We start from the raw sequence: 138,657 nt of genomic DNA, 5'->3' as shown, positions 1-138,657 counted from the left end.
TTTGAGCTTTATAACGAGCAATCAAACCATACAAAATATGCAACATAATGATCAAGTCTATATTGTCCACCATCTTGAGTGCATATTAGGAGGTCATTTTTTGGCTTTTTTTAAAGAAAAAAGCGAAACAACATATTAAAATTTTGTGAATAAAACTTTTATGTACATGTTCTTCGCAATCTAAAAGTAAAAGCTAAAAAATAAATTACAAAAAAATACAAATTAACTTGAAATTTAAGGTTAAAAATATAAAATTTAACTTATAAGTATAAACATAAAAAAAACAAGGATGATATTTATCTGCTCCAAACCTTACGAGAATAAGCAGAAAACCAACATGTCTGCTAATCACTTCACTCACACAGGTCAACGACTCAACGCACCAAATAACACGGAAAGAAACTTTAGAGAGAGAGAACGCTGTGTGGCGCCATTGCTCGGCCCAACGCCGTTTACATGCCAAATAAACAGCGCTGTGACCACATCGTTTCGCGTTAAGCAAAATAATTTATAAATAAACATTTTACGTATATATTTTTATTATTTTGAAAACAAATATTCCGTAATATAAAATGAATTACTATAAAAATTCAAACTAAAAAATTAAACTCTAAAATTTAAAATTATATTTGTATAACGCGGCCAAAAGCGATGGGATCGAAACCGCAAAAGCAGCCACGCCGTCGTCGGGCTCCCAAAAAGCGCACGCGTCGGTTGGCACCGCAAGACGGAAACCCAAACCCAAACCCAACCCAACCACCCCGAGTTGGCAGAAGTGCACCCAGGAGAGGAGGAGGAGACCGCACCGGATGTCCGGATCAGTATAAAACCGTACCGCCTCCACCGCCCGGAAGCAACCTCCCTCCCCTGCACCCGGTCCACCCTGAACCGCCGCCGCCGCCACCACCATTGCGGCCCCACTCGCCAGCCACTCACCTCCTCGCTCTGCCGCATTTTTGCCGTGGCCGCCGCTGAAAAAAAAAAAAAAACTCTGACGAGCCGGAGCCGGCCGCATGCGGGCTCGCAGTCGCGGGGGAGCGCTATCATGCCGCCTGTCTGTCCGCGACGGCAGGCATCCGATGCCAAGCGATAAGCAGTGGCGGTCTGGATCTACCGATTTTTTCGCAGTAGTTTAGATGTTTTGACGTTAATTAGGTGTATTAAATATAAACTAATAATAAAATTAATTATATAAATAAAAACCATTAGACGAATTTTTTATGCCTAATTTATCCATAATTAGCAAATGTTTACTGTAGCATCACATTCGCTAATCATGGACTAACTAGGCTCAATAGATTCGTCTCGTGAAATAGTCCAGAGTATGGGTGAGTTTATTAATAGTCTATATTTAACACTTCTAATTAGTGTCCAAACATTTAATACGACAGAGACTAAAAAAGTTTGGAGGATCCAAGCAAGCCCGTAGTATTTCCTATGTTCTCTATGTTATAAAAGTTTATGATTTTGTTTATACTCCCTCGGTCTCTAAACATTTGACGTCGTTGACTTTTTTATACACGTTTGACTATTTGTCTTATTCATTTTTTTAAAAAAAATTATAAGCTATATATATGCATAAAAGTATATTTAACAATAAATGAAATGATAATAATTAATAATTATATAAATTTTTGAATAAAATCAATAGTCAAACATGTATAAAAAGTCTCCGGCATCAAATATTTAGGGACATGGAGAGTATTTATTTATGTGCCAAAGAATCTTTATATATATATACATCGATAAATAAATGAATCTAGTTAAATTCTAAAAACCTTATAATATGGAATGGATGGAGTAGGATTTATGAGTTTCTGAGTGTTGGCTATGTGTTACTGGAGGAGAAGAGACCAGATCAGAAATTCAGTTATGATGTGTGTTGTGTGCAAGTTCAGTGCTGTGTGTGCGCGACCAATCAAGAAGCATGCAAGACAATGGTCATTTTGAGAGAGGTTTTTCGCTTTTCGGTATGCGAGAGTTGAGATGTTTTCACCTTGATCATAGCTGCTGGGTCTTTCAAACAAAAAAAAAAAAGAAGAAGAAGAAAAGATCATAGCTGCTGCAGCAGAAGCAGCTGGATTATTGGTTCTGAATATCGGTGATTCGCTCCTCATCTGTACTACAACAGATCAGATCAGAAATTGAGAATTATAATCGATTCGCGTTCAGTTCAGTGTTGTGTGCAGCAGCGGCCCAGCAGCATTCTGCAGAAAAACAATGACCATGTCAAGAGGTTTTTCACTTTTTCATAATCCATAAGAGAAAAAAACTTCTGTCTTTTCAAACCCTGTTTGGATCACTAAGACTTTTTTAAGTGCGTGTCACATCGAATGTTTGGATACTAATTAAAAATATTAAATATAGACTATTAAAAAACCCACCTCATACTCTGGACTATTTCGCGAGACGAATCTATTGAGTCTAATTAGTCAATAATTAGCAAATGTGATGCTACAGTAAATATTTGCTAATCATGAATTAATTAGGCTTAAAAAATTTGTCTAATGAAATAGTCTTTATTTATACAATTAGTTTTGTTATTAGTCTATATTTAATATTTCTAATTAATATTCAAACATCTGATGTGACAAGCAACTAAAAATAGTCTTTTTATCCAAACAGCCACTTCAGTCTCCTGATTTCTGAATCCTGATATTTGTTGATGTACAGTGGTAGTACTTGTAGTCCAGTAGGAAAAGGAGAGCATCCGTATATCCGCATGGCACGCAGAATCTTGGTCCACGGTCTCCTCTGCACTCTGCACTGCCCAACCAAGCACTCTTTTGCTTTCTCGTTCTTTCTTTCTTTCTTTCTTTCTTTTTGCATGTTCCAAGGTGACCAGTTCTGGAATTCGGACATAGGATTTGTCGATGCAATCATTGACCACAAATGCAGATGTTCCCCTGCGAAATGGACCCGTCGGAAACGAATTTCTTTCTCGCCTTTCGGGTCCTCCAATGCGATAAAAGTTAGCTGATACAGTGAAACTATGGCTAACCTTCAATGTGATAAAAAAAAATTAGCTGATATAGCGGTACCATGAGTTAGATGATACAGTGAAACTATGGCTAACCTTCAATGTGATAAAAAAAATTAGCTGATATAGCGGTACCATGACTAGCCTCCTTAAATTTATCAGCTATTACTTAAAAAAAATTATCAGATATTAACCAGTCGAGACATGCCAAATGACAAAATATGGATACATAATTTTTGTTAATAAGGTTTACCTAAAGCCTAATCCCTGATGCTCTGATTCATGGGCACTCCTAATAACATAGCATCTAACCGCTATAGATCCCCTGCATGTCTAACCTATATTATAATCATCATGGTTACATTATTGCGCTCCTCTTTTTATTACAGGATTGCGGGTTACAGAGTCTGACTCTGACTCCACCTTCTACCACATAATACAACTCCAAATCCAACCGTAACTTACCAGGGCTCTATTCAACACCTATTATAACAAACTTCATATTGGCAAATACACGTTATAGATAAGTAGTAGAATCACCGTGTCGATCCACCGGTTCTATAGGCTCGAGCTGCCTTCCTTTTACAACTTCATCGTGAGCCGCTTGACAAGTCTGCGCTAGACTAACATCAAAAGTATTAGCTATCCCAGTAATTGTCTCCTTCTTGACTCCACTTGCAACATCACTTCACCTTCTTTTGTATCATCATGGTCGTCATGACAAGCGAAAATTGAATTTCCTTTTAGTTGGTATCTTGTGAATCGAGCTAATAAATCCAACTGCAACTCCACCCCTACCACACAATACAACTCCAAGACCAACTATAAGCTACTAACACTAGTGTATTCGACACCTATTTTAACATCCAAAACAAAACAAACTTGGAAGCTGGTTGGAATTTGAAGGTGAAGAGGTTGTCAGAGAAGTAAGGTTGGTCCAGAGTCAACTATAGAATATGAATTCGATCATGGCCGACCATTGTAGTAGTGCTTTCATGGTTCCAATGGAGAGGCTGACCAAATAAAGGAGGAAAATACGGCTCCCATCGTTGAGGACATGTTTTTTTCTAGACTATATTTTTTGAAAAACACTGCAATTTTCCCAAGTGTCACAAGAAGTGAACTTTTTTCTTTTTAAGCAATCTAGTTGTGAACACAGCTGTGCGCTACTGCTTGTGCGTCTTCCTTGAGAGAACATATGATCAATATTCAGACATTCGGTATGTTTGAACATGGGCTAGTCATCTGATCTAATTCAGAAAAGCCCGGTAGGTCACTTTTCAGGTTTCTGAACACGATGGATCCAGGGTTCGCCGACGAAAGCTAGGAAGTTGTTGTGGTTTCCGAATCTTTTGAGACAGCTCAAAATCAATTGTTGGTTGGAATTTTGAAATTTATTTTTGCAATTTCAACTGTTAAACAGTAAATTTTGATCGAAATTCAATTGATATCTGTCGAAAAGCATCGAAATTTATCGAAACCCGTGACGTCGACAGGGATCGAGATCGAATAATCAATTGGTAATGTAAACCCTGGATGGATGATATACCACATCTACTCCAGAATTGCTCACAGCGCTCTTCGCTAGGAATTGCCGAATTTCAGAATTCAAGACAGTTCAGGGCAACTCGTTCGCGACAAGGTTGCACGAATAATCAATATTTCTTGGCTTTAGCTCCAACTCAGCCAAATCACTGCATCAACGGACAAGGGCCGTGCCTATCCCAACCCTAGGCTCCGTTCGTAACCACGTTTGACAAAAGATTATAAACTTGTTTTCAGTAATCACGTTTTTTAAAGTAGTAAGTGATAGGCTTTTCTTTAAAACTTTCTATTAATAATTTTTTTAATAGATCAAATAAATATGTTTTATAATTTTATACTAATAGTTAATACCAATTAATCATACGTTAATCATATTTATTGTTTTATATGCCAAAAATATCTTGAGCCAATTGCAGGTTCAAATGAAGCCCTAGATATTCGTATAAGATAGTTCTAGGAGTAAAAGTGAATCGCCTGACTTTTATTTTCTCTCACGATTTAACGCTATCATCTTTTTTGCTTATGTTCATGAACTAAAATTTAAAATTTTAACCTTAAGTTCATAGTTAATTTTAGAGTTTTATCATCTTAGTTTATTTTCTGACTTTGACTTTTAGGTTACTAAGAACATATATAAAGTTTTATCTATAAATTATTTTTTATTTAATTTATAAATACGTCGGAATTTTAAATTAAGAGGCCAAAATATGACCTCCCAGAACTCACGAGAGCTCACTCTACCTGCACTAGCTATCACCTTCCTCCCATCCGTTCGTCCTCGCCGTTGTCGTCGTCCCTCTCAATCTTTCTCCAAGCATATGGCGATTTTAATCACCTTTTGTCTCGACCCTCCCCTCGTTAAAACGACCCGGAAAAATGGTGCCGCGTTACCGCAAAGCGGCCGCGCGGGCGAGGGGAAGGGGATAACGCGGGGCGCCGACGTGGATGCGCCCGCGCCCTTGCCTTGCAGATTGGCTCCGCTTGGCCTCCGCCCACCACCGAAACCTGCCATTTCTACACGTCTCACCGTGCGTCAGGCCCAGCCCTCCAGATTCCAGGGATTCTGTGCTGTTCTTAAAATCTTAACCATGTCTAGATGCAAGATAAGTAATTTCTGATGCAGCACTTATCAAGCACAGGCAGAGAAAAATTAAGCATGGATGCATCAGATGCACGGCCGCGTCGAACAGACCTGCCACGAATCTGGAGGCCATAAAGGGCCTGTTTGGGGTCTTTCTTTCGGCTACAGCTTTTGGAAAAAACTGCTTCTACAGAAACTGTTCTAAACGGTTCATAGCTTCTGATAATACTACAGATTCTGAAAAATAAACTAAGAATCTAGAAACTAGAGAAGCTGGGTTTAAAAGTTTTTCCAGATTCTTAGAAGTTGACTGACAAGCAACTGTTTCTCAGAATTTAAAACTACTCAAATAAATCCAAAGATAAATATTACCGCTTTGTTTTCCGTTTCAGGAGCAGTCACTGGACACTGTCAAAAATTGTTGGATAGTGCGCCGGTGATGGCTCCAGCCAGAGCTGGAGCTGGCAGCAGCACCACTCCATTGCGGCGAGCTACGAGGGCCTCACGAACAGAGGGCGCCGGCAAGGCCCCTTATCTGCCACGTCGGACGCCGGTGGGCCCCACGAAAGGGCCTGGCCCCCGTGGCCCCTATATAGCCTCCTCCACCACCCTATCCTACCTCCTGCCTCCTCCTTTCGCACGTATAAGCATACGTGCGAAGAGCACCCAATTTTCTAACAGCCCAAGGAGGGGACAGTTATCTTTGAACAAGGTACGTTTCCATTTCCTCTTTTCAGCTCCTGCAATTTCACTAGTCTCAGGTATTCGGTTCAAATTATTTCATTCATATTGGTCGATTGTCTGAATCCGACTGGTAAAATTTATCCGAATTCGATCGGTGACTGTTTTTAGGAGTAAGAGGAAAGCTTGACAGATTAGTGTAATACTGTTATGTTGTTTGGAGAGTGTAATTAATTTGGAAAGAAGTATATGTACGTGATTTTTTTAGAGGATCAATTTTGCTCCCCAAGTGATCTACATCAGACTAAAATAAGCGAATACGCGGATGATTTGATTCTCACGTTTGTAAATATCATCGTCCGGATAAGTATGAGTTATATTGCCAAGTAGGATCAGAGTACTAATAGTTCTCTTTAATAAAAGGAAGAGATGACTAATACGAGTAGCAAGTACCTTGGATAAGTGAAGCTGTCCAAGTTGATAACGTCTTTCTGCGTCGTCAGTGACAATAGCAACTGCTGCTACTCTGTTTCACTCTTCAGATACTGCACCGTAAAATATGTAACGCCCTGGTTCATGCTTATGTTTGTGTAAGCAAAACTTAAACTTTAGAACTTATTTTAAAGTGGGTTTGTGTTTTTTTCCATCACAGTTGAGTTTTATTCATTTGTTTATAAAGCAAAATTTTTATAGTGTGAACGCGAGTTTTAAAATTTTAGGTCCGAGTTTATACATATCAAATGGCACATTTATTTTGCAAGGGTGAGTTAAGTTCATTTTAACCAAATGGGTTGGTGCGGGTTGGTCTAAAATCAAAGTTGAATTGATTTGGATTGGATTGGATCTCAATAAAAAATAATTGATGCGGATTGATTTAATAGACTAATTAGCAAAGAAATAAATTGGAGCGGATTTGGAATGAATGACGATCCACTGAGAGGCTTACCTATGCCCACCAGCGCAACCACCGTCTCATCCGAGAAAACCAATTAGTTCAAGCGATTCATCCTTCATACGTCCTCCTAAGACATCCTTAATCAAATGAACTTGTTTTTTTTACCGGATTTCTGATTCGGGGACGACGGGGAGTCAGGCCGGTTGCGACGCACGGACATATTTTTTATGAGCAAATTTTATGGCTCTTGATTAGGTCTTACTAAGAGGTATTAAAATTTTAATATAAAATTTAGCACTTCTAGCATCTAGATATCTAGAGGTATCAAAATTTTAATATATTCTCAAGTTTCGTAAAATTACTCATTTTGACTATTATTATCCCACACATATTTTTGATTCTACTGTGGAAACACTGACAAAACGTGTTAAAAATTGGTGATGGGGGCCCAATTTGTGTGTGGGTCACGGCAGGAAGATGGCGGACTACGCGTACGGGCCGGGGCGGAACCACCTGTTCGTGCCGGGGCCGGTGAACATCCCGGACCAGGTGATCCGCGCCATGAACCGCCAGAACGAGGACTACCGCTCGCCGGCGGTGCCCGCCCTCACCAAGACCCTCCTCGAGGACGTCAAGCAGATCTTCAAGACCACCACCGGCACCCCCTTCCTCTTCCCCACCACCGGTAACGTGCACTTGCTTCGTCTCGTCGTGGTGCCGTCCATGGCGGCGGCCGGCGAGAGAGTCTTAACGGCGGCGCGCGGTGGATGCAGGGACGGGGGCGTGGGAGAGCGCGCTGACGAACACGCTGTCGCCGGGGGACCGCATCGTGTCGTTCCTGATCGGGCAGTTCAGCCTGCTGTGGATCGACCAGCAGCAGCGCCTCAACTTCAAGGTGGACGTGGTGGAGAGCGACTGGGGCCAGGGCGCCGACCTCGCCGCGCTCGACTACAAGCTCCGCGGCGACCCTTCCCACACCATCAAGGCCATCTGCATCGTCCACAACGAGACCGCCACCGGCGTCACCAACGATCTCTCCGCCGTCCGCAAGCTCCTCGGTAACCAACCAAACACCTCGCCTTCTTGCACCCCCGGAACGAACGAATGAATCTTGGTGAACCTTACCCTGATCACGCACGCATGGCGATCGATCGATGGCGCGCTCAGACAAGCACAGGCACCCGGCGCTGCTGCTGGTGGACGGGGTGTCGTCGATATGCGCGGTGGACTTCCGCATGGACGAGTGGGGCGTGGACGTGGCGCTGACGGGGTCGCAGAAGGCGCTGTCGCTGCCGACGGGGCTGGGCATCGTGTGCGCGAGCCCCAAGGCGCTGGAGGCGAGCAAGACGGCGAAGTCGGTGCGCGTCTTCTTCGACTGGGCCGACTACCTCAAGTTCTACAAGATGGGCACCTACTGGCCCTACACCCCCTCCATCCAGCTCCTCTACGGCCTCCGCGCCGCCCTCGACCTCATCTTCGAGGAGGGCCTCGACAACGTCATCAAGAGGCACACCCGCCTCGGCACCGCCACCAGGTCACTCTCTCTTCTTCTTCTTCTTCTTCTTCTTCGTTGATCCAAAATTCTGACGCTGTCTTGATGTGTGTGTTGTAGGCTGGCCGTCGAGGCGTGGGGGCTCAAGAACTGCACGCAGAAGGAGGAGTGGTTCAGCGACACCGTCACCGCCGTCGTCGTGCCGTCCTACATCGACAGCTCCGAGATCGTGAAGCACGCGTGGAAGCGGTACAACCTCAGCCTCGGCCTCGGCCTCAACAAGGTCGCCGGCAAGGTCTTCAGGATTGGCCACCTCGGCCACCTCAACGAGGTAAAATTAACACATTTCATCTTCTGACATTTTTTTCGTGCATCTCACTGCGGCTAAATTTGCGGCGGTTGCTCGATCGATCAACTCTCCCTGCAGCTGCAATTGCTGGGCTGCCTGAGCGGAGTCGAGATGGTGCTCAAGGACGTCGGCTACCCGGTGAAGCTCGGCAGCGGCGTGGCGGCGGCGGCGGCCTACCTGTCGAATTCGACGCCTCTCATCCCGTCCAGGATCTGAGCGCCGCCGCTCCGGCCGGCCGGCCATCTTGCCCATCACCAGCACGACGAACGAACAGGCTCAGCAGCCATGGTTCTGAACGGAACAGATGCAGTAAATCTATTGCATATACTTGGTCTCTGTATGTAAAGTTAATTTTCATACGCTCGATCGATCAGCTAAGGAGTATAATTTTGTGAACTGCAGCTTTAATTACTCTCGAACTCGATGTATACAGCAATGAACAGTTAATTAATCGTCACATTCCATAATGCTCTCTTTTAATTAACTAATATATCAACTCTGCTAGCTTTCTTTGTCTTTGTCGTTCTTGTTCATAACAAGTGAGTAGGATTGTAGCAATTCAGTAGCTTAAATCCAAATACCGCAAGTATACGAATCATCAGAGGATACAATAATATTTGCTCAAATACAAAATATCGCAAATTTGCTCGGTAGTTAGCAAGGTTTAATCAGGCAGCCTTAGCAAGCTCCCTGTCGACGGCCATCCTGAGGAAGCTGCCTTCCTCGACGACCATCTGGACGGGGAGGAAGCCGAGGCCATTGGCGACGGCGAGCATGACCTCCTTCATCTCGGCGCGGAACTCGTGGAGGCCGACCTTGCCGTCGCCGTCACGGTCGAACCGGGCGAAGAGGCCGCGGTAGAGCGCGGCGAGCTCGTCGGCGCCGGGGCGCGCGGCCTCATCGCTGTCGACGCCGAAGCGCCTCTCCAGCACCCTGAGGCTCATCAGCTCCCCGGCCATGTCGGCGTAGGAGAGCAGGCCGTCGCGGTCGGCGTCCAGCGCCGCGAACCGCCCGTCCACCGACGCGTTGAAGGCGCCCTCGTCGTCGACGAAGCTCCGCACCGTGCCGCCGTCGAGGATCTCCACGCTCATCTCGGAAACGAATCGAGATGTCTTCCTCGATGATTTCTTGGGTTGCTTTGGTTCAGTGCGGTGAGACGCAAGCGTACGTTGATCGCCGCGCGCGTTTTATAGGCGACGCACGCCGGCCGGCGACCGCGCGGGACGGAGGGATGGCGGGTTCCTTTGATGAGAGCCTATGGTTTTTGAAAGAAAAAAAGGAGCCGGGATGCTATGGGCGCCGGCGCGCGAGCGTGCTTGGGAACGAAGCGAGGACAGATTCGCGGGAGATTTGGGGGGTGGGAGGCGGGAAAGCGGGCAGGAGTCAAGGTCGGCGTGGTGGTGGTGGTGCATCTGGCAGTGTGAAGAGGGAGGGAAATGCGGTGGCTTTGCCGGGTTTTGGCTTTGGCCCCCCGCGGCCGGCAAGCATCGAACTTTCGGCGGGAGGAGAACGATGGGCTGCACGCTGCGATTTAGGCGGGGCCTCAGCAAAAACCGTGGGGTTATCAACGAGTCGCTGCTTCGGAACTATTCTGAAGTCCGTTTTTTAAAGTACACGGGCTGTTTTGTTGGTACGTTATCTAAATAATTATAAAAAAATATAAAAAAATTTAATAAGATAGTTTAATACGAGTTATATCACTCTACCAACGTGCACAAGTTTAAATTCAACTTCTACGAGTTGAACCAAAAATAACAAAAATAATTATGAATATGCGTATACTTAGTTTCAGTTTGGTTTGTTTTTTTTCTATAACTTATAGAAGTTGAATTTAAATTTACATGTTTATGAAATGATATAACTCGTATTAATCTATTTTGTCATATTTTTCTATGACTACTTAAATGACATGCAAACACACGGGTGTATGCTAAAAACTGTTTTCTGAACTCCTTCAGTGTTTTTCTATATAACGGTATTGCATTTTATATTTATATTTGAACATTCGTGTTATTATATATATAATTATGAATTATTTATTATAAGTTTATTATAGAAACTAAAAACGACTTATAATTTTGTATATTTGAATAAAAATTTTAAATAAGATGGACGGTCAAACATATTTTAAAGTCAACATCGTTGTATAAAAAACATGGAGGGAGTATTTTTTTTTTAGAAATGTGTAAGTCTTGACACATCATAAGATTCTAACTTAGCTAAATATGTTTCAATGCTTAGACTTATAAGATGAGTCCCACTGTGAAAAATATTATCTCTCTCGACTTTTCCTAACATGCTCCAGTGAGCTAACATCCATCAACTATCCAACCGAATGCTCTAGCTAAAATTATTTTTTAATAAAGGCACCAGTTGTCCAAACAAGCAACAAGTATTTACAGTTTTTAATCTAGCACCTATGCTGCAATGTATTGTACCTTTTTTTTTTGTCTTGTTTCTCTATCCTGCATGCATCTCCTAAATTACACTATAGCTTATCTATTACATGTCATATACATGGTTATTTTTTGATGAAGATGGATTAATACTAAATATGCAACTCCATAAACATACATGTTCAAATATATCTTCTACAAATTATACCAAAATAAAAAATATGATTATAAATATACATGTACTATCTAAAGTTTAAATTTATTATTCTTATTACAAATTATAGGTTTATATCTAAACTTGTATGTTTCTGGAGTGATATAAATCATATTAATCTATCTTTATTTTTTTAAAAAATTATAATTATTTAGATGGTATGTAATAAATCCAAGTTCGTCACTGCTTCTGCTTTTTTAATCGTGAATTTCTGAAGGTTTTTCTTTGATTGAGACGTTCCTCCAGATTTACGCCATTCTCTATTTGGGCCGTGCATGGGCCCAATTTGGTAGGTACTGTTCTTTTGCATTTTAGCCGCTGATTACAAAGCTCCGGTAGATTTTCACTTTGGTCTGTATATATTTCATTATTCGGACTGTGATTACTGTTCAGGAATTTGACAATCTAGCCCATCCATAGACTCTCTCGGACACACCATGTTCTTCTCCCTTTGCTACTAACTCAGTTTCTTTCGATTTTCACACACACGTTTTTTGAATCGTTAAACGGTGTATTTTTTGAAAATTTTCTATTATAAAGTTGTTTTAAAAATCATATTAATCTATTTTATTTTTTATAACTAATAATTAATTAACCATGTACTAATCTATTAATATAATTTTTGAATGGTTAAGCGGCCTTAGAAGTTAGGACTAGAAGCCGGCATTCTTTACGACAGCAATTTGGTTTCAGTCTTAAATTTTGAGGAAATTTTGGTACCTTAAACTAAAGAGTAAGTTACATTAAAAAAAAATCAGAAACAAGCCGTTCAGTTTCGGTCACGACCATGAACAAGATCATCCAGTGATGCAAATATAACATATTTCATAAAAACAAAATCATAGCCATAAAAAATCATTAGTGACTGTGTGAGCACAAGGCGTTGACGCTGTTGGCGTTGACCACCTGTGGTAGGAATAATTAACTTTTTGTCGTCCTTATATTTGGTCATAATAGATTTGTCACTGGATCTATATGTTATAGACACGTAAGGACCCACATGTCATAGACAGTGGGTGTGGGTGTCAAATCTGTTATCAATCATTTCTAAGAGCGGCAAAAAGTTAAATACAGGTAGGGTAGAGAAGCTAGAGGAGGTCAACAAGAGGTAGGCAATGGTGCGAGACTGAGTGGGTTGGTAGGCAATGGTGCGAGACTGAGTGGGTGTGTTGGAGAGGAGGAATTATGATTTTTGTTGTTACCGGGCTTAGTACAAATTGGTAATCAAGGTTTTTATTTGGATAAGCTGACTGAATAAATTTGGTTAGTACAAATTAGTGACTGTTTTTTTCCGATTAATTGGAATTCGGTCTGAGCCATTTCGATTGGTTTCTAGAACTTGGTCTATATTGTATTCCATCCTAATAAGACGAGTTGGCATATTACTGTTACTTTTTCTTAGATCATTCACGAGGCAGTCACTATGATAACTTTCATTGAATTAAATGTGATGCTATATATATATATATATATATATATATGATAAAATGTGATGTGTCAAGTAAATAAATAAATCAAGAGAAGAAAAATCATATTTTATACAAGACATATCTATGTAGTATATAAGACAGGGTGGAAGGGAAGCAGTATTAAACTCAAATATGAATTAGTAATATTTATATTGGAATATGAGTGTATAATATATTTTTATGATATGATGACATACAAATTATGACTAATATCTTACCTCGTGATTTGTCGTTAGTCTGCCCTGCGATGAATGAATTGAGATCCAGTGTAGTCTTAACGACAACTGCATGTTAGGACTGCACACAATCTTAACCATTTATTTTCTCAACGAAATATAAAAAATAAATTACGATAAAAAATTTTAAAATTAAAATTTTAAATTTTAACTTATAAATATAAGTAGAACAAGAAGATAAGGACATAAGTTAACATTTGCTTAAATCAAGTACTCGGTAGTTGGTGAAAAGCAGAGGCATTGACTGATGGCCCCAAGAACAAGAACCCAAGTTCTCCCTGCTATTGAAGCGGTCCAACTCTAAACCTGAACACTGTTACTCCATCTTTTCGGTATATTTGTAAGTTAAAATTTAAGAATACATATATTAAATTTTTATTTATAAATTATCCTTTGTTTATAAATACGTCGTTTGAATTTTTTTTTCATAAAACACCGTTTACTGCTAGTATATTTTTTTTCAAGATTACAAGAGAGAAGTTAAGAAAGCGAAAGTTGTTCGAGGTCATTAATGGCAGTCTTAAAGTGCAGTAATACAGCTGCCGCTTTGGTTTCTTCAAACTCAAGGGATAATGGAAACAAGAACTTGGGGGTACAGTACATGTGAAATGATACTCCCAGGATGATTGTGTCATGAAAAATAGCTTGTGCTTGAACTTGTATTCACATGTTCTGCTTTATAGGTGCTCTTTGTTTTAATAAGTACTAGGGCTAAAAATTAGTCTTATTACTAAAACATAAGTCTCTTTTAGTACTATCATATTTGTTTGGAGGGACTAAAAGAGACTAAAATTTCATTAAATGACATACTCAATAGTACACAACACACATACATAGCTATATACCTAGAGTAGTAGAGTAGCTGTACTATAGACTTTTAGTCCCTTTTAGCACCTCCTCTAGAGACTTATGACATAGATAGTTTTAGTCTCTCCTGTTTGGTATTTTAGGAGCTAAAAGGGACTAAAGTAGAGTGACTTATGAATTAGTCCCTCAAAACGAACAGCCCGGTAGTACAGCATGTGATCCTCATTTCCATGCATGCTACTATTAGATTATATCGATTATAAAGTGCTTACTACTAAGTTGGAGTCATACGGTCGTACCTCTGTACCCTTGTCTTTTCGTTTATGCTTATGTTTATAATCTAAAATTTAAATTTTCAATCTTAGAATTTTCAATCTTAAATTTAAAGTTGATTTAAACTTTTTTATCATAGTTTATTTTTTAATCAGTACTTTTAAATCGCTAAGAACGCATATATAAAAGTTTTATCTAAAAATTATTTTTCATTTACAAATATATTGTTTGACTTTTTTTTTAAAAAAACCAAACGATCGTCAGCTCAAGAACTCCATGCTAGTCTCCTCTCCTTCCATGATCAAGCCTTCCTCACCTACCACCGGAAACAGCTAATGACTTTCCATTTTGTTTGATTTAAGTACCACACTTAACTACACCGGATACGAGCCACCGTCAGGGCAGGCAGTTGGTCCTCCACCGACACTGTAGCCATCTTCTACATCACCCAATCTGATGAGAGCCCACGTAATCACATCCAGTTTACAGCTTAATCCAGTTTAGTTGGTGCCTGAAAAATTGGATGTAGTAGAATAGTTCAGAACTTCAGTTTCAGAAAAAAAAAACGTGCTAACTATTCAGAGTTTCAGACTGATGCACTGTCAATCGTGTGGAAAGCCAGAGAAAAGAGAGGAGACATGTCCCATGTTAATCTTGTACATTTTGCTTGTATGATCCCAAAAGAAAAAAACATGTGCAGAAAACTGAAGGTTCTACTCAGAACTAAATTCTCCAGACCCCAAAAGAAAAAAAAACCTCTGAAAAAGAAGCAGGTTTCTTCTTCTCACAATTTTATAATGGTGGTCTCTGGTTTGTTTCAGGAAAATTGCAGATCATGTGTTTGTCACACTATGGGCCTGTTTGGGGGAGTTTTTTCCAGCTGCAGCTTTTCCCAGAAGCTGCTTCTGCCAGAAGCTGCCCCAAACGGTCCACGGCTTCTGAGAATTTATAGTTAAAGAAAATAAACTAAGAATCCAAAATCTGGAGAAGCTAGGTTTAGGAGTTTTTCCAGATTCTCAGAAGCTGGCTACCAAGCAACTGCTTCCCAAAATCCAAAGCTTCTCCAAATAGGCCCTATATTCGTTTCCCCAAAAGAATAAAACTGATTGAGTAGTACTTTTGCTGTTTATCTCATAGTGAAAGTTGGAGGAATCCTTGCTGGCTTGCTCTATCGATTTTTAAAATAAGACCTTCTTTAGTTTGCAAAATCTTTTTGCAAAAACATCACATCAAACTTTTGAACACATATTTAAATTATTAAACGTAGTCTAATTACAAAACAAATTTCAAATTCCGCATGGAAACCGCGAGACGAACCTTTTGAGTCTAATTAATCCATCATTAGCACATATTGGTTACTGTAGCACTTATGGCTAATCACGTTCTAATTAGGCTCAAAAAATTCGTCTCACGATTTCTTCCATAACTGCATAATTAGTTTTAATGTTTATATATATTTAATGCTTTATTTAAGTGTCTAAAGATTCGATGGGATGTTTTTGGAACTAAACCGGACCTAAGGCCAAAAGAGGCACATTAGTGCTTTTGTCAGTACTACACCACATGAACAGATGAACTCTCATCACTGGGCAGTTTGTTGCATTGCTCATCTTTATAACTTGAGAAAGCAGGTCATACAAGCATTGTTCATCTTTACAACATCACCCTTTTTTTGGAGCACTACATTCCAGCTCTCCTGCTTTTGTTATTTACACTAAAGCAAGGATGATCAAATCAATAAGCAAAGCACTCTGTTTGAAAAGCAAGAAAACATCCTTACTTGCAAGCATTGCAGTACTACTGAAATTACAAACAGTTTGTGGATGCTAATACCCATCTCACTAATCAGCCATCAGAAGCAAATGCAATCTACTCCAGAAAACAACAGAGAGCCAGGACAGAAAGGGGCAGCTCCTATCTGGCCAGCTTTTATTAGCTGTTCTTCTTCTGGTTTATTTTTCTTTTCAGCTGAAAGCCTGAAGACAGTAGTGAGTAAGCCCTAGTCCTCTCTTGTCCTCCTCTCCTCAATCCTCATCAACAGCTGCCACCCATAATCTCATTATCTTTTACTCCCCTCCACATTTTATATAGCCACTCCTCCTTAACTCCCCTCCTGCCCTCCTCCATTCCTCCCCACACCCTTTTACTGCCTTCACTCCCCTACTCTGCTCAGGTCAGTCTTTCAGCTGCAATGCCATGTTGAAATGCTAAAAATTTCTTCTTTTTCGACTTCCAGTTTGAGGTTTCATGGGTTAGCTTAGAGGCAACCAGTGTTTAGTGCGCATTTGGATCTGTTCCTCGCAGTTCTTGGCCCGAGGAAAGAACAGATCTTCCGTGTTCCTGTTCCTTCAGGTTGAAGGGAGAAATGCTAATGCAGTTCTTAGTTTTATTTGGTAACTGATTTTGGTCGGAGCTCTGGAATGATTGGTTTGGTGGCTGAGTGCTTTTGCTCCCAAATTCCAGAGCTTTGGATGCTTCAGTCCAGTGATGCTGAGATCTGCAAGATGTAGTGCTGCTTTGTTCATGTGTGAGCTTATGTTGTGTCCTGATTTGGTAGGTGGCACCTAACAGTAGTATAATGCAGCGGTCAATTTGAACTAGATCGAGTCTTGAAAGTGCTCCATCTTCTGCACTTGTCTTTCTTGGTGACAGTGAAAGGACCATTAATTTGTTCTCAGTTAAACTGATCTGAAATCTGCACTAGAAAGTAGAAATATCTGAACACTAATGTGGCTGTTCAGTTGGAAAACATTTATAATTTCAAGAATTACCATGAGCTGTAGAAATCTGAATCACAATAAGTTGGTTTTCTGGCATTTCAGAACACAATTTGGATCCCCTTGCACTGCTGGCTTGCAACCAGAAATAGCGTAGAATTTGCAAGCTTGAAAAGCAATTTAGTAGATTCGATTTACACACAAAAATGCATGATAGAATTCAGTGCTGAATGCTTCACTGTTCTTGCGTGACCATCAGGGAATTTGTATTGACAGAGCATGATGGAATTCAAAGCAGCCGTTTTTGCCTCGGCCGTGGTGGCCATCCTGCTCTGCTGCCCGGCGCCGCCGGCGTTCGCCCAGAAGCACAAGAGCCTCCCGCCGTCCCCGGCGCCGGCGCCGGCGCCGCACCACGTGGACCTGGCCGACCTCCTGAGCGTGGCCGGGCCGTTCCACACGTTCCTCGACTACCTGGAGAAGACGGACGTGCTCAGGACGTTCCAGAGCCAGGCGAACAGCAGCAAGGAGGGGATCACCGTGTTCGTGCCCAAGGACTCGGCGTTCGCGTCGCTGAGGAAGACGACGTTCGCCAACCTCACCTCCGACCAGCTCAAGTCGCTGGTGCAGTACCACGCGCTGCCGAGGTACTACTCCCTCGCCGAGTTCAACAAGCTGAGCACGCTCAACCCGGTGCCCACGTTCGCCGGCGGCGAGTACACGCTCAACCTCACCGACGACATGGGCACCGTCCACGTCCGGTCGATGTGGTCCAACCCCAAGATCAGCAGCAGCGTCTACTCCACCCGCCCCGTCGCCGTCTACGAGCTCGACAGGGTGCTCCTCCCGATGCAGATCTTCAAGACCGACCCGCCGCTGGCGCCGGCGCCGGCGCCGGCGCCGGACGCCAAGCCCGCCGACGCCGCCGCCAGCCCGCTGCCGGGGAAGTCGTCCAGCGCCAAGGCGAAGGCGGACAAGAAGACCTCGTCGTCGCACCGCGCCGGCGTCGGCATTGCTGGCTACTTGCTTCTTGCTGCCTCCGCCTCAGCTGGCTTGCTGCTCCTGTGGTGATGCGATGATTGATGATGATGACATCTTCTACCTCCGGGGCAATTTGGAGCAGAGTTCATGCTCCTTCCTGCTTGAAAGGAAACCTTAATTTTCCTTTTTTACATGGATTGTTGCTGGATTTTAATTCTTTGGACATAGTAGGCATTGTGTTAGGATTGAGTTCGTGGAGTATTTGCATCATATATGCTTCTATGGTTGCTCGTTGTTCATACTTGATCCGATGCATGTATGCAGAAAGTATTCTACACTCGCATCATATTTGCCTGGATTGCCATGTAATCCTTAAAAGTAGAAAATGAACTCGAAAGTTGGCGATTGAAAACGCAAATTAATGGGTTGGCGCGTTAAAAGTAACAGAATGATACAATATTTTTTTGGGCCTGGATTACACTGGTATTCATGCAAAATTGCGGAATAAGTGTCTGAATGATATAAAATATTTGCACATTAATTAGATGATACATCAATGAAAAAAATATTTACAAGAAACTACGAGGAGAATTAGTTTCATAGTCATGAAACATTTAGGCATTGTTACCAAGTCTTCAGTAACGCAATGAAACTTGCATCGAGGGGCTTGAGGTCATGCAATCAAACACTCTATATACAATCAAACTTTCAGAAGTAATTAAATGTTTTATTTAGCTTTAGAAACGATACAATAAAATGTCGTACCGTGAGTAGCTGTTTCATGTATCATTTCATCAAGTTAGCTGTTTTTGGAAAAACTGAGTTCTGAGATTGGCTTTACATTAAGATTCATGCAAACAGACATGGAATTTTTTTACGTTGCATGCTTAATTTAGGGTTTGAATCCTCAACCTTAAATATTTTTATGTGAGTATAAGTTACATTGTTACATAAAAATTACAGTAAAGTTACTCGAATTATACTATAGCTACATTTGTAAGTTTCACACTCATAAAACGTTCGAATTTTGTATGGTTACGCCCTAATTTTTTTTACTGCGGACATTGAATCAATGGAGCGGCCAACAAGAGAGAGGGATGGAGAAATGTAGGGTGTTGATGCTCACTAGAGATCAGCCAGGTCTATTTTGTTTGAGTGAAGTTTGTTTGGTTTGTAGTACGAGGAGGTCACCGACTACGAGTGATTGAGTGAAGTTTGTTTGGCTTGTAGTACAATAGTTTCGTTTGTTGCCCAAACCAATCTTAACAAAATTAGGAATGTCAAATTTCGCTACATTTTAGAATCACCAGTTTTTTAGCATGTGATCTTTGCCAACTTTCTGGTAGGATTTTAAGAGTAAGTTTCAAAACTATACAAAAATTCAGTACAGTAGCAATTGAAGTGTGTTTAATTTGGTAAATTTGAGAGTGACAACAAAAGAAATAAACTCACAGTATAAGAGTAGTGGTAAAACGTTTTTTTAGAAATACTGGTAACATCAAATAAACAATAACAGTGTAGTATGATACTCACTCCGTATTTTAATACATGATATTATTGATTTTCGAAACATGTTTAACCATTTGTCTTATTTAAATTTTTTTGTGTAAATATATGAAAATATACCTATAATTAAAATATATTTAGAAATGAATCGAACCATACCAAAAAAATGATAATCAATAATTTTTCTGAATAAGACTAATGGTCTAGCATGTGTTAAAAAACCATGGGTCATCCATTAAAATACGAAGGAGATACGAATTTAAAAAGATTCTTTTAAGAGTTACACTTATTTTTAACAAAACTATGTATTTTTTCTCGAATGATGCATCAAACTATGCTGGTATAGTTGCACACCAAATTTAACTGATTTAAATAAAATAACATTTTAAAAATAATTCCATGTAGATTTTAGATTAAATTGCACTTTGGAGATTAATTTTAATTTGGACCCTCAAGCCTACAATTTCATTTGGACCGATCAAACTTGCCACGATTGTGTTTGAACAATCCTGAACTTTTTTTATACACATCGATGACTTTAAACACATTGGGTTTAGTATACATGCGAACTTTTCATCTAAGTGCAGTTACTCCTTCCATCTCTAAATGTTTGACACCGTTGATTTTTTATATACGTTTGACTCTTATCTTATTTAATTTTTTTTGTCAAATATATAAAGTTATATACATGCATAAAAGTATATTTAACAATAAATAAAATGATATAAAAATAATTAATAATTATGTAGATTTTTTAAATAAGACGAATAGTTAAACGTATATAAAAAAATCAACGCGTCATGGAACGGAAGGAACGGAGGTAGTATATATTTGCCCAAAGAGAGACTAGACCAGAGAGTTGGGTGGTCCAAACCGTACGCAACATTAGTACATTTAACTAGACTAAAGTAAAATAAATAGGTTCAATGGTGCCCAAAGTGAAACATTGTTTATAAAAAGGTGACCCAAATTACAATTGAATCTAGATTTTATAACTTGTGTATGTTAACTTACCGAAATATAAGGAATAGATAAAAAAAGAAAAAATCCATAAAATAAATCAAATTGTAAAGTTTTCGAAATAGAAGTTGTATAACCAGCTTCTGACACGTGATACTCCCTCCATCCCCAAAACCTTTCAATTTAGCCTTTACCACACATATTAATATTAAGCTAAAAATCTACTACTCCCTCCCATTTTTTCTATTTGACTCCGTTGATTTCTAGATTTATATTTGATTATTCATCTTATTTAAAATTTTATATAAAATAAAACACTATAAATCATACTTAAAATATATTTATAATAAAATTGTTAATAATTATATATTGTTTAAGCAATAAAAATGATCAAAACATAAATCCAAGTGTCAATGTAGTTAAATAAAAACTAAGTATAACAAACACTTTAGCTAACCCTAATGCACTTATCCTCGGTTTTAGCAAAACTCTAAGAGCAATTTCAATGCAGACTTTATCCATAGTTTCTAGACCTGAAAGACTTAATAAGAAACCATGCTCCTCAATATAAAGTTTTTGATAGTAGTTTCTATAGATACCGTGCAGCACAAAGCTAGCTGATCACCGAATTCGTTTCCCCCTTATTACAACAGATTCTCTCATTTTTCACGCGCACACATCCCGAACTACTAAACGATGTGTTTTTCGCGAATATTTTCTATAGGAAAGTTGTGTTAAATATTTAGATTAATCCATTTTCTAATTTTTTAATAATTAATAATTAATTAATCATGTACTAATCTATTATCATATTTTTCATACAGGTTATTAACAATACTGCCGAACGCAGTCTATGTGATCCACCCTACATATCTCAACAACTATACATCATCAAGAGTTGATCATCACAAGTCGTAAGTGAACTAGAAATTAAACAACACAACATTATATCCCAAAAAGCATCAAAAAATACAAATGATGAGCAATATACCACCTGGAGAATCCAAATAGGATTTTTTTTAAAAAAAATATACCACCAGAGCAATCTATCACCGCGGGAGAGAAGGCCGCTTGGCCGCGCGCTCGGAAGGAGTTGCGGCTGCGACATCGGTGGGTGGAAAAACGACGCTGTACTCCCCCAACGCGGTTCTAGCGGTTTCTTTCCTCCTCAAACGAAACACGAAATGTAGATTTTTTGTTTCTCTCGGTCTCTCTTTAATAACTAACTATACTGTCACATCAACAAAATACGATAAATATAAGAGTAATAAATAAACTTAGAAACTATATAGAGTATGCAATGTGAGTGCTCTAGTATACTTATCTATTGCTGTAGTAAACTTCGATAAACTTAGATGTTTAAAAATAAATTCTTTTAATAGGAAAAAGATAACCGTACTCATTTTTTCCCCATTTGGCTCTTTCTCGTAAGAGGAAAGCCTGTCCTCCAGAATGCACAAGTTTTATTTTTCAAAAAAAAAAGGCCTCTTCCTTTTCCGCCGGACAAAAAGAGGGCACGGCAAATCCATCCGACGCCGTCCTTGCACCGATCCAAACGAATCCCCACCGTCCGTTCCTTTCACCGGCGCGGGCCCTGCTGCAAAAGCTGCTCCCCTGCCCTCCCCGTCGTCGTCACGTCGTCCTGATCCGACGGCCCACGTTAGCTCTACGCCCCGGAAGGCTGGGGCTAATCCTACGGCCTACATCACGCGAGCGAGAGGGACGCGACGCAACGGCACTCCATGCATCATGGTGGTAGCCGTTCCACCCTCGCTGACAGGTTGGTCCCACAGGAGAAGGCGCGCGGCTCCTCTCCACGCGAATTGTCTCTACACTTGCAGCTGACGATGGGGCCCCGCTTCTTGTGGGCCCACTTGTCAGTGGTGTGGTGGGTGAGTAGAGGAGAGAGAGAGAGGCGAGCATAAAATGGACGTGACCCTGGGACTTCTCTCTTCTCTCTCCCACTTCCGTTCAAGGCGTGTGTGTGTTGTTCATCTGTGTGTGACAGTGTGAGGGGGAGAGAGAGAGGAGCGGTTGTGGTTTTTGCCTTGAGGGTTTTGTGCGGTTTGGCTGCTTGCCTCTCGGCGATCAAAAACCCTAGCGTCTGATGTTTTTTCTGCTGGGCTGCTCGAACCGCGCGGCTTTGTGAGGTACGCCCGCGTGCTCGATGAGATGAACCGAATGCGATTGCGTGTATGTGTGTTTTTTTTTTTCGTGTTTGTGGCGGATTTTGGGGGGTGTTCTCCGGCGATCGGTTGGTTCCGGGTTGGGTGAGGGGAATGCTTGCGTTTTTCCGGGGGGAAAAATTTGTAGTGCGGTTGCGGTGATCGATTGAGCTGCGGTTAGTCGCAGCTTCGTCGACTTCAGAGTCGCAGGGTTTAGCCGGCGGAGGAGCAGCGGTTGGCGTCGGCGCCGAAATATATTTTGGTTCCGCGGCTTCCGCCATTGACGCTCTGCCTTCACTTCTGGTTCCTGTGGCTCATCGTCGCTCCTACTTGGCTACTTCACCGGCTGTCCGGCTTCTCCCCCTCCGGATATCCAGGGGAGGGAGCCGGGAGGCGGGCGGCGATTTCCAGGTGATGACTAGTGAGCCCAGTAGCCCACCCGATCGAGTAGGCTGCATCGCCGCACCACACCACTGGCCTTCCGCGCGTTGCTTGCGATCCTCTCGCTCTCATTCATTCCGAGTTGTCTCAAGCACTCGAGCAGTAGCGCTTGGTGTGTGTTTTTCCAGTATGATGAGTTGGCCATTTTTTCTTTTTCTCAAATGTTTCTCTGGTAATGCTCAGGATATAGGAGATTCTGAGTAGTGGTCTACCATGTGAGGTTGCATTTAGTAATGTTAGTAGTGGCCGTAAACTCGTAATAACTGCCCTAAGTGTCTATCCACTTTAAATGCACAATGTAGGCATGACTGAACACTGATTACTTCGGCGAGCGGTTTTCCCTGGTAGTCGTCATGCACGGTGTTTTTTTCTGGTCAATTGCGTAAAAAAAAGCAGGTAATGCATTTCCGTTTGAAGCGGGTTGGATCGCACATATATCCTGCAGTTTGGGTAGTTTCTCTCAATTTCGAGATGTGACGTGTGGATTTTGGTTCATCGATTCTGTTTCATGTTTATTTGTAAACTGATTCTGTAGTTTTCTAATATAATGTTTATGCCATGCCATAGTAATGCCAGATACTACTAATAAACTAGAGGCTTACCTAAAAAACAAAAGAAAGAAACTAGAGGCAGATAGGAAAGGCAAATGATCTTTTCATTGTACGTACTAGGTGAGGTTCATGGGTGTAAGGCTGTTGCATGCTACTTGCTATTTTCGGAAAAGGAAAATTATGGTTTGGATCATTGATCCAACATTTAATTGCTAATGTCTTAAGCATTGCATGTCCATTCAGGACTGAACCTGTCTATAGCTCTGTATATAACCAATGGAGTGCCTCCTTAGTCCTTGCCCTGGTGGGATCTCTACTTTAAATTTATACATCTGTTTGCGGCCAAGCGGGAACTTCTTATATTCTGCATGCTTGTAGTTTTAACTTTAACAGGCACAGCTACTACCTGTTTGATTTAAGATGTACCAACATGTTGCCACTTGTACTGGTGTTAGTGCTTATTTGGGTGATATATGCTTCATTTTTGGCAGGTGCTATGAGAAAATCCTGTTTCTCTAACAAACAATGTTAATAAGGGGCAAGCCATTTTTTTCACTATTCAATATTACTTTTGATACATTGGTATTGTTTCTGCCTGAACAATTTGAATAAAGTAAAACATATGTTACAGAATATGCTATGAAAAGAGAAGCACTTGTGAAGTTCAATTACAGTGCTTAGTAATATACTGTTTGGATGCTTAAACAGGCCTTATAAAAGGAATAAGAGTGAAGCTAGAAATTAGCAATTGGAAACTCAAAGATATGGCTGACAATGCTGAAGGCGAGATTTCTGCTAATATTGATTCAATTTGTGCTTTATGTGATAATGGTGGTGAAATTGCAAGGTGCACATCGACTTCTTTGCTCTTGTATACTTTTTATACTGCAAATAAATATAGTTCCTGTATTAGAAATTCCTGAAACATGCATATGCGGGTCATTAAATATTTCTTGTCAAGCAATGGAAACTGTTTGCAATGCTGGCTATGGATTTATTTGGTTGATATGAAGATGTATTATATTTTGGATTTTTTATTCATTCATTTATACCATCAATTCTATCATAAAAATCAGATAATCCATCAAATAGCTATCTCAAAATTTTCAACTTTGGTGTCCGTTATTTGGCAGAATGGGATTTAATTGCGCATGCTTGGTAACTCTGATCTTGCAAGAATGTTTGTATAACAAAAAATTCATACATTTACCTAATAGTTATTTTTGTGCTATGGATTTTCACTTGTTGGCAACTTTTGGTTTTTAATTCCTGTACATGGAACTACAGAAGCTCAGGACAAATGATTGGTTTTGGTTAGAAAGATAGATTATTGCACTTTGCGCTCACCTAGAGTAATTTGTTACCACCACCTAGACGGTCTATTGTGTACCCCCTTTTTTTTTGCTGAAATATAATTTTTTATCTGTGTCTTACTGGTAGCATTATTGTGCTCCTAAGTGTGGAGATATGCTATAACCCAGGTAAAGGCACACAATTAATCAGTAAAAAACATCACGATTTTGTTTGAGTAAAGAAGCATGTACTATGTCAAGTATAAATATGGTGGTTTTTACATGTGTACGCCAAGAGTGGAAAGCATACAGCCTGAGTAAAAATCTTATGTCCCGTGTAGCAAAATTTCTGGGTGCAGAGTACATTATTTTTACACACAATATTACAGCAGTATTTTTTTATTTTATCGGCTATATCTTTTATGGGAGCAAACATTACACATTCTTAGTGACTAAGACTATTTTAGCAAGCTCTTCAATAAGCATGGATGGAGATTTAGTAATAGGCTTATTTATCTGGGGGTTGAAATTTTGTATACCATACAATGCTATAGCTTGTTGTCTTAAATTTGTGCATCCCACTTGGTTTTGACGGTTTGTAGTGATTAACAAATTACAGTGACTTCATGCTTCATTAGATGCAATGGCCAGAATGATGTCCATTATATAAATTACACATAATTAGTTATGATAAAATTTATGTGTTCTTTGTTGATTGTATGTTAGAGGCTTGAACCTCTACTATTGCCAGTCTGCCACTTGTTTTCTGTGAATAATGCTCTGTAGTGTATTCATCCATAACTTACCATTCATGAGGTTCATTTCTGCGACACTCGTGCAGTTGTGAAGGCAAGTGCCTCAGATCGTTTCATGCAATCAAGGATACTGGTGAAGATTGCCAAACCTTAGGCTACACGAGGCATCAGTTTGACGTATCTACTCTAAACCTTCCACTCATGAATTATACTGTTTTTACTTCATATGTTCTTCGCATGTTAGAGGGAAACTTTCACTAAACTTTCCCATATCTACAGGCATTGAATATTTTTCTATGCAAGAATTGTGAGCTTGAAAGATATCAATGTTTTGCATGCATGAGGTTGGGTTCAGCTAAAACAGATACTCCTGAGGTTAATCTCTTTTAAAGGCAACTAATTGATTGCTTTCCTTCCTAAAATTTTTCAAGGCCCTCCTTTTAAAACCTTCTGTTTTAAAAATCTTCTGACCTGATAAATTGCTTTTATTTTTAGGTATTTCCATGTGCATCTGCAAATTGTGGTTATTTCTATCATGCTAAATGTGTTGCACAGTTACTCTTCTCTGAAAATGAAGCCAAAGCACTGGAATATACAGCAAAGATAGCCACTGGGGTAAAATTTGCATGCCCACTCCACAGATGTGATGTTTGCAAGTATGGTGAAAACAAGGCTGAAAAGGAGCTACAGTTTGCTGTATGTCGACGGTGTCCAAAGTCATATCATAGAAGATGCTTACCAAGGCAAGAATTTGTTTCTAATTTTCACATTTCCCAGAAAGTGGGTTATGAGTTGATATTTTGTCTAACTTCATTCTTAAACTAATACACGCATACCTGTACATAGGAAAATTGCCTTCGATGATTTCATTGACAATGGCGTCTTTCATTTCCAAAGGGCATGGGAAGGCCTCCTTCCCAACAATCGAATATTAATATATTGCCTGTATGATTCCTTTCTTTTAAATAGTTGTGCTCGCTATTCATAAATACAGATTTCTGGCTAAATCTTGTAATTTGCACAGGAAGCATGATATTGATCCTAAACATAGAACCCCAACAAGGGACCATATTAAATTTCCTGACAATCCTGCTGTCACAAGAAAACCCTTCAATGTAAATGGAATGAACAAGAAGATGGTTAAGATACGACTTCTTGAGGAATGTCCACCTGCCCCATTCTCCAGTGATAAAATATCATTTGGTCAGGTGAATCGTTCTTCCTCAAGTGATTTGACAACAAAAAAGAGGAAAATGCTTGTGCCTGGAGGTACAAAACATTGTGATCGTATTGCTGTGGCTAGGGAAAAAACATTAGTTACATCAAAAATACCCTTCAGCTCATTCCCTGATATTGACACAAGCACTGAGAGGAGGTAAATTTGCCGCTCTTTTACTGCTAACCGGTTTCCTTTCTTTCAGTTCCCATTGTTTCCTTTTGTCGTGCTATCAACTTTGACTGCAAAAGTGAAACAAGTACTTGTTCACATACAAACAACTTTAGTAAAGTTGTTGAAACTGAAAATGTATGCTTATCATTTGGCAGTGCCTATGGTGCATGTGTACTTTGTTTATGCAATTATATGTGCACTTCTCTCGCATAATCAACTGGTCATCCTACAAATGAGAATGGTGGGAAGCAGAAGCAAGATTAGAGGAGAAAAAAAAAAGTCTGGCGGTGGAAAATACTACGTACCGTAGCTGCATGCTTTTACCTCTTTTCTGATAAACTATGTTTGAAAAGTATTTTGCAAATTTTGTATTGGAGTACCAGAAATGAGTGAATGCCAAATTTCTTTTGCTCAACAACTTTTGGGTTTATGCATGTTGTTGTAAAGGTACTGACTAATGAATCGCTTTGATAAAAGTTAAAAAGAGTCAGATAGAATCCTCTGAACTTATTACAAATCATATGGGGAAGAGTGTAATTTTTTATAAGGTTAGCATCCATTGTGAATGATTTAAATGTTTGTATTCGAATTACTTGGATTTCTGGGCTGATAGTAAATAATTTAGAAAGGATCTGTTCCATGGTTTCTTCAACAGCTGTGGAATTTTATTTTATGTTCTGTAAAATATCTGTTCAAGCTAAACTTGGATGATGTTGCTGCGCTTTTCCTTGCTACATTCCGCAAGAGCTGAGACTATGCTTTAATTCAGGATTCATGAGTTCGCACAAAAGGTGTCATCTGATATAACCATTGAGGATATACAAAAAAAGCTAGTGGTGCCATCTACACACACACCAGTACCAAAGAATACTGAAAAGATTACATTGGGAATGGTGCAAAGATCTGTCGAGGTACTCTTCTGCACTTCCTAAGAAGAAATGCCATGAATTTGATTGATTCTTACATATTTTCCTTGCAGGCTATAAATGCTGCTCTGCATATGTTGGAAAATGGTGCATCCATAGAAGATGTCAAATCTGTATGTGCACCTAGTGATCTTTTCCAACTTGCAAGGTGGAAGGTACATGACTATAGCGAAATACCTTACTGTAACAATGGTTTACTACTAAATGTTCCTTTTAGATATATGGCATCCACATAGTAATGAACTCCTCTGTCTCATTATTATCTGTTTAATAACTTGGAAATTTTATATTTCTTTGTCTGCACTGAGAGAAGACAACTACCACACCAGATGATAGAAAAAAATTCTATGATTCTAACATGCTTGTAATTACTTATGATTGTGCAGAGTGATATATGCTAAAAGTAAACTTGTACTGAGTAGTTTGTGTACTTTGCTATTTGAAACAACAAACCTCTTCTATCCATGATATCATGAACTATTCTCTGCAGAACAAACTGAATATATATCTCGCACCATTTCTTCATGGCATGCGCTACACATCTTATGGGCGCCACTTCACCAAACTGGACAAACTCGAGCAGGTATGTATGCATATCAGTAACACTGTGGGTCTGGTTATTTCTGTCATACTGATCTATCTTCTTTTTACATTTCCTTTGGAAGCATAGTATTTTGACATGAGAAGTTACAATTATTAGTTTCAAATGTTATCCCAATACAGACTTGGCATGAAAAGGAAGTTCTTGCCAATTCTTTTTCCATCATCATCAGATTCAACAAGGTTATCCTTGATTTAATAGGGGGAAATTATTTCTTGTTCCTCAGCTCTTGGCTCGGTTTAGTTTTCAACTTTTCATTCCTCAACTAGAAATTGTTTAAGATTCTGCGTGAGTTTGATTGTTTCCTGATGACTAGGTAAAACTGTGTTCGAATTATTTAATAGTCCTGCAAGTGGTCTGCAAACTATTGCTAAATTAGAGATATGACATCCTGGTCCACATGTCATTGACTCATGTGTGCCTCACATGTCATTGAGACACCAGTGGCATATCTCTAACTTTGCAAAATTAGAATAGCACGTTTGCAAATTTTTCTTTTTTTATTTAATGCTGTTGACATTTAGTTGTATGTTCGACCATTCGTCTTGCTCAAAAAATTTACATAATTATTAATTATATTTTGTCATTTGATTTATCACTAAAGACACTTTAACCATGACTTATAATTTTGTATATTTGCACAAAATTTGAATAAGACAAAATATCAAACGTAGATCTAGAAGTCAACGGTGTCAAATAGAAAATCTGAGAGTACTACCTGCAAATCCAGAGTATTAGGAATCCAACACTTTTTTTTAAAAAAAAATTCTTGTTCAAGTGTTTTTAGTGATAAATCTATCTATTTGATTTACATGCATAAATCTATCTGCTGCATCGATAAGCAAAAGTAGGATTCTGTTTCATTTGTCATTACCAATGAAAGTTCCTAGATCTATATCCTTTTGCTATTTTTTACCACTTCTGTATCCAATTGTGATGTATGAAAACCAAACTTCACAATTCACATTTCAATTTTCATTACCACTGTTGCTTGATTTCGTGTGTGTTTTTTCTTACAACAGAAAAATAATTGGCTATCCTTCTTATTTCAGCTATGCTTATCTATTATATACTCTAGTTTCGACCTTGTGCTGATACTTTTATTAGTATTGATGTGAGCGTGTTTAAATTGTGCAGATTGTAGATAGGCTGCAATGGTATATTGAAAGCGGTGACACGGTATATGTTTGTTCTGCTTTGTTATGTAAATCTGGTCATCATGAATTTGTATTAGTGATGTGGCATACCTGTCCTTTGTTCTGTGCACGCTTTTTGTGCCATGCATCTGCATAAAGTCTGGTGCTTCATAGTAGCACTACCGTATTGATATGTTCTATGGATGCCAAGCTTAAGCATCCAGTTTTAAATGAAGTAGATCAACAGTTGTTTGTAATGGTAGGGGCCAGTTGGCTCTCAAACAAATTGGGAGAAATTGTCATCGGACAACCTTTCATATATTTTATTTTATTTGTGCTAATCTTCTATGGAATTCGATATTACATTGATTCATGACAATGGACAAACTCAATGACCTGATTTTGATATTACACAAAAAATCAACCTAGCTGCTTAGTATAGATAATAAATTATTACAATAATGTAATATGACTTGTGTGTCATTGTCTGCTTGATCTGTATAAATTGGATTAAGCTTCTGGATATCACAATTGGGTTAAATCATCAAACTATGTTTTAAGACATGTAGACGGTGGCAGGTTTTCTACTTATTGATGTCTTGATTTGACTCTTTGTAATCATGCTTGCCGTACTGCTGATCTACCAACTTAATACTATGTTTAGTTTGCCATCCGATATTGTATACCAATTTGTTGGGTTCACAGTAAAAAGAGAAGACCTTTACACATCATCTAGGTGTGGCACTTCTTACAATCCATGAACCTTACACATTCCTTTTCTTTCTGTTTTAGGTTGTTGACTTTTGCTGTGGTTCAAATGATTTTAGCTTATTATTGAAGGAAAAGCTTGAAGCTTCTGAAAAAAGTTGCGGCTACAAAAATTATGATCTCATTCAACCAAAGGTGGGGTAATATATTGCGTTTTCTCAAATCACAATAAATTTTTTTGAGCAATATATCTTTTTTTTAAGAGAAGTCTACATTTGGTCTCTCAACTATGGCTTTGGTCAAACTTTAGTCCCTAAACTACAAAACCATTTTCTTTTGGTCCCCCGTCCCCTAGGCCAAACCGGAGTGGTTTTGATGATGTGGCGCCCATGTAGAGTCCACATGGGCGAAGAGTGATGACGTCAACATACTGATCAATAATTTAAAAGGAAAAATGAAGAAAACACTACAACCTAGCGTGTCAAACTTTGCTCCCTTCTCTCTCTTTCCTGAACCTATCTATTATTTATTTTAAATTGATATTAGGATGGCGCCACATCATAGAAAACAGCCCAATTAAGGTCGAACAATGAAAGATAGATGGTTTCAAGAATTCAGGGGCCAACAGTAACCGGTTTTGTAGTTGAGAGATCAAAACCGAACCAGGGCCAGACTTTCTCCCTGTTGTAATATTGAATGGATAATCATGCATGAAATATATACATTAGGTTAGATGGAAAAATAGAGGTAAAAGTTACATATATGAGGGCCTAAACATGCGCCTGATTTTTGTTTTGTCACGCCCTTGCCTATTTTTACCCTTGTTGCAGCTGACACATTTCTCTTTCCCTAGAATGACTTCAATTTTGAGAGGCGAGACTGGATGACCGTTCAACCAGATGAATTGCCCACAGGATGCCGATTGGTATACTCAGAGCCCAGTCATTTGTGTTATTTGTTCTCACACATTGTTGTAGACAAATTCTTGGGTTCTGTACTTGACATTTGTTTTTGCCCTCAGATCATGGGACTGAATCCTCCTTTTGGGTTTAAAGCTTCTCTTGCAAACCAGTTCATTAATAAAGCCCTCACTTTCAAGCCCAAGCTGATCATACTCATTGTTCCCAAGGAAACAGAAAGGTACTCCCGCTCTCCATATATATACTTTTCGCTGTCATGATTTTTAACACAGCTTTGTCCTGTAGGCTGGACAGGAAATACCCACCATATGAGTTAATATGGGAGGATTCTAATCAACTTGCAGGAAAGGTACTTCTGGACAATACCCATTTGTACAGTTGCATGTTATCCTTAAACTGGTGATGCAAAATTTCGTGTTGACTGTTTTCTTTGGAAAACTGTAGGCGTTCTATTTGCCTGGTTCGCTTGATGCTGATAACAAGATTATGGAACAATGGAATTTGTCACCACCTCCGCTTTCTCTATGGAGCCGTAGTGACTGGGCTCGGAAACACAAGGAAATAGCTAAAACAATGGGGCACCTCAGCAAAAATGTGAGCTTAGATGATACGGAGATGGTAGATACTGCATCCGTTACAAAAACTGGGCATGTGCAAATGGGTAATGATCGGGATGTGGACTTTAACAACGAAGAAAGACAAGAAGAGGGACCAGTAAATGCCTCTGTTATAGATCAGTTGTTGTCTGACACATACCATGATCCTACTAGTGCCCCAGGGGACTACTGGACAGATACCGATGGAAGATCACGGCAGCCCTGCAACTACGAGGGAAGAAATGATCCAACCCATAAGTATCATGCAGGCATGGTTTGTGGATCTGACATGAGCATTTCATCAGCAGACAAAAGCGACTGTCAAAAAGAAACGGAAACCGTGTCAAAATCGGAGCACAGGCATGCTGGTTCACAAGCCCACGATCTTGTTGGAAGTGCGCCTGCGGGTTTTGCGGATTGCGATGAGGTGACATCAGCTGGTGTTGAGTACCATAGGCTGGAAAATTCACCAGTGACAGAGAGACAAGCAGATGGCTCACATTGTGGAAAGCAGGATGATTCGCCTGCTGCAAGCAAACATGCAGCTGGAGTTCAATATCAGATGCTGGAAGACACGCCACCTCTGGATGAACTCGTACCTGGCATTTCTGGGCAGCTGATTGATTCGTCGCCTGGAGGAGACAGGCTTTCAGCTGGTTTGCAATACCAAATGCTGGAAGACACACTGTCCAGAGGGGCACCTGAAGCTGGTACTGGTTGCAGACAGCTGGATGATACACTACATGCACCTTCTGCTGCTGCTGGTGTTGATGCAGTGGTTGCTAATTATCTGCCACAGACAACAAGTCATTTCCCTGCACTTCCGTTCGCTCCTGCCCCCTTCCCCGGACTCCAGTTCGCTCCAAGAAATGACTTGTGGCATGGATGGTATCCCCCTCAAGAAGTTCTGACAAGAGGCACGGGCCATCCAGCCTTCATGCAGGGCTCGTCCTCCGGTTGGCTCGACGACTAGCGGTGCGACATTATCCAAGTTTAAAGATCACTGACAGTTACTGTTAGCAGAGACTACTGTGCTCCAACCTGGCGAGGGAAGCTGAATATGTAGAAAGAAACACCAGATTTGTTCTCTTGTCACGAGTCACCGTGTAGCCTCTGTAGTCTGTAGATTACAGCTACTTGGGTCGTGCCTCGGCCTACTAACGTACAAGGTGCGTGCTTGTTTTGTTCTGCGGCTAGCTTTAGAATACGCTGATGCTACATGCTGCTACTAATTTGTTTTGGAGAGAGAATCTTCAAGCCTCCTTGCCACCACCTGTTGATGTTGCTACGTATCTTTGGCTCTTGTCTGTCTGGTTGGTTGTTTTGCACACTTGCACTCTGCTGCTACATGTGGAGTACTAGTATTTTTATAATGGTGGGGGATAGGTGCGCCCATGGTATTTCTCCATGGTTGCCGTTCTGTCTCCTACTCCTACCCTAAAAAAGATGCTGGGTTTGGGACGGTGACAACGGCACAACGCTACGATGGATGGGGAGAAGTGGATGCACGGACGGGTCGGACGCTGGCGTCGGGGGCTGGGAATTGGGAATGGAAGCCGTCCGTGTCAATGGACGGATCGCCGGGGCATCGGTGGAAGAGTCGGGGGCCGGTGTCGTGGGATTCGGTCCCGCCACCGTCCGTGCCGCCGGCGGCACCCCCGCACGTGTGATCCCCCATAGGCGCGCGAAATGACCTTCCTGCCCCCCTCCCCCTCCCCCTCCCCCTCGTCCTCGGAAAGAGGCATGGCGCCCACGTCTGCGCAATCGCTCTGCTCGTCTCGAGATGAACCATCGATGGCTCATTGGCTCGAAGCTGCGGAGAGAGATGAGAGGGGTACCGGTACGGTACGTGCGGGCCGGGGCGCACGTGATGCGGCAGGGCCGAGACGAGAGGTGAGGCCGTGAAGTGGCGGCCCCGTTGTTGGTGGTGGTCAAAAGTGGTGCGGTGCCTGTTGGCTGTTGCTATGTAATGTATGGAGTAGTAATAGTGCTTTGTGGCGCGGTGCATTGGTGGACCAGCACGGCCCCTCCCCATGCCCTTCCCTCCCCTGCCTTTCCCCTCTTATCTCCATTTTGGGCTTTAGCTGTTTCGGACCCCTCTTTCTCACGCACGCAAATAGTCATATGTCCTCTTCCACGAGCTAGAAGCAAAACTAATTTATTACAATCTAAAAAATAGATTTATAGCATGCGGCTAGCTCCATGTATGTAACTATAGATTCTCATTAGCTAAGTGTTGTTTAGGTGAATTTCTGACTTTCGGAGATTCTCGTGAGAATCTGTAGCTATCAAAAACTCCCTAAACAAGATCCTAGTTTGATTTGCTACTCTATCGAAATGCATCCTACCGAAGTTTTGACACATACCAAACTAAATATCATCTTAAATTTTTATCCTACCATATATTTATCATTCCCGTAAATTTATTATCGTTGTCACTAATTGAAACACTCTTATTAAATCTATCCCACTCAATTTTTGGTAGCACCAGCTAAAATAAATTCGTAAGAAAACATATCTCCATCAACCGAGGGCTTCTCGGACTAACGTTGCTGGTTTGGTTCTCCTTCTCCTCGTCATTGTCCCTCTCTTAACCATTGTAGTGTTTTTTCTAAATAAAACTTAGAAGAGGTTCATATCTGTTTGGTAGATGTGGGTTTCTCTTTTAGGATGTCTATGGAGTTAGGTTTCTCTCTAGCTTTTTAAATCTTTTTCATCTCTTCGTCGATGTCTTCTGATTCCACGGGATTGTTGATGAAGTCCTAAGAAGGCTTGTCTACTGGGTTACTGAGGGGGTGTTTGGATCCTCCAATTTAGTCCCTATCATATCGAATGTTTGGACACTAATTAGAAGTATTAAATATAGACTATTAATAAAACCCACCCTATACTCTGGACTATTTCATGAGACGAATCTATTGAGCCTAATTAGTCCATAATTAGCGAATGTGATGCTACAGTAAACATTTGCTAATTGTGGATTAATTAGGCTTAAAAAATTTGTCTAATGAAATAACCTTTATTTATGCAATTAGTTTTATTATTGGTCTATATTTAATACTCTTAATTAATGTTCAAACATCCGATGTGACAAGGGACTGCGAAAAAGTTCCTAGATCCAAACAACCACCGAGGATTCAAGTGGTGGAATTGGCTTTAGAATTCATGTACTCTATTTCTTTGGTGACACCGGTTTGCAGTCTTGCCAAACAATTGAAAATGATGTTCAATACACGTTTATGAATTTTTGTGCTTGTCGGAGTTGGTTAGCATTATGACTATTCTCATTTGCTCGTATCTTTTGCGGTGATCCAAGATGTGAAATATTTTTAGCCTGTGTTGGTAAATTTTATTTCTTTTAGTGTAACAGCAGGATTGTAAATTTGTAATTGTTTCTCATATATAATATTATCGAGAGATTTGTTTCAGTCCAATAAAAAGTATCTCGAGGTATCGGTACCTCAAGTTACCAAATCATTTCTAATCGTTGGATCAAACATTACACATTCTACTCAGCTAGATCCAATTGTGAAAAGAGTTTTTTTACCATCCTTAAAAAGGTACATTGTATCTTGATGTACTAAAAATTTGTACTAAAATTCTTAGTATCTTGAGGTACTTTTCAAGAATGACGAAAAAACTCTTATGAAAAACGATTTGGTACCTCGAGGTACCGATATCTAAATATACTTTTTGTTGGATCGGAGCAAGTCTCTATTATCGATCTTCTTTCGCTCAAAAGAAAGTAGCACTAAATTATTGTGCTTATGTTGGCAGTTGGCACAAGATTAGATGACCAGTGTAGGTGTGACCAAAACGCAGACTGCTTCCATACCGAAAAGCCTAGTGTGGGTGTTATCACTGCACCGTCATGCTACTCTATTTCTTCTCGTGGCCTCATGGGGACATCTCACACGATCTACTTTTGCTTCCATATCCATCAAAAGCTGTGAGATGACAACACGAGGGAACAATTTTTCCATGCACCTAGTTTCACCATAAGAGGGTGAATGTGCTGAGGTACGCCCGAGAGAGCTGTTCAAGTGAGGAATCCTTCCATTCAAAAAAAAAGCGAGGAATCCTTATTTTATTTTCTTTCCTTGTATTTCTTATCTATTTCTGTATTTCAGATTTTTTTTGCCTAAGACATTTAGAAAGTATATCCTTGTATAGTAAACTGTTGGATCGCTAAATATGAACGATAACTCTATCATTGGACCATTGGGTAGCCGATTATACATGAAAACCCTAATACAAAATCCTATCTTGCCTTTTCATGTCCCGTTAGCGTTAAGTGTCTTACCATAACCAATCTAGCCAAAAGGATGTGTTCTTTCTCTTAGATTATTTTCAGCTTTGTCCTTGTCTTTTTGGCACATATTTTTTGAAGCACTAAATTGTATGTTTTTTATTTGCAAAACGTTTTTAATAGAAGTACAACATCTCCCCTTTTAAAGTAGATTTTTTATCTTTCATAATAGTTAATTATATCATTTATACCATTTAATAACTATGATAAAAATAAAAATTCTTCAATCTTCCATCCTCCAGCTATATTAGACACAACTTTAGATCTAGCCTTCTGGTCTTTGATTATGGATGAAAGAGATAGATTGTGACTACGGGCAATTTCATCCCCCAAAATTTGGGTGAAAATCAGGTGCGTTCCTGCTAGGTTATATATATCCCTTTTTGTAAGTTTGTTTTTTTATGATTACAATGAGAGTACACATGTACAAACATTACCACACTTATCTACCCATACGGGATCACATCTTCTTATCACACTCTCAACATATGAAGGCCACGGTGAATTCACATGCCTACCCATGTTCCTTTTCTTTCTTCGTTATTTTTCTATGTACGAAATGGTAAAAAGGGACACATAGCAAAGAGTCTTTGATTGGCAAACTGTTGGCCTGCTTAGCGGAACCCCGAATTAAAATGGGAAACATAGGTGATTTTGAATTTTTAGAATTTGATTTTAGGACTAGTGGGTTTGTGTTTGCTATTTTTTTTGTCTGGTTTTTTTTCAGTACGCTAAGAAGACAAATATAAAACATAGATAAAATTATTGTTATTTTTTAAAAAAAAACTGATCCAAAGTTGCGACAACAATTCTAGGTTTTGTATGATCAAAGTGCAGGCTTGTTGTCTAGAGGAAATATTTTTGATTTTTCATAAAAGCAAATAATTAATATATCTTCAAAGTAGGAACTTGCTATTGTTTGTGTTCCACATGTAAAGGTGCTAGTCAACAGCACATGCTACACATATTGTTCAACTCTCTTCTGAAACAGAGATTTGAATGGCAAAACAGAAGTCATCCCTGCTAACAGGTAAGCCTCACAGCAAAGGAAAAAAACCTCTCCCTACCTTTCACTGTGTGAAAGATGGAATTCATCCCACGTGAGTTTGGAGAAAAAAAAAAAGACGTTTTTTTTCTCTTGGACCCCTACCTTCTCCTTTGATCAGCAAGCCAAAGCCTTATAACTCGTTCTCTTGGTCAGCTCTTTATGGGAACAATCTTCTCCCTTATCTCTCCTAAAAGGCTTTGATCCTCTGCATCAGAGTCTAGAGCTAGAATGATCTCATTGGTAGCCACCTCATTTGTGTGTGTGCTGGTGTGGTTATTTGAGAAATAAGTAGAGGCAATGCATTTTGTTTTTCTTATAACTGCATCCAAATTCTCTTCTTTGTTATTAAGATTTAGAAGCAAGTATAGAACAGTTGCAAGCTGTCATAATTTTTTTGGATTATGTGAAAGATGCAGAAACACACGCAAGTTGTCATTTGTTCATTACTAGTATTCTTATGTTTTTTAATGAATTTTATCCCCTCCAATCAATTAACCTCCATTTATCTCTTGCCATTCACTAAATTATTTTCTCTCATTTATATTTTGGAAAGACGTCGATGTCGTATTAGATGTGTTATCTATCCATTCATATATGTATCCAATAATAGTATAGAATTTGACTTTGTACACCTAATAGTACAAAAGTTAGGAGTTTTCTTCAACATCGAAAAAAAACATCAGCGTAGCAATGTTAATCGACATTCAATTTTCTTACACAATTGTTGATAGTTGTAAAGTCTAATAGAGATAAACAACCAATATGTTTTATACTCTTTCTAAAAAATACTTTTAGTATAGGTCCTCATAAACTTTATGTATCCCTAACTAAGCTCATATTGACATGTTTTGTGAACATGATCTGATAGTTGTCCACATGGCCTGCAGCCACAGATGATCCTTAGATGAGCTCATGCTACTATGCTAGGTTGTGTGTGCTCAAAAACCTCTAGTATTCTAACCAAAAATACATTTACATCTTAGGTGCAGAGAAGCCTTCCTCCCTCCACTCCACTCCACTCTCTCTCTCTCTCTCTAACCCACACGCTTGTGCTTTGTGCAACTAGCAGCAGCTCATTTGGGACATGAAGAAGGAGGAGGATGCCAATGCTACCATCTCCTGCAACCTGCCTTCCCTTCCTCAGCATGCTTCTCTGCTCCTCGTCTCCGGGAGGCCGTTCCGGTGACCTCGTCGTCGCCGCCGCCGCCGCTATCTTCTCAGTTCTTCTGCAGAGCCAAGGCATGGAGGCCACCATGCGAGCTTAGCTGAACAAATGGAGAGTTTTGGTGAAGAATAAACCGTTCCATGATACTGATATGATGGTATGCAGGAAGGCCAGGCATTTTTTTCCCCTGAATTCAAATTCTTCTCTTTTTTTTTCTTTTTCTTTTTTGCTTTCCTCTCCTTGGCACCTGTTGCCGTTCTTGCTGCTTTAGTTTGCTGAGACTATCTTTAGCTCTTCTAATTATGATGTAAGACCATTGGTCTTGTCACCAGAAATTGAGATGGTCCTGAAGATTTCATATGACTATATAGATATATGTGTATGTATAAAGTCGCCTTTTAATTAGTATGGAGCTCAAATTAACAATCTTACAGCTTATAATTCAAATATTTGCTTCTGCATTTGGTTATTGTAATGTTCTTGAAGGAGAAATTAATTATCCATGAGCATGCATGCGAATCATGTTGTTTCTATCTACTATGTATTCCCTGGTTCTGAAGTGCAATGCAGTGGCTGTTTATTACATGAGTACTGAAATGAAATCTGCTATATTTTTCTCTCTATATTCAGTGGATTTCAGTAAGCATTTTCAGTCTAGAATAAGGTGGTGTTTAGATTGAGAAAATTTTTGGGAGAAGTGTCACATCAAATGTTTGACCGGATGTCGGAAGGGGTTTTCGGACACGAATGAAAAAACGAATTTCACGGCTAGCCTACCGCGAGACGAATCTTTTGAGCCTATTAATCCGTCATTAGCGCATGTTGGTTACTATAGCACTTATGACTAATCATGGACTAATTAGGCTCAAAAGATTCGTCTCAAGATTTCTTTCGTAACTGTGCAATTAGTTTTTTGGTTCATCTATGTTTAATAATTTATTTAGGTATCCAAAGATTCGATGTGATGTTTTTGGAAAAAAATTTGAGAACTAAACAAGGCCTAAATTCTACGAGACAGTACATCCTGCATACTGTTCTGCAATGCAAGCTTGATAACTCCTGCCATTGCAAAGAATCATGGAGCAAACGTTATGCTCATTGCCTTTTGTCTTTTAGGTGCCTTTAGCGTGTGGTTTTCAGACTCTTGATCGCTCTTGACTAATGGACCAGTCATGCACTTTGTGTTCATCTGTTGCGACATAGCTTCTATGATTGTAGTGGTTGTTGAGAACTACTACTAGTGTTTAGCATATTGTTTATCTAGCTTATACACATTTGATTGTTTTATCAATTTTTTTCTTCTAGCTAGTTTTTATACACACTTGCAATTTGTCATTTATCTTGCAGTTTGGTTTAATATGCTGGTGATGTACAGCTAGCTTCCTTCTACACATCTACTTGTTTGTGCCCTAACAACCACCACCAAGGACACTTCTCATAAATATTTGTTTTCTCTCTTGTGTTGCATCACATCCTTGTCCATAACTTGTTGACACCACAACTGTTCAAAGCTTCCCTTTTCCTGTTACTCCCCTGTAAGCTCTTTTTGACTGGTCAAAGCCACTTAATTAGCTTACCATGTAGAGCTTATTTTGGTAAGAGTAATGGACATCAGAGGATAAGCAAGATCAATACTCCTCCCTTTCTAGGGTTCCTCATGTATCAAACCTTTCTATGCATGGTAAATTTGTAGTATAGTAGTAGTACAGACAATTGCACCAACTATATGTTTTCAGTGTACTCTCTATTATTGGGGACAGAGACAATATGCCTTCTTGAAACCTAGAAAAAGATCAAATACTCAATGTAACTATCTGAACTACTAACTAAAGGCACAAACGATTGAGTTACCTAACAAATTTAAAAATTTACTTTGGATAGATCAAATGGCGAACTTTTATATATATTGCATAAAACGCCCATTTAGCAGCTTAGAATGACGATAATCCATAATGGATAATGAGATAAACACATGGCCTCAAACTGAATTCTCTGACAATATTAAACCAGTGACCTGTTCTTCCTTACTCGCAAGAAGATAAAATTTCTTCTCTTAGCAATTCAAACTGCTACTTCTATAGCATGTTTACTCATAAACTTATCGTTAAAAAATATCTGCAAAATTAGCTTTGCTCCGTTGAGGGAGCCACGGCAACATCGCTCGAGGCATACACACATAGATGCATTAACAAAAATGGACACGCATCCAAGAATTTGCCGGCCTCGGGATTCACAGCACTCTCCCCGACCAAGCGCATGACGAGAAAAATATACAAAATTTGCAGCGCCCCGTAGCATATGCAGCACGAAACGTGGATCGCTATTAATTAGTAATTAAGGCGCGGCATCAGCGTCGCCATCTTGATCGCCTTTGTTTAATTAGTCGATGCATACATATACGAGAGACTGTGTTCTTGAGCTGCTGCTGGTTTTGACTTTTGGGATCAAATACATGCTGCAAGTTCACCTGCCATTGTGAGAAATTTGTGGCCTAGGGGGTTGAAAGTTTTTAAGGCCTAGCCTGTAGCTTCTGTGAGTGTTTACACCTGCTTGCACTAGTTTTAGGGTTTGCTTATGGTCCTATTGGTTTCTGCTTATGTTTATAAGCTAAAATTTAAATTTTTAACCTTAAATTTGAAATAGATTTTAGGAGGTCTTTTTATCGTAGTTTATTTTTCAGTCTTTGATTTTAGATAGCTAGGAACATGGATATAAAATTTTATTCAAAAAATATTTTTCATTTGTAAGTACGTTGCTTGGCCTTTTCCTTGAATAGGCTAAATTTGTTCTATTGATATGCATTTCGTGTAGGTGTGTTTTTTTCTGCTGAGTAGCTAAATGATTTTATGATGATTATTCGAAAGAGTACAAACAAATAAATAAACTATTGTCGAATAAAAAAATAAATTAAAAAACTTTTTTATGAAAAGAATCAGGTATTAAAAAAGTTTCAAATCGTATCGTTTAAAGTTTGAAAGATGTGTGCATTAATTCATTAAGCCATTGAATTAAAAGGAGAAAATACACTTAATTAGGGGCAGAGGATGGCTAGGATTCTAGTTTTTCGATTTCTGCGTACAACGCTTTGACCATCCGTCTTATTTGAAAAATTTATAAAAAAACTTAAAAAATTAGTCACGTATAAAATATTATTCATATTTTATCATCTAGTAACAATAAAATTATTAATTATAAAAACATTTCAAATAAAATGAAGAGTCAAAACACTGTATCTAAAAACTGAAAAATGACCAAAATATGGAACTTATATGGAGGTAGTGCTTGTCTTGGATGAGCGCCTGAGCCAGCAGCTACAGTGCATGCAACGCATTTGCCTGCGGCACGCCACAACCAAGCAACCAATCAAGGATTTTTTTAAAATAATATTATTTTAATAAAAAAATTGCAAAAATAAGTTCCTGGCAAATAAAATTATGAAAGTAGCATCCATTCGTTTGACAAGGTGCCTATCGAACAGGATTGGTGTCATGGTGTGTGATATATGTTATCTTAGTGTCTTGATGAATTTACTCCATGGTGAAAGAGAGTATTCTCTATTCTTTCCCGTAAATGCATAAATGCATTGGTGTGTGATGCCATTGTGTATATTTTACTAAGTGTATTTATTTAAGTGATAGATTGTTATACTATTAATTGATTAGTTTTATTTTTACTCAATAGTTTATATGCTGTTTAACTTTGGTCATGTTATCTCCCCTTGTACAGGGAAGATTTGGAAGCAAAGGCTTTCTTTCTTCTATACAAATGTCAAGCTGAGCAATTCCAATGTTTTGCATTGACAAGTGATCGATTCTACCAATTATTAAAATGAATGTCAGTTCTATGAAATGTTAGCACATAAGTGTTTTCTTCCTTTTTTTTTCGCTTACTGACTTCAGCTGATCATTAGTTAAACCCCACTAATATTATGCCAAAATTCTATTATACTCTTGTCAGTGCTGTAAATACGAAAAATCTCATAGATATTTACTTACCTGGGGTAAGGAATGTCATATCCTCAATTGTATAAGAAAATATATCTTGAAATGAAGGATAAGACATCAGAGTAGATAGGAAAGCATGTCCTAAGAAGAAAAGATTTTACTAGCCCAATGCGAAAATGACTATAACTGCACGGTCATATTTTATGAGTTCTATTTGAACAAGTAGCATATGCGGTTATAAATACAAGGCCTCCTAGGAGGATAGTGCATCAAAATCTTAAGTCATACCAAGCCATATCAAGTTGCGCTTAGAAGGATCTCATAAACTAGCCGCCAACCACCCCACCAAAGTTAGATGTTGCCAATATACTTGAGTAGGTTAGACTAAGGACTCCATCCACACACTTTATACTCGATGTGATCTACCAAAGACATGTAAACAGAAGAATTACTATTACCCATATCAGGTTTTGAACATGTATAAAATTTTATGTCTAATTATATGTCTTTTGTCTTTTTGTTGTAAAATTGATTGTATACTTGTATTAACATTATCTGATACACATGAACATCGTAGTCGAGGGGTTAGCCATCAAAATTGGTGCATTAGGTAAAATAATATGGTGTTCACAGGATCTTCAAAGATATGGCACCAAGGAACAGAGAATTTTTGATGAGGAATTATACGACAACTTTGGATTGGGAAGTATAATCTCGCCCGAGATCGATTCCCCACCTTAAGATCAATACTATCACTATCTTGGTCGCTAGATCTCCATCATGAAGCACCCAATTCACATTTGCAATCGCCAATATGATGTAAACAATTAAGCACAACCATAGAAGTGCGTTATCAGAACAAGGAGTACTTCATAAATTTTAGGGGTAGAATTGTTTTTATAGGATTAAAAGAGATCAACTAACAATCAATTGACAATGATGGTAAAAGTAGAATAAAAATATTTAAATCGTAGAATCTCTCTTAAACATAAACCTAGATGTCATTTCACTCGCTATGACAAGTGACTTGACTTTCAGGCCAGTGAAATTTCTGGTTTAAAGGCTTAGTTGGCAAAAAAAAAAGAAAAAGAAAAAGGAGCTTCTTTACTCCCAACAAATCTGCTTTCCCCGAATGATTACCTATTTGACTGAAAAGGCATATATAGATGCGCAGCCGACAGCTAGTGCAATGGACAAATCTTGCTTAGTACTAACTGTACTATATGCATCCAAAAGGACAATTCTTTTAAACATGATTGTTGTATTATTTAACAAGAGATTCTACACACCTATGATGAAACACCATGTACACCACCTCTTCGAATTAAACCACATGCTTACCCAAGTGACACGCTCAGAACAAGAATATTAACCTCTGCCTCTGCAACTAATATATATTTGCAGCATATATTTTTTTTACGTTTCAATATTACCATTATGTTTATTTCATATTATAAGATATTTTGACCATAACTAAATTTATCGATGGATTAACATGTATATTTTATACATGTGTCCAAATTCAATGGCATTTATTAACCTAAAGAGAAACATAACATATCTTATAATATGAAATAGTGGTAATATTATATAGTCTCATTTGAACCCAAAATTTTAGAACAAAAAACATGCATTTTCATAATATCCTAAACTTACTAAATTTTACGAATATCTACGATGAGTCGGTGAGACATTTAAACTTAAAACTACACTTAATGAACCGTACTGACAGTTAAAACGACATATTTTTATGACCGAAAAGACGAAAAAGATAGAAAAACGTCGAAGAGAACACAGGAGCTATGTAGGGGGGACTGGAGAGAGTGGGCGTGTGGGGGTAGCCGGCCGGACGGGGTGGGGTGATTGGTTTGGTGGTCCACCGTACGTACATTTGACTCGAGAATCATTCATGTCGTGTCCCCGGCTTTCCCCTTGTCCTCGCCGGAAAGGAAGGGATCGGAAAAGCGACCGGAGTAACGCCTCGCCAGCGATCCGGCCCCGTCGCCTCGCCGTCGCCGCTGCAGCCAGCCAGGTAGCGAGCATCTCCGCATGCACGCACGCACGCCGTGATGGCCATGCATGGTCGATGGGACTCGTCGAGACGAGAGAGAGAGAGGGGGGGGGGGGGGGGGGGGGAGGAAAGGAAAGAGAGATATTCCCTTGACAAACGGTCGCGGCCAACCAATCGGCCGTGTCCTGTCGTCGTCGGCGACGACCAACGCCGCATGCATGCACGTAGCGATCCATCGATCTATCAACAATCTTGCGTGCTTGAATTATTGATTCTTACGCGTACGTGTATACATGTGCATGCTCGAGGGTAGGTGTACCGTGTATATGGAAAAGACATAATGGAAAACACAAACGACATATTTATAAATAAAAAATAATTTATAAATATATTTTTTTATATGTGTATGTTTAATGACGTAAATGCTAAGGCTGAAAAATAAAATTTGCTAAAAAAAACTTAAAAATAACTCTAAATTTATGGTTGAAACCTAAAATTTTGGCTTATACTTAAGCCAAAATATAGGGGTGAAGATAGATTGAGACGATGGATTATGAAGGTGGCTTAATTTGTCTTGTGGCTGTTCGATCATCCGTGAGAGGTGAGATCAAGAATTCGAGATGGATGCGAGAGCGAGCTGCCTGCCTGCCGGGGTGTTGTCGGCCAGTGGTGCCTGGTGCCTCCGTCTCAGTTTCACCGCGTTCAGAATTCAGAAACTACTGTCAGAGTCAAGACGGGAACAGTTTCTTCAGCACGTAAGTGGATTTCCACTCTTTTTTTATGTAACGTAAATAGTCATTAAATTTTTTTTTAAAAAAATAGGTTAATATGAGATATATCACAAAAGTGTTATGCAAGCATCTACATGCATGCAACAAACCATTTGACATTGCTGAGGTAAACAATTACAAAAGTGTTATGCAGTCATATTCGGTTGAATAGTTGCATATCAGATAGAACTTTTTTGTTGTTTTGCTAAGAAAGTGCTACTAACAATTAAGAATTTCCAATGTTGCACATGTTCTTCTATTTACAACAGCAGACACATCGGTGTGATCTGATCAGCGAGAAGTTGCATGCTTTCTCCGTTCCAAAATAAACAAATATATGATTAAACATGGCATTTACCAGTACTATTAATTTGGACCGATTATCTATTTAGATTTATAGGACTAGGAGGATCCTAGAATTCCCTACTGATCTCTTTTGTTTGTAGGATAAGTACGGTTGATCCATGATCGGTCCTCTGCAATCTGCACCAATTACACTCTTTATACGCTGCGTGTTTCACTGCCACTAGAAGAGTCATCATCATCTGAATCTCCTCTCGCAGGAATGATAAACACATTGGACTCATCAGGTGATCTGAAGCTAACTCTCCTCTGCATGCTGCTTTTCAGACAATTCCTGCTGATGGCGATGCTCTCATCGGCGATCGACGAACAGAACTCCAGCTTCAACTGGCTGATCTTTGAAGAGTTCGTTGGAGCTAGAGTTTCTGATCGACTGCCTCCATGACACAGCTTACCGGTGGATACATGATGTGTTCAAGAGTGATCCGACTCCTGCTCCTCCTCCAGCGAGGCTTTCGCCATTCTCTTGCTTTTGCAAGCAGCTGGGCAAAATCATGTCCCGAATCAATCTGGCATGGGAAGAACTGCAGTACTACAAGCTCACCTTTTTTCCTTTTTTTTTACTCTGAAGAATGAGTGAACTGAAGTGGTGAATTACTACCATTCAGTCACCTTGTATTGGTATAGTGACATGTTATGGACAGGAAGCATGTGTAACTGAATATCCATTGTAAGTTCAGTTATCTATTCTGCATAGAACACATCAGTTTGACAGATCTATGGTGATAACTGCAAGGATCAAGGGGAGACAAACATTTTGCTTAGTTTGGAACTCCGGGCAACTTGTAACAAATTAGGAGCCCAACAAATTAAAGCTAGTACTTTCTCTCTCCCTCTCTCTCTATAAGAAAACTACCTGGAGAAACCTGCTTCTGTTGTTGTTTTCTGAATACTACACGAGGAACTAATTAATGAGGGACGAGCTAGCACCATCTCAATTTCTGCCGCCATCTGAGTTTGTTAGAGATTATATTTAATAAAATCTAACAAAGAATATATTTTGATAGTATATATGTTTTATGTTGCAAATGTTGCATAGTTTTTACATGCGATGAACTTTTAACTGAGATATGCCATTTTTGCTCGATCAGTGCATAGTGGTACTCAACTACTCGAATTTTGTTGCAAGTTATTACATCATGCATAAACTGCAAAGGACTGCAGGGAAATGTCAAGTTCCCGTGCTCTGTTAAAAATCGTGCAGAGTTGTGGAGGACCATACTGATACAGTTTGGAAGTTCCTTGCAGTTGCAAATGCTTCAAGAGAAGCGTAAAAAATACCCAAGAACAAAATGAAACCTTATGAACTAAGATGAGAGTCAGCTGGTCATCGAGGAAAACTCATAGATGACCAGAATTCCTCCTCCATGCTGAGCCGCCTGCTTAAGCTGTGATAATAACCAGCGTGGCCAGCAATGATATTGGAATTACAATTACTCTCTTCAATTGATGGATAATTCAGCAGAACTGAATGCCGTTGAGCTAACTGATCACTTCTGATAGTATTTACAGCACTCTGGAACCCTTCAAGTTTCACCTCAACCTGCCGCATCGTCGGCCTGTCTTCACCCTTTAAGTTTAAGCACATCACAGCAATTTCTGCCACTTCTCTGGCTTCTTCTTCTCCCCCCTCATCAATGATTTGACTGTCTACTATTTCACAGAGCCTGTCCTCACTGACTAGCAGGATGAATTGTTCAATTAGATTGAAGCCTTCCGGTGAAATGTAGGTAGTTGGCTTTCTTCGGGTTATTAGTTCCACGAGTATGACACCGAAGCTGTATACATCACTTTTCTCCGTAAGTCGGCTTGTACGGTAGTACTCTGGATCTAAATATCCAAAAGTTCCTTGGATAGTAGTAGTTAGAGTAGTTTGATCAATTGGAATGCCTCGAGAAGCTCCAAAGTCTGATACTTTTGCTATGAGCCTATCATCAAGTAGGATGTTGGTAGTCTTGATATCTCTGTGGATGATTGATACCGAAGCAGCTGAATGCAGATAGGCAAGAGATCTTGCTATTTCAAGGGCTATCATCAGCCGTCCTGTCCATGGGATTGATTGTGCAGAGTCGACATGGAGATGCTCATGAAGTGTTCCATTTGAAATGAACTCGTACACTAACAATGGAACTTCTGTCTCAAGACAACATCCAAAAAGCTTCACTACGTTCCTGTGATTCACTTGGGAAAGTATGGCAACCTCGTTAATAAATCCATCAATTTCTCTCTTAATCGCATATCTTGACTTCTTGATAGCAACAACGCGTTGGTCAGACAGAATCCCTTTATAGACAGTTCCATGGCCACCACCACCGAGTTTTCGAGACTCACTAAAATTGTTTGTTGCCTTCTCAAGCTCATCTAAGCTGAATATCATCCTTTCAGCGATATCCTTGTCTACGAGTTGATGAAGCAACAGTCCTCGGTTTTGCTTGAAGAAAATTTCCTTCAGTCTTTTGGCCTTTCGAGACTTGAGCTTGCGCCTTATGATAACACCAGCAAGAATTAGTGATACGATGACTATACTGCCACCAAGTCCTATTGCAATGATGAGTCCTGGATACGTAAGAAAATGTAAATTTTAAATTGTTTAGGCCTATAAATTGATCTCAACAAAAAAGATAGTATTTGAAGCATTAGCCCCAGACACTGACTGAACTTTTCTGTTACCTGACATTTTCAGTTTGCCTGAAACACATCCATTTTGTATCTGGGCGTTACCAGATGTGCCACCTGGACAGATACACTCATATGATCCTACTGTATTTATGCATTTCCCAAAGCAAAGGGGTGGATTTGGCAGCATGCATTCATTAATATCTGGGAAAAATGAAATACAAAATTAAATAGCGTAAAGTGATCACACAGTATGGTCAGATATATCTGGAGCTGCATTTTACACTTTAATTAGGGGATGTGCCCTTGTATGTTTCTAACCTCTCAAATGTCAATCTAATAGTTCTGAAAATTTCTTTAAAATTTTGATAGTACTGATACAATAGACATCTATGATCCCACAAAATTTTAACTCCAAACCAATCTACATATAGAAAAACAAAAGGACCAAATTCAACTTTGGAATAGTATCAGCACCATTATAGCCAGAGTCTGTTGCTTTGGCAACTTCTGTGGAACTTGCAGTCCTGCATGCCTGTGAAGTGATATGAGAATAATCTATGGCTCTATAATTTGAACTTTCAAAAAATCTTTACAACTATCATCTCTGTCCCAATATAATTGTGTTTGTCGATTTGCTTGTCCAACGTTTGATCATCCGTCTTATTTGAAAAAATTATGAAAAAAAATTAAAAAATAGTCATACATAAAGTATTATTCATATTTTATCATCTAATAATTAAAAATATTAATTATTAATTTATTTAAATAAGACAGACGATCAAACGTTAAACATAACAATAAAGAAAATACACTTATTGTGGGACGGGGGAGTATTTAAGTGACATGAAAAGCATGAGGGCACTAGCTGACATATCTGCGGATAAGTATCATACCCTGGCATCCGTTTCGCATGTAAGGGTTGCCCTCATATCCTGAGCGGCACTTGCACGCATAGCCTCTCTCCGCTGGGTCGTCAAGGCACTCGCTGTTCTCACTGAGGCACCCAAAGTCACTCAGCTTCTGCGCCTCCACGCACGACGAGCTACCCAGCATCCAATCCACCACCGTCCGGACACCCACATTCTCTGCAGCATCCGGCGCCCCACTCAGCCTCGCGAGGACCTGTTTCTGCAGCAGCATGGCGTTGTCCGCCCTCCTCCACCACTCCCCCTTCACCACGACCATGCTCGTGTTGAAGCTTCTCCCCCCGCCGAGGGACACGAGCTTGATCACGTACGAGTTGTGGCCTTCGAGCACCGTCGTGTTGCAGCAGCCAACGCCGGAGCATGTGCCGTCGGTTGCCAGCACGGGGTAGCCTGACCGGCAGGCTGAAGCACAGGTGCTGCTGCTAGAATTGTCTCCTGCTGCTGCAGGAGGGCTTACGAAGAACTGGAAACCGCATCCTAGGGCGACGAAAACGTTCATGGATGCTGATAGCTGGTAGAGGCTGCCATCCAGGCTGAGGTTCCAGCTCTGTTTGTAGCTGCTGCTCCCCAGCATCTGGGTGATCCCGGTGTCGAGGTGCAGAACTCTGCGTGACAGCTTTATCTTGCGAACCTCGTATCCGGGGTCGTTCATGAAGAGCTTGGGGGGATCATAAGCCGGGTCGCACACTAGTTTGAAGCCCTCACGGAAGCATCGGTCGTCGCCAACTCCGAACGGGTAAGGTATGCTTATGTTTCCACATGATTCAGTGCAACCAGGCAATGCTGTCTTGTATGATAGTAGCAGGGGCATTGCTGCTAGAAACTGCAGCAATTGCAGTGCAGCTATGGCAAAAAGATGCATTTTTTTTCTTGGACAGGGGGTAGAAGGGAGTAGGTGTTTACTCAAGCCAGTGTCTTGTCACATATATAGGTCTTGATAAAGCATTTTGCTGAACCTGGTCTTTGCTACCTTGGAAAGTTTCTTCGCTAGTTTTACTGGATAAGATGTGATCAGATTATTGGCGAGTGGTTGCAGTGAAAGGGTACGTAGACTAGTGGTTACAGTGATCTAAGTAACACATAAGATCCTAGATTCAAATCTTCATAAAAGCATGAATTTCAGATAGGGTATTTGAGGGGCTAAATCTCCCTATTTAGACTAAGTTCCCAAAATTTTCAAAATAAAAAAATAAAAATAAATGCATATATCCGAGTGGATATAAAGGCCGGGTGAAAAAAACCTTCTCTAAAAGAATTGGCGAGTGTGATTGTTTGGTTAGTCTTCCCATTTGCTAGCACTAATAATTGTTGTGTATTAATCAGGGTGGTTATCTATCAATTTATCAACCTTGAAAAACAGGGCGGCAGGTTTAAAAAACTGTCAATCTAGGACAGGAAAGGAAGCAATACAATGGAAAATTCATTTATCTGGAGTTTTGCAGTTTGGAACTCTCTAAATAGCAAACCTCAAGAGAGCTCAGATATATTTATCCACATCTGTATCCACCTCAGGTCCTTGACTTTAGCTCCCCACGGAAGCCAAGACTGTGTCCAGTCAAACTGCTGATATCATTGGATTAGCACCCAAGAAAAAGATTACATTGAAACGTCGAACATACGTTAAAATGGACGCTAGTGATTTGGGAAGTTGTTCAGACTTCAGATATGCATCACCATTATGAACTATTCATGATTTGCGAACTTGATAACAGTTTCCACTCGTTCAAACTTCGGATACACATCACCATTATGAACTATTTTTTTAACACAACATCACCGTTATGAACTACGTTGATAGGGTTTGATTCTAGTTCTCAACAAACAGAAAAAATTGCACAAAGAAAAAGAAAACCTGGAAAAAGAGGTATGGGAAAATGTCTTGGCGTGAACAGATTAAAAGGTTAAATTTAAAAGATATTGCACTTCATAGGTACGTGTAGTAACGGCGATGCTCTTGTGTGACATTTTGTTTCGCTACTTACGGAACGCAACTTGGTCGACATATTAGATCCTCAAGTCATGGAAGAAGGAGATGGAGAAGTCCAAGAAGTAGCTGCCCTAGCAGCAACTTGTATTAAACCGAAGGGAGATGACCGGCCTTGGTACAATGAGAGAAGTGGAGATGGCCCTTGAAAATCTGCAAGTTAAGAGGAAGCATGCTGCACTTGGTACAACATCAAACAGATATGGAGACCAAATTGCAGCTCATTATATGTCAGCCGGAGGAATCACCGACGAATCAACCAGACAATACACTATGGAGGAGGAAATATTGTCGTCTGCTACCTATCCTCGATAATGTTTATCTTCAGGTTAGATGTTACTGGCCTGAGAGGAAATCTCATCGTTTCTGGTTGTTTATCTCGACATCTGGCCCAAAAGTAATAAAATATAGTATTTATTGTCCCCCCCAATAAATTATTACAAGTTTTTGAGAGTATTCGAGCCGAACCACGTTTTCAGTGTCCGGCAGCTGATTAAGTAAATTTTACGTGTACCATAGCAAATTTAGCCAAATATAATTGCATGTATGAAAATAGAAGCAAAATTGCACAGTGAAATTCCCTGGTTTGCTTTAAGTCTATGGATCGATATTTTTGTTTCTCCATGCTTCATTATCCGGTTGGATGAGTGGTTTAATCAAGCTTGGTGTCGAGGGATACAAGGGACTGGAGCTGTCCATCACAGTGTCAGTCCAATAATGCAACGGAACAATGCAATGCATGGTGACGATTGACGAGACTCTGAATTGAATTAAAAAATGTAGGTATCCACAACCGCAACCTGCATACTCCTATATATGAAAGAAACGCAGCTTGAAGGTGCATTAACCACCCACCCGTCTTCCTCAGAACTTACAAACAAACTGAGAGGGGAGATGAATACAATAAACAACCTTGGTTGCTTCAAGCCCTCATCTAACAACCCAAACTCCATATATAAATGTAGTAACTAAGAAACAAAATGGAGGAAGACAGGGCAGGACCTTTCTGTCCGAGAGGGCTCTCTAAGAATGGCTGCCATTTGCACCATCCCCTTCTTCTTTCCCTCTCACATACTGAAATTTTTGCAAGAAAACATTCAACATCTCAAAGAAAACTTCGGTTGGGTTAAAATATTAACATGTCAGACGAAACAAGGATGGAAGATGTGGGAAGCATGGTAATCAGATCACACATTGAAAACTTGTATGATCTGACCAGGTTTCTTACCCCATCTGATTGACTTGGCTTCAGCAATTTACAACAATTGCACGACAAAAGGGTATAATGGAACCCCCAAACTTGGTACATGCAACAACCAGTACCGTTCCACAAGTCATACCATCAAACATCTAAGTTACTAAAGTAAGTCATGTCATTGTTGAAGCAAAGCCACACAACGAGCAGTGAGTTCAATGGCACAAGATATTTGGTTTCAGTAACAAGCACCAGACATGTTAGTTCTCTCAATTAGTACGAATGAACTTCATGCCTTGGGGAAAAATGGCAGTCATTCTAGCAGCTCATCATGAGTGCGTGCTCCATAGCAAGTAGAGTACCATGAGTTTAAGTGTACTCTTCAGTGTTTGTCTGGCTTCTCATAAGTGGGACGCCATCTTCTCTCCATACAATTCGATCCTCACATAAGGCAGCAACTGCCTCAACATAAACCTGGTGCTCCTAAAAAATAAAGTTAATAAACCAGTTAAAAACAAATAGCACAAGTTAGAGCTAAATGGAGATGTCGTAGCAATGTGCTACTTCCGTTCCATAATATAAGACTTTTTAGCATTGTTTAGATTCAAATGAATCCTAATGCATCTAGACATATGTATAAACAATATACATTGATCAATAGATAAATCTAGGCATAGCCAAAACGATTTACAACATATGAAATGATGGGAGTATTATCTAAGGAATCTCAACTGGACATAATTATGTTACCTCATGAAGCACTCTTGCAGCCAATTGCTCTGGAGTATCATTGGCTAGCACAGGCACGACCCTTTGGGCTAAAATCCTTCCTGTATCAAAGTGCTCATCCACAAAGTGCACGGTTGGACCCGAGTACCTGTGTATAATTGTCAATTAATGTACAAACAAAGATCATTCACCAATTAAGTTGTACTCAAGATTTAAATTCTTTCTACTATGTGAAGTATCAGCTTGAGTTAACTGCTAAAGTATTTCTTTCCATGGAAGTAGCATTGGGTAGATAGGCAAACTCCATGCACAACAGTTACTGGTGGATGATGGATAAATTTTGAAGTACCTAGCTCCTGATGTGATGACTGCTTTATGCACCTTCATACCATAATAACCCTTGCCTCCAAATGCCGGGAGTAGTGAAGGATGAATATTCAAAATGGATTTTGGATATGCTTGAACCAGCTCAACCGGTATAAGCTTCAGGTAACCAGCAAGTAGAATGAAGTCTACCCTGAGTTCCCTGTTTCATAGGAGAAATAAGGATAAGCTAAGAATCTTGAGATCTATTGCTTGTAAGTAAAAACTTTCCACAACAGACATGACAGTCTTATAGAAGAGGATGAGTGAATTCAGAACTACAAACACATAGTAAAACATGCACAGGCTTTGGGTGAAACACACATGATGGATCACACATACTAGGCGGTTTGATTCGTCAAACCAAACAGACCAGAAGTAAACACTTAAAACTTCGATGTAGTTATCAATTCATCTTCATTGACAGTTTCAAAAAAATGGTTTGTGAGTCAGGCAAATGTATTAGAAAAAAAATCAGCACAAACATGCATGCAATTGATTGATAGCAAGTGTAAAAACTGAAAAAATCTCAAATGCTGCCTTTTGTCAACCAAGTTATATGCAAAGTCACTTATTTACCACCTAATAGATCAATTATAAGGTTCCAGAATTGAATGCATAAGACTGAAGATGAAGTAAGCGCAAGCAACCTCAGAGATTTCAGCAGCTCATCAGTAGATACCCCCTCCGGCACCGATTTCGACTTCGGGAACACAATAACCGGTATGCCATTGCCCCTCGCATGCTCGGCTCCTCCACAGCCTGCAATATTCCACTGACACATCAAAATCCCCAATAATTTTCAACATATTCACAGTTATCACAACCTTTCCCAGCAATTTCGCCCACATCGCAACCCAAAGAGCTGAAGGAAGCAAGCACCGTCATCGTCACCTGGTTTATCGGTAACCAGCGCAACCACATCGCCGTTCACCTCCCCACCCAAAGCGGCCTCGTGGATCGCCCGGAAGTTGGAGCCCCCGCCGGACACGAACACCGCGAGCCTCTTCCTCTCCACCCCAACGCTCCCAGCCTCACCCCGCTTCGCCGCCCCCGCCACGTAAGCGCGGGCATCCGGAAGGGGCAACCGCATGCAGCGGACAGCGCGGGGTTGCGGCTGGGAGACGAAGCCTACTCGTGCGCTTCGCCGCTGCCGCTCCTGCTGCTGCTTAGGCATCGAGCAGCGCAGGCCGGCGCCTGTCGATGCGACGGCCGCCTCCATCGCGAGAATCCCCGGCGTCGCCTCTGCAGTGGCGCGCGACGACGCGAAGGGGCGGGGCAGTAGGGCACTAACAACCAACCCGAGGGGAGTACCGGATGCTTGGGCCGGAGCAACCCTAGCGGCTAGCATATGGGCCTCTGGTCCGTACGTTTTCACCCCTAATTAATCGTAATTCTCTCGTTTTTCACTGCACTTATCTTGAACTGTTCAACAGTATATTTTTTAAAAATTTTCTATAAAAAATTTACTTTAAAGATCATATTAATTTATTTTATAATTTTTATAACTAATAATTAATTAATTATGTACTAATTTTTTAGATATTTATACCTCAGCTGAACGGCCATGTTTAAAGCCCAAACAAGTCTAAACCCCTGGATTTTGCCTGAGATTGCGAAAGCCCAATACACCACAAAATACAAAATTAAGATTTGATTTTCAACTTCACTTCCCACGTGATACCTTGTGGTAAAATTTGCAACCTCATCTTTCTGCCTCTGCTTATGCTTATAAGCTAAAATTACGTTTAAGATTGATTTTGATTTTTTTTGTAAAGATGACGTTAGCCCCCCTTGGTTTTACGTTTCAGTTACAATTGACATGTTTGTGAATTGTGATGACAATAATGAATTGCCCCTCGGAACTTAACTCGTCGAGATGGTTAGCATTTGTGAGCATCTGGAACCAAATTCTATCAGACTCCAGCCAAGGGAATACGTGCATTTGTCAGCTAATTTATTTATCTGCAATACGTATAATTTGATTTAAATTCAGGAAGTCCGGACCATTTGGTGTTTACATGTAGTACAGACCATTTGACAGGCAGTACAGACCATTTGTTGTTTACATGTACAAGAACTACATCAGCTGCCTAGAGCAGCATACGAGCCTACCCACAACAGTAATAGAAACTAATGATTTACAGCTATAGAAATACAATGGGAGATTACTTGGTGAACGATTGTCAGGCCATGGAAACTTCAAGAGAGGACTTTGCGAGCCACAGCAAGCCAGGATCGTTCCTTTTCAATACCAAGTAAGTCTCTTGACGGCCAATCTCATCTGAGACGACATCCTCACAAAAACCAATCAATTCAAGAACCTCCATGGCAGCTGGTTTGGGAAGAAGAAATGGGGCAGTTAGTTTACAGTAGATTTTCAAGACTTAAAAGGAGAGTTTGGGCGCAAAGAGATATACCTTTGTAGTTCGCCACACTCCTTTGGAACTGTGGATTGGACTATATATGTTGAAAATGAGGATTAGTATTTAGTGGATCGAAGGTAGAAATAATATAAGAGCATAAGAGCAGCCAAGCATACCTTACGCAGTCTTCTGTACTTAACATCATGTGGGTGTTCTATCACATTCTTGATAATCTTAAATAGTGTTTGAAGTGCGGAAGCAGCCTCTGCAGGTGTTGCTTGTGAACGAAGCATTTCAATGGCCTTCTGGAGGCGTGCACAGAGGACTGTCACTGGTTCTTCAATCCTTTGCAGCTCACTGATGTTTGAATCGCCAGTATGATCATCAGGATCAGGTTCGGACTTTGAAATTGTGGAGTTTTTGCTCTGTTCGGGCTCCACTTCCATCTTGTTTTCACATTCTTCCATAACAGCTTCATACCTACTTTCATCAGGCTTGTCAGTTCCCAGCCTTTTATTCAGAATAGGATTTGAGGAATCATCAGGATCAGGTTCAGACTTCAGAAGTGCAAAGTTGCTCCCCAATTCAGTCCCCATTTCCATCTTGTTTCCAGGTTCTGGAATAAATTTGCTAGTACCATTATCATCAGGATCAGGTTCTCCATTCTGCTTCCCATCAATCCTCAACTCCTGGTTAAGAATATCAACATTTGTCGAATCATCAGGATCAGGTTCTAGGTAACCAGCAGAGCTTTGCCGGTGAATATCATCAGGATCAGGCTCTGAGTGACCAATGGTATTTTGTTCTGTAAATGGTCTAGAAACCGAGGACCAAGATGCCCCAGTCCCCACATCCACGTTCATGTCATCATTATCATCTGGTTCTGGATCCACCTCGGCATTCCCCTGGACAAAATATTGACCAACACCATCCAGATTAGGCTCAAATGTTGTACCAGGCACAAGAATTTCCTTTCCAGATATAGTAACACTGTCTTTGGAACCCTCTAAATTTGCTGATGCATTCATTAAACGCTTATAAGCAGCAGCCCCAGACAACACACGAGCACTTGATAGGGAACTGGATCCTCCTCCAAGTTTGTGACCAACAACAGTGCTGTCTGGCTCCAGAACAAATTCATCCTCGTAAGAATCAAAGATTTTGCGGCCACTCAGCACATGACCTCTTGACTTGGTCCAGTCCAATGAAGCTGCTTCATCATTCAACTGAAAAAAAAATGAGTGCATTAAAGAACGGATTAGCTCAAACATAAAGGGACATTAACCAACCATGAAAGGATTGTATAGAAAAAAAATACCTGCTTATTAAGAGCAAAAAAATTTGCATCATGCTCAGAGTGCACCATGTGAGCCTGAAATCACCATATACAAGTGTAAGATATAATAGGCACAACTGCAGAGGACAAAAGGAAGATCTGCATAAGAAATCTCCGTTTCATGAATGCAGAAACCAAGAAGGCATACAAGTTCATGGAGTAGAGTTCTCTTGATACTTTCGTATTTTCTGAACCCTTTCAAGTCATCAGTTCGTAGGCGAAGGGATATTTCTTCTCCCATGTTCTGTGTGAATAATGAGGAAGACATGGTGATATAGCCTCAGAAATTATTGTGATAAGTATTTACATGTGTGAAGTGGTAAAAAGGTTATATTTACCGTATTGAAACCTAGGATGCATTTTGGACTGATCCCTACATATCCTATTGGTGCCATTTCAGTCATGATTCCCACTCGCCATCTATGCTGAAAAACCCAACGGGATAACTGTAAAATTATGAATGCGCACAAAATAAAAAATAGAATTTCTGCTTGAAGATTGCTACCTTGTTCATGATTGCGATTATGCCTGGGTCACATGCTAGCATGTGCATTCTTTTCAGAGCTTCTGAAGGTGGAGGATTCAACTGGCATCAAACAAAAGGCACGTAAGCAAAACTGCCAAACTGGATAGTTCAGGATGCAGTGATTACCCTATCCATTATCATACTCATTTCATTATAATTGTTATACTGAAGTCATGGTATGGAATGAGAAGGGGTTGATTATGAAATTGAAAAACAAAATTAGCACACCGCACTGTTTAACTTTGTATTTTCTTACATTTTAAACAGAAACCAATTGCAAACTGCACACTCACCCAATTCTTTCAAACTATTTAATCCAAAACTCATAGCACGTACTGGGAAACAGTTTTTAGCACACGGGTGTATGTACACCCGTGTGCTTGTATGCCATCTAAATAGTCATCAAAAAATATAAAAAAAATTGATAAGAGAGATTAATATGAGTTATTTCACTTCACAAACATGCAAGTTTAAATTCAACTTCTACAAGTTATAGCAAAAAAAACAAACAAAACTGAAACTAAGTATACACATATGCATAATTGTTTTGTTATTTTTGCTACAACTTGTAGAAGTTAAATTTAAACTTGCATGTTGGTGGAGTGATATAACTCATATCAAACTATCTTGTCAATTTTTCTCATATTTTTTGATGACTATTTAGATGACATGCAAGCAACGGGTATATATACACCACGTGCTAAAAAACTTCTTCCGCACATACTGTTCAAATGAACCAATTTATGGGAAAAGGTGCACCCTAATTCAAGCAAGAAATTCTAATAGGTTTTATAATAATCCATAAGGAGGCAAATGGTATATGTGGAATATGAAAAGGAGTCGGTTGGCATGCCTACATGAATTCAGAAAGCACGTGTCGCCGTGCGGGAATAGGGGCTAACTAACCTCAATCCCAGGTAAGTGAAGTGTCCGAAAATCACAGAATATGTATTGGCCCTGTGGAAGTTTGAGTGAAAGCTGGGGCCTGCCTGATGATCGTTGCCTCAACCTTTGTTCTTCCTCATCAAAACCTATTACCCGTAGATCTGGCCTTTTGCCATTGTCAGATACTTCCTCAATTTCATCATTAAAAACACCCATCATTCTAATAGGTTTTCCCTGTAGCAAACAAATTATTGAATATAATTATTCCATTTTCCATCATAATATCCATTAACAAAGCAACATATTGGTGGCGAGTGCAACTCATGTGCATCTTACATCACTAATAGCAGCTTCTTTCAATGTTAAGACTGAATGAGGGTCTGAAAACGGTGTGATCAGCTTGGAGCCTTTGTTTGTAGATTGCGGAACAATAAGCTTCAACGTCTCTGGGTTAACACTGGTCAAATCCTGTAAAAGTTGCCCGAATTCTTTCACCGTACAGCTTGGGTCTGCATCAACATCGAGTTGTCTGCCTCTCCAAGTAACTGAAATCCGAGCTATTCTCCTCTCTTCCATCTTATTCCTAGCAAGAAAACGCACACGCTATTCTATCAGACTAATTTCATAGTATGATGTTCTACCGACACCAACCATAGTGTCAACCCAAAAATTTAGCTATGAAAGCATAAGCAGGATCACTGCATCAGCAGGGGCGGCTAAACCCATAATTATATTTTTCTGTGCTGCTGGTAGTAACACTGCACCACCGCGTCAAACAAATCCACAAGAAACTAGACGCGTACTTAGAGGAAAATAAATCAATCAAAGCCCCCGGATGGGGCAGCTTAAGGGGGGGGGGGAGAAGGGATACGAGAGAGGAACTGATTAATACCTTCAAATCGATTCGAACAGAGTAGGGGCAGGTGGAAGAGAGAGGGGGGGGGGGGCGACTGTGGGTGCTCACGCGCAGACGCAGCCGAGCCGGGCCGGTACGGTCGGGTGGAGGAGGAAGAAGAAGGGATCGTCGGCGAGGCGCGGTGGGTGGAGGCGGCTGGCTGGCTGGCCCCTCGAGAGGGGAGGGGAAATTTTGCGGAGGCGAGCGAACGGAATGTTCCAGATCAACGGCCGGGCGCGGCCTGGCGCGCGGTGGGACGGAACGTGGGGCGTTTGCGTGGGTGGGAACGGAAATGGGGGCTTCGTTTATAAACGCTGTTCATCTCTGGGAGATTCCGTCATGGCTGACGGTCCGCGTTCCGCTTGTGCTAAATTTTGAAATTTTAAAAGAGTTGTTTTTTTAAGTAGTTCGGTGGTTTTTTATTGTATAAGGTTTGTTTTTAATTGTCATGAGAGATTATATAAAAAATTGCATATACTGGTGTTTAATTGTCTAAGATTTATATAGGTTCATATACATAGGACTTGATATTACAATAGATCAAGCATCAAAGTTGGTCACATCTTGGATTCATCTTCTTCTTAATTGTATCATTTACAAAGTTACTTGTACTGTGAATAAATCGTTCCGAGATATGCTAGTATTTTTTTCTTAACATTTATTCTGACAATTCACGAAGATTTTCATATTAACTACTCATAGAGTAATGACGTTGGTGAGTGCCATTTCTTATTCTATTCATAAATTATTTTAAATTTACAAATATGTTGTTTTACATTTTCCTCCAAAACCCAAACAATCACCTCTATGTTTTTTTTGTCTCGTCTCTTCGTGTTGTGTTCCATAGTTGTGATTTTTTTGGATGATTTAATTGTAAGCCAGATGAATTATTGAAATGGATATGTGAACATTGTAGCAAATAGCAATTATGTCCTACTTCCGTCGGTCTTAAGATACTAATTCTTCTTTCCCCACCGATATATCTCAATTAATCATAACACTTTTTTATTTAATTTCTTATAACTTTCTCGTCTTCTCAATCACTAGTTGTTATTTCTCGCATCAATTTTAATTTTCCAAAAAAAATTGAAATGGAGGTTAAAAAGTTGTTTGGCTGATTGGCTCAGTATTTTGATATCAGCAGTTTGGTTAGGCTCGAGATTGTTTCGCACCATGAAGTTGGCATTGGTTTTCTTTTTCTAACCAACCAACCTTTAAGTCTGCTTCCACAACCATTCCAAAACTTTCTCCTAATAGCTTGCAAACCCGATGCAATCCATATTCTGACTATTTTAGGAACATAGCCTAGGAAAGTATTCTGCAGGCTACAACAAAAAATACATACACTAATAATGATGATGATAGAATTAATATAACGCCCTTATTTTTTCCTTTGCTTAAGCTTATGTCCCAAGAGATAAAATTTCAATATTAAAATTGGAGTGTGATTTTTTTAACAAAAAATATTTTTTATATTGACTTTACCTCGCTAAGAATACACGTATATAAATTTATTCATAAACTATATTTTTTCAATCACCCATAAGTTCTCGTATCTAGGTCAATCTCAATACATGTTTCATTAGGATGTTATGCATATTAAATAGGGTGTCATATCAGTAAAATTATTGACTTGACATAGTTATTAAATAAGAGAGTTTCATGATATGAAAGAGGAGTTTCATCCATATAAAACTCATCTGATTCGGTTACCTAGTTTACAGTCTTGGTAACTATATCATAAAATACTAGTCTAAACACTAACTGACAAATCGTGATTAAGTTATGCTATTACTATAGTATACTTATTATACTCTCATCATCACACATAGACCACGGTGACGATGGTCTCCCCAATTTAAACCGACGCCAACATCCAGAACCTTCCGAAACAGAAAAAAAAATCATGGCTAGGACCGAATCAACCGACTGACCTGTGGGCCCGACGATTCGTCAAGTCTCCTTCCGCTCCCAACTCGCCCGCTTCGAGCCCCTGGTAGAACGTTCGAGAACCTCATCTTCCCGTTATAAATCGCTGGCCCCATTTCTCTCCTCCCCATCCATCGTTTCCATTCCAACCCGCACGCGAGGTCCTAAAGCCCTAACCCTAGCCGCCTCTCTAGCTCCTCGTCTTCGGGCCGGCGCTGCTTCGTCGTCGTCGTCGTCGATGGCCTCGGAGACGGAGACGTTCGCCTTCCAGGCGGAGATCAACCAGCTGCTCTCGCTCATCATCAACACCTTCTACTCCAACAAGGAGATCTTCCTCCGCGAGCTCATCTCCAACTCCTCCGATGTAAGTTGTCGCTGCCCCCCCCCCCCTCACTCTCTCCCTCTCTCTTTCTCTCTCTCTCTCGCGCGCGCTGTTTGGTTGCGCCCGTTGTTTGTTTCGTTTACTGATGATCCAGATCTAGATCCGCCGCGCCCGCGTGAAGCCGATTGGGCGGATTAGTTGATCGGTTTGCGGGAGACATGTAGAACCTTGTGTGTGTTGGGTTGCTGGTTACTCATATGTCAATTCAATCCCTAGCATATATCTGCGATGTTGTGTTCTATTTCGGCACTAATTTCTTCCCGGGGATCACACACAGTCCTGAATTTTGCTAGTGTGTATGTGGATCATGAACGGTCGTTGGTTTTGTTAGTGTATTAATGTGTGGATCATTTCGCAATCCTGAATTTTGTTGCAAGGTCGCATTTGAAAAATCTCCCATGCTTTGAGAGCTAACAAGAATCTTGTAAACAAGAATGCCAACGTAGACTGCATTATTTGTCATTTGTTTTGCTAAATGTCTTGCGGGATAAATAGTTTGTGATTGTTCTTAAAAAGTCGCATCTGAAAAATCTTCCATGAGGCGCCGACTAGATTGTTCTGCTAACTATCTTACTGCATTAACTCTGGCTCAACTAGTTATCTTATCCTAAATTGTTGGAGTTATAATCTTAAATTGACGGGAAGGATTGACCATGTACTATGACAACAAACCCCGGCTATTGTCATGCAGCCAGTGTTTTATTTTGCTGTTTCATTGTTAAAATTATTCCTAGCAGTTACGCAAAACATTAGAATAATATTTTGTAGAGTTTTTTCGTTTGTTGTTAAAATTGTCTTAATGCAAGAGGATGAGGGCATATCTATACTTTTGACTGTGTATTTGTCATTATTAATTTTGTGTAGGATTGCAAAATTGAATTTCCAGTAGCTTTCATACAAAACTGAGCGCTGAATCTGAATCGTGTGCTTTGATGTGTACTGCAGGCGTTGGATAAGATCAGGTTCGAGAGCTTGACGGACAAGAGCAAGCTGGATGCTCAGCCAGAGCTGTTCATCCATATTGTCCCTGACAAGGCCTCCAACACTCTCTCGATCATCGACAGTGGTATTGGTATGACCAAGTCAGACCTTGTGAACAACCTGGGTACCATTGCCAGGTCAGGGACCAAGGAGTTCATGGAGGCACTGGCCGCTGGTGCTGATGTGTCCATGATTGGTCAGTTCGGTGTCGGATTCTACTCTGCCTACCTTGTTGCCGAGAGGGTAGTTGTCACCACCAAGCACAACGATGACGAGCAGTACGTGTGGGAGTCTCAGGCTGGTGGGTCATTCACTGTCACACGTGACACATCTGGGGAGCAGCTTGGCAGGGGTACTAAGATCACCCTCTATCTCAAGGATGACCAGGTACTGACAGGAACTCCTCAAATTCTTTGTCCGTTGGTGCTGCTTGCCTTGTTGGATGTATTCATTATTCTTAAGTGTGCCTAGCCAATGATATATCGCCTAGTAATCTCTGCTTATAGGTTGATTAATGTTGATACTCGTTTCTTAGTCATTTGTGAAGTAGAACGTGATGGTTTGTCACATGTTTCACCGTAGGCTTACTTGATTTAGATGCTTAACTTGTCTGTTTATGCCTTTATGTCCCTGTAGAAGCATTGGTTAATTGACTGATCAGAATTAGCGTATTGGAATAAACATTTTTATTCATGTATTGATCAGAATTACCTCTTGGATTTTATACACCGTTAAAAATTGTGATAACCTATTTACATGCCTTAACTTTTATTTTGAATTATTGATGTGATTTGATTACTGTTCTGCGTAATGCATGTTAAATATAATTAGAACCACACTCATGAGATGTATTCGAGTTCTATTAACTGGCTTACTGGCTTATTGTTGAACTCCTAGTAGGCTGAATGATGGTTTGCATCTGAGTTTAATTGCGCGCTGTGAACTTGCTAGGATCACCTAATCTTTTTCGGTCGAGCTTTAATTGAACTATGAAATGTGCATAATGTCCTGGCTCAAATGTAATCATTTTGTTATTGACGTACTCTAATGTTTCATGCAGTTGGAGTACCTTGAAGAGCGCCGCCTCAAGGACCTGATCAAGAAGCACTCTGAGTTTATCAGCTACCCCATCTCTCTGTGGACAGAGAAGACCACTGAAAAGGAAATTTCTGATGATGAAGATGAGGAAGAGAAAAAGGATGCCGAGGAGGGCAAGGTTGAGGATGTTGATGAAGAGAAGGAAGAAAAGGAGAAGAAAAAGAAGAAGATCAAGGAGGTTTCTCATGAGTGGAACTTGGTCAACAAGCAGAAGCCTATCTGGATGAGGAAGCCTGAGGAGATAACCAAGGAGGAGTATGCTGCTTTCTACAAGTCCCTGACAAACGACTGGGAAGAGCACCTTGCTGTGAAGCACTTCTCTGTGGAGGGTCAGCTGGAGTTCAAAGCTATTCTCTTTGTTCCCAAGAGGGCACCATTTGACCTCTTCGATACAAGGAAGAAGCTGAACAACATCAAGCTCTACGTCCGTCGTGTCTTCATCATGGACAACTGCGAGGAGCTGATCCCTGAGTGGCTGAGCTTTGTAAAGGGCATTGTTGACTCTGAGGACCTTCCCCTCAACATCTCCCGTGAGATGCTTCAGCAGAACAAGATTCTCAAGGTCATTCGTAAGAACCTTGTGAAGAAGTGCGTTGAGCTCTTCTTTGAGATTGCTGAGAACAAGGAGGACTACAACAAGTTCTATGAAGCGTTCTCCAAGAACCTCAAGCTTGGTATCCACGAGGACTCCACCAACAGAAACAAGATTGCTGAGCTCCTGAGGTACCACTCCACCAAGAGCGGTGATGAGCTGACCAGCCTGAAGGACTACGTGACCAGGATGAAGGAAGGCCAGAGTGACATATACTACATCACTGGTGAGAGCAAGAAGGCCGTGGAGAACTCCCCCTTCCTGGAGAAGCTGAAGAAGAAGGGTTATGAGGTCCTGTATATGGTTGATGCTATTGATGAGTATGCCGTCGGCCAGCTGAAGGAGTTTGAGGGCAAGAAGCTCGTCTCCGCCACCAAGGAGGGCCTGAAGCTTGATGAGAGCGAAGACGAGAAGAAGAGGAAGGAGGAGCTCAAGGAGAAGTTCGAGGGGCTCTGCAAGGTCATCAAGGAGGTGCTCGGCGACAAGGTCGAGAAGGTGGTGGTCTCCGACCGTGTGGTGGACTCCCCGTGCTGCCTCGTCACCGGCGAATACGGCTGGACGGCCAACATGGAGAGGATCATGAAAGCCCAGGCGCTGAGGGACTCGAGCATGGCAGGGTACATGTCTAGCAAGAAGACAATGGAGATCAACCCGGAGAACGCCATCATGGAGGAACTCCGCAAGCGCGCCGATGCCGACAAGAACGACAAGTCCGTCAAGGACCTCGTCATGCTCCTCTTCGAGACGGCCCTCCTCACCTCCGGCTTCAGCCTCGACGACCCCAATACCTTCGGCAGCAGGATCCACCGCATGCTCAAGCTTGGCCTGAGCATCGATGAGGAAGAGACGGCGGAGGCGGACACCGACATGCCACCTCTCGAGGACGACGCCGGCGAGAGCAAGATGGAGGAGGTCGACTAAGCGCCCGTTTTTTCTTTCTCGTCAATTCCCTCGCAGCGAAAGTTCCATGGAGATAGCTTATCTGGTCAGAGTGTTTTGAACCTCGCCTTGTTGGTCGGTTTATTTTTGTGCGATTAACTTTACCTAGCCTGTAATGCATGGATCCAAGTATGTGCAATGGGTTCTTGAACTGCGTACGTTAATTGTTGCTCCTATGATATTACATTAGTACCGTCCTAATTTCATCTTGCCATTATTTCTCTGCATGCAGAGATTTTTCTGCCTCAGTTCTTTTTCTCGAACTGGCTTATTGCAATTCCCAAGTAGGATTGTGTTACATGTAAATAAGGCCGGACAACAAGCCGGTTTGGCTTGGCTCGGTCTAACTTGTTGCTTGGTTTGGCTCGTTATTGTAACGAGTTAGATTTGGCTCGTTATTGTAACGAATTAAAAACCTATCGGTTTGACTCGTTATAAAGCTCGAGCTGGCTCGTGAGCATTTATGTTAACCTAAATAAATTTTTATAGGTTAAACAAGAAAATTTTTATTTTAAACCTGCAATGCATATGAAATTGTATTTATGTATTAAGGTTTGAACCAACAAATTATGGTGAATTACTGTAATCTTGTGTCTTTTGTTCTAGCCAACAAATTATGGTGAACTGTGTCTTTGTTCAACTTGTTAAGACTCACGAGCCAGCTTAGCTGCCTCGTTCGTTATCTCTTTTGTTAGAAAAATAAAACGAGTCTGAGTCGGGACAAGCTTTCTGTCTACATGCAAACCTGTGTGCAGTGACGTCCGGAAAGGTTCGATGAACTTTAGTTATCTCAGAATGCTGATATAATTAATCTTCTACATTAGGGCCTGGTTTGGCATATAGCTTAGCTTGCAACTTCAGCTTACTTGGGCCTGTGTTAAATATTTTTTTTCCTTGACTCCGTCCGACTGAGCTAGCACTATTTTACTACCATGAGCTAATGATTATCTAATGCCATTCCCCATGGTTTATAAGCATTAATAAACACTCACCACTCCTATTGCTAAGGACCGTAACACAATTTCAGATATTGGAAAATGCTATGCATACGATCATTTGGTACGATCAAACGCAACGGTCCATAGAAGAGAAATGTAATGACACTCATGAGCCCTAAAAGTCTAATTAGAAGAGAATTAATTACTTGCATGCAAACCGATCCAAACTGAAACTGAGAGATCCAGAGAAGGTATACTAGTAACGAAGAATTGTTACCGTAGTATCATCCTTTATCTTCCTGACAACGACAGTATCAAAAAATTGTCTGCCGCCGCTATCTTTGATGTGTTCTTTCCGTTGATAAAAGATTTTCTAGTTTTTAATAGCTATTTAATAGTATAAATGATAAAATTAACTGCTATAAAATTAAAAATCTACTTAGCAAAGATGAAATAATGAACTCTCTATATACATTACTTTTGTAAAAATTACAAATCATTTATTACTTCGAGAAACATACGCGTACGAACCGAGAAATAATATGATTAAAAGAACAACTCTAGAGTCCATACTCTCAACTTTGGGCAACATAAAGTTATGTCTACTACCTTCATTTTATGACGTAATAAAATATAACTTCATATAGATCCATATAAATACTAATGAATCTATACATATATACGAACAATATATATTAGTCAATAGATGAATTTAGATATAATTGAAAAGTCTTCCAATATGAAATATATGGTGTGTATCATTAAAACATAAATTTCTCAATTGTTTGTGATCACTTATTGTTAAAACACATGTTTTCTTAATTAATCTTTTAGTTCTCCCTCCTTCGCCACATTGGACAGACACTACCTTACCCCATGTTTCACTTCTCAAAGTGGTAACTCTGTATGATGATCAAGATACTAGTACGTTCACATATTGCATTTTTCACCTGAGTTTATCCATAGCTTAAGTGTTTAACCATTTCGTTTGGATCGACTTAATCTGAATGCAAAGCAGATGAATGGCCAATGAGACCTGGAGAGCCATAGACCATACAGACAATTGACAGGAGAGAGGAGAAGTGACCAGCTTCATTTTGGAGGAGTTAAACAACAGTTTCACCACTACTAGGTCAACGTCTGGGATGACCGACAAGGCGACACCAAAAGCACTAGCATATCTATATGGTGCTGTTTAGTCCTAGAAAGTATTCCCTAAAACATCATATTGAATTTTTAATACCCGATGAAATATTAAATATACATGAACATTAAAACTAATTACACAGTTATAGGAGAAATCGTGAGACAAATTATTTGAGCCTAATTACTACGTGATTAGTCATAAGTGCTACAGTAACCTAATTGTGCTAATGACGAATTAATTAGCTCAAAAGTTTCGTCTCGCAGTTTCTTGACAGAATTTGTAATTTATTTTATAATTAGATTACGTTTAATACTTTAAATATATGTCCGTATATCTGATATGTTTTTACAAAAATATTTTACAATCTAAACAAGGCCTAACAAAATACAGCCAAAAAACACCATTCTGTAAAGCATAATTCCTCTCAGAACAAGCTTGGCATCTTTTTGTCTTCTGTGTCCTCGTTTCTTGCGGTTAGCCCTTTCAGCCTGGTCCCCTGGGGACTCCGGGACTGATTCCCCGTAGCCTTGCCAAACAGTGAAGCAAAGCATAATTCTCCTGCCATTTTTTTTTTCTTTTGCGTTTGTGTAATTGCTGCATGTTCACGATCATGAGTATTTTCTCCGTTTCAAGTTATAATACTTTTTAAGTAATGAGTTTGACACAAATACAAAACATATATATTGATATAATATAGATTAATTTAGACAAACCAAAAAAATCGTATAATATGGATCAAAATACAAAAAATATATATTGATATATATATAGATTAATTTAGACAAACCAAGAAAATCGTATAATATGGATCAAAATAAGCAGATACTAATAGTACTCCAGTATATAAAATCGAGGTTTTGTTCATGGATTGAATTGATATACCACACCTGCATTCTGGTCTCGAGGTTGCATGTGTTCCCGCGTGTTGTTGCATTGATCCGATATGTGTGACAACTGACGATAGTTTGCTCAGAATTACGAGGACTTGTTTAGATTGCAAAAAAATTTTGCAAAAAAATCACATCAAGTTTTTGACACATATTTAAATTATTAAACGTAATCTAATTACAAAATAAATTTTAGATTCCACCTGGAAACCGCGAGACGAATCTTTTGAGTCTAATTAATCCGTCATTAACACATGTTGGTTACTGTAGCACTTATAGCTAATCACGTCCTAATTATGCTCAAAGATTTGTCTCACGATTTTCCCCATAGCTGTGTAAATATTTTTAATGTTCATATATATTTAATGATTCATTTAAGTGTTCAAAGATTTAATGTGATATTTTTAGAAAAAAATTTTGGAACTAAACATGTCCTGAACATTTTGGACTTGTACTATGTTTTTCTGTCTAGTCTCTTCGTGTCGTGTTCCATCTCACTAAATTTCTTTTTGGTCCATTCAATTGTAAGCCGTATTAGTTATTGAAATAGAGCTGTTATGCCGTGCTCTAGTATTCAGATTTGTTATACAATTCTACCATTCTACCTCAATTGATCATAATGCTCTTCTATTCAAATTTTTTACATTATCTCTTATCTCAATCATCAACCACGGTCATTTCTCACACCAATCTTAATTTCTTAGCAAAAGTATTTTTGAGATGAACGTAAAAAAATGTTTGGCTAATTTCCTTAGTAATTCGACTTCACGCAGTTTAGGGCCGGTTTAGTTTCTAATTTTTTCTCCGAAACATCACATCAAATTTTTAGACATATAAATAGAGCATTAACCATAAATGACAAAAAAACTAATTGTACAATTAAAGAAAATCATAAGACGAATCTTTTAAGCCTAAATAGTATATAATTAGACATAAATGCTATAGTAACGCCATAACGCCATATGGTAATAATGAATTAATTAGGCTCAAAAGATTTATCTCGCGGTGTTCAGGCAATGCAATTCGCTTTTTCATTCGTGTCTAAAACCATCTTCTAACATTCGATTAAACATCTGACGTAACATTAAAAAATCTCTATTGACCAACTAAATACTCCCCTTGTTTACGCTCATCGTCAGTTTCGCATGATGGAGTCGGACCTTAAGACTACTTCCTGCTTCTAGAACCTACTTGCAAATCTGATCGGTTACGTTGACTATTTCAAACTTTGTCCAAATAACCTGCAAACCCGAGCATCCAGAACCTTCCAAAACAGAAAATAGGGCCGAACCAACTGACTGACCTGTGGGCCCGACGACTCATCAAGTCTCCCATGCGCTCCCACCTCCCCCGCTTCGAGCCCCTGGTAGAACGTTCGAGAACCCCATCTCCCCGATATAAATCACCGGCTCCCATTCCTCTCGTCCTCTCCGCACGCGAGCTCCCCTAAAGCCCTAACCCTAGCCGCCTTCTCCAGCTCCCCTCCTCGTCTTCGGCCGCCGCTGATTCGCCGTCGTCGTCGATGGCCTCGGAGACGGAGACGTTCGCCTTCCAGGCGGAGATCAACCAGCTGCTCTCGCTCATCATCAACACCTTCTACTCCAACAAGGAGATCTTCCTCCGTGAGCTCATCTCCAACTCCTCCGATGTAAGTTCTCGCTCTCTTTTGGTTGCGCCCGTTGTTTGTTTCGTTTACTGATGATCCAGATCTAAGCGCCCGCGTGAAGCCGATTGGGCGGATTAGTTGATCGGTTTGTGGGAGACATGTAGAACCTTGTGTGTGTTGGGTTGCTGGTCACACATATGTCATGTCAATCCTAGCATATTACTGCGATGTTGCGTTCCATTAATTTCTTCCTGGGGTTAATCCGTGGATCACGCACACTCCTGATTTTGCTAGTGTGTTTAATATGTGGATAATGCACGGTCGTTAGTTTTGTTAGTGTATTATGTGTGGATCATTTCGCAATCCTGAATTTTGTTGCAAGGTCGCATTTGAAAAATCTCCCATGCTTTGAGCGCTAACTAGAGTGTTGTAAACTAGAATGTCAACGTAGACTGCATTACTTGTCATTTGTTTTGCTAAATGTCTTGCGGGATAAATAGTTTGTGATTGTTCTAAAAAAGTTGCATCTGAAAAATCTTCCACCAGGTTCTGAATATTTTTTTTTCTACTAGCTATCTTACTCCATTAACTCTGGCTCAACTAGTTGTCATACCCTAAATTGTTATCTTATCTTATAATCTTAAATTGATGGGAGGGATTGAGTTTGACCATATACTATGACAACAAACCCCCGCCATTGTCATGCAGCCAGTGTTTTGTTTTGCTGATTCGTTGTTAAAATTATTCCTAGCATCTTGCAATACTTTAGAACAATATTTTTGGTGCTAAAATTGTCTTAATGCAAGAGGATGATGATATATCTGTACTTTTGGAAGGGTTTATGGCATTATTAAATTTCTATAGGTTTGCATATTTGAGTTTCCAGCAGCTTTCATACAAAACTGAGCGCTGAATCTGAATGTGCCCTGCAGGCGTTGGATAAGATCAGGTTTGAGAGTTTGACGGACAAGAGCAAGCTGGATGCTCAGCCTGAGCTGTTCATCCATATTGTCCCTGACAAGGCCTCCAATACTCTCTCAATTATCGACAGTGGTATTGGTATGACCAAGTCGGATCTTGTGAACAACCTGGGTACCATCGCCAGGTCAGGGACCAAGGAGTTCATGGAGGCACTGGCCGCTGGTGCTGATGTGTCCATGATTGGTCAGTTCGGTGTTGGATTTTACTCTGCCTACCTTGTTGCCGAGAGGGTAGTTGTCACCACCAAGCACAACGATGACGAGCAGTACGTGTGGGAGTCTCAGGCTGGTGGGTCATTCACTGTCACACGTGACACATCTGGGGAGCAGCTTGGTAGGGGTACTAAGATGACCCTCTATCTCAAGGATGACCAGGTACTGACATGAACTCGTCAAAAAAAATTTCCGTTGGTGCTGCTTGGCTTGTTGGATCCATGCATAGTTCTTAAAGTGTGCCTAGTCATTGATATATCACCTAGTAATATCTGCTTATATGTATTATTGTTGATACTTGTTTCTTAGTCATTTGTGAAGTAGAACATGATGGCGTGTCACAAGTCTCACCATAGGTTTGCTTGACCTAGATGCTTAACTTGTCTGTTTATGACTTTAAATTGTCCTTACAGGAGCATTATTGAATTGATTGATCAGAATTAGTAAATTGGAATGAACATTTTTATTCATGTATATGTGTTCACTTTGGATTTTATACACTGCTAACATTGTGATAACCTATTGAGATGCCTTAACTTCTATTATGAATTATTGATGTGAAAACAAATTCATTGCTGTTCTGCATTATGCATGTTAAAAATAATTAGAACCAAACTCATGTGATGCACTCGTTCTATTAAGTGGCTTACTGGCTTATTGTTGAACTCCTTGTAGACTGAATGATCTGTGTTGTACTCTTCTAGTGGATTGAATGATGGTTTGCATCTGAGTTCAATTGTGCGCATGTTTGTGAACTAGAATTAGTAACAAGTACTATACTAGTGCTGTGAACTTGTAGGATCACCTGAACTTTTTCAGTCGAGCTTTAATTGAACTATGAAATGTGCATGATGTCCTGGCCCAAATGTGATCATTTTGTTATTGACATTTGCTCAAATGTTTCGTGCAGTTGGAGTACCTTGAAGAGCGCCGCCTCAAGGACCTGATCAAGAAGCACTCTGAGTTCATCAGCTACCCTATCTCTCTGTGGACTGAGAAGACCACTGAAAAGGAAATTTCTGATGATGAAGATGAGGAAGAGAAGAAGGATGCTGAGGAGGGCAAGGTTGAGGATGTTGACGAAGAGAAGGAAGAAAAGGAGAAGAAAAAGAAGAAGATCAAGGAGGTTTCTCATGAGTGGACCTTGGTGAACAAGCAGAAGCCTATCTGGATGAGGAAGCCTGAGGAGATCACCAAGGAGGAGTATGCTGCTTTCTACAAGTCCCTGACAAACGACTGGGAAGAGCACCTTGCTGTGAAGCACTTCTCTGTGGAGGGTCAGCTGGAGTTCAAAGCTATTCTCTTTGTTCCTAAGAGGGCACCGTTTGACCTCTTCGATACAAGGAAGAAGCTCAACAACATCAAGCTCTACGTACGCCGTGTCTTCATCATGGACAATTGTGAGGAGCTGATCCCTGAGTGGCTGAGCTTTGTGAAGGGCATTGTTGACTCCGAGGACCTTCCGCTCAACATCTCCCGTGAGATGCTTCAGCAGAACAAGATTCTCAAGGTCATTCGTAAGAACCTTGTGAAGAAGTGCGTTGAGCTCTTCTTTGAGATTGCTGAGAACAAGGAGGACTACAACAAGTTTTATGAAGCGTTCTCCAAGAACCTCAAGCTTGGTATCCACGAGGACTCCACCAACAGAAACAAGATTGCTGAGCTCCTGAGGTACCACTCCACTAAGAGCGGTGATGAGTTGACCAGCCTCAAGGACTACGTGACCAGGATGAAGGAGGGACAGAGTGACATTTACTACATCACCGGTGAGAGCAAGAAGGCCGTGGAGAACTCCCCCTTCCTGGAGAAGCTGAAGAAGAAGGGATACGAGGTCCTGTACATGGTTGATGCTATTGATGAGTATGCCGTCGGCCAGCTGAAGGAGTTTGAGGGCAAGAAGCTCGTCTCTGCCACCAAGGAGGGACTGAAGCTTGATGAGAGTGAAGACGAGAAGAAGAGGAAGGAGGAGCTCAAGGAGAAGTTCGAGGGGCTCTGCAAGGTCATTAAGGAGGTGCTCGGCGATAAGGTCGAGAAGGTGGTGGTCTCCGACCGTGTGGTGGACTCTCCGTGCTGCCTCGTCACCGGCGAGTACGGCTGGACGGCCAACATGGAGAGGATCATGAAGGCCCAGGCGCTGAGGGACTCGAGCATGGCAGGGTACATGTCTAGCAAGAAGACGATGGAGATCAACCCGGAGAACGCCATCATGGAGGAGCTACGCAAGCGCGCCGACGCCGACAAGAACGATAAGTCGGTCAAGGACCTCGTCATGCTCCTCTTCGAGACGGCCCTCCTCACCTCCGGCTTCAGCCTCGACGACCCCAACACCTTCGGCAGCAGGATCCACCGCATGCTCAAGCTCGGCCTGAGCATCGATGAAGACGAGACGGCGGAGGCCGACACCGACATGCCTCCTCTCGAGGACGACGCCGGCGAGAGCAAGATGGAGGAGGTCGACTAAGCGCCTGTTTTTTCTCTCGTTAATTCCCTCGCATCGACAGTACTCCATGGAGCTAGCTTATCTGGTTACACTGTTTTGAACCTCGCGTTGTTGGTCGGTTCTTTTTTTTGCGATTAACTCTACCAAGCCTGCAATGCATGGATTTAAGTATGTGCTATGGGTTCTTGAAATGCGTACGTTAATTGTTGCTACTATGATATTACATTAGTACCGTCCTGTTTTCGTCCAGTGAACAGGCTACATATATGCATACTCTGTATTTGTTTGGACCTTAAGGATTTATGTAGTTCATTCAAATTGAGAATGCTCTCTAGCTTTAAGATTCTAACCAATGATTTTTTAACCTCTTGGTTTCTTTGCAGTCTATATCTATTAAAAGATATTTTGAAAGTACTTTCTATTAGTGTTAATATAGTAAACCTGCGTGTGATCAGCCAAAGTACTAGCACTATTTTACTACCGTGATGATCTAATCTCATTCCCGATAGCTCATAAGCACTAAGAAGTAGTCACCACTTCTATATTTGCTCGACTGTAATCCAATATCGGATATTCAAAGAGCCATTGGCATGCTCCCGATCAGCTCCTCTGCCTCTTCAAAAAATCCTGCTCGGTCTAACATGTCAACCATGCAACAATAGTGCCTCACATCCGGCGACACTCCGCAGGTAGATATCATGCTCTGGAAGCACCGTCGACCTTCATCCATCCGCCCACCAACAAAACGTTAGTCATTCGGCTTTTCACCCATTCTCTTCATTTGTTTTTCGCCCATTCTCTTCATTCCGTGCCGAAACATTTTTTTCTGGTCCAAGGGGAGCGGAAAATTTTTGATAGGCATATAACGCTTGGCATACATACATGTCAATAAGCGCAGCACCAAGATTGCACTCATTGTTGAGCACACCATCTTCCTTCTTCCAGTGCTCTTAAGCGTGCGCATGCTGACCATGGTCACCTCGTTCTCTGGGTTTGCATTGCGTGGAACAGCTAGCTTTACAGCCTGAGCATACCTTGATATCATGGATGTCCAGGACACTCGGCCGGCAAAGGGGGCGGAATGGGCCGGCTCGTCCCCTATATCCTTCTGGCCCAATTTTCTTTGTAGCCAGGAGCGGTACCAGGCATGAGACGATTTGGACTTAGTTTTAAGTCTGGCCAAAAAATTGCGTAGAAAAATGCTATATTAGTTAAAAATTTATTCAAAACATTGTATTCTATCGTTAAGTTCTAGGCATGGCTTTAGGTTTATAGACAGACGCAATGTGTTAATACTCAATACAATACGTGGTATGCAGAAAACATTCTTATGGGCTGTTTGGATCCCGTGACTTTTTTTCCCTTGTCACATCGGATACTTAGACGTTAATTAGGAGTATTGAATATAAACCGATAACAAAACTAATTACATAAATAAAGACTATTTCATTAGACAATTTTTTAAGCCTAATTAAGTCACGATTAACAAATATTTACTGTAGCATTACTTTCGCTAATCATGGACTAATTAGGCTCAATAGATTCGTCTCATGAAATAGTCTAGAGTACGGTGTGGGTTTTATTAATAGCTTATATTTAATACTTATAATTAGTGTCCAAATATTTGATATGACAGGGACTAAAAAAGTCTCTGGGAAACAAATATACACTTAAGTTCTTTAAGAAACATGATTCAGAGTTGTAAGTCTGTAAAAATTGTTCTCTTCTCATGGACACGGCTGACCAGTAAAGCAGAATCAAAAGCACTTGGTTTGCAGTTCAAGCCTGCTCGATGTGATTGTGAGCAAGGGGAGTGGTTGATTTAATTCTTGTCACCATCAGCTAAAATTCAGGCAAGCGATGCGAACGGCCAGCGATCTCGGCGGTGGCGACTGGCCGGCAAGTTCGTCGTCTCATTAACTACGGACAGGTGAGTTCGGTGCGTCTGGTGGCCTGTGATGAACTCCTCCTTGGAGATGGCCAATCAGCACCAAAATTTAGCCCCATTTTTGTTTAGATTATTGATTATTGCGACGGCTTATCTACTTGATTATAGGGATATGTTAAATATTTCAAGAAGTAAACTTAACATATAATTCAAAATAAGTGGTATGAGGAATACTGTACATGAAGTTTTTTTTTTTTTTTGAGAACATACGTTTTTCTGAACCTGGAACAAATGAGCCGTTTCAGTTGTCCTTTTCACTTTCACTACAACTCTGACTTGGAAATGCAGCAATGTGTGGCCATGATAAGCTTGTTCTTGGCTGGATCCTGATGTGTCCACATCTTCTCGTAGTGTGCAGGGGACATGGAAGTAGCCAGGTTGGGTGGTTGATCTGTGTCTGATTTAAGTTAAGCACGCATGTGCTGAATCTCTGGGATTAGGAGGAGCATAGTTTCAGGATAAAAAAAAATCAGATTCAGTCAAAAAAACGTCATTATTAATTATTCAGTGACTGTTTGGTTGATGCCAAATCTTGCCCCACCAAAATATTGTTAATGCCAAAACCTTGGTAAGTTTTAGCACTACCAACTTTAGTAGTGCACAACTTGTACTAGTATAGGCAAAATGGTAACAATCCAAGATGGTGATCTTTTGGCTTTTTAAAGAAAAACATCATATTTGCAAACGATAAATAATTTATGAATAAAATTATATATATACATCTTGTTATCGATCTAAAAGCCAAATTGAAAAATAAACTAGATAATAAAAAGTCTAAAATTAACTCTAAATTTAAGATTAAAAATTCAAGTTTTAGCTTATGAGCTTAAGCATAAACGAAAAGATAAGAGTATAAATATATTAGAATTACGAAAAGATGAGAGTATAAATATGTTAGAATTGTCAGAACTTTGATAGGAAAAAGATTAACTTCAATCCAAACAAGTCCTCCGTACAGTTCTTAAATAACCGACCGGTTACAGACGGCAAGCACCAGAACCCTGAACACAAGGGAAGTAAGCTGCAAAACTGTACACCCCAGCCCCCAGGCAGCAATGACCTGCCATGGATGCAAACCATGCTGATACACGTGGACTACGCCATTACTGCTTGAGATGAGGTGAGCCTAATTGTTTGGCCATCTGCAACACTTGCACACTGCAACTTTTAGATCTATTCTAAATATATTATTATAATTTTAGGGTACACACAATTGGCGAATGGATTGTGCTCGTCACATAGGAGCTTCAATTTGGCTCGATGTAGTGTTCTGCGAAGCCACGCGTCTCTTGCAGAAGGTACCGAAGCCATGACTCGAGGCCGCGCGTTGAGCCACAGGCTTTAGTGTCTAGAGCTGCATTGTGAGCCGGAGCGTTTTGGCCGGTGGCTTCATCTTCTCGGGGCATAGATCCAATCCCTGTCAGCTAGGCAGTAGTTTGCAGTGTGGACTCACATGGCAGCTAGGGGAGTGGCCCTGACGCTGCGTGTCCTTAGGCACATATGAGCTAATCAGATATTACCAAGCTGAATATAGCATGGAAAGAAATACCGATGAAAAAAAAAAGACTATTGAAGATATTTAGAAGTTTGATAAGCGTGCCGGAGAAAATTCATAGTCCATCAGCCATACCGAACGCACTTTAATTGTACCTCAATGTCATCAATCCCTCGTTGTAGGGGACCCTGAACAGTTTAATTTGGCCAACATTCATGTGCAAAGATGAGATGGGAAAAGGCCGGTGAGAAATGGACGCCGGCAAGGACAACCTGGGATAGCAGTGCATGCATCCAATCCATGCAGGATGCAGCTACCTCACCATGATCAAGTTTTTTTTAAAAAAAAACCACTCACAATGATTATGCCCCTTGGAGATCAGGTTTTTTGCCGGTAGCATAGCTACCCTTCGTTCTTTCTACTATCTTTCTTTCTTTTTTTTCCCTGCAACTTTCTGCCACATTTTGTGTGGCCTCATCTACTAGCTCAGGTAGATCTGCAGCGTGAGAGATGGAACGTTCCGTGCTTGAAACCTTGTCATGAGTCCGTACATGGTTGAACAGTGGTTGGAAAGGGATTTTTTAATTTTTCGAAACTTTTTATTAATTTTAAAACTAAACCAGCATAAAATTTATTTTCATATTTCCATATCTGAATTTTTTTATTGGCGCCGGTAAAAATGACATGCTATTGTTATTTTAATACACCAGCGAGACTCGCACTACAAAACAAGGTCGTCCTACCAATTTTTCATGGTATATTAGTATTATTTGGCTAAGCTAGACTGACTTGACCAAGATATTTAGATCTGAAAAATAAACTTTTGAAGTGTTTAATTTTAAAATTTAGAAATATAAATGTTTAAAAATAATAAAAACTTGGTTGCAAAAGAAGGTTGTTTGGTACGTGTAAATCTCACGGTAATTTTATGGAAGTAAATATATATTTTTATGGAGTTAATATGAATTACCACTGTTTCAAACAGAACTGAACATGTTAAAATAAGATGATCTAGTATTTCTAGTGTGTTGATGCGAGTTGAATTCGACCCAACCCGAAAAGAAGGTTCAGAGTGCTTGAGACGTCTCCAGTAAGAACTGAGATTGTACATTTGAATTATGAAGTTTTTGCATGATCAGAAAATGTTTATTAAGCATTTGAGTGGATCTTCTTGGCCAACCATAAGATATCAACTTTGTTGTTCCCATCGTCGTTATTGCTATATGCCGTACTACTTCCGAGTGGTTTATTCTAAGTTTGACAGTCTTCGGTCTGAAAGCTTGTATGAACGTTGGACGTGCCCACAGATTCACCACAAGCTTTCCTGGCTAAAATAACAGCAGTTTACCACTGCATTGACTTGGTTTCAGTTTCAGACTTCCAGGAGACAAATAGAAAAAGAAATATACGAAAAAAGAGGGGAAAAAACAAAGAAGAATAAAGAAAATACCCATGGACACATATGACTGTTGCTATCAAGAGAAGTGTAGCTATCTTGTCATCAATGTCCATGTAATCAAAGATTAGTGTGATGCTTATCAGCTTCATAAACAATCCTTCAGAAGGAGCAGTTTGAGTAATCTTGTCTGTACTTGTACTAATGAGGACAAAGGGCAATATATAAGATAATCACCTTTTGACAAAAAGGCTATGCCATAGGAGGACACTGTATGTATGTGTATAGTGGAAAAATCACAATCTATAGAATCCAAGAAAAGATATACCAAAAAGTCTCTCCCTTGCTGAAAAGAAGTTTGAAAAGGGGATTAGATTGAAGGGATGCTAGTTCTAATGGTTGTTCAATATAAAACTTGAGAATATCACATATAAGAAAAAACATTTAATTTTATCAACAAATATAAATAATTGCTAGTTGACACGTACTTTCTTTCTTTCTTTTTTTACAAAAATACCTCTAAGCTCGGATAGAATCCAAAAACATTGGGGAAAAATAAAGATGGCACATCTAGTTGATCATTAGGAACTCTAAATATGTACGACCTCCATCCCATAATATAATATTTTTTTTGAAATCATAATATAATGAATTTTAGCTATGAATGCATAACCAAAATCTCTTACACTGTGGTCAGAGGTACGAGTGATTATATCAATCTTGCTGGTTGGATGATTCATATGAAAGGTATAAGATTCGTGGAGAGGCACCGGAAATGCGCCTCCTATTTTCTGGCTTTTACTCATGCTTATTATAAATCAAAATTTAAATTTTTAGTCTTAAATTTAAAGTTAATTTTGAGGTTTTTATCGTAGTTTATTTTTTAATATTGGCTTTTAGATCGCTATAAACATATATATAAAATATTTATTCATAAATTATTTTCTGTTTATAAATATGTTGCTTGTCTTTTTTTCTCGAAAACTGAAAAGATGACCCATATGTTCACCGTGAGATCCAACCTCAGGTCAAAAATCGTTGTAGGATTTTTTTTCATAATATTATACAAAATCGTTAGCGTTCTCTTTGTTTCAAAGAAGCCCTAAAAGACTTCAGGTCTACTACCAAAAAACATATATTATATTCACGTCGCCTGTTGGGTCAGTATTGTCAACTAGATCTGATTACTAAAGCAATATTCATTTCAGTTTTAAGATTCTTTGGCACTTGCAAATACAAAAGAGGGACAAGTTTTGTACTGTTGTACCCATCAATGTGCTAACTAGACATATCCACATGCATCGTGCGCCGTCCTATCACTCTTTATTCCTGCTATGACAATAATGATGGTATTTAAAGGAATACTCAAGTTTACAAATTAAAAAAGAATAAAAAATAAAATTAGTTGAAATTAGAAACAAATGTTCAATCAATCATCTCGATCCAATAGTATAATGGAAGTATGTATATTGTGGATTATTGTGTTAACAATCATTTATCTCCATACCATAATATCTTCAGTGGTCTGTAGTCACCATATTTATTCCATTACTAAAACATAAATATCATAATATATAGAATATTATACACTTTATTTTATCTTGGAGTGAATTCCCGGTCATAGGATTATCCAAAAGGAGAAACACCATGATAGCAAGCAATTAAACTAACCAGTAGTCCAGTACTCCCATCATCTAAAATATCTTTATTTTTCACTTGTCTCACAGTACCAATAAAAAATAAAAAGACCAAAATACTCATATTTTATCAAATCATAATACAATCTTATTTATTTTATCCAGTTTCACTTTTATCATAAACTCTAATACAATAATTACTTAAAATAAATTTATTTTAAAATAAATAAGAGAGTAAAAATAAAGTTATTTTAGGACAATAAAAATACCACCCAACCAAACCCCACTTAAAATAATTATAGTAAAACAAACATTTTAAAGCCCAAATCTCCAAGTTAAGAAGACCATTCAAATTAGATGACGATGATACTACTAGTAGTAGTCTACAAAGACGAGAAAAAACATCAAACACATCAAAACCCTATACAGGTCACACTTAGCGCAGCGGTTACCATCGCCGCCCAAGTCCCAACTCTGTGCTCCGCCGTGTTACCGCCGCCGCCGACGCCGCAGCAGCGATGGGCTCCTGCCTCTCCTCCGACCTGCCTCCCCCCACCGGCGCAGGAGCGTCGCCGGGGTGGCCGCAGCGGTGGCGGAGGAAGCGGGGCGGGGCGGTTGCCGGGGGCGTCTTCTCCATCGGCGTCGGCGGCGGGGGAGGCGGGAGGAAGCTGCACGGGGGCGGAGGCGGGGAGATGACGGAGGAGGAGCTCGCGCGGGTGGAGGGGAGGGTGTGCGTCAACGGCGCCAGCGCGGCGGCGTGCCTGCACACGCAGCAGGGGCGGAAGGGCACCAACCAGGACGCCATGGTCGTGTGGGAGGTGAGCTTGCAACCACCGCCAGGTTCTTTCTTGCTCGGTGATCTCTTCCGAGTCCTGATCAGTGTTGGCGTTTCGCCTTCGTAACGTGAGCGATTCTGGGTTCTAAAAGAGCCATTTTTTTTTCTTCGCCGTGTTGCTTGGTTTAGAACTTACGCTTGCGTTTACTCAATATCTCCAAAGTCTTCCTTGAACTTTCTCCGTGGTATTGGCTTGTATTAATGGCGGATTTGGATTCGAAGTGTGTAATGGGTTTTTTTTTTTTTGATTCGAAATGTGTGATTTGACTTTACAACATGGAGCACTTCTATTTTCTCTTCTCTGAGTTTGCTCTTATAAAAGATTCAGACATATTCGGATTTGTAGCTAAGTGTGAGAATGTGAGTTGAACATTTCTTGATTTGGTCTCGTGGAAGTATCTTCCTACTATGTTGGTTGACTTGATGCGAAATGCGAAGGATTCAACTTTACATTGTTTGAGCTTTAATCTGAAAACGAGTTGTTTATTGGTTGTTTTTGTAGGTGAAATCGTTGTAAACAAACCCTTCTCTGTTTTTGCAGTTGTATTGTAATGTTTCCTGAGTAGTTTTCAAAAGAAAATCTGATAAATGGGACAGATTAGTTGGAATACCGGATCCGTCTGGTCGTCTTTGCGTTGATTCAAAACTTTGGGTATAGTCCAAGCGAGATCCTTTCGTGTGATCCTTGGCAAAAGTTTCTACCTTTCTTTGTATTATTCTGTTAGTTTAAGGAACAGTGTGTTTTGACTCTTTCTTCAACCAGATGCTCCTGAGAGGTCAAGAGATTAGTTGAATCTAGCAACAGTTGGCTTGCTCTATTTAGCTTCTATCCTAATCAACTAATCGACTCCCTTCATTTGCATGATATGTAAATAAGTAGCTGTTCTATTTAGCTTCTATCCTACTCAACTAATCGACTCCCTTCATTTGCATGATATGTAAATAAGTAATTGTATGCTGATTCCATCACACAATATCCTAATCTGATAGTGGAGTTTAGCTAAAAGGGGTGGTGAAGTACAATCATGTACTATCATTTTCACTTTTGTTTTAGACCTAGAACTAGGCAGCTAGCTAAACGTATGTATATACTAGATATATAGGTTTACATTGCGTACTTGTTTTAGTAAGTCAAAGAATTAAAGGCAGCCACTTTATGAGATGCATGATGATCATTCCCTTCAGAGGACAATAAAGAGAATTTATGCCTTCAGATACTCAGTATAGTGCGATTGATTGCCAATATTCAAAGAAAATAGGTACTTCCTTTATTGGAGTGAAAGAGGGGTAAATATTTTTGTTTTCTGTTGGAATTAACCTTTTCTTTCTCGAGCTATCTTTGGATTTCTATATTTTGCTATCTGAAATATTTTCTTATTTTCTCTCCCCTATTCTTTTGAATTGCTAGTTGTACCAGAAATCACATGTCTATTCAACTTTTCACTTGGATATAAAATACCCTTGTAGGGACTATTTGATGTCTTAATAGTAGAACTTTTCTTAAGTTGGGAGTATTCTTATTAACAGATGGTCGGTTGCAACCGTTGCTAATGACATGGTATACAGTTGGTGAGTTTTGACAATTATTGATTACATGGCATAATGTCCTCTGAGGGTTGGGTTCCATACCATGGATGATAAGGTGTTAATCTGATACCTTTTGTATGCCTAGCTACTAAGTTTATCATTCTCATTTATGTTTTTTGAGTTCAGAATATTTAATTCCATCCTATGTGCATCTCTCACATTGTCACTTTCAAAATCCCAAGTACCTGTATGGTTACTCTACCTTTTGTTAGGGAGTACTTCATTGTTAAAACATGACTACATGTCCATACTGAATAAAATCCCACAAATACAGTTTGTTAGTACTAATGTATTCTATTCAGTTTTATTTCTTGAGTGTTGCTGTTTTTTGTCCATTTACTTTTCAGCAAATTAATTAGGCACTACCAGTTGATCACATTCCTGGTACTGAGAGAGGAGTCACATATCGACTAGTAAATGGTATTGCAAACAACTATCTGACATTGCCCTTCCATTACTGCAGAATTTTAATACAAGTGATAGTGTCTTCTGTGGCGTGTTTGATGGTCATGGTCCCTATGGTCATTTTGTTGCGAAGAAAGTCAGAGATTCTCTTCCTGTCAAAATACGCACACTCTGGAAAACCAGTGCCAATGGGGGCACTAGTCCCCACCAAAATGGAAGCATTTCTGGAAGTGTTAATTCAGAAGAAACATCATCTGTTGTCGATGATGAATTGAGTGAAAATGTTGATGACAGTGAGAAGCTTCCTGAGATGTTTCTTCCACTTAAACAGTCTTATTTTAAGGCTTTTAAATTGATGGACAAGGAACTCAAGATGCACCCTACAATCGATTGCTTTTGTAGTGGATCAACGGCCGTCACATTAGTAAAACAGGTGATGGATGCTTCTAAGCTTCTAGTGTTCATAGAATAACCGACTGACATTCTTTTTTAGAAAAGGTGGTAGATATTGAAATCAAACTGACAGATGAACTGGCTATGGCTTATTTTCCAGGGTTGGGATCTTGTAGTTGGGAACCTTGGGGACTCAAGAGCAATAATGGGAACACGAGATGCTGCCAACAATCTAACTGCTGTACAACTCACAGTTGATTTGAAGCCTAACCTTCCAAGTATGTTCATTTCTCTCTCACTTATCATTTCAATGGGTACCGTGTTTTCAAAACTGATCTTTCTCCTTAACTGCACATTTAGGATTTATCTTCTTTCCCTCCTTGAGATATGGTTTGTGTCAAACTATTAATGCACTACAATCTAACTATAGTTGTCTGGGTTGGACTCTCTTTAGGTTGGTGTAAACTTGTAATCCTGAATCTTCATTTTTCTTATTGTTCTAGAGGAAGCTGCAAGGATCCAACAGTGTAGGGGAAGAGTTTTTGCTCTTCAGGATGAACCAGAAGTTGCCAGAGTATGGTTGCCAAATAATGACTCTCCTGGACTGGCAATGGCAAGAGCTTTTGGAGATTTCTGCCTTAAAGACTATGGTTTAATATCTGTTCCAGAGATATCCTATCGCCGTCTTACTGAAAAGGATGAGTTCATAATATTGGCCACTGATGGGGTATTCTTCTTGTCATCTTACTTTCTTAATATGGCGTTGCAAGTGACTAATTGCCCTGTGTGAATACAATGCATTATTGTCCATTCCCTACTTAATTCCATGGGGAGTAGTTTGATTTAGCATACAAAGATGTTACAGTCTTCAGCTGCTTCAACTTGTAATATTGGTAAACTCAATGCATGTAGGTTTGGGACGTTCTCTCAAACAAGGAGGCTGTTGACATAGTAGCCTCAGCTCCATCTCGTTCAACAGCTGCCAGGGCTCTTGTTGACTGCGCTGTCAGATCATGGAGATTGAAGTTCCCAACATCCAAGAGCGATGACTGTGCTGTTGTATGCCTATTCTTAGACCACGCAAAGTCACCTGACTTGACTCAAGACGACGAACGAGAGGAAGAAACTACAGAGAATGTTGAAATCCCAGACGCCATCGCTAAGGTTGACCAAGACATTGCACAAGGTGATGTACATATCTCCAGTGAAGAGCAAATCACCGAGCCAGCACTGCAACATTCTTATACATTAAGGGATGTTGATGAGATTGTACCGGTAGAGGAGCCTCCTGTCTCAAAGGAACCGGAAAGATGTGGATCTGCCCGCAGCCTTGCTGATTGTATATCCACAAACGAGGAGGAAGAATGGTCAGCACTCGAAGGCGTGACGCGGGTCAATTCCCTCTTGAACCTCCCCAGAATACTTTCAGGCGACAAAAGGTCGGCTAGCTGGAGGAAGCGGAGATGAAACCATTCTCCTGCTTAAGTCAGGCTGAGAGTGCAAGCAGCAGAGGCACATTTCAGTCGAAACCAGCAATTTCAGCCATGAGTGTGCAAAAATTCTTCGGTCTGGGATTTATTCGAGCCGATTTTTAGGTTTCTTCCCCCAGATTGTTTCATACCCTGCAACACTCCAGATTGGTCTGTTCTTCCCTTTGTGTTCTTGTCAGGAGGCGTTTCATGCTTGGGCTTCTTTACTTGTTTATGTGTATAAAGAAAGTTTTTTTTGTTCTGTGAGAAGCCTATTGTAAAATCATGCAATGCCTCCTCTCCTCTCCTCTCCTCGCTTTGGTGGATGGATGTTCAGCAGTTCACCTGCCGTTTCTGTACTAGAACAAGAACTCAATCCTATGTGTATTAGCTCATGATTTTTCAGCTGAAAGTGTAAGCTTCTTACTTTTGCACTTTGTCTGCCAACTTGGATGATCCTTTTACAACCTTTACACTTTTCTCTTCTAAACCATGTGCTTTTCTGCATCACCTTGAATATTGAATTATGTGCAAGTCTGTCCGTCAAATTTGGGTGAGTTTCAGCTAAATTCATCCATTCAAATTGGCTTGTATTCACAATCCAATCAAAGCTGCCCGAATCCAAATATGGGCCCCACAAAATCGGCCCAATAACACTCTATTTCGAGCAGGCCCAACATCAGCCGAAATATCCGCCGTTCCCCACTGAAATACGCTTTCGAACCTGAAAAGCGTAACTACTCACAAGATAATACGCTTTCCTTATCTGGAAGCGTAGAGCATCTCTCTTGTCCACTGCCGCTGACTGGTGGGGCCCGACCTCTCGTCCCACAAATCAACCGACCCCTCGCCGTCGCGGCGGCGGCTACCTCCTCTCCTCTCTTCTCTCTCTTTCTCGTTTCGAAGCAGACGCGGAGGAGAAGGGGGAGGAGAGGGGAGGGGAGAAGGCAAGGTGCTGGGATTTCTAGGGTTAGGGTTCCGAGGTTGAGGGGGAAGAAGAGGGGAAGGAGAAAGAGGGGGGAGTTTCAGCCATGGGGATGAAATTCTTGAACAAGAAGGGGTGGCACACGGGGAGCCTGCGGAACATCGAGCGGGTTTGGGTGGCGGAGGAGAAGGAGAAGGAGGAGCAGCGGAAGATCCAGGAGCTGAAGAAGCAGCAGGACGAGGAGAGGGAGAAGGCCGCCTTCCGCAAGCTCCAGGAGGACGCCGGCCTCAGGCCGTAAGCACATCATGCTATTGCCGCTTCAGTTTTCGATTTTTGTTTGCTGGTTTTGGCTAGGGTTTCAGGAGAAATCGGTGTTTGGGGGAAGCGATCTGGGCGGTGGCTTAGATTTTGATGAGGGTGCCTGGGCGGTGGCGTTCTAGGGTTTCGTAGTACTAGGCCTCTTAGATTTTGATGAGGGTGCAGACATCCGCTGATTTGGTTGATTCTGCCGCTGTTTTGGGCGAATTTTCTGTAATTTGGTGTAAGGTTACTGCTTCTGATCAGAGTTTTCTGAGTATGAGCTAGTTGCTTGTGTTGGGATCTGTTCGGTCCAATTAATTTGGAATTTTTTGTGCCTGATTGGTGGGGGAATTTTTGTTGGTCGCTTGCTTACACGATGCCATTTTGTTGCAGGAGACAGGAGAGATTGGACTTCCTCTACGAGTCAGGGTTAGCTGTTGGCAAGGGGAGCTCCGAGGGATTCCAAGCGCTGCAACCATCTGCCCCAGCTGCTGCTGCTGCCTCTTCTTCTGCCCAAGCGAGTGCTGGCTCCTCCAAGGTACTGAAACCGTTTCGTTCTCGACCATAGTTATGCTGTAGTTTCAAATATTTTTCTCGAATGGCGCCGAAATCCACTAATAGTATCATATGAATGGTTGTAGTGTTTATTGCTTATGGCGAGGCATGACAAGGTTATACTTAGTAGGATTATCGGAAGACTATTTGGTTGATGTGATACGTTGCAATTGGGATGCGCTGCTCAAATGCTTAACTGATTGTTACCATGCTGTCATTTTAACAAAAGGGCTAAGGTTGCTAGATTTTGTGATACTGTTGTAAGATGATTCTCATATGTGATCCTGCAGGGAAATGATAAAATATTTGCATTATTGTATGCAATCACATAGTATCCTCTATTCTCTAGCCATTGATCATTGAATGGCAACGGTCGGTTGTGGCATGGCAATAGGAACTTTTTTTAATTAATATTTCCTTCTTGCTTCCATGTCATTTTATGTTTTCATGCGGTTTTTTGAATTGGCATGCTTGCCTACTGGGTTTGCTTTTAATTAAGTAAGAAAAGTTGTAAATAAATCAGTGATTTCATGCACATTTATTTCACTCACTGGTTGCAGTAAATTGAGTTAGGAGTATTAGCCAAATATCTGTTCATCACTGGCTATTACAAGATAATTGCTTATTTCCTTTTGCCTGAATAATTTCAGGCAGCTACTCCAGGTGCATTATTTGAGGATAAGCCCCAATCTGCAAATGATGCTTGGAGAAAACTCCACTCCGATCCTCTTCTATTGATAAGGCAGCGGGAGCAGGATGCCATTGCAAGGATTAAAAATAATCCAATCAAGATGGCTGAGATAAAGAAATCAGTAAGCTCTATTATTGTTTTCATATGGAATTACACCTTCTGATCATCTTAACTACTGTCAAACTCTTCTAATATCAACATAGGATGGTTTCTATTCAATCTTCCCCTGAACTCCTCTGACATAAATTGGTCTTGTGTAGGTGGAAGCTGAGAAAAAGCAAAAGGAAGAAAAGAAAGAGAAGAGAAAGCACAAGAAGCACCGTCATCACAAATCAAAGAGTAAGAAGCATTACTCAAGTGATAACTCAGATTCAGAGGAAAGTGATGGCAAGGATGAGAAAAGAAAGAGTGTTCATTCCTCGGAGCATAAGAGAGAAGAGAAAATGTCAAGACCTGACAAGGATCACAGACAAGATTCAGAAGATGATGAACCAAGGAAAAGACGGCATGTGATGTCAGAAGATGATAAGCCAAGGAAGTCACGGAATGAGAAAAAAGGACAGAGAGAAGATTCAGAAGATGACAAACCAAGGAAGTCAAGGAGGGATGGCCATAGACATGATTCAGAAGATGAAGAACCAAGGAGAAAACACAAGACATCAGATGATGAAGTACCAAGGAGAAAACACAAGACGTCAGAAGATGATGAACCAAAAAGAAGACAATCTGAGGTTTCTGGAGATAATGAAGCAAGGAGAAGAAGGCAAGAGATGCCAAAACATGTTGAATATTCACGACAGGATCATTCGGGTGCTGGTGATAGAAGAGGGAGACACTATGCACCGTCAGACCGCAACAATGCCTATCTAAAGCATGATAGTTCAGATTCAAGGCATAGGCGACCAGAATATGGACGCAGCAATTCCACTTCTGAACTAGATTCAGAAGGTCAACGAAGGCAGGAAAGCCAACAGGGCAGGAATGGTCCTACGTTCAACCGTCGACGGGGTGTCCACCATATGTCAGAGGAAGAGAGGGAAGCTCGACTTCGTCAAATGCAGGCTGATGCTGAGGTCCACGAAGAGCAAAGATGGAGCAGACTTAAGAAAGCTGCAGATGACGATGCCAAGGAGGCGGCATCTGTGAACGCAAACCAATTCAGAGGGAAGAACTTCTTAGAAGAAGAAAAGAAGAGCATATTTGGAACCGAGAAGGGAGGCAGCGCCACGATCGAAGAGAGCATCCGTCGCCGTGCGTACTACTCGCAGCGCAATGCTCATGAGAGCAATGCTTTCAGGCGGTGACTCCCTGAAGCAGAGCAGCAGCTCAGGCCACATCGATGTCTTTGCATTTGCTTAAGCTCTTTTTACCCCTTCTGGTGTACTGTTACATGTTTAGTATGGAAGAAGGATTTTGAATGTTGTACAACACATTGTTCAGATATTTTGGATCGACAGATTTCTGACCATTTTTGTGACAGGATACATAAAATGCACCTGTACTTTAGATGGATTGCATTTGAGTCACGCTTAAAAGAGTAGGGCCGTGTTCGGTAGTAAGGAGTTGGAACTCCTTGCGGTAGGTCAAATGGAGTGCTGGATTACATGATTAATTTAAGTCTTAATTAAAAATTGAAAAAATAGTTAATATGATTTTTTTAAAATATATGCACTATTTAACTATTTAGAAAGTGTACGTGTGAAAAACAATGTGTGGAGAATGAGTGAGCATAAATTGGGAAGAGTGAGGTGAACACACTCTGATCTTAGGGATAAGTCTAATTCTCGATTAGAAGTCGAAATCTATTCATATTTCTTAACCATAAAACGGTCTGTGCAACTCCAACTAATAAAACGACTCTGTTTTCCGTGATGTGGTGTTCATGTGGCAGCACAATCATCAAAAGATTTATAAATAGCATGGACCCACATGTAAATGATAAGGTAAGGCTCTACACGTCTCTCCTTTTATCCTCCCTTCCTCCTCTCTCCACATCTAGCTCAGAGGGAAGCGACGCATGAGTCTCGTTCGAGCATGGAAGGTCGAAACACACCCTCTTGCGAAGGAAGGTAGCGGCAGGGCATCATCAATAAGCCTAGAGCACGCCACCTCCTAGGATCTAGTGAACTCGAGGTAGTGAGTTCGCCAAGATCTAGCTCCATGCATGCGCCTGTTGGGTTGCCAACTTCGATACCCTCATCTAGCTTCATATTGCCGCTCGATGCTACCATTTGATTAGGTGCCATGGCATGCGGCTATTCATCTCTCCCATTGAAAACAAAGATAGAAGGGGAGAGGGGAGAGCATGTTGTGCCAAGGGAAATGAGTGATGATGGAGTTGGTGCAAACTCCTAGGCTTGCTGGCCACCACGCCTCCATTGGCTTGGATAGCGCTAACATCAAATAGGAAAATGGAGATGCTTTGAATTCCGATGCAGCAACCAAGGGCACAATCCACCCTCCTCACCCTCTCTGCGTTGAGTGCGTTGAGAACCTTGTAGCCTTGGAGGAGCCGCCATGCTCGATCTCTAGACAACACAACCGCAAAAGTTAAGGGTGGAGGACGAGCTATAATGCTTGTTCTCCTTGTTCTCCCTTTATGCATAGACATGCAAATGAGCGGAAGCTTATGCAAGACTCTTTGCTTGTTGCTGATACCACCTTCCTTCGTGAGCAAAGACATAGAGCTTGAGCTAGAGCAATGTATGAGAGAGACGTGAAGTAGATAGGGAAAGAGATGAGAGGGAGGGGAAGAAGGGAGGAGATAGAAGATGACGTGTGGGCTCCATAATTTTTTTGTTAACACTTACATGCAAGATTTACACCTACTTTAGCCACATGTACAACATGTCAGCAAAAACCATCGTCCAAACAACTGAGAGAGTCCCTTTGCATGATTTTATTAGTTAGAAATGTCATGATACATCAAATCCGACCTACAATAGAGGGTGTCATACTGTCTTATTCCTTGATTTTATGTCCTTGATTTTATGAGGGCTCTGTACGTTGTCTGGCCTTGTACATTATCTAGCCTGCTGATGAAACAACTAAAATCGCTGATGAAACAACTAAAATCGCATTCGATAGTCGGTTACGTAACCAGCATGAAAAACATAGCAATAGATTAGTATATACTTAATTAATTACTAGTTATAAAAATTAAAAAAATTGATTAATATGATTTTTTAAAGCAACTGTCCTATGTAAAATTTACACGAAATACACACCGTTCAGTAGTTTAGAAAACGTGCACCCGAAAGATAAGAGAATCTGGGTTTAGTTAACTTTCGAAAGAATAATATATATAGGCAACATGGGCCAGATAATATATATGGGCTGTCTTATGAGGTCTATCCATTTTTGTGGCTGTTTTGTGGCTCAAAATTGCTTTATCAGCAAACAAATTGATTGTGCCATTGACTGCACCCTTGATTAGTACTTCCTCCGTTTTGATTTCTAGTTTTTTTAGATTTATACGAATAGTTTTTTTAGATTTATACGAATACTAATGATTCTAAACATATATATAAATTATATACATTTATAGATTAATAAATATAGACAATACTAAAAAAGTCTTACAATATAAAATTGAGACGGAGGTAGTATGGAAACCAGTCGGCCTTACAGGTTACTCTATGCGAATACTCGCTGGGATTCGTCCAACACTCCCAACTTACATCCTTAATACACAAAAATCCCTAAAAGGAATTGAGTTACTATTATGCAAACATATGCTGAAACCTGCTTTCACTTTATTTTTTGTAGTCCACTACAAGAACATGTTAGCTCTTGACAGATTTTGTTCTAACATTTTTTTATTGATTGTCTCTTGTATACAGATACCTGTGATGTTTGCCAGTTACAATTGCCTTCTGCCTTGGGATTCCCACCTACGGAAGAATGGGTTCTGATCTTGAATTTATATACATGTCGCGCCTTCTTAAACATGGAACAACTAATTAACATACACGAGCCAGAAACCACAACGCAACGGCACCGGTATGACGCAATTTCATCAATTCCAAAATGCGCAGCCCCCATTTTGCCAAGTATCACGGGGACCTGAGGAGCAAGTGTTATGTCTAGGAACTAGGGTGTTGGTACTCATAGGGGAAACTCTTTCTGAAGAACATCCAGGTTGCGGGAATCGCATGCGGCGATCATGTCAGCTCGTGAAGCGTTGCTGATTTTGAAAGAGAAAAAATGTTAGTGAATGAAAATCAGCATTGAATTTAAGTAGATAAAGAAATGAGTTAAGGTGCTTGGTAAGTTGTAGAGGTACTCAAATAGACATATCGACTTTGCTGAGATGTTTCATGACTACTTGCAACTTTGCAAGTTACTTAAAAGTGACCACAATCGATATCTCTAGCAACTTCAAATATCTCGTAGATTAAACAAGTGAGCCAAGACATACCTAAGAGAAATCCGCAAGTACTGCCAGGCATTGTCAGCTTTTGGATTCATAGCCACCGCCCTTACATAGTATCGAATAGAATCTTCATACAAACCCTGCATAACACAGAGAGCTAGTGCGTTACATGTCTGTTCTCTGTTGTCACTTTGAATTATTACTAAGGACGTTTGAGCTAGGTCATGGCATCACTGGATATGCATATATTTGTACTCATCTGTCCTTATGCTAGGTAAAAATCAAAAGCTAACATTAATATCACTTGAGGCTTTGAATGAAGACCACTAGTATTTAGGTGATCCAATTCACAAAAACTTGAAACACAGTTTTCAGAATAGAGTGGAAAGCATAATAGCTAACATTTCATTATGAAAAATCAAACAAGTGGAAGGATGCAAGCTCATTTATAAGTTATAACAATGAGAGTTTGCATGTTAGTAGAGTAAACGAATACTGCTGATAAACTACGATAAAACATCAAGATATGGTTCTGTACTTGCATGCAACGAAATTGTTAAAATTTCTATAAACTAGTACTGTTATCAAGTGGCAGCATTATGTTAGAGAATTACCTGGTTGGCATAGCTAATCCCCATATTAGCCCATGCACGTACGTAGTTGGGCTTTAAGTCCAGAGCCTGAAACCAGGAACAACTGACTGTATTAGGTCCAACTTTACATTTCATAAACAAGTGCTAGGATACCTGTATCCCACAATTTTGTCTAAATTGGAGATTCATCAACAGTTCTACACTGGAGCAGTAATTAACTCAATACTTGCAGCTTTCTAATCTGCAACTGGCTGACAATAATTAACTAAGACGCTCCAGTTCGCTGTAAAGGTTAGGCTGTAGGATACAAGATGTAAAAGGATAGTTGTACCAGTAAAATAAGTGAACATTCCATTCTTTAACCTAAGACATGTCTGTACTTGACAGGATCAAACACCGAACCAATGGTATCACAACACTAAACAAACAGTTTGATTAGAAGTGATTGGTTTTCTGTAATGTTAGAAGTACTGGGATGCGAAACAAAGCTTGAATGGAACGCTGTCTTGCTATCAATTATACCGACATTGTACCCACAGAGGAATGGACCCAGAGGCCACAAAGGCTATGGCATATAACATCAGCCGATCAGCTTACATAGTTCCACGTGTCTATCAGTCTACATACTGGTTGTACGTTCTTTTTTTAAAAAAATTATAAGAAGTTCAAAAGGCCTCATAAGACAGCTATATTTTCAGACAGAGGAGCACTTAATTAGCAAAACATTCACAACAGCTGAAAAATAAAATATCTTACAAAATCTAATTACCTGCTGATAGGCTAATATTGCGTCAGCACTCTGGATACTGTTTGCTTGGGTAGCGCCAAGCTTGTTCCAGAGAGAATAGTCTTGTGGTTTTAGCTGCAGTGCTGTCTTGAAAGAAGCTATAGCTTTATCATATTCTCTTGATAGGTTGTACAAGACTCCTAGAACTATATGGACATCAGCATCCTCAGGTGACATTTGGGCAGCCTCATTAAACAATCTAATAACCTGATCAGAGGTAGGCTGCTTAGTATGATTTTTAAGGAATATCAGAAAACACATCATACATGAGATAAGTATGGTGTGACAGGAAAAAAACTTGAAGAAAATGAAAGGATCACAGACCAATAAAACTCTACATCTAGAATATCTATGGTCGATACCATTTGGAAGGTGAAGATGTCGATGTTATTTATTTACATTATGGAACATATGGGATCCACTTACATCAGGACCATAAGGTGAATCAGTTGGCTGTGGAGGGGCGATACCCCCATATCTGGGGTGATTCTGAAGCCAACTATGAAGATATCTTAATGCTTCTCCCTGCTCCAACTCTGCATCAATTATATAGAACCAAACCCTCAAATCGGTATACAAAAAGCATCAGGGGATAGAGCCTGTTAGAACTAAATTTTAGAAAATAAATTATAAGATGCTAGAAGGAACTACACTTTTTTCCTATCAAAAGATAAATTGCTTTATCTAGTTCAAAAGTTTGCATCAATGAAGAAACCTAGCTACTTCTAACCATAATTTATGCCACTTCATTTATTACAGGAACAACTTAGTTGATTACGCAGGACACTGGATTACCAAGGACTCACCATTTGTGTGACTAACACCAAGTGCAAGAAGAACTTCTAGGTTTTTCGGATCAGCTTCTTGTGCACGCATCATTGCTGCGATTGCCTGAAAGCAAAGCAAGGACATCTCCATGTGTGAAACAGACGCATGGAACACAATCAAAATGATCACATGGTGCTGAAAATTTAGAATAGAACGTAATTTCATAACAGACTAGTCTGGATCATCCGTTTAAGTTCCATATATATTAGTTTCCGGACTTCTTGCAAAGGGTATGCAGAGCTTGATAGAGCATAATTCACATTTCTAATGAGAATCAGCACACTGCATGCACAGCAGCCTAGGCCTGGATAAAATTTACACTTTGACCTTTAAGACCCTGTCATTGCTGTTGGGATGAGCTAATCCTTAATTTTATAGAGCACGCTTGCCGAGTTGCTAAACAATGAGTTTTTTGAAAAAAATAACTTTCAACATAAAAGTTTTTTAAGAAATTCAGATAAACCCACCACTTTGTAAAATTTAATAATTAATTAGCTGTGTATTCTGCGCTGGAAAAGACTCAGCTGAAACGGCTAGGTTCATCAGGGCCTAAGATTGAAAAACGATTCATAAAAAAACATTCTAATTAAAAGTTTAAAACACATGATGAAACAAGTGATGCACACAAGTAAGCAGTGCATCTATGTTGAATCACTAGTAATGAAAAAATGGAAAATAATCAACACATAGTAATGCCAAGCACACATTTTTTGATGTGCCTCTAATTTATCTACATCTATCTTTAATGGGAGAGACAAATCACCTGTTGGTCATCATCATTTTCAGCATGTGTTATTCCAAGTAATCTCCAACCTTCAGCATTATCAGGATTCTTCAAAACTTCAGCCTCTAAAGCAAGAACAGCTTCACTTAGGAGGCCTTTGCGAAAAAGTTCCTGGCCTTCCTGCATTGGATTGGGGTGACCAACGTACGGGTTCATGTCAGAAAAAACATAAACGCCTCGAGATGCACCAGAATTTTGTTTGGAAGCTGATAATTGGTTCTGGAACCTACAAAATGCAAACATAGCATGTGTAACTGATGCAGAAGAGGTGCTTCTGTCAAATGGAACATGGTACACAATTCATAAAAACTGAACTTGTATAATTGCCTATAACTAAATTAAAAAAAAGAGATGATATTGAATCAAAGAAGATTTGATTTTCTTATCATATTCTGGTGTAAAGGTTGATCTGGAAACATAGAAGCAATACAATTCACCCTTGAGGAGACTGCCATGACAAACCAAGGAAACGAAGGTGCAATAGACTTGTACTTACTCATCTACCCATGGATCAGCAGAGCTTTCACCAAATGCTCCTCCACTGAACTCTTCTGCCCATTCATCATCAACACGCAATTTGGAGAACTCATCAACCCAGTTATCATTGAGGCCACCCTGATTATACTCACTAGAGAACTCACTAGCCCACTTATCTGCTCCTTGCGACATCTGGAGAATGAAGATGAATGATGCAACATCATCAGTGCACAAGAAGCAGTATCCATGTAATATTTATACAGTCAAACATGGTATAGCACTGAAAGATTTTTGTATTAATGGCAGTATGATCTCATCAGAAACTTCAGTAACTGGACTGCAAGTCCAGACAGAATGAACATATTCCAGCAGTTTATTGCATATTTACATATTTACTGGAACATAAACTTACGAAGTAAGGTTCCATGTTATATACAGTTTACCAGTACTTTTATCAGTTTTTGTTTGTGTTGACCAAATAAAACCAGATCTCTGTTAAGCATGTATTTACGCACATCCGGTTCTCTGGCATTACCTCCTCATGAACAAACTGATCCGCCCAAGAGTTTGCATTAGCATTGTGCTGGGTTTGAAATTCATCAGCCCAGCCACTGGATTGGGATGCTGAACCTTGTTTTACTTGATTATCTTCTATAATAAGTTCACCACGGCTCATCTTTGAAACAAACTGGAAGAATTTAGAGTTCTTCCAAAAAAACAAAAGGATAAGTTTACCACGGCTGATCTTTGAAACAAACTGGAAGAATTAGTGTTCTTCCAAAGAAAAGGAAAACAGGTATCATCAGGTGCTTGAAACAGAATGATCCAAATTGCCCTATAGCATAACACAGTTGCTAGCAGTATAGACAGCTGAGATGAGGTTTACAATCATCTATGCTTGCTACTAAATCACAGATGTGCAGGACTACAGATATGGCGTAATATATCAATTGGAGAGTGCTAGGGCAACATTAGCAAAAAATATAGCAGCAAGGAATGCTACGTCATCTCATCCCTGCCACACCTAGTAAAGCTCCCCTCTTTCACTCTTGGAAGGCACATCCTAATATCCTGTTTAGAATGTGTGGTTTTATTTTGGAAGATTTATTTGCGTAGTTAAGGTGCATTAACACAGATAGATCCAAAGAATTGCTTGCATTTTGCTGTGATACAAAATTTATCCAGGAAAAATAGCATTTGAGAAAAGGAAAAAATACTCCATCAAACAGAAACCTCCTCCATTGAGTGATCTTCTACAGAGCATCATGCACACAAGTTTTTAACTAATGAGTCTGTACATCCTATTGGTGGGTTAACAAATGATGAGTTGTTTGTCAATAACATATGCCAAAAGCCTCCTAAAAGCATGATGGTCAACACAATGAAAGTTATTTTGACTGAGATGTGCTCAAAAGAAGATAGCAACAGATCACATTCATTAGCAACATCGTATATCAAAATATATTCACAGTATTAACATGTTACAGCTCCATCTTTTCGCTTCTGCTTCTGCTTATAAGCCAAAGTTTGAATTTTCGAACTTAATTTTGGAGTATATTTTTGTGTGTGTGTGTGTGGGGGGGGGGGGGGGGTTCGTCGTAGTTTATTTTTCAACTTTGGCTTTTAGATCGCTAAGAACACGTATATAAAAAGTTTTATTCACAAATTATTTTTCATTTGCAAATATGTCGATTGGCTAAACAATCAATTCGAATTCGCAGTAAAATAAATAGGGTCGAAACTCTAAATTCTATGTCAATGTATGGCAGTTTAGGAAACAAGCCCAGAACACTTAAGTAGATCCATATCGATATGTACCCATTCAAGACAAATTTACATTATCCTATACAATTGGAGCACTAGTATAAATTTTGCATTGGCCATGGCCAATAAATTTGCAACTACATACAGAGCCATCAACTGCAGACAAGATCATAAGCAGGAAATATCAAAGGGATGCCCGTCAATATTCAAATTAATTAGGAATTTGGGATGAGTTATTGTTCAAGCAGATTTACGTACCAGTTAAAATATGTACAAATTAGCCATTCGAAATAAAATTAGAGACTTAATAGATTTGAATAAACAAATCAAATCGTCATACATACCTGAAATTTTGGATCATTATTACTTGCTAATGTTTGTGCAAGCATTCGAGATTGCTCCATAGCTGCCAGGTTTGCCATGTTCACTCCTCCTGTCATGGCCATCTGAGACTGATGCTGCAACAAGATAAAAACAGATAAGATAAGTTAAATCACAGATCCTAGAAGGCTAGAGCATGATGAGACAGCGGACACAACTTATGACAAAATTGCATGGGTTTATTTTATACCCATTGAAAATAATGCAATATTAGATAATTAATTAATATCCACGAACTTGATACAAATGGTACATGCAAACATGCCAAATTGGCATGCATAAGGCTCTGACCTGTTCAAACTCAGAGGCCCAACCACTGGGACCATATTGTTGCTCAAAAGAGTGAGCCCAATCTTCAGGGTTATTATTTTGCTTGCCAAACTCAGTTATCCATTTATCTGCAGCATTATGCATTGGAGCAGATCTCATAGCACTTTGGGACTGATTCCAATACTCCTCCATCTCTGGGTATGGTCCATGCATGGGTCCTTTCATTCGATAATTACTGTCAATATCAAGTGAATGCAGCAATGTGTTTACCTGGCACAGATGGGAGTGTTAAATTAAGTACAGCAGGGCGGATAAAAGTGAATCTACTATAACAATCTAACAAGAATGAAACACAAAAGTAAGTGCTTTGGCATATTCACAGAGGTAACCAAAAGTATAAGCTAACCTGTGCTTGTATATATTCTTCAGGCTGGTCAGCCAAAATGTGGCGTGCCATAATGCAGCTACGGTCACGTATACATTGTTTGTCACTTTCAGACAAACCAAGCGCTGGTACTGGAACAGGTTGAAATGGCACACCAGCTTGACCACTTGATAGGAAAGAACGTAAAACCCCAGATAAGACCCTTTGTGGTGGACCTGAGCCAATTTGGGGAGTCATTATAATGTGCAGCAGTATATTATCAAGTGATGAATAAATTAACATATATAAATGAAAAGAATAAAGACAACAAATCTACCATCCAAGACTGGTGGTCCAAAGGTTGGGCCTGTGTTGTTAAAAATTTGCTCAAATTCTTTAAACTCTGCATCTGGCCCCGCAAATTCAGGGAGTCCTGGAGGCCGAAAAGATTCAACCCAGTCATGAGAAGGACCCCCACGGATGAAATCAGCACCCTAGAGTTGTCAATTATAGTTAGGAATGCTCAAAGGGAACCAAAAGCAGCTAACTGAATGACCATTACCCGCGCAAGTGGCAGTTGATCTTGCTTGAATTCATTCTCTGAACCAGGGATGGTCGATAAGGGAGCAGCTGCCCCAAACTCAGATGTTGTTGGAACATTAACTGAAGATCCAGGAAGTTCCTTTATTGCCTACACAAAGAAAATGGTAAAAATAAAGTTAGCTGTTAGCTTGATTATTAATGTAATTTGGATGTTAATCACCCCACATTTCTACTTTATTACACTATAACAGCCACTATCACAAATTTCCACTTCATTGCATTATAGACCCATGTGCTTTGTCTAGAGGAATTTAACTTTTAAGGTACACAACTTAGACCATTCATTTGCAGTGATATAGTGGCTAGAATTGAACAAGACCTATTACCACCTAGGAGGGAAAGTAGGTATTTGTGGTTATTAAATAGGTAAGTTTCCCCTCAAGATACATGCAAGAAAAAGATTTGGTATGAAATTTAGTGATGTTTTAAGATGTATTTTTCTATCAATAATGAAATTATTTTAGTTCAAGTGAAATAATAAAACAAATGGATATTTCCTACTAAAACATTGGACGTTGAATTGCGACAATGTAGAAACATTCTAATTAAGCAAGCTGATGAATCTTATTGTGTTTCGTAACCATGAAAAACATTGGATGTTGACATACAAAATACATACAATAATGGTACAGCATGCAGAGTAATTATTAGAAGGAATAAATGCCCCAACAGTGTCAACATGTCATGCGAATGTTGGTTTAAGGAAATTGATTAATCACAGGCAGGCTGCGTTCGGCGTGGTGGTTGTTAACCGGTACAGAAAACACAGTAATAGATTAGTACATGATTAATTAATTATTAACGATAAAAAATTAGAAAAATGGATTAATTTGAATTTTTAGAGCAACTTTCCTGTAGAAAATTTTCGCAAAAAATGCACCGCTTAGCAGTTCGGGATGCGTGCGCGCAAAAAACGAGAAAATCTGAGTATTAGTAGTGGGGAATGAACGGGGCCTCATTGTTCAGTGGCGTCCCGTGAAATATGAGGCCCAGTTCAGAGCACTAAGTAGAGGCCTAATATCGAGTATCAAAACAAAAAACTAATGACGCTTATGCAATGGTTGTATTGGAAAAACACTCATGTCGCTTCAAGAAATTCAGAATTTAGACCGGACCTTTGTTTTCTTGTGGAATAAAATCTTAAAGAACTAAATTGTTGATATATACTTGTTATACAAGACAACTTAGACTGATTACTAATTAAAAAACCCAAAACTATTACATATAGTTAGTATACTTTATAAATCTTGGGACCCATAATTTTTGGGGGCCCTGTGCGGTTGCCCACCTCGCACGGCCCCCGGACACCCCTGCATTGTTACAGCTAACCGTTTCCAGCTGGTTACTAGTACTTATGCTAAAATTGACCTTCAGAGATGAATGGTTGCGATTACCCTATGGTTCTTATAGCTAGAGGGATCATATGGGCACCATAAAAGATCACTTTATTACTTACGAAGACCCATGAGTAATCCTTGACCCACTCTAGTTCAGCTCAACTAAATGAAACATGCAAAGCACTGAACCGAACCAGCAGTTAAGGAACATGGTTTTCTATGTAATTTGACTGTGGACCGTGTTGGATGTTGGATGTAGACGCTGCCGCTGGGTTTTTATCCATTACCTAAAAAGCCTTCTATTTCTATGGTTCTTGTGAGTTACCAGGTGGAATTGGCACCTTGCTCAGGTAACTTCAGTTACAATCTAAGCCCGAGATAGACAAATTTATACTTATACTCGCACTCGTCAAAAGCCATTTGTCACCCACCTACCAATTCACTTAGGTTTGCACAATTATCAGATGAAGCAGCATAGGACGACCAACCTAAACATCACAGGATCGAACTAACTACACCCTAAGCAAACCAACAGTACACAAGCATACATCGAATCGCTTCCGTATTCAGAACAAACAGCGAAATCGTCCCCACAAAACAAACAACAGCGCGGCGGGAGCAACCTAAACGATCCAGCCCCCCCACCATCACCCGCACCTGCCACTGAAATCTCGATCCCCGAGGCCCCCAAGAGCGAGCGCCTCACCTGCGTTTTCGACGACTGGCCGAGGATGGCGTTGGCGAGGTTCCCGAAGGGGTTGGACGAGGACGCCCCGTCCGGCGCGCAGTTGCCCTGGCCGGTGATGAGGTGCCGCATCGCCATCTCGGCCCCCCCTCCCGCTCCTCACCCGAACCGGTCTCTTCAGTCGCCTCCGCCGCCGCCGCCGCCGGCGAGAGGCGTTCCGCTCGAGGTCGAGAGGTAGGAGGAGGAGGAGGAGGAGTCGTGCCCGCGTCGACGCGCTGGGTTGGCTTTGGCTTTGCGGGCGTGGGTAGTAGTAAAGCTGTTGGACCCGATAAGACCAGGACACGTGAAAGATCGTGCTATATACGTGTGGGTGGTGGCCGGAGACCACATTTTTTTTCCGTTTATTTAATAATTCTCTCTTTTTTTTCAGTTAGTTGAGTTATAGTACTACTATCCTTTTTTTATTTCGCTTTTAAATATAGACGTGCTGAACCTTAACTTTTGTGGGTATATTCCATGAGATTTCGGTTGAACTTACGAGGCATTCGATGGGTGGAGTGGAGTGCTATTTTTTAAAAGAAGATAATATTTTTATTTTTATCGTTTTTGGATATGACCGGTGTTAAACTGTTTAAACGTTAATAAATTAAAAAATAATTTTTAGGAACACAAGCCAACGTATCAATAAAATTTTGTTAACAATATATCTAAACATACCACAATATAAAATTATTATTATTATTATTATTAGAGACAGGGTGTTGTTGTTCAAATTAAACTGATTGTTTTGCAGACGGTAATAATTTGTAGGAAACTTACAAGCCCATCTATATAAACATTTTCATAAGCCCATGAGGGCCCAAGTGAGCCCATTGGAGCCCAACTCGAGATCCATTTCGTTCTTCCTCTCACGCACGCACCCAAAGCCCGAAGGAAACCTAAGCATTCCAAAGGGCGGACCACGCACAACCCACAAAACCCCCCCATCCGCACCACCGCCGTCGTCGCCGCCGCCGCCGCCGCCGTAACCCTTGCCGCCGGCGCCAGGTCGCCGCTCCTTCGCCTTGGACGATGTCGGCGCCATCCGACCCCTCCGTGGCATCCCACCCGCAGGCGGGCGCCTCCGCCGGCGCGGCCTCGGCCTCCTCCAGCAGCGGCCTCACCTTCAAGCTCCACCCGCTCGTCATCGTGAACGTCTCCGACCACCACACCCGCGTCAAGGCCCAGGCCGCGTGCTCGGGGGACGCGGCGGGGCAGCCGCCGAGGGTGTTCGGGTGCGTGATCGGGGTGCAGCGCGGGCGGACGGTGGAGATCTTCAACAGCTTCGAGCTCGTCCTCGACCCCGTCTCCGGCACCCTAGACCGCGCCTTCCTCGAGAAGAAGCAGGAGCTCTGTAAGAGAATTCTGACAAATCTGCTCCTTTTTGTGTGGGGGTTTCGGCGGAATTTAGTGGTTCGTGGGTTTGTTTGGTGATGTTGATTCCGATTGCACAGATAAGAAAGTGTTCCCTGACTTCTACGTGCTGGGCTGGTACTCCACTGGCAGCGATGTGCAGGACACCGATTTGCAAATCCACAAGGCTGTGAGTTCCATGACATTTTTGTTCATGTGTTCAAATCTGTCTGACTATCAAAATTGTGCTTTCTTGGGCTCGGTGTAGTGTTTAGTTGGTAATGTTGGGAGTGATAACATTAATTAAGTTATTTGTGGGGTTTCTGAGTTATACATTAATTTATACCTGGGATTTCCCTTTGAGTTCTAAAAGGGATGGTAGAAGTTTGTGTGGTTCCACCAAATTATATTGTTTACAGAGAAAGTTTGGGAGATACGTTTTAGCATTGTAATGAGTGGTGGAGATGGTTGGTAATGACCGGGCTGTCTATGAACCAAAGAGTAACTTCGATTTGGCTTTTGAGATATATGTTTCCATTTTTATTGTTTGTTCAAATTTTGCAATGCGCCTGTTCTGGATACAATATAAGTTGATCCTAAAATTTATGTTGTAGTCATGTTGTATTCCAATATGGTATATGCCTTATGTCGTTGCCAATTTGCCAGTAATAGACGATATTACTTACTCCCTCTGTTTCATATTAGAAGACTCTCTAGGTTTATCTAGATTAATCCATGTGTCAACGTATATGTTTTGTATATGTGTATAGATTCATAGCACACAAATGAATCTAGACAAGATTAGAAAGTCTTATAGTGTGAAATGGAGGAAATATGTTGAAATGAGCATCTGTTCTCCGATTTCATGTTGTGCTCTTACTCAAGTGTCAACAAATGAAATAGAGGGTATGACTGGAAGTTTGTTATAAATTCATTGCTTATCAAATATCAACATGAATTTTTTTAGATCTGCTGTCTATATTGTGTTCCTCCTTGTGTTACTTACTTATTTTTTTTATTATCCAGCTGATGGATGTTAACGAAAGCCCCGTTTATCTTCTCTTGAATCCTGCAATCAACCTCTCCCAGAAGGATCTCCCCGTGACTATTTATGAGAGTGGTAAGTGAATGTCATCTCCAGTTTGGATCAGTATAAATATATTGCAGTTGATTGCAAAGTTTCTATGTGGTGTGTTCAGCTTTAAATTAGAGTTAACATAAATTATGCATGTAACTGAGATGTGTTACCTGTTCTATACATATTATTACTTATGTTACCAACTACTCCCAGTGGTCATTTTCCAAATGCCACTTTTTAGCATAGCAGATAGCATGTGTGACCATTGGTTTCTCTCTTCTGATAACTTAATTAACTCAAACCAGTTTGGTGCTCTCATTGTGTTACTGTTCTTTTATTATCATTGCCTTCTTCTGTCTGTTTGTACTTCTGTAAGTTTTCTTTTTTGACATGATTTTCTGTAATTTCAAGAGTTGCATGTTATCGATGGGAGTCCACAGCTCATCTTTGTCAGAGCTAATTATACAATTGAGGTTAGTTTTTCCTTCTCTACATGCTGCTCTTGCAATCAATACTTTTTTCTGTTTAAGACTTGACAGTAGTACGTTTGATTTAAAAGACTGTAGAGGCAGAGAGGATATCTGTTGATCATGTTGCCCATTTGAAACCATCTGATGGTGGATCTGCGGCAACTCAATGTGAGGGTTCTTTCTTTAACATCAGATAACCTCTTACAGATATTGAATTTTACTACCCAATATATTGCTTTTGGGAGAAATGGTACTGACATATATTTGAGCAGTGGCTGCTCATCTTACAGGAATACACAGTGCCATCAAGATGCTCAATAGCAGGGTCCGTGTTATCCATCAATATCTTGTGTCCATGCAGAAAGGTATATTCTGTCATTCAAAATATGGCATCTGTTCGATGTGCTTGAATAGTCATTCAAAATTTATTTGCCATATGTTACTTCAAACAGCTATCAACTATAAATCCCTGTGCCCTCACTGCAGGTGATATGCCACTAGACAACTCACTGCTTAGGCAAGTCTCAAGCCTTGTAAGAAGGCTACCAGCTATGGAGTCAGAGAAATTTCAAGATGACTTCTTGATGGTCTGCTAACTTGATAGTGTATATCCTCTTTGTTGTTTATCAACCATTGTACTTCATGCAATGATCATCCTCTCTGAATTTTCAGGAATACAATGACACCCTCCTCATGACTTACCTTGCAATGTTCACTAACTGTTCAAGGTATTCCCCATCTCACTTCTCTCTCATTACACAAAACAAAACCTTTTTTATATGAAATCAACAAGACAGGACAAAAAATAAGCTCTATGGGGACCTCAAAGCAACACAAGTTTGAATTGCATCAACTTGTGGTTTGTAAATTTGTGCCCTTCAAAATATTATCGAAAAATTTAATAGATTCATTAATGTTAATAAGTCTGCGCTTGTGAGGGAATGAAGTTCTCCACTAAGTGAAGTTGAATCATAGTGGTTTACTCAGCCATGTTAATTTGTTATTCTCTTGTACCTTGCAGCACAATGAATGAGCTGGTCGAGAAGTTTAACACAACATATGAGAGATCCACTGCTAGGAGAGGAGGCCGGGGCGCTTTCATGTAGATTTTCTCACCTTCAGCATTTGCAGCTGGTTGTCTAGCTGAGATTTTGGAAATAGTTATCCGTATGGCCAGGAAGATTTTGCGTATAATCTGTTATGAACCATATCTGGCAGCCGTCAAATTTCTTCCAAAGTCATGCTCCCTTGGTTCAGGGTTGACACGGCAAACATGTTGATATTCTTGATTCTGTGCCTAGGTCGTTGTTTATTCCTCATTGGCCAAAGTTGACATGTAAAGTTAATCCCCACTCCCCATGGTAGTTACACTATTTGACTCCCTAAATGGATATGGATGCAGGTTTCCTGAGTTACGCCTGTAAAATTCTTTTACTATCACTATGTATGGTTGTTGGTGTCGACTGTCTCAGCTTGAGGTGGTTTGATGAGCGATTGACTGATGGTCATGGCTACATTAAAAAAAGAACTGCTACACGTGCTAAAAAGTACCTACTACAGAACTCATATAACCAAAGCTTTCAGGTGTTTGATTAAACTTTATGGTAGTTACGAGAAAGCTAGCCAGCTAGGTATACAAACAGTACGATACAACAGTGTATGTATAAGTTATGTGATAATTTTTGCATGGGTAACCTTCTCCAAATCAAAATTACCGTTTATGCAGATCGTGAAGCTTTAGATTGAAAAAAAAAGATCATAAAGCTTTTCCAAATTAAATTACCATGGAAAAATGAGCTATGATGTTTCACGCTAACGTAGAATTGTGTAATCATGAAGCTGAGCCTAAATTATCAACCGTTGGTATTTTGCAACCAAGTTTAGCCCTGTTTGGAAAAACTTCTGGCGGTCACAGCTTCCCACGATATCTTCAGAGATTATAAGCTTTCATAAACAACAGTAAATTTTGAGAATCCATTGTCGTATAATCCAGAAAATGGTAGAAGCCATATCCCACAAAAGAATATGCTGGTTTCTAATTAGCTGTTTCTTGTAATCTTAAAAGCTCCCCAAACAGGTTAAGACTTGGCAGAGTCCCAAACTACTTAACAGAGACGATGAAAACCAACAAATTTCCAATACCAATTCATTAGTCCTACTTTATTACTGGACAAAAGCAACCAGCCAATCCTGAGTATTGTTCCTTGTTACAACCTACAAATGCAATAAATGTTCTAATAATGTTACAGAATCGGATTATAAGAATTACAACATCAAACCCGAATGTACATCACAATTTTGTTTATTGGCTCCGAATGTCAGGATGGCACTGGTTCCTGCAGCCCATCTCGCAGGCATTGCCACAGACTGTTAATCCAGGCTTGCGCTCCAGAAGCTCTGCGACAGTAGGACTGCAGCCACGGCGCTCCAGCATGTTCTTCCCAACACCAAGCCACCTTAGGCCCCGAAAGAATGGGGGCTCAAATAGCCCCAGGAAACTACGAGACAACCTTGAACAATAGGAGAGATCCAGCATTTTTAGGGAACTTTTACCAGAGTTGTGGCGCATAGAGCCTAGAGTTTCAAGAGAAGAATCGTTGATGAGTAGGCAGTTCCGAAGGCACAGGGTGCTGATCTGCTCACAGTTCTTGGCGATTAGTGTGACCGATCTGTTTGATATTCTTGGTATATTCCCGATGTCCAGTGAGACTAAAGTTTTGTTGATTGTGCCACTCCCACACAACAATGAAGCTATGCCGTTGTTGCTGATCCTTTTGCAACCTCTCAAACATAAAGAAGACATTGGGCACCTCCCGTTACCGAGCGCAGATAATCCCGCATCGGTGATGTCAGCTCCAGCAAGATCCAATAGTGTTAACTTCGAAAGCTGAGAGATAGAAACCAAGCCAGAGTCTGCAATGCTCCTGCAACCTGATAGGTCTAGAACTTCCAAATTGGTGCAGGATGAGAGTGAGATGGCTGTTTCGCTGGTTAATAGACAACAGCACAGCAGCCTCACTTCAGTAATCTTTGGAGCTGCCTCGTCAAGATCAAGGCATGTCAAATCTGACAAGCATCCAGTACTGACCTCAAATTTCTTCAGGTCCTTGCAAGACTGAAGAAGGGCTGCATACCCAGCATCCCTCACTTTAGAAAACCCGGCAAGTCTAATGGTTTTTAGTTGTTTGCATCCTTCAGCGAGCATCAATATCCCAAAGTCGGTTACTCTTCTGAAGGTGGAGGAACAATTCTGCTTACCACGTGTCAGAGACAAATGTGTCAAGTTGTGGCATAACCCAAGGGCTTGGAGCCCGATGTTGGTCAGGTCATTGTGCAAATCTGGTTCGTTGATTGGGTTATCTTCTAGGCACAACTCAACTAGGTTATGGAGACTTCCAGTGATGAACGCAACAAGTTCATCCGTTATTATGTCAAGAACTAAAGAGAGTGATTCTAGAGTGTTGCTGACGGGTGTATTCAGGCTTGTGCTTATAGGGAACAACCTCTTAACCTGCCAATTTGACACAGGCTGTAGCAGGAGTACCTTGATGGTACTAGGAATGGGCACCAATGACTCAAAATCAACTGAGCCTGGACCTAGCAGAGGAAAGAACTTGAGCGAAAGATTCTGCGCAAGACAACAGAACTCCATATTAGATTATGGGACCAGTTTAACTTTTCAAAGAGCTCCATTTCATTGTACAAACAATATGGCCAAATTATGTCCATGCACTATTGCTAAGAAATTACTCCCCCAGAACTGAGTTTAGTTCTCCCAACGTCAAATATCTTTAACTAGAGGGAGTGCCATGTATCTGACACGGCGAACAGGTCCATATGCAACAAACATTTCTCACCTCCAGGTAACCACATCCTCTGACGATGTGTGCTATGGACTTACGGCAGATCCCAAAATGTTCATCATCATCTGAAGCTGCCATCTCCAACACAAATGATCTGTATATAAATAGAGGGTTCAACATGCTTCCATTGACGTTCATTTGGGCCAATATACATGCTCTCTCTAATAATTGGCCATAGCTTTCTAAAAGCGAAGGCCGGAATGAACAAATTCCATTATCTAAAAAAGTACAAGCAATTGCTATAGAATGTACAAATCAATTTTCCCTAATGCTCGTCACACATAAGCAAGGATAAACTAAACGGTGTGCGACTGCAATACTACCACGCAGCAATTCGTAATTCGATTCCCTAATAAAATACAATCTCGTGCAATCATGCGCACAGATACAAATGCTGAAGAACCATACCTTAAATTTTTGCATCTCTCACCGACGGCCACAAAGAGGTACGAGGAGAAAGACGAGCACTTGAGCAGCGAGAGCTCACGCAGGCTTCCCTTCGCGATGGCCGCGACCGCGGAGTCATCCAGGAGGCTGCAATTGACGGCGAGGCTGCGGAGCGCGCCATTGCTCGCAAGGATCCTATTCAGGATAGGATTCGTCGGCGGGAACATCTGCAGCAGCAGCAACAGCGACCAGAACACCCAGCGTTTAGGGGAAACTGGTTTGGGCGGGCGGAAGTGAAGCGAGCGGGAGGGAGGGAGGGAGGGGGTAAACTCCCACCGATAGGTCGAGGGATGTGACGGCGGAGAAGGCGGCGGCGGCGGCGCCCCGGAGGGCGCGGCAGGACGCGGCGACCGAGCATGCGGCCTCCAGCTCCAGCCTGCCGACCACCTCCACGAGGAGCGCCTCCGGGAGCCTCTCGACCAGGCCGAACACAGCGCTGGCGGAGGCTTCGCCGCCTTCCCCTTCGCCTTCGCCGTCGCCGTCGCCGGCGACGAGCCGGCGCTTCTTCTCCATTGCTGTTGCTTCCGGGCCAGGGAGTCCGGAGATTGGAGAAGCGTAGATGTGAACACGGGTCCCAGGATATACCACCGGACATTTGGGCCCCCACCAGAGGGCTGGTGTATGACATGTGGGCCCAAATGAGAACTTTTCTTTTCTTAATTTATTTATTTGGTTCATTTATAACACCCATTTATTTTTACAAAATTCTCGCATGAGTCGAGTCAAGAGGACGACTAATATGGTATGTCGTTGAACAATATTCCGTATTAATTTGTGGTTTTTCTATCGTATGGTTTCATTGTGTGCGCTTATAGCTAGAGTCGTGACAACCAAAGAGTCTTTTTATTCCTATGTCATTAGAAAAGTTGATGGTTATCAGTGTGCCAAAAAAATTATAGACACTTCTATAGCATGACATAAATTTTCTTTTATTTGTGTGTCATTCCATCCGCCTTCTATTAGAAAATGAGCTTTTGACATATGAGTCCTAGCTGGGAAAATGACTAACACTGCCCAGCTACTCCTCTCTCTTCGGAATCCTCATCCTCACGTGCTCTGCCTCCCCCAGATACCCTAGCCACCGCCGTCGCCGGATCACCTAGATCCAGCGGACCCCGCTTCGCTGGACCACCACCGTCGCCGCCGAACCCCCGCGGACCTCTCCCGAATCCTCCTCCTCCCGTGCGCCACCCAGTGGGCCGACGCGCACGTGCGGCCACTCGGCGCACAGGCCGACGCGCCCGTGCAGCCACCCAGCAGCCCGACCCCCGTACGCCCAGCCCAAGCCAGCGGCTCTCTCCCGATCCCTCCTCCTCCCGTGTGCCACCTGACGGGCCGGCGTGCCTGTGCGGCCAACCAGCACCCAAGGCCGGGGGTGAGCTCCCAGGCATTTTTCTGATTTTTTTTCTAAATTATCCTGATTTTCTCTGAATTGTTTGGATTTATTTATGAATCTTCCTATATTGTTTAGAATTATCCGGATTTATGAGCCAATTTTCCTGAATTTTCGTGAATTTCTAGACACTTTACAATTTAATTACGAATTTTCTTACTTATTTCCTGATTTAAAATTAATTTTGTCATTTTTGAAATTATTTACTGATTTTCCATATTTATTTACTTTTTAAATTTATCTCTGTCATTTATTTACTAACAAGGGCAAAACAGTCATTTTACACCTCCATTCGACACTGTTAAGGGGGTGTTTGGTTTACCGAAACTTTTTTGTTCCTGTCATATCGAATGTTTGGACACTAATTAGAAGTATTAAATATAGACTATTAGTAAAATCCACCTCACACTCTGGACTATTTCGTGAGATGAATTTATTGAGCCTAATTAGTCCATGATTAACGAATATAATGCTACAGTGAACATTTTCTAATCGTAGATTAATTAGGCTTAAAAAAATTTGTCTAATGAAATAGCTTTTATTTATGCAATTAGTTTTGTTATCAGTTTATACTTAATACTCCTAATTAACGTCCAAACATCCGATGTGACAAGAGACTTAAAAAAAAGTCGCTGGATCCAAACAACCACTAAGTCTCCATCCATCCAAAATAGCGTGTATGTAAAAAAAAGTTAAGTGATGGTTACATATGTCGGCACACAAGTAACCACCAATTTTTTTTATGGCATAGGGGTAAAAGAATCACAACTAGACCACACTATACGTCTCATTATTTGTTTATGCAGGACCCATTGAGTGTTTCCTTAAATCTTTTGCTTGCTCCATGTGCATTGTTAGCTAGATTGCATGAATGACAATTGCTTGGGAGCACAGAAAGGAGTGTTGACTTTCTTGTTTAAGTTAGTTACTTGATTTCTATTTATTCTGCAAAATTGTAACTTGCATTTATAATGAGACAATATTATATATTAAATTACTGGGCTCAATTCTAAGGTATTATGCCTAATGCATATAAGTTTCATGTTTAATATCCATATACCAATTATAAAGGTTTTGGATTATCATATCCAATATCTAGATGGTACCAAATCTAGCTCAATAGGTATCAAGCATTAAGGCCTTTGTTTAGTTCCCAATTTTTTTTCCAAAAACATCACATTAAATCTTTAGATACCTAAATAAAGTATTAAACATAGATAAACCAAAAAATTAATTGCACAGTTACAGAAGAAATCTTGATACAGATCTTTTGAGCCTAATTAGAAAGTGATTAGCCATAAGTGCTACAGTAACTAACATATGCTAATGACGGATTAATTAGGCTCAAAAAATTCATCTCACAGTTTCCAACCGGAATCTAAAATTTTTTTTTGTAATTAGACTACGTTTAATACTTCAAATATGTATCTAAAAACTTGATGTGATGTTTTTGCAAAAAATTTTTACAAACTATACACCACCTTAGTCCCGGAGATCACAGTACCAAGTGTTACTCGGTTAGTACTTGGGTATTAACTTGATATCCACAGGTACCAAACTTAATATTTATGTACCATGCGGTATATATAGGTATCATGTATAGTACCTAGAGTTAACATGTGCGGTATCTAAAGTATTATCTCCGGTATAACTCAAACACAAAAAAAACTAAATTGAACACAACGTCCATCTACTATGAAGAGAAAATAAGATCCAAATACAACAACAATGGAGCCAAAGACAATACGATGAAGTGATACTTGTAGGTACCAGTTCTAATATTTTTGGGTATCGAGTTTAACACGTAGTCGGTTTCATATTATAAGACTTTCTGATTTTACTTAGACTTATTTATGTGTTAATAAATCTAGACATATATACAAAACATATACATTAATATATGCATGAATCTAGGCAAATCTAAAAAGTCTTATAATATAGAACAGATAGAGTATAAGTAGTCAAACTAGTCAGGTCAGTCCGTCATATACATGGTTGATATAGTATGCACCGGCGGGTGCTACAAGAGGTCAGTTTGCTTCCCTCAAGAAAGAAGGTGTTGACGCTGAAAATAACAATCAACGGTTACACATATAGACCTGGGAATCAATCTTAGACCATTCTAATGCAGAACCTTATTTTTAGAAATATTGGACATGCCAGTCAGTTTGATCCTATAACTGATAAGATATAGCATGGAGAAACAGTTAACCCCGAAATCGCTATCGGCTGAATAGCCGATACCGTTCCAGGACCCCAGCCGATAGACTAGACGATCGGCTTTACAGTAATTTCGTGATAACAGTTATAAATATGCTTAATCGGCTAAGTCATAAGCAGGATAAGTACTAGATAAGCTAACCAGCAAATTAATCTTAAAAGATCAGACTCAACCGAGACAGTCTTAAGATTAATCGGCCGATTGACCGCTCCAACATTTATCATCCGCTAAATTGTTAGCCGATGTAAGACTAAACATGGAATCTGTACAGTAAACTGGAATGCTATACTAATTATTCGCATAAAACAATAACACTCGGCGGCATGCGTGCCCAATTCAGACCTAAAAGATCGAACTCAATCGAGACAGTACAAATCTAAACATGACGACGCATAACATCAGATAAATATTATAGCATACGAATAATAAGATAGTCAGAGCGGCGTAAACCACCAACCGATCTACTAAACTCAGCCGATCGGATAGATTTCTATAGATAAATTACATTGAACATACATAGATCAGACATAACTGAGACAATATGCAGTTCAGCATAATATAACGATAGAAACATGGAGATCGACAAGTTTAACCAACCAATCGGCAGACTACTTAGGATAATGCTAGCTAAAACTCCAACAATAAGTCTCTACGAACCCCCGATTCAACTCGACAACACAGATCTAATAAACCAGATTGATTGGACCGAACCGAGACAGAATCAGGCTGACTAGAACAATGCATCAGATCGAAAGGAGGAACTTGTAGAGACTTGAACGAGCACTAATACTACTTCAAATCAACGTAGATCAAAAGAAATAATAGAACTCAGCCCACCGATCAACCAAGCAGAAGATTGGATTTAAACCGAGACAGTTCTGTCTTAGTTGATCGACGAGTTTTGACGAACTAGAACTTACATTACGAAGCTGACAAACCCTGCGCTGAAAGCTCAAGCAAGTCGAAGGTTTGAGGTGACGCGCCAAGTTAGATTGATCTGAGGATCATTTACAGGGACCCTGGGCACTCCTACTTATAACCCCGGGAAATAACTAACCAGATAAGAATCCGCTACCAACTAACTTCATTATTCGGACTCTAATTAAATAACAGAATCCTAAACAAACTTCAAGATAAATCCTAATTAATTTACACGGACTCACGGTTAAACACCGAACCTATCTCCAGGTTTTGGGTCCAATCGGACTCCTATTCTCGTCCGATTCGAACTCTATCGGCTACAACTTCTCCGCGTCCAGCTTCCTATCTCCAGCCGATTCGAGTTTTTCTCATCCGATTCAGTTTCTAACCGTGTTTCAATCAATAACGCACATTTGCCAAAATCTGGCGTTAACAGAAGGCTAGGCGAGCTAGGTTTGCAATGTCCCTATTTAGTTCCTATTTTTTTCAAAACATCACATCGGATATTTGGACATCTAAATAGAGCATTAAACATAGATAGAACAAAAAAAACTATTTGCACAGTTATGGGAGAAATCGTGAGACAAATCTTTTGAGCCTAATTAGTCCATGATTAGCCGTAAGTGCTATAGTAACCCACATATAATAATAATGGATTAATTAGGCTCAAAAGATTTGTCTCGCGGTTTCCAGGCGAGCTATGAAATTTATTTTTTCATTCGTGTCCGAAAACCCTTCTGATATCCGGTAAAATGTTCGATGTAACACCCAAAAAATTTTTTTCCACGGACTAAACTGGGCAAGCAACATTTTATCGGCTAATCCTACATGACATCCTTTTGTGCCTTGGCAATGAAGACACACCGTAGCACATGGCGTATGTTCGAAGGTGGATGGCTCATCAGTCATCAGCTCATATACAAGGGGTACGGAAAAGGCTTCACGTACGACGTATACGCTTACGACCCTCACGGTGCCTGGCGTGCTGCCACGGACGGAACAAGATCCGCGTGCTGCAGCGTCGTCACCTCGTAGACAGATTGTACCGAGGACGTCGTATGTATAGCGTAACTCCAAGGGGTACCATGTGCATGTGTAACTTGAATGAAACCTTTAACTATACTGTTCCTGCACATGATGTTTTATAGTATTCTTGATATTGTAAAAGGAAATTAATCAGACAATAAGTGAGTACAAGTTCTTCATATTTTAATAACTACTACAACTTAACATGTTTAATTCTTCAAAACAAAAGGAACCGCTATTTCCTTGAAGAGAAAATCGCATTCATAGCACACAAATTAATATGGCATTTGACTTTTTTTTTTAGTCTTCAATGCAAAAGGGAGTAAATATGAACAATAAGTATCAAGCCAAGAATAAAAAAGTATCATAAGCATAAGCAGAAGCGAAAATATGGGGTACAAATCTTCAGTGCATGACTTTAACCATATTTTCCAAAACATCATATATTTATAACACAAGGGAGTAAATATGAACAACAAGTAAAAAGCCAAGAATTAAAAAAATATCAATAATTCAACATTTCAACAGAGACTGAAGTAATACAAGGAGAAACTGGAGCACCGGATAATATTTTATTATAATTAATGAATGTAACAAAAGACTGAAAGTAATCGTGTAAATTTACATGTGTAGTGAAATGAACTTGAAAAGGGTGTAGTGAAGTGAACATATTAATACACAAGTATCACCGAGTTAATGGCTATGCTACCTGTCAATGGTAGATTCCCAGGCTTGGACTAAAAAATCTTCAGTAAATCTATTTTCAATATTATTCCGTACGTTTCTTTTCCCTCCCGGGCACGTTCAGAAACAATGCCAGTCATTCCTAGTTAGGCAAAATGCATCGAGATTTCAGGGGATCTTCAGACACTTCCTCAGGCACGTAGCTCAACACACGCTGGATGCTCCATCTGCAAATCTGATAACGAACTTGCTCTGTACTGACTGATCCATATCCATATGCTACTCTATGATTGTACATGTACCAAAATTTTGAGGTAAATATTGTTCATCTCTTACTAAGCCGAGAAAAAAATTGCTTTGCCGTGATTGATCTATATGTTTGTTTTTCTTCGATGCTCTAGCCAACGGAACAAATGGAACTGTCAACAAAATGTCTGCCTGTACACAGGGGAAAGGATAAGTAATTAAATTTGTAATCCTAGAGCAAAAGTTGCAATGCTGCACAAAGCGAAACAACATATTTGCAAACGAAAAATAATTTGTGAATAAAACTTATATATATATATGTTCTTAGCGATCTGAAAGCAATGGCTGAAAAATAAACTACAATAAAAAAATCAAAATCAACTCTAAATTTAATACTAAAAATTTCAATTTTAGCTTATAAGCATAAGCAGAAGCGAAAAGATGAGTCTGTAAGAATAAGCAAAGGGAACTCTTAGTTCAATTATTCGATTTCTCTATGAAGTTTTACAAAAGAGAAACAACAAAGATATAACATGGATGAGTAATAGAGAACCATTGACTTTGCTTGGTTTGAAGAATAACAGAATATATGAGCAATAGATGCAACAACGATACTATTGCCAATATTTCAGTAACTGGAATACTGGATATGTCATTCGACTTGTCAGTAACACAATTCTGTCTTACCTTGTGTCATCAATTGATTCTGATAACAATGCTGCTTGAATGCCCACTTGTCCAAAATACTATTCCTTGTAGCTTCTGCTGTTCTGTATTCCAACATTATTTTTCTTGCTGTTTTTGCATTCAGTCAGGCATGGCACGAGTGCCAACCAAGTTCTAACTGCAAATGAAAAGCACTATTGTGAGAGGGACCACTATCATCAATCACATTGAACTGAAAGAATCCGTGGAAGGGACATAGCTACCATAATTGCCATGTCTAAGCTCCCAAGGACCTATGTATCTCAAAGTTTGTTTGTAGATGATGAATCATTTGAAATTTTGAAAGTCACACTTGTCATATGTTTTAAGAACATATGTTCAAATATACTTTTATCACAATTGAATAGCTTCAACTATTCATTTACGTTACACAATCCCAACTTAATGCAGAACTATGTCCTGAGATTACTAGTGGGAAGCTTTCAAAAGAAATCAAAAGAAAAGAAAAGCAGCAATTATTAGAACTTAAAAGCTGCCGCAATTATCAACAGGTGACAGGAGCAAAGAACTTTCCATTAAAAAGGCATAATGTGAGTTCATATGGTTAATGTAACTTATCTATTGCTTGTCAAAGCAAAAACAACTTAGAGGATTTGATAGTTTTCTATGCCTACTCACCAATACCAAAATAATCATCAATCTGCAGTTAGAAACACTTTTACAGATAGTAACTAAAGAATATGCTTACCAGGAAATAAATAGTACAAAGTATTCTATGTATAGCTTTTTTTCAGAAGTTCATTGACCGAATAGCTTGAAATTATGCACATAATATTTCTTTGTTTTAGCATATTAATCACAGGTATTTTCTAGAACTTTCCTGTGTTAGAAGATTTCAAATACAATCTGTTAGAAATTGCAAGTATTTAGCCAATGACAAAAGTACAACAAATACTACATTTCTCCTTGAGAGCCTGCCTGATTATTGATATTTCTATAAGAGATGGATGTTCTTATCTTAGTTAGATGAACTACTATTAAACAGCTGAACATTTCTATCTGAGTATTGCCATTCAGCTGCAAAAAGAAAATAAATGAAAGAATGTGAACACCAGCCTTACAATTACATGTGGTGGACTTACAGGAAAGAATTCCATCCAGCAGTCACATACTCAAATTATCTTCTGGCCTTCCCAAGCGACAATATATCCTGGAAGTTTTTGACTTCATCATTTGAATAGGAAGATTTTCTTCCTATTAGCAATTTCATTATCTCTCTTGCATTGCTGTCCTTTGAAATTGACATGAGGCCTTTTAGCAGTTGGTTAATGGTATCAACACTTGGAAACCAGTTCGTCTCCATGCTGTCTTTGCACAGCCTGAATGCCAAATCAAACTCCCTTCTCTCACAAAGGTAATGCACCATTGTCTGGTAAACCTTAGCATTTGGCTTACATCCCCTCCCATGCATCGCAGCAAATACTGTCTTAGCCATCTCATGCTCACCAATAACGAAAAAACCCTTAATAACTAGATTATATGTGATCTCATCTGGCCTTATGCCTGATGCATACATTTTCCTCACCAGAGCATTTGCTTGCCAGCCCCTTCTCATGTAAACCAAGAACTGGATCCTCACATTGTAACTGGCAAGTGTTGGCATGCAACCCCTCAACCTCATGAGATTCCACAGACCATCCCCGATCTCACGCTGACCAGACTTATAGAATGCATCCATCAGCGTTGTGTATGTGATGACGTCCGGTCTCACACCTGCCTTCTCCATTTCCTGCATAACCCGATATGCCGCACGCAGCTCCCCCATGTCACACATCATTTTCACCACTGTATTGTAAGAAATGTCATCCAACTCAACCCCGTATGACTCTGAACCCTCAAACAACTGCAGGACTTCATCAAACAGCCGCGCTCGCAATAGCACCTTCATTGTGGCATTGAGTGACTTGGCTGTGCGCGGGCATCCATACAACCCCATCTCACGGAACGTGCGCAGTGCGTGCTCTGGCATCCTTGCCTTGCCGTATAGACCTATGATCCTCACCATGAACCCCTCCCGCCTCCCCTGGGGCAGCGCCTTGTGCTGCTCGAGTATCTCCTCGACGAGATCATTCCGTCGAGCACCTGCCAGGCGCGACACCGCGTCCTCGAACGCGAACCGGTTCTCGATCAGGAGGCGGTTGTGCGCATTGACCTTGAACAGCTCGTACAGCCGCACCGGGTCCCTCTCATCCTTGATCTTCATCAGTACGGAGGGCTCGACGCCCGCGGACCCCTTGGCCGCCGGCGCCGCAGCGGCGGTGGAGGGCTGGCGGCGCCGCCACTTGGAGCTGGCGACGGCGGCGCGGCAGGAGGCGATAGTGGGGAAGTCCGGCTGGGAGGAGTGCGCGTACACTGAGTACGGGTGGTGCGAGGAGCGGGAGAGCCCGGCCGCGATGACGGTGAGCGCGACGGCGTCGAACGCGGCGCAGAGCTTGCGGATGGCGCCGAGGGATAGCATCTGATCCCGCTCGATCCCGAGGCGCCGGGGGGCAGTAACGACCTCGGCGCGCGCTGGGCCTCTCGGGTTGGGGTAAATGAGGCGGGTCTGGGCTCAGGACGGCGGCGTGGAGGCGGCGGCGGCGGCCATGGGCGCGGGATGAGGAGGAGGTGGAGGAGGAGAGCTCCACGGCTGCGTGCGTGCGTGCGTGCGTGGAGGCGCGACCCACCGCGAGATGGACTCCGCGTCACGGACTCGTGGGCCTTCTTTTGTACAGCCCACTAAGGACCAAATCGATCAGATTGGCCTATACAGGCCCAGAGATGGATGTGTCGGCTGATGAGTGCGGGTGCAACTGGAGAGACAGGGGAATCGGATTATAAGCTTACAGTTGACTCAGATATAAGAACTAAAAAACCATGCGCAAGAGACAAGTAAGTCATGTATTAGTGATGAAGGGCTAACTACCAATGGATAGACTGAGAAAAGACTGCAAAGAGTTTTACAGCCGGCTTATCGATTATCTTATTAGCCTTTGCCCTTAGGGATTGAATAATATGTTCGCCTTGCTTAGGGGGCTGTCAGATTGCCCAACTTGCAATTTTGTGTTGCTGTTAGTCAAATTAGTTGTTGGGGGCATCGATGCAATTGGTAGTACTAATAGTGTTCTAGTAGCAGATTACCCCTCATTATTTTACTACACTGGCCATTGTTTATGGAAGCCCTCTCTTCTGCATTTTTTCTTCTTGTTCTTTGCACAGTCTGGCATACATCATGAATTCATGATACCATCTCTGGTAGTGTGATCCTGGTTTCTGAAAACATTGTGTATGCATTGACGTGAATCTGAGCACTGTCAGCATGTGACAATCTTGACAATAAGTTAAGATTTGAAACAGGATTAGGTTGTTTGTTCGCTCTCCAACTCCAAGCATTGGCATCATCAAATACGGTTGCTGTTGGAATCCAATACGGTCTCCTATCAAATCACATAAAAGGCAGCAGCAAAGAGTATCTGTGAAAGGTGTCTAAAATTAATCTCTCAAACTAAACTTTAGAAATTATATTAAAAACTGACAATTCATCTAAAATATAAGAAACAAAATTGGCAGAGAGATCCATAACCGTGGTGTCACCAGGGCCTCCACCTGAGGCAGCCACTGCACCCCGTCCAATGAAAATATATTAACACTATTGCAAATGAGTGTCAATAGATTTATTGTATGGAGTTATGAGAGATTAAATCCAAACAATAAAGAATGGCAAAAAAAAAATTAAAAGTCTCGACGCCCGAACGCCTGACATCCACTCATGCCGCGGCCGCCGTCGGCCGCCGCCACTGCCGTCGTGATCGGTCACGAACAAACAACGTAGTATCCACGGTTGCTGGACGTGCGCGGTGACCAGACCACCGTTGGCCGGCTGCGTCTCTACCGCCGTCTTGGCCACGGAGAACGGATCCAACAGACGTCGTTGGTTGCTGGATCCGGCAAAGGATATGCATTTGAATACGATGCGGCCACATGTTACGGTGCATTGTCCGGGCCACGTTCCTTAGCACGGCAAGAATGCTGCTTGTTATCAATATTGAGGTGGCCACCCACCAAAGTCACCATTCCGCCATTTCAACCCTACTGACGTACACCCTCCGTACTAAAATAAATTAATTCCTACGTTTTTAGATTAAATTTTTGACTTTTCGTCTTATTTGAATTTTTTATAATTAATTTTTTTATTGTTATTACGTGATAAAATATGAATAATACTTTGCATGTGACTATTTTTTCAATTTTTTAATAAACTCTTCAAATAAGACGGATGATCAAACTCAGGAATCTGTACGGAGTAGTATAGTTCAAACTTAAAAGTTTTACAAAATACTTTGTCTTTATATAGATTATATGGATAAGATTTGTAGATAACTTTAAAAAAAACTAAAATATCTTATAAACTCAAACTGAGGGAGTATCATATGGAGCAGAGCAGAGCAGTGTGTCTTAACTATAACACACGCTTTACTTCTGATTCTTCCACCGCTCCTTAGCGGTTGAAGCTAAAAAAGTTGTTGTTTTATCGTTTAGTCTGTAGATGATTGTCACCACTCTTCATTTAGCATATGTCTGAACTATAAAATAGAGTAGCACAAATTTTACTTCTGGTCATGCTAATTCAACAGTAACATTCCATATTTTCATTCTACTTTTCAGTCAAATAATCTGGACCAATACTTATCCTCTCAACCTCCGACAGTACAGTTGTTCTACCAGCAGCACACACTTTATTCTCTCCTTTATGTCAGCATTGACACAGCACTGTCATATTGGCATACTGCATCCAGTTTTGTGGTACTTGCTATCTTTCCCAGTGATGTTGTTCAGATCAGTAGCATGTGCATATCTTCAGTTCAGCACCAGGTCGACATCTCTGAAAATGCCTCACACCTGCTGGATTCTTGTGACAAAAAAAAGGTCAGCAATGGCTGATGGAAAAGAGAAAACCTGTTCCAGGGCTTCAGTTTTCACGTAAATTTGACTTTCTTTAAGATAAAGAGAACTTTATTAGTCTTAGATAATTGCATAAAGAGGATATAATTAATCTAGGATCACTCTTATCATCTGCATAGTTAAGTTGCACATAGCATAAATAATAAAAAGAAAGAGAAGGAAACGACACAACTACAAAAATCGTGCTGCAGCCAATTGCAACTACAAGTAAACTTCACGCAAAATTAACTATTTCCCATTACGTCTTTTAAAAGAACTATTTTCTCATTCATCACTGCCTTGAACTGAACTCTGGAGTTTCAGTATCATTGCTAAACTTCAGTATGTTGGTTTGCATGAATGTTTTTCTTTGGCCGACTCATGCATTTGGTAGAAATATGATGAGAAACGGAGTGTGTTCTTTTTGCAGATGAAAAATCAAAGATGGAGGATTATATGACTTTTTGATAGCATTATGGGTATAGACGATGGAATTAACCGCCGTAAAATTGAAAGTCTACTTTAGAAAATATAGATGATTACTTCTATGTATAACTTTTTTTTTTTGCAAAAACCCACCATTTTTCTGTTCGAGAAGTGTGCACATAATGCCGAAGAATAATCTAGGAATAAGCTGCGAAAAAACACAGCCACAATAGTGTTTTTCAAATATGCAAGAATATGGTGAAATAGCCTTCTTCTGTTAAAATACTAAGTCACCGTTTTTTTCAGCATAAAATTATTATAATCTAGATTATTGAGTCAGATTACTATAAGCTATATTTTTATAATATATAGTAGAATAAGCTGTGAGTTGTTTCTTTTCTAAATTATTAGAGCCTAGATTATTGGGTTTGCAAGTCTAAATATAGAGTGGGTGGCATGGTGGGTATTTTTTTTACTCAATAATCTAGAAAAAGCTCACCTAAATTAGCTTAATAAGCTGCGCTCTAGATTATAATAAGCTACTTTAATAAGTTGTCTATTTCTTCCAGCTTACTCTCAATAATCTGGATTATAATAATCTCAAGCTAAAAAAACAGGACCTAAATATGCATATCATCTTTTTGCTTATGCTACTCCTATAAGCCAAACTTTAAACTTTAAAACTTAAAATTTAAAGTTGATTTGAGTTTTTTAATCATAGCCTATTTTCTGGTGAAAGGCTTTAGATCGCTAACAACATGTATATAATTTTTTTTCCTATAAATTATTTTTAATCATTAATAAGTTGTTTCACTTATGCTTAAATTTAGCAAAGCAGTGAGTTAATTTAGAGTTTTTTTTGCAATTTATTTTTCAGCCTTTGCTTTTAGATCAATAGAAACATATACATATATATATATATATATATACCCCCAACAAATTATTTTTAATTATTAATAAGTCATTTCGCTTATGTTTAATTTAGCTAGTCTTTGCTTTTATATTGCTCAAAACACATATACACATTTTACCCATTAATTATTTTTAATCATTAATAAGTCATTCTGCTTATGCTTAAGACCACAAATTATTTTTATCATTAATAAGTTGTCTCTAAGCATAAGCGAAATGCCTTTTATATATGTGTTGTTAGTGATATAAAAGTAAAGACCAAAAAATAAGCTAGATATAAAGCCTAAAATTAACTCTAAATTTAAGTTTTAAAATCTAATTTAAATGGACTGCTACTATTGCCTGATGAAATATGCATGAACATACTCACTGAATCCCAAAATAAACAAATCTAAGACTGGATGAGACGCATGGTAATACTTTGAATCTAAACAAAGACACATCCCGCTAGGAATTTGGCAGATTCAAATGCATTTGGTAGGTATTTGATGGGAAATATTTTGCAGCACAAATTTTTCACTTCAGCTTATGCTTATAAATTTTCAAACTTAAATTTAGACTTGATTTTGAAGGTTTGCAGTAGTATCTTAGATATTTTTCTTTTAATCCCTAAAAATACATATATAAAAATTATATTTATAAATTATTTTTATTTGCAGATATATTGTTTCTCTTTTACCCTCACCAACCAAACAATAACCACCTTTCAAATCTGCAAGAACCCGGTGAAATCGCCGTGCTCTGTACAAAAACTAAATTGATCCATGGACTTTTTTTTTAAGTCCTTTGTCACATCGGACGTTTGGACGTTAATTAGGAGTATTAAATATAGACTGATAACAAAAATAATTGCATAAATAAATGCTATTTCATTAGACAAATTTTTTAAGCCTAATTAATCCACGATTAGCAAATGTTTACTAGAGCATCATATTCGCTAATCGTGAACTAATTAGGCTCAATAGATTCGTCTTGCAAAATAGTCCAGAGTGTATGGTGGGTTTTATTAATAGTCTATATTTAATACCTCTAATTAGTGTCTAAACATTCGATGTGACAGATACTAGAAAAAAGTTAAGGGATCCAAACATGGCAGCAAGTATAATAGCAAGCTATAAGCTAAATACTGATGTGGAAGAGAAAAGGGAGGAGAGAGAGAAGAAGCTAGCTTATAGCCAGCTCAGGCACAAGAACCAAAACAGCATGTGAGATAGACATGTGGGTTCTGCATTAAAGATAAAAAGCTAACCATTATATGAGTGCGCTATAAGAAACTAAAAAGGTCTTATAGCCAGCTTGTTAGCTATATTATTAGCCATGGTCTAAGACAGGAGTGTGCACCGTACTCATCTGTAAAAGCAAGCATTGCCTGCTCCAGATCACTGTACAGTGCAGCAATGACTGACAAAGCTGACAGATTCGTGTGTTCTGCAAGCGTAGATTCGATCAGGAATCCCATAATGGCATGGATCGCGTTTCTTATCATCAGATCATCCGCTCTTGCACTTTTGCTCCTTTTAACATCATCGGATTGTAGCCTCAGGCCACACAGAAAGCTGAATTTTCCGGAATAACAACAGCTTAGATTTGCATACATTAACTATCATTACATTGGCTATAGATAATATGCTAAACTGAGAAGCATCTAGGAATTTTCTGGCTAGCCATCTCATTTTTACCTATTTAATTGATATTATGTTTTTTCCTAATATCAGAGTTTTTTTTAATAATATGATAAATTTTAGCGCTATTAGTTGGTTATACTATTGACTTGACTTGACTCTTACCAAAATTTTTCATTCTTCACATTTCTCTACTAACAACATTACCCTTTTTAATAACAGTATCCTAGACAAACAAAAGTTTTTTTTTACTATTACAGTTATGGCCATCAAAAAAAAATTTATCGACAAACCGAATTGGCAATCATCTCTTTGACACTGCTAGAGTAATTTTTTTGGCATGATTAAATTGAGCAATGAACCACACCTAAATTAATGGTGAAATAGACTTAAAACCATAAACTTTAGATGCTGCACAACCAATTTTACCTAATCTAAGGTGAACTCACGCCGATGCCTAATGCGACTTGGAGCACTGGACATCCTTTGGTCATGACAATATCTAGACAGCATGATAATCTAGAAATGAGATCCTTTCTTGCTTCCAAATTTATCTTTCCTGTTTGCAAATCGCATCATTGATCTCACACCAATATACCATCTAGTCATCTAGATTATATCTAGGTCATCAGTCTAATCCCAAACTGTCGGCCAGAAAAGATGAGGATCGGATGCCACGTACAGGCTACAGAAAACAGATGTAAAACAAGCAACTCAATCAAGAGGCTGGGCATAGCCGTTTGCCACAAAGCTCAGCTTTGGCTTTTTAATTGCAAGGATAATAATCGTGTACTTCATTTGTCAAAAAAAAAAACTGTATCTTTGTATTTTGGTTTCTGTGTTCAACGTATAACCATATATATTATTTAAAAAATATCAAAAATTTTAAAAAATAATTAGTCAGTGTTTGATTATTCATGTTTTATCATCTACTAACAACAAAAATATTAATCATAATTTTTTAAAATAAGATAAAGAGTTAAACATTAAATCTAAAACTAAAAAAATAGACTTAAGACGGAAGGAATACACAGGTAGAGAGGTAAAACAAGCAACTCATTTTTAATTGCTGACCGCATGGAGGCCAGCGACAGGACAATGAAAACACATTCTCCAGGTGTATAGTATTTGTTGCCACGTAGATTATTCAAATATCAAATATAATATAATCCATTTGGGAAAAATGTGTGCAGTTATTTTTTTGTTTTAGAATTCAATGGAGACGTCCTAGAAAAACACAGTTCACAAAAGTAGAGTGGAGACAATTGACGTGTTGTATCAGTTTGTAATCCCTGCATCTCAATATTTTGATACCTAAATTGCATTCAGTGTTGGACCATCTGGTGACACCTAAGTTTGGCACTAGATTGGATTTACAGCAAGTCAAACCAATTTTGAAAAAGTTTGACGGAATGTCTGACAGCCCCCATCTTTTGGGTTAGGGTTGGGGTTATAACCTAAAATTTAAATTTTCAAACTTTAATTTAAAGTTGATCTTGAAGTTTTTTTATCAAAATTTATTTTCAACTTTTATTTTTAGATCGATACAAATATGTATATAAAAGATCTATTCGTAAATTATTTCCTATTTATAATCATGTTATTTGAATTTTTTAAATTTTAATATACCAAAATGACCCTGTTAGAGTCTAAATTAACTCTTCTCTTTTTCTTTTTCCTTAATTGCTCAGGGACCGAGGTTTCTCAAGTCCTAAACCATTCTCCGTCTCCCTCCGATCTTAGGCTGATTGATCCTAAAAACTGACACGATAAAATATATTCATATTAAGGGGGTTGTTTGGCTTTTTCATGAAAAAAAAAAGACAAACATTATATTTGCAAACCAGGGGCGGAGCTAGACTAAAAAGTCATTCGTATACTCTATTGCTTGTTAGAAATAATACACATAAACATAATATGATACATCAATTTATAATGATATTTATAAGATTTTATTGGTGTCATTTGACACCATAAAAACCTTAGCTCCGTCCCTGTTGCAAACTAAAAGCCAAGGATTAAAAATAAACTATGGTGTAAAACTCCAAAGTTAACTCTAAATTTAAAGTAAAAAAATATATAAACAGAATCTCCGATCATTTAGTGCAATACAAACAAATTATATTGTCACAGGACCATGCATACCACCGTGGAAGAATTAAAGTGGTGAGCATATTATAACTGACCGGCGTGTTATCACCTTAAGGTGATCGTTCGCAGCGGTACGTCTCCGGATGCCTATACGGGCTGCACGCAACATGATCAACGTATGGTCCTATATGCCTTGAAGCGATTTGGTGCCAACGCCTTGTCATTTTTCTTCTTTTTTTTTTGTTAACTTTCGCATATAATAATGAGAGACCACATGGATATATATGACTTATATAATGCGTAGGTATGGTGTTCCGATTTGCTGTCGTAGTGAAGTTTACTCCGATAATCTACACGACGTGTACGCCCTTGACTGGACCGACCTGAAGAGAATTATCCAATTTACTGACAAATTTGGATTAAGCAAGCAAACACAATGCGTGGCCGTGCTTATCTAAGATGTTCATGCTCTATTATCCATCTATATTTCAACTGATCAAGCTAGTCATATATATACAACTGTCAGATGCATTATCAATAAAACCATTTTTTTCCTTCTCCGTAAAACTCCAATTGTTGCTTCAAATCGTCTGCTTGTCTTTGATTGGTCAACCAACACATTTATCCAGATGCTACTAACCTGGCTTGCATAAATCAGTCTCTTCCAAATGCAATGAGAGACACGTTTATACTGTTCCTAATCCCTGTCATTGTTATGCAATAAGAGATCAGAAAGCAAAGAATCAGCTTCATCATTTTACTTTTAATAAGTTTAAGTGAAATTACTTATCGATGATTAAAAATAACTTATGGATAAAACTTTTATACATGTATTCTTAACTATCTAAAAGCAAAAACTAAAAAATAAACTATGATAAAACCCCCTCTCCAAATCAACTCCAAATTAAGTTTTAAGATTTAAAATTTAAATTATAAACATAAACACAAACAAAAAGATGAGGACTCTCGTTTGGAACCCTGTTGTTGCAGTGACAATTATGCATTTTCAGATGTTCAGTTACTGTCCATGTTCTATTCAGACGTTCAGTGTTTAGTTCAATTGCTGTTCTTCAGACTCCTTTGAAAGTTTGCAGGTTTACATGGAACCTGACAGACCACATGCATGCTTCATGGATCAGGATTCAGGATTCAGGAACTCCTGGTGCACTGAATATTACATGGAGACAAAAGCAGCAATCAGGTTGAGAAGAGAAGATGAACCTTGCTTCTCTGTTGCATGATGTTCTCTATGATGCACAACACAGTTCATGTATTCTTATGTTCAGTGCTCAGTACCAGCAGGCTATATGCAGCCACTTGCTGCTGCTAGAGCCCAAAGAACAGTAGTACAGTACTGTCAGTTGAGTTGCAACTTGCAAGGTCTCCATCTTTAGTGGAGTACTTTGGTTTATTCGACCTAAAAAGTCTTAAAGAATGAAATCTCCAGCTAGATATATCTCATATATAAAAAAGTGTGTTCTTTTGTTTTAAGCAGGTTTGATCTGGGGTGACAAAGACTCTCTTAGAAGTTTGCAATGTCCATACTTTTGCAAGCACTTACATGATTAGCTTTTAATCAACAAGTCTGATGCACACAGAAGCATTTCACGGCATGTCTTCAGTTTATTTTGCTCTCCTCATTTGTGTTATTCAAATGAACATTTCATTTGTAGAAGCCAATTCCCCTACAATTATCTGCTGCTAAATTATTTGCTGTATGTAAATTGTATGGGTAGTACTTTCTCCGGGCATGAATACCTAACGTTTAGAACTAGTTTCGGTTAAATTTATACAGTTATGGCCATAACAAATTGTTAATTTAAAAACAAATGAATGGTATATGCAGATTTACATGAAAAGTACTACCATATATCATAAACTTAATAAGTTTATAAAATTATTCTAATCCAAAATTGATAATCAGAATTTTCAAAAGATTGGCCAAATATCGTTCTAAATATCAAATATTTACGACTCAATGGAGTAATACCAGTGATTTTTTTTGCTATTTAACTTTTTTCAATGACTAATTATTCTTAAAAACTATTTAATATTTTTTTTAAAAAAAATGAGCAAGCCATTAAAGAGGAGCAACCGTTTCCATCAAAAACGGGCAAAAGTGAGCGGGGAAGACGACACCTCTGCACTGCAGCTCGGCGCTGCCTGCGATAACCCATCGTCGCCTCCGTCTTCTCTGCCCTCTCCTTCGCTTCCCCTTCTTCGCCAAAACCGCCTTCCCTTCTTCCTTTCTAACCTGGAGGTTCTCGCCGGAAAAAGGCAGCTCCAAAAGTGGAGAGATTTCAAGAAACGGTGGGGGAGAGAGAAGGCCGGCACGGAGCAGCAGTGAGTGAACCTAATCTGGTCAGTCTCAGAGCAGATTCTTGTTCAGTCTCTATCCATTCCAAGAACACATTTTTTTTCTTTTTTGGGGGATCAGCTTGTCCATTGCTGATGATGGTGATGGTGCAAGGTTCTTGTTGCCTTGTTTGGTGAAAGAACAGCGAGAGGAATAGGAATCAAAGGCAAGGTTTTTGGCCATAATTATTATTAACGCATCGATTTGTGGTGGGATATTTGCTGGGAGCGTGTGTGTGTGTGTGAATCATTTGCCCCTTGTTATCATTTTGACCGACTTGTCGTCTCCCATCCATTCATATATCCAACCTTGGGGCTTCTTCTCATTTCTTGGGGAGGATTGTTGCTACCGTCCTCCGCTTCAGGTGCCTATTCATTGGGATTCTGTGTTATTTCGCTTGTGTTTAATTGCATTTGCCTCGTTTATTTCGATTGGTTTTACGATAAAGGCGGTTCCATTTGTTATCAAATTTTGAGGTGTTCTTGATTTCTTCTTCTGTATTATAGCACTGGATTTCTGTGTTCTTGTAAATCAAATAAGATAGTAGTGACAAAAAAGCTTGTGCTTTGTTCGTAATTTACACAATCGAGCTGTGCGTTTCCTGTATCGATATATTTGTCTTTGTGAAAAATTTTTTTTGCAGGGCTTAATACGTGAGTTTCTTGAGGACTTGTTTTCTGTAGTTCATTTAAGGCTGTGTTCGGCACGGGGTTAGGAACTTCTCCTGGCACGCAAAACAAACCGCCGGATCAGCGCATAATTAGTTAAGGGTTAGCTAAAAATATTTGAAAAATGGATTAATATGATTTCTTAAAGTTTCATATGTACCTTTTTTTTCAAAAAATAACACACCTTTAGCAGTTTTTCCCCTTTATTTTGTCACAATTTTAACAATGTTTGAACTGGAAAATGATGTGGTGTTTCAGTTTGAGCTGGGATTATCACCTTTTCATGGACGGGACCAACAATCATGGAGCACTGATGGACGACTGGATGCTTCCCTCACCCAGTCCAAGAACACTTATGTCGAGTTTCTTGAATGAAGGATTAAGCTCTGGCTCCTGCTCCGATGTTTTCGGTGACAATGGCAGCAACAAGCCTCAGGATGGACTTGGGAAGAGCAAATCTTTTGTTGATTCAAACCGGGAAGAAACTGCTCAGCTAGGAAAAAAGTTTGAATCAAACCTTTTTGGTGCTAATCAGAAATCAAGCTCGAATAGTTGTCTATCAGATAGGATGGCTTCAAGGACCGGTTTCGGTGTGCTGAAAATTGATACATCTCGTGTTGGCTATTCTGCACCAATTCGGTCTCCGGTGACAATCCCACCCGGTGTGAGTCCAAGGGAGCTTCTTGAGTCGCCGGTTTTTCTTCCAAATGCCATTGTATGTGCCTTCCTCACCTCAGTCAATATTTCTCTGTGTAATGCTCAATTGCTCATGTAGATTAGAGGTTAGAGGATATATCTGTCAGTATGTTGTGAAATCTCAAGAAAAATACATAACTTTTGGTTTCTCTCGTGACTCTGCAGTTTCTTAGGAGTATATGATAGTAGAATCTTGGAGAAGAAAGTGGTTCGATGGTTAGTGATGAAGCTTATATCATGGTTGTGATTTATGCAGGCACAACCTTCTCCTACCACTGGCAAACTGCCATTTTTGATGTCTAGTAATGTTAAACCATCGATCCCTAAGAAAACTGAAGATGAAACGTGTCATGATGGCGTGTTCTTCTTTCATCCCATTTTGGGATCTAAACCACCATCTTTTCCGGTTGCAGAGAAGGTAGTCTGCTCAAGCATTACTATTCTATTACCTATTTACTGTAATTACTGATCAGCACAATTTGTTTTATTATTCCTGCAAATATGACAAGCAAAATCTAAATTTTCAGTGTTTTTTATACATTGGCCTGATGAATTTTACACTGTTCAGGGTTTCAGCGTTAATCATCAAAACCAACCTTCAGTGAATGATGATCATCAGGTGCTGAGTCTTCGGTCTAGCTCAACTGCGGCCAAGGATGTCAGTACTGAAACTATTGTTAAACCTAAGACATCTGATTCCATGTTAGACAATGGTGATCACCCTTCTCCTGCCAATGACCAAGAAGAGAGTTTAACAAACAGAAATGAAGAGTATTCTTCAGACCTGATCATGACCCCTGCTGAGGATGGATATAACTGGAGGAAATATGGACAAAAGCAAGTTAAGAATAGTGAGCATCCCAGAAGCTACTTCAAATGCACATACCCAAATTGCACTGTCAAGAAAAAGGTGGAGCGTTCTCAAGATGGCCAAATAACAGAGATAGTCTATAAAGGTTCTCACAATCACCCTTTGCCACCTTCCAATCGCCGAGCAAGTGTTCCTTTCTCATGCTTCGATGATCTGAAAGATGACAACTCTGAGATCTTTGGTTCCAAGTCTGGCCAGTGCACATCAACTTCATGGGATAATGGTCCAAACAGTCACCTCCAAGATGTGCATAGTGAAGTTCTTGAGACAAAACCGTCTGCTTCTCTTGCAACAACAGAACATGCTGAGACATCTGTTATGGACAAACAAGAAGCTGTGGATATCTCGTCGAAGCTCTCCATCGAAGGGGATGACAGGGTAACACACCGTGCCTCGCTTTCTTTGGGCTATGATGCGAATGAAGACAATGCTGAATGCAAGAGAAGGTTGGTTAGACTTACTAATTACTCAATGAGACCAACGTTCACTTTGAGTAGCTGATTGTTTTCCTCTAATTTATAATTTATTTATTTCAGAAAGATGGATGTTTATGGCGCTACTAGCATTAGCACCAATCCCATCGACATAGGAGCTGTGGCATCAAGAGCTGTCCGGGAGCCTCGTGTTGTTGTGCAGACCACAAGTGAGGTGGACATCCTTGATGATGGTTACCGTTGGCGTAAGTATGGGCAGAAAGTTGTCAAAGGCAACCCAAATCCAAGGTCAGTTATTGTACCATTGCACCTCCCCTCCTTTTTCGCATCTGAAACAAATTCTGTGCAGTTCTCTTATCTCTAATCCTTCACTACAAAAGTAAATGTTGATGAAGAAACATCTATTTATCCAAATGTGTGCATACATAGTTGGTGCAGAGGCTGGAACTTTGCATTATCTGAAAACCACCAATTGTGTTGTAGGAGCTACTACAAGTGTACCCATCCGGGCTGCTCGGTGCGCAAGCATGTGGAGAGAGCATCACATGATCTGAAATCCGTCATCACGACGTATGAAGGAAAGCACAACCATGAAGTCCCAGCTGCCAGAAACAGTGGCCACCCAAGCTCAGGTTCAGCCGCTGCACCACAGGCTAATGGCCTTCTTCTTCACCGGAGACCTGAACCAGCACAAGGTGGTAGCTTTCCTCAGTTTGGAGGCCCTGCTGCTTCCTATGGCTCAGCAGCTGGTCACCCACCTGCAGAACAGTTTGGTGCAGCAGCAGCAGCAGGTTTTTCCTTTGGAATGCTACCTCGTAGCATTGCAATTCCGGTGCCGGCTCCGGCGATCACCGTGCGGGCGCAGACGGCTGGCCGTCCTCCGGCGATGCAGGGGTACCCTGGGCTTGTGCTGCCGAGAGGCGAGATGAAGGTGAACCTGTTGCCACAGACTGGCTTGCCGGCGGCAAATGGGAGTACTATAGCAGCAGGAGCACCTTGCCAGCAGCGGATGGGCAGGTTGCCTCAGCCGGGTTCCTCATCAGATGTAAATAGCAGAACATGATATGCATTTTCTGCTTATGTATATGAAACAATTTTGGTGTTTCTCTTTGTTATTTTATTGCAGTTCCATTCTTTATTTTTTTAGAAAAAATGCAGATTTTTCAGACAAAAGTAAGAGAAAAGGGGGGAGGGGAGACGTTCTGGAAGAGGGAAATGGTTTAATAAGGGTAGAACTATTGGGTTGATATCTAAGGCATCGGTGGTTTTATCATCAACAAATTCAGTACTCTGAAAAACTGTAAAATTATGTCTTTTATATTGTGGCAGTCTTAGTCCAGAGTTGGCCAGTCATTACCGTGTGAATCTTGAATTCAGAATTACTGCGTACATTTTTACAGGACTGTCCACAAATGGGGCATTCTCCATTAATTTATCAGGCAATAGTAGATAGAATGTGAACTTTAAAACAATGTTCACCACCACAAACTTCCATTGCAACGCCTTCCAGTTCCGGGGCAGACCAATGTATAACCATATATTGTCATGTCAGAACTCCGAAATATCAACACCAATAACAATGGATCACACCGTTACCTCATATATTTTCTCGGCACAAAATGTGTATGCTGGTAACTCCAAGAGACTTTACATTTGACGAGTTTTTTTAGTTAACCCTAATCACGTTGAAATGTCATTTTATATATTTGGTATTTCTCTTCACTAAAAGGTACAAACAAAACTTCAGCACTTCTTTTTGCTCAATGGCCATTAACGGCTGGCTGCTGGAAATTCTCTCTTTGATTAAAGGCTTTCCACCGCTCAAGCTCTTCCCTGCAAAATGATAAAGGCCCAGAAGTTACAAGTGGGACGAGAAATTCTTGTAGATCAGTCCGTCTCCATGTGAAGAGCCGGTTACAGACAAACTTTTGTTACTATTGTACAGTATCAGGTTCATGCACTGTTATGTAGTCAATGTTGGTCCTATATTATCTCATGGTGTGAGTTACGAAAGATAATTACCAAATTGTAGGGTAAATTTGTTAATGAGCCGATTGTTTTGTTTCTAAGCAATTAAAATACTATCACTTACACGAGGCAACTTTGTTCGATTTTTTTTTTCTGCAAAGCACCGTCTACACACTGAACAGAATGTAAAAATGAGACAAGTGCACTGACAATCACATCGGATATGGGAAACAAAGAGACCAAAAGATCGATTAAATCTCTTAGGGCATGATTGATGTGAAAATAAGGCCTCCATGTTTTTAGGTTGTTTTAATCCAATATTATAAGGTCAATGTATATAGTCCACAACAGAGTTTAATGGATAAGTCTGGTTTCCTCAAGGCAATTAGTTATTCCTACTGTTGGCTCATATTCAAAAGGTGATTGTCATAGCAATTCAACAAATGGAATAAAAAATAACAGGATTACCTTAAGCACCAGCCTATTGAATCATAATGAAGAAGGCCAAGGACCTTACGCCTTCCATCATTCCTACGGCCAGCCCCCCGTTTTATCACTGGAAGTTGCTTGATACCTTTGACTTCCATGAGAACCTTAGCAGTGCTCAGATCGGTATCAGGAAAGCAGGTGACTAGTCCTCTTTCATTGCCATGGTACTGAAACCCTCTAGTGAGGCATGATGAAACAAGAGAAGAATTTTCCTGAAAAATTAAAGCAAGTAAATATGCGTGTTGCTAATTTCGAAATTATTATAACTTAGGTGATAAATTTAACTACATCCTATAAATTCCTTGCACCAAACCCCCCAAAATGGTAATTGCTAATTTAATTATAGGCTTTAAAAGCAATAGATTTAGCATACATCCAAGTCAGATGAATTCCCCCCAGTCCGTGGAGTATCTTCACTTAATTCAAATTGAAATCCTTTCCGGCGAATGTCCCCAATAGTAACAATTCCTTCAAGAAAATCATCACTGTCTGCGACAAGAACACAACTTTGTTGCTTATCATGCATAAGCTTGGTTGCCTCCTTGATAGTCATTGTAGGTGTAACCTTAACAAAATGCTTTGACATTGCTTGTGATACCTGGAACACTGGCTGTTAGAGAACTAAATGACCAGCAAAATATATTGAAATTACTAATGATGAATTTGACACAAGAAAAAGAAAGAGAGGGTAAAAAGGATCCACTGAACCTTTAAGTCATCAAGAAGCATCTCCTCATTGTTGATACCATAGCGGTAGGGATCATCTTCTATAATTGCAAGTTCAACATCATCTCCATCTGGTCGTCTCCAGTCTGTCTCATTCCTATCTGCAGGAGGTATTAGTGAAGAGTAACCATGCCGAGGAGATGCAGCCTGAACCGTCTCTTTGTTGCCAGGCTGGTTTACAACAGATGGCACCCATATTGCTAAACCAACAGCTCCCTGTTAATTAAAAACAAGGGTGACCTTATATCATATGTTAATTTACATGGTTAAAAGCAAAATGGAAAATATCAGATGAAACATTACCATCAGGGGAAGTAAAATTCTGTAATCTTTTGTTAGTTCAAACAGTAGTAGTACGGATGTCAATGGAACTGAGCAGACTGAAGCTAGAGTGGCAGCCATTCCCACCTAAATTAAGCAGACAGTGAACATGCTTGGTTTTATCAAACTTTAAGCTACCTGCCTAACTCAAAAAGGAAACTTACTAGCGCATAAGCTTGAGGATGTGCAACAGCAGTGTTACCCGGGATGGCAGAGTTTATTAGTTCTGCTGCCGAGCCTCCAAAAACAGCACCGACAGCAGCACCAATCATCAAGCTGGGAGCATAGAGGCCACCAACAAGACCAGAACCCTTGCAGAGTGCAGTTGCTACAACTTTTGCAGCAGCCAACTGAGCTAACAGCCAGATTCCAGGGGCTGAGGCACTTTTCCCGGTATGTAGAATTTCATCAACATTTGTGAAACCCCAGTACAGGATTCCAGGGTACCTTAGAGCTATTAAACCGGCTCCAAGACCACCTAAAGCAGGGCATGCTACAGCAGGGAGGCTGAATTTTTTCCTTATCAAGTCAAAAGTCTTGGTGAACCAAACGACCAACTGCCTGAATGCCACGCTCACTACCCCACAAAGCATGCCAAGAATAAGGTAGAGTGGTAACTCTGCAGAATATAACATTTGTGAGTTAGTCAGTTGCATAGTTACTACATACAGACATCAAAACATCATTAGATATACCATTCACGTCATAGAAAACAGCAGAACTTCGAAGTATTCGATGGCAAATTGCAAGAAAACAAAACCAGGGCAATACTAAGCTGCTAAACTTAAGTGCTGATGGTAAAGAGACCAACCAGAAAAGACCATGAGCATGTCATACAGGTGTATAAATGAATGATGCATATATAAAATAGAGGAAAAAACAAAGGCAGGATACCATGAGTTCTCTGCTATAGAAGTAACTAATAAGAATGCAAATACCTAAGCAAAATCTACTCTACCTTCAGTAATACAAAATTTGATCAGAATAAGATAAAATACCAGCAGCAGATTTTAGTTCATACGTCGGGACAATAAAAGCTGCCTTCTCCCCTAACAAAACATTCGACACAGTTGATGATATAACTGATGCCAGTATAATCATAGCAGTGGTAAATGGTGGTGAGTTCTCTGCTCGAAGTGGCCTCAGTACTGTTTCAATAGCAAAAAAACATCCAGCAACTGCAGCGTTAAAACCTAAATACAAAGCAACACAAGCGTCAGGAGAGAATAAAGAAATCCATTGGCCTGAAGATAATGGTTCACTAAAGAGATAACATAGAAAAGATATGCTTCTACTGTAGTACAACAAAGATGTATAGTATTATTAGAAGTTATTTGCAGTTCCAGTTGCTTGCAGAATTAGTTTATCTAACTTTCCTTTTTAACTTGTACAACATTTTAGAATGCTGAAAGGCAGTAGGAAACGATTCCCATCAATTGCAATTGTCAGATGAATACATGACAACAAACAGATGATAACTATTTAAAATTACCTGAAGCAATCCCAGCAGCTGATCCAGCTGCAATAAGAGCAATTTTCCGTTCCCTATTGTTCTCCATCATTTCAGCACACCCATTTGCACAAGATTTACCAATATCAACACTTGGCCCTTCTGGCCCCAGTGAACATCCTGTCCCTAGAGTAATTGCAGCTTGTATTGCTTTGACTGTAGGAAAGATTGCAGCCATGAAATCAATGCCTTCCCTTTGAGATGATAATGACTGCCTTATCTGCTCAAATATCTCCAGTAATCCATGCATCATACCAACAACAACTCCACCAGTCACTGGAATTAATAATATCCGATGCCATGTATCAGCAAGTCTCTGCAGGCGAAGCCAAGCAGCTCCCTCTGTGGGAGTGCCTGCCCATGCCCATTCATGTATGACATGCACCTGAAAAGAATGGTCAGTCACTATTGAACCAGAAGATTGGGATTTGAGAAAGGTTCAGACAGAAAACTTTTGGTTTAAAATTAGGCATATACTGCATTAACCCAGTAAGACTTGGCTAAGCTACTGTCTGGTCAATCCAGATCTATCAAGTACTCAGAAAAAACACAAACAATTCACCAAAGTTACCACCAAAAGATACAATTGTGTAAACCAGTAACATCATCACTCAGCAGATTGTAATACCGTGCAAAACCTTTTTCTCATCTAATAGCAACAGAAGTCCAGAATTCATGCTCCAAGAGGAACGCTTAAACCAGAAAAGTCCATGCTTGTATCAGCTACCGCCGTTGCATCAAATTTCACATGAAGATAACACGTTATCATCTCCACACAAATCAGACAACAAATCCACCAAAACAAAGTGTACCTACTACCTACATACAGGAGGGTACTATATACAGCATCACGTTTATTCATTGCAACCCAAACTATTCAGTGGAAATCCCATGCGCACCATCTCATCGCAACATATACCAAGCAAGCAATCTACTTAAAGATATTTATCTACGGGCCAAACCTACTTAACCAAACCTATGTAGATGTCGCAAAATGCCAGAGTTCTCCTAGTGCGTTCGAATAATTAAGCTATTTTCCTCTTTGCAACTTCACACACGCAGATCTCTTACTTACCCCGCGATTAAACGCGGCGACGCAGACGCCGGTGGCGAGTCCAAGCAGGCACCCGACGAGCAGCAGCGCCCACTCGGGCGGCGCCCCGTCCCCGAGCTCGTCGCTGTCCTCCTGCCCCCTCGCCGACCCCGGCTCCCCGCCCCTGGGGGACGCCGCCGCGCCACCGCCGCCCTCCGCCGCGTGGTGGTGCTGGTGCTGGTGCCGCCCCCGGCTGGACAGCCGCCGGTCCAGGTTCCGCAGCAGCTCGCGCACCCGGCTCCTCCTGGGGGTCGACGGCGAGTCCGGGTCCGCCGACGACGGCAGCGCCCCGGAGCGCAGCGGCTCCAGGTCGCTCTCCTGCGCCATCATGCTCCAGCCTCCAGGAGGGGAATCCGAGCTAAGACGGAGGCGATCGCATCAGTGATAGGGTTGGATCTCGCGGCGGATCCGTGGGGGGATCTCTTCCTCCTCGCCTTGGCCTCGATCTCGTCGGCGGTTGGCGCGATGGCGAGGCGAGAGGTAGGAGAGAGAGAGAGAGAGAGAGAGAGGAAAGGGAAGGGGAAGCACGCGCTCGCGCCGCGCGTGGCGTGTTTATTCTTTTTGCAGATTAGCCCTCGTGGGAGTTCGTATTTGCGTCGGTGGGCCAACGGTTTGGGCCGGTTTGCACTTGGGCCTAGTGGGGCCCACCTGTCAGGTCCATTTCACTTGGAGTTGGGCAGGTTTGGCATAGAGCCACTTAACCGATTTTTTGTTTTTCTCTAAAAAAACCAAATTTATTGGCTTTCTGTAAAAACATGTATTCCCTCTAAATATATAATATTTTGTCTATTTTTATGGGTTTGGAAATTTGACTTGGAGGGGGGCATCTAGATCATGCTTGGGGTCATCTTTAGCTCAAAAACATAAATTAACTTTAAATAAAATCTGTTAGAAACAATTTTAGGTTGGTTATTTTACTTGTCACCGCGTTAGGCACCGGCAGTAAGGTATCTAACTCCTCTCTTTTTTTCCCCACACGCTTCCCGAACTGCTAAACGGTATATTTTTTACAAAATTTTTCTATAGGAAAGTTGTTTTAAAATAATCAGATTAATCTATTTTATATTTTTCATAATTAATAATTAATTAATCATGTACTAATCTATTACTATGTTTTCGCGCCGAATAACTAACCCACCCTCACACACTAACGAACGCGGTTTTAATAATCATAGTTAAAGCAGTAAGTGGCGAAGAAATCCTTGAATCGAATAAAATTTTTAATTCGAATTTTTAGCTTGTCTCATGACGGAACAGCCACATGTTTTGCATTATTGTCCATGTTGTCTGTCTCACACTGTTGCTTAGCATGTCATAATTGCAAGGAGAATCCGCATAAACATTGGTGGTCATTGTTGCGATAAAAAGGCGTAATCTTTCAGCAATGAGGGGACTGTTACTCCCTCGTTTCTTAATATAATTGATACCGGATATTATTCATTTTTAAACTCTGATCACTCTTTGTTTAATATTTACAAACACTTAGGATTAATAACATGTTATTAAAATACGGGATGCCCTAAATATAAAAATTAAACTTTATGCACTTTAATCTACTCCACTAATTCAAGAGCAACTAATTATCAAAGTTTGAATGAAAAGGTCAAAATTGTCGGTTCTCAAGAAACGGAGGGAGCATGTATCTGACTCACAAGCAAGCAAACGTCTCGTCCTCACACTATTCACTAGTATTACCAGTAGCGTTGAGCTAATAGAAAAAGGAGCACGGTTATGCGGTTGCAAAATGCAAACCAAGCGTGAAGCACAAAAAAAAAAGCAAGAAGAAAGAACAGTTTGGACCAAGGAAAAAGACCAGTAAGGGAGTGTTTAGATTAAGAAAATTTTTGGGAGAAATGTCACGTCAAATGTTTGATCGGACGTTGGAAAGGGTTTTTGGACACGAATGAAAAAACGAATTTCACGGCTAGCCTGGCAACCGTGAGACGAATCTTTTAAGCCTAATTAATCCGTTATTAGCACAGGTTGGTTACTATAGCACTTATGGCTAATCATGGACTAATTAGGCTCAAAAGATTCATCTCAAGATTTCTTTCGTAACTGTGCAATTAGTTTTTTGGTTCATTTATATTTAATACTTTATTTAGGTGTTCAAAAATTCGTTTGATGTTTTTTAATAAAAATTTGGGAACTAAACATGGCCTAAATGTTGGAGTACTGCTTTCAGTGATCAGTCAAAGGATTGCTTTTCCTGGTTTTCCAGGAAAAGATGAATTTTTCGGTGAAATGTCACTGAAAAAGATCCCAGGAGTGCTCATCAGACGTTACCATGTTTCCTGACAATCTTGCCTCAGGCAGCAAGCAAGATTGTTACTATGAACTTTTGTGGTGTTTAGATTAAGAAAATTTTGGAAGAAATGTCACGTCAAATGTTTGACCAGATGTCGGAAGGGGTTTTCGGATATAAATGAAAAAACGAATTTCACGGCTAGCCTAGAAACCGCGAGACGAATCTTTTAAGCCTAATTAATCCATCATTAGCATATGTTGGTTACTGTAGCACTTATAGCTAATCATAAGCTAATTAGACTTAAAAGATTCATCTCAAGATTTCTTTCA

General features: G+C 40.1%; 16 protein-coding genes across 26 annotated transcripts; 8 read left to right on the top strand and 8 right to left on the bottom strand.

The window, feature by feature from the left end:
* Nucleotides 1–6,234: 6,234 nt before the first annotated feature.
* LOC102706217 (serine--glyoxylate aminotransferase) lies at nucleotides 6,235–9,490 on the top strand. Its single transcript, XM_006659498.3, has 6 exons — nucleotides 6,235–6,318; nucleotides 7,656–7,867; nucleotides 7,956–8,240; nucleotides 8,350–8,716; nucleotides 8,795–9,005; nucleotides 9,102–9,490. Exons 2-6 carry the CDS (start codon nucleotides 7,660–7,662, stop codon nucleotides 9,237–9,239), a joined length of 1,209 nt encoding a protein of 402 aa, XP_006659561.1. The 5' UTR covers nucleotides 6,235–6,318; nucleotides 7,656–7,659; the 3' UTR covers nucleotides 9,240–9,490.
* A 72-nt stretch (nucleotides 9,491–9,562) lies between these two features.
* Nucleotides 9,563–10,254, bottom strand: LOC102705935. Its single transcript, XM_006659497.3, has one exon. The coding sequence runs from the start codon at nucleotides 10,112–10,114 to the stop codon at nucleotides 9,692–9,694; it is 423 nt and encodes a 140-aa protein (XP_006659560.1). The 5' UTR covers nucleotides 10,115–10,254; the 3' UTR covers nucleotides 9,563–9,691.
* Nucleotides 10,255–16,407: 6,153 nt separating this feature from the next.
* On the top strand, nucleotides 16,408–18,575 carry LOC102705652 (fasciclin-like arabinogalactan protein 7). 2 transcript variants are annotated; one of them, XM_040526874.1, is made up of 2 exons: nucleotides 16,408–16,591; nucleotides 17,412–18,575. In XM_040526874.1, exon 2 carries the CDS (start codon nucleotides 17,415–17,417, stop codon nucleotides 18,201–18,203), a length of 789 nt encoding a protein of 262 aa, XP_040382808.1. In that variant the 5' UTR covers nucleotides 16,408–16,591; nucleotides 17,412–17,414; the 3' UTR covers nucleotides 18,204–18,575. The 2 variants fall into 2 exon arrangements, with proteins under 2 accessions (XP_040382808.1, XP_040382807.1); XM_040526873.1 differs by having other exon boundaries at nucleotides 17,395–18,575.
* Nucleotides 18,576–22,706: 4,131 nt separating this feature from the next.
* On the top strand, nucleotides 22,707–33,351 carry LOC102705367 (protein ENHANCED DOWNY MILDEW 2). Its single transcript, XM_015840292.2, has 16 exons — nucleotides 22,707–22,729; nucleotides 24,445–24,583; nucleotides 25,870–25,960; nucleotides 26,063–26,158; nucleotides 26,279–26,526; nucleotides 26,630–26,728; nucleotides 26,808–27,158; nucleotides 27,943–28,084; nucleotides 28,153–28,254; nucleotides 28,590–28,682; nucleotides 29,838–29,879; nucleotides 30,629–30,739; nucleotides 31,398–31,469; nucleotides 31,566–31,684; nucleotides 31,750–31,813; nucleotides 31,909–33,351. Exons 2-16 carry the CDS (start codon nucleotides 24,501–24,503, stop codon nucleotides 33,031–33,033), a joined length of 2,838 nt encoding a protein of 945 aa, XP_015695778.1. The 5' UTR covers nucleotides 22,707–22,729; nucleotides 24,445–24,500; the 3' UTR covers nucleotides 33,034–33,351.
* A 13,396-nt stretch (nucleotides 33,352–46,747) lies between these two features.
* LOC102705095 (wall-associated receptor kinase 3-like) lies at nucleotides 46,748–50,077 on the bottom strand. The gene is made up of 3 exons (XM_006659494.3): nucleotides 49,183–50,077; nucleotides 48,341–48,490; nucleotides 46,748–48,226 (listed from the first exon to the last, which is right to left on the bottom strand). Exons 1-3 carry the CDS (start codon nucleotides 50,075–50,077, stop codon nucleotides 46,998–47,000), a joined length of 2,274 nt encoding a protein of 757 aa, XP_006659557.1. The 3' UTR covers nucleotides 46,748–46,997.
* A 1,532-nt stretch (nucleotides 50,078–51,609) lies between these two features.
* LOC102704635 (phosphoribosylglycinamide formyltransferase, chloroplastic) lies at nucleotides 51,610–54,770 on the bottom strand. Of its 2 annotated transcripts, none has more exons than XM_015840234.2 (5): nucleotides 54,381–54,770; nucleotides 54,137–54,248; nucleotides 53,473–53,649; nucleotides 53,145–53,271; nucleotides 51,610–52,868 (listed from the first exon to the last, which is right to left on the bottom strand). In XM_015840234.2, the coding sequence occupies exons 1-5, from the start codon at nucleotides 54,706–54,708 to the stop codon at nucleotides 52,764–52,766; spliced, it is 849 nt and encodes a 282-aa protein (XP_015695720.1). In that variant the 5' UTR covers nucleotides 54,709–54,770; the 3' UTR covers nucleotides 51,610–52,763. The 2 variants fall into 2 exon arrangements, with proteins under 2 accessions (XP_015695720.1, XP_006659555.1); XM_006659492.3 differs by having other exon boundaries at nucleotides 51,614–52,877; nucleotides 54,381–54,767.
* A 650-nt stretch (nucleotides 54,771–55,420) lies between these two features.
* LOC102704355 lies at nucleotides 55,421–59,682 on the bottom strand. Its single transcript, XM_006659491.3, has 10 exons — nucleotides 59,492–59,682; nucleotides 58,936–59,182; nucleotides 58,621–58,833; nucleotides 57,694–57,774; nucleotides 57,527–57,613; nucleotides 57,337–57,432; nucleotides 57,171–57,224; nucleotides 56,029–57,078; nucleotides 55,907–55,946; nucleotides 55,421–55,821 (listed from the first exon to the last, which is right to left on the bottom strand). Exons 2-10 carry the CDS (start codon nucleotides 59,173–59,175, stop codon nucleotides 55,673–55,675), a joined length of 2,010 nt encoding a protein of 669 aa, XP_006659554.1. The 5' UTR covers nucleotides 59,176–59,182; nucleotides 59,492–59,682; the 3' UTR covers nucleotides 55,421–55,672.
* Nucleotides 59,683–61,548: 1,866 nt separating this feature from the next.
* On the top strand, nucleotides 61,549–73,916 carry LOC102703604 (heat shock protein 81-1). Its single transcript, XM_006659488.3, has 6 exons — nucleotides 61,549–61,787; nucleotides 62,751–63,173; nucleotides 63,847–65,067; nucleotides 69,922–70,035; nucleotides 70,926–71,348; nucleotides 72,097–73,916. Exons 1-6 carry the CDS (start codon nucleotides 61,662–61,664, stop codon nucleotides 73,645–73,647), a joined length of 3,858 nt encoding a protein of 1,285 aa, XP_006659551.3. The 5' UTR covers nucleotides 61,549–61,661; the 3' UTR covers nucleotides 73,648–73,916.
* Nucleotides 73,917–80,494: 6,578 nt separating this feature from the next.
* LOC102703326 (probable protein phosphatase 2C 66) lies at nucleotides 80,495–85,214 on the top strand. The gene is made up of 5 exons (XM_006659487.2): nucleotides 80,495–80,920; nucleotides 82,988–83,362; nucleotides 83,483–83,600; nucleotides 83,826–84,049; nucleotides 84,235–85,214. Exons 1-5 carry the CDS (start codon nucleotides 80,621–80,623, stop codon nucleotides 84,787–84,789), a joined length of 1,572 nt encoding a protein of 523 aa, XP_006659550.2. The 5' UTR covers nucleotides 80,495–80,620; the 3' UTR covers nucleotides 84,790–85,214.
* A 430-nt stretch (nucleotides 85,215–85,644) lies between these two features.
* On the top strand, nucleotides 85,645–88,730 carry LOC102703054 (pre-mRNA-splicing factor CWC25 homolog). Its single transcript, XM_006659486.3, has 4 exons — nucleotides 85,645–86,010; nucleotides 86,410–86,554; nucleotides 87,222–87,383; nucleotides 87,523–88,730. Exons 1-4 carry the CDS (start codon nucleotides 85,823–85,825, stop codon nucleotides 88,564–88,566), a joined length of 1,539 nt encoding a protein of 512 aa, XP_006659549.1. The 5' UTR covers nucleotides 85,645–85,822; the 3' UTR covers nucleotides 88,567–88,730.
* Nucleotides 88,731–90,860: 2,130 nt separating this feature from the next.
* LOC102702587 (peroxisome biogenesis protein 5) lies at nucleotides 90,861–100,823 on the bottom strand. Of its 2 annotated transcripts, XM_006659484.3 has the most exons (15): nucleotides 100,532–100,823; nucleotides 98,448–98,576; nucleotides 98,223–98,379; nucleotides 97,928–98,121; nucleotides 97,543–97,791; nucleotides 97,215–97,328; nucleotides 95,642–95,812; nucleotides 95,126–95,298; nucleotides 94,609–94,855; nucleotides 93,824–93,908; nucleotides 93,444–93,553; nucleotides 93,000–93,224; nucleotides 92,252–92,317; nucleotides 91,683–91,777; nucleotides 90,861–91,448 (listed from the first exon to the last, which is right to left on the bottom strand). In XM_006659484.3, exons 1-15 carry the CDS (start codon nucleotides 100,646–100,648, stop codon nucleotides 91,370–91,372), a joined length of 2,211 nt encoding a protein of 736 aa, XP_006659547.1. In that variant the 5' UTR covers nucleotides 100,649–100,823; the 3' UTR covers nucleotides 90,861–91,369. The 2 variants fall into 2 exon arrangements, with proteins under 2 accessions (XP_006659547.1, XP_006659548.1); XM_006659485.3 differs by lacking the exon at nucleotides 95,642–95,812.
* Nucleotides 100,824–101,479: 656 nt separating this feature from the next.
* LOC102711093 (COP9 signalosome complex subunit 6) lies at nucleotides 101,480–104,913 on the top strand. The gene is made up of 9 exons (XM_006660188.2): nucleotides 101,480–101,903; nucleotides 102,004–102,092; nucleotides 102,929–103,022; nucleotides 103,392–103,453; nucleotides 103,540–103,618; nucleotides 103,723–103,815; nucleotides 103,937–104,037; nucleotides 104,123–104,178; nucleotides 104,472–104,913. The coding sequence occupies exons 1-9, from the start codon at nucleotides 101,582–101,584 to the stop codon at nucleotides 104,554–104,556; spliced, it is 981 nt and encodes a 326-aa protein (XP_006660251.2). The 5' UTR covers nucleotides 101,480–101,581; the 3' UTR covers nucleotides 104,557–104,913.
* Nucleotides 104,914–105,472: 559 nt separating this feature from the next.
* LOC102702308 (F-box protein At-B) lies at nucleotides 105,473–108,287 on the bottom strand. Its single transcript, XM_006659483.3, has 4 exons — nucleotides 108,037–108,287; nucleotides 107,722–107,927; nucleotides 107,308–107,407; nucleotides 105,473–107,078 (listed from the first exon to the last, which is right to left on the bottom strand). Exons 1-4 carry the CDS (start codon nucleotides 108,271–108,273, stop codon nucleotides 105,753–105,755), a joined length of 1,869 nt encoding a protein of 622 aa, XP_006659546.3. The 5' UTR covers nucleotides 108,274–108,287; the 3' UTR covers nucleotides 105,473–105,752.
* A 5,587-nt stretch (nucleotides 108,288–113,874) lies between these two features.
* On the bottom strand, nucleotides 113,875–117,435 carry LOC102702030 (pentatricopeptide repeat-containing protein At1g80150, mitochondrial). 2 transcript variants are annotated; one of them, XM_006659482.3, is made up of 3 exons: nucleotides 116,060–117,435; nucleotides 114,939–115,095; nucleotides 113,875–114,443 (listed from the first exon to the last, which is right to left on the bottom strand). In XM_006659482.3, exon 1 carries the CDS (start codon nucleotides 117,433–117,435, stop codon nucleotides 116,095–116,097), a length of 1,341 nt encoding a protein of 446 aa, XP_006659545.2. In that variant the 3' UTR covers nucleotides 113,875–114,443; nucleotides 114,939–115,095; nucleotides 116,060–116,094. The 2 variants fall into 2 exon arrangements, with proteins under 2 accessions (XP_006659545.2, XP_015695783.2); XM_015840297.2 differs by having other exon boundaries at nucleotides 114,393–114,443; nucleotides 116,039–117,435.
* A 9,650-nt stretch (nucleotides 117,436–127,085) lies between these two features.
* Nucleotides 127,086–131,353, top strand: LOC102701570 (probable WRKY transcription factor 2). 7 transcript variants are annotated; one of them, XM_015840467.2, is made up of 7 exons: nucleotides 127,086–127,291; nucleotides 127,386–127,470; nucleotides 128,231–128,687; nucleotides 128,925–129,086; nucleotides 129,237–129,985; nucleotides 130,076–130,261; nucleotides 130,457–131,353. In XM_015840467.2, exons 3-7 carry the CDS (start codon nucleotides 128,256–128,258, stop codon nucleotides 131,034–131,036), a joined length of 2,109 nt encoding a protein of 702 aa, XP_015695953.1. In that variant the 5' UTR covers nucleotides 127,086–127,291; nucleotides 127,386–127,470; nucleotides 128,231–128,255; the 3' UTR covers nucleotides 131,037–131,353. The 7 variants fall into 7 exon arrangements, with proteins under 7 accessions (XP_015695953.1, XP_006659544.1, XP_006659543.1 ...); XM_006659481.3 differs by lacking the exon at nucleotides 127,386–127,470; XM_006659480.3 differs by lacking the exon at nucleotides 127,386–127,470 and having other exon boundaries at nucleotides 127,086–127,309.
* A 182-nt stretch (nucleotides 131,354–131,535) lies between these two features.
* On the bottom strand, nucleotides 131,536–136,584 carry LOC102701289 (chloride channel protein CLC-f). The gene is made up of 9 exons (XM_006659479.3): nucleotides 136,063–136,584; nucleotides 134,970–135,372; nucleotides 134,476–134,670; nucleotides 133,642–134,096; nucleotides 133,460–133,564; nucleotides 133,139–133,372; nucleotides 132,804–133,028; nucleotides 132,410–132,642; nucleotides 131,536–131,806 (listed from the first exon to the last, which is right to left on the bottom strand). Exons 1-9 carry the CDS (start codon nucleotides 136,408–136,410, stop codon nucleotides 131,734–131,736), a joined length of 2,271 nt encoding a protein of 756 aa, XP_006659542.2. The 5' UTR covers nucleotides 136,411–136,584; the 3' UTR covers nucleotides 131,536–131,733.
* Between the last annotated feature and the right edge of the window lie 2,073 nt (nucleotides 136,585–138,657).

Source organism: Oryza brachyantha, chromosome 8 (assembly GCF_000231095.2).
Source record: "Oryza brachyantha chromosome 8, ObraRS2, whole genome shotgun sequence".
In the NCBI taxonomy this organism is placed as follows: Eukaryota; Viridiplantae; Streptophyta; class Magnoliopsida; order Poales; family Poaceae; genus Oryza; species Oryza brachyantha.
The sequence above is the reverse complement of the archived record's forward strand: the minus strand, read 5'-3'. Positions and strand labels throughout refer to the sequence as shown.

Excerpts from the sequence above, each read along its gene's own strand:
- LOC102706217 (XM_006659498.3), top strand. The coding sequence starts at position 7,660 with ATGGCGGACTACGCGTACGGGCCGGGGCGGAACCACCTGTTCGTGCCG. Across the intron at positions 7,868-7,955 it reads CTTCCTCTTCCCCACCACCG|GGACGGGGGCGTGGGAGAGC; the intron begins GTAACGTGCACT and ends CGGTGGATGCAG. Across the intron at positions 8,241-8,349 it reads CGCCGTCCGCAAGCTCCTCG|ACAAGCACAGGCACCCGGCG; the intron begins GTAACCAACCAA and ends TGGCGCGCTCAG.
- LOC102705935 (XM_006659497.3), bottom strand. The coding sequence starts at position 10,114 with ATGAGCGTGGAGATCCTCGACGGCGGCACGGTGCGGAGCTTCGTCGAC.
- LOC102705652 (XM_040526874.1), top strand. The coding sequence starts at position 17,415 with ATGATGGAATTCAAAGCAGCCGTTTTTGCCTCGGCCGTGGTGGCCATC.
- LOC102705367 (XM_015840292.2), top strand. The coding sequence starts at position 24,501 with ATGGCTGACAATGCTGAAGGCGAGATTTCTGCTAATATTGATTCAATT. Across the intron at positions 25,961-26,062 it reads ACACGAGGCATCAGTTTGAC|GCATTGAATATTTTTCTATG; the intron begins GTATCTACTCTA and ends CCATATCTACAG. Across the intron at positions 29,880-30,628 it reads ATATTGAAAGCGGTGACACG|GTTGTTGACTTTTGCTGTGG; the intron begins GTATATGTTTGT and ends TTTCTGTTTTAG.
- LOC102705095 (XM_006659494.3), bottom strand. The coding sequence starts at position 50,077 with ATGCATCTTTTTGCCATAGCTGCACTGCAATTGCTGCAGTTTCTAGCA. Across the intron at positions 48,491-49,182 it reads CATGCGAAACGGATGCCAGG|ATATTAATGAATGCATGCTG; the intron begins GTATGATACTTA and ends CATTTTTCCCAG. Across the intron at positions 48,227-48,340 it reads AGGCAAACTGAAAATGTCAG|GACTCATCATTGCAATAGGA; the intron begins GTAACAGAAAAG and ends TTACGTATCCAG.
- LOC102704635 (XM_006659492.3), bottom strand. The coding sequence starts at position 54,708 with ATGGAGGCGGCCGTCGCATCGACAGGCGCCGGCCTGCGCTGCTCGATG. Across the intron at positions 53,650-54,136 it reads GAGCTGCTGAAATCTCTGAG|GGAACTCAGGGTAGACTTCA; the intron begins GTTGCTTGCGCT and ends CCTATGAAACAG. Across the intron at positions 53,272-53,472 it reads GTCATCACATCAGGAGCTAG|GTACTCGGGTCCAACCGTGC; the intron begins GTACTTCAAAAT and ends AATTATACACAG.
- LOC102704355 (XM_006659491.3), bottom strand. The coding sequence starts at position 59,175 with ATGGAAGAGAGGAGAATAGCTCGGATTTCAGTTACTTGGAGAGGCAGA. Across the intron at positions 58,834-58,935 it reads AAGAAGCTGCTATTAGTGAT|GGAAAACCTATTAGAATGAT; the intron begins GTAAGATGCACA and ends TGTTTGCTACAG. Across the intron at positions 57,614-57,693 it reads TAATCGCAATCATGAACAAG|CATAGATGGCGAGTGGGAAT; the intron begins GTAGCAATCTTC and ends TGGGTTTTTCAG.
- LOC102703604 (XM_006659488.3), top strand. The coding sequence starts at position 61,662 with ATGGCCTCGGAGACGGAGACGTTCGCCTTCCAGGCGGAGATCAACCAG. Across the intron at positions 61,788-62,750 it reads TCATCTCCAACTCCTCCGAT|GCGTTGGATAAGATCAGGTT; the intron begins GTAAGTTGTCGC and ends TGTGTACTGCAG. Across the intron at positions 63,174-63,846 it reads TCTATCTCAAGGATGACCAG|TTGGAGTACCTTGAAGAGCG; the intron begins GTACTGACAGGA and ends TGTTTCATGCAG.
- LOC102703326 (XM_006659487.2), top strand. The coding sequence starts at position 80,621 with ATGGGCTCCTGCCTCTCCTCCGACCTGCCTCCCCCCACCGGCGCAGGA. Across the intron at positions 83,363-83,482 it reads CCGTCACATTAGTAAAACAG|GGTTGGGATCTTGTAGTTGG; the intron begins GTGATGGATGCT and ends CTTATTTTCCAG. Across the intron at positions 83,601-83,825 it reads TTTGAAGCCTAACCTTCCAA|AGGAAGCTGCAAGGATCCAA; the intron begins GTATGTTCATTT and ends TTATTGTTCTAG.
- LOC102703054 (XM_006659486.3), top strand. The coding sequence starts at position 85,823 with ATGGGGATGAAATTCTTGAACAAGAAGGGGTGGCACACGGGGAGCCTG. Across the intron at positions 86,555-87,221 it reads CGAGTGCTGGCTCCTCCAAG|GCAGCTACTCCAGGTGCATT; the intron begins GTACTGAAACCG and ends GAATAATTTCAG. Across the intron at positions 87,384-87,522 it reads TGGCTGAGATAAAGAAATCA|GTGGAAGCTGAGAAAAAGCA; the intron begins GTAAGCTCTATT and ends GGTCTTGTGTAG.
- LOC102702587 (XM_006659484.3), bottom strand. The coding sequence starts at position 100,648 with ATGGCGATGCGGCACCTCATCACCGGCCAGGGCAACTGCGCGCCGGAC. Across the intron at positions 95,299-95,641 it reads ATCAGTTTGTTCATGAGGAG|ATGTCGCAAGGAGCAGATAA; the intron begins GTAATGCCAGAG and ends TTCATTCTCCAG. Across the intron at positions 94,856-95,125 it reads GCTGATCCATGGGTAGATGA|GTTCCAGAACCAATTATCAG; the intron begins GTAAGTACAAGT and ends TGCATTTTGTAG.
- LOC102711093 (XM_006660188.2), top strand. The coding sequence starts at position 101,582 with ATGTCGGCGCCATCCGACCCCTCCGTGGCATCCCACCCGCAGGCGGGC. Across the intron at positions 101,904-102,003 it reads CGAGAAGAAGCAGGAGCTCT|ATAAGAAAGTGTTCCCTGAC; the intron begins GTAAGAGAATTC and ends CCGATTGCACAG. Across the intron at positions 104,038-104,122 it reads TTCAAGATGACTTCTTGATG|GAATACAATGACACCCTCCT; the intron begins GTCTGCTAACTT and ends CTGAATTTTCAG.
- LOC102702308 (XM_006659483.3), bottom strand. The coding sequence starts at position 108,273 with ATGGAGAAGAAGCGCCGGCTCGTCGCCGGCGACGGCGACGGCGAAGGC. Across the intron at positions 107,408-107,721 it reads GAGAGATGCAAAAATTTAAG|ATCATTTGTGTTGGAGATGG; the intron begins GTATGGTTCTTC and ends ATTTATATACAG. Across the intron at positions 107,079-107,307 it reads GAGGATGTGGTTACCTGGAG|AATCTTTCGCTCAAGTTCTT; the intron begins GTGAGAAATGTT and ends TGTCTTGCGCAG.
- LOC102702030 (XM_006659482.3), bottom strand. The coding sequence starts at position 117,435 with ATGCTATCCCTCGGCGCCATCCGCAAGCTCTGCGCCGCGTTCGACGCC.
- LOC102701570 (XM_040526861.1), top strand. The coding sequence starts at position 128,214 with ATGATGTGGTGTTTCAGTTTGAGCTGGGATTATCACCTTTTCATGGAC. Across the intron at positions 129,087-129,236 it reads CTTTTCCGGTTGCAGAGAAG|GGTTTCAGCGTTAATCATCA; the intron begins GTAGTCTGCTCA and ends TACACTGTTCAG. Across the intron at positions 130,262-130,456 it reads AAAGGCAACCCAAATCCAAG|GAGCTACTACAAGTGTACCC; the intron begins GTCAGTTATTGT and ends ATTGTGTTGTAG.
- LOC102701289 (XM_006659479.3), bottom strand. The coding sequence starts at position 136,410 with ATGATGGCGCAGGAGAGCGACCTGGAGCCGCTGCGCTCCGGGGCGCTG. Across the intron at positions 134,671-134,969 it reads AGCTGCTGGGATTGCTTCAG|GTTTTAACGCTGCAGTTGCT; the intron begins GTAATTTTAAAT and ends CTTTGTATTTAG. Across the intron at positions 134,097-134,475 it reads TGAACTAAAATCTGCTGCTG|AGTTACCACTCTACCTTATT; the intron begins GTATTTTATCTT and ends TATATTCTGCAG.